This window comes from Thunnus albacares, chromosome 11, assembly GCF_914725855.1.
Source record: "Thunnus albacares chromosome 11, fThuAlb1.1, whole genome shotgun sequence".
Taxonomy (NCBI): Eukaryota; Metazoa; Chordata; class Actinopteri; order Scombriformes; family Scombridae; genus Thunnus; species Thunnus albacares.
Window position 1 is genome coordinate 8,475,373 of NC_058116.1, and position 119,129 is coordinate 8,594,501.

General features: G+C 40.7%; 4 protein-coding genes across 5 annotated transcripts; 3 read left to right on the forward strand and 1 right to left on the reverse strand.

Annotated features, from left to right (window-relative positions):
- Nucleotides 1-29,229: 29,229 nt before the first annotated feature.
- Nucleotides 29,230-73,967, reverse strand: kdm6a (lysine (K)-specific demethylase 6A). 2 transcript variants are annotated; one of them, XM_044366850.1, is made up of 30 exons: nucleotides 72,609-73,967; nucleotides 72,403-72,466; nucleotides 67,976-68,084; nucleotides 67,667-67,716; nucleotides 63,720-63,778; nucleotides 54,728-54,848; nucleotides 50,840-50,894; nucleotides 50,393-50,427; nucleotides 45,629-45,722; nucleotides 42,645-42,771; nucleotides 42,116-42,214; nucleotides 41,601-41,820; nucleotides 41,062-41,202; nucleotides 39,725-39,817; nucleotides 39,553-39,630; nucleotides 38,679-38,786; nucleotides 37,312-37,713; nucleotides 36,235-37,121; nucleotides 34,104-34,233; nucleotides 33,810-33,915; nucleotides 32,981-33,186; nucleotides 32,569-32,621; nucleotides 32,394-32,468; nucleotides 32,126-32,274; nucleotides 31,928-32,042; nucleotides 31,635-31,822; nucleotides 31,229-31,370; nucleotides 30,673-30,799; nucleotides 30,392-30,562; nucleotides 29,230-30,277 (listed from the first exon to the last, which is right to left on the reverse strand). In XM_044366850.1, the coding sequence occupies exons 1-30, from the start codon at nucleotides 72,776-72,778 to the stop codon at nucleotides 30,251-30,253; spliced, it is 4,401 nt and encodes a 1,466-aa protein (XP_044222785.1). In that variant the 5' UTR covers nucleotides 72,779-73,967; the 3' UTR covers nucleotides 29,230-30,250. The 2 variants fall into 2 exon arrangements, with proteins under 2 accessions (XP_044222785.1, XP_044222786.1); XM_044366851.1 differs by lacking the exons at nucleotides 54,728-54,848; nucleotides 63,720-63,778; nucleotides 67,667-67,716; ... (1 more) ...; nucleotides 72,403-72,466; nucleotides 72,609-73,967 and adding an exon at nucleotides 52,379-52,515.
- A 1,848-nt stretch (nucleotides 73,968-75,815) lies between these two features.
- On the forward strand, nucleotides 75,816-79,099 carry fundc1 (FUN14 domain containing 1). Its single transcript, XM_044366852.1, has 5 exons — nucleotides 75,816-75,924; nucleotides 76,410-76,563; nucleotides 77,458-77,533; nucleotides 77,649-77,777; nucleotides 78,271-79,099. The coding sequence occupies exons 1-5, from the start codon at nucleotides 75,852-75,854 to the stop codon at nucleotides 78,346-78,348; spliced, it is 510 nt and encodes a 169-aa protein (XP_044222787.1). The 5' UTR covers nucleotides 75,816-75,851; the 3' UTR covers nucleotides 78,349-79,099.
- Nucleotides 79,100-79,523: 424 nt separating this feature from the next.
- efhc2 (EF-hand domain (C-terminal) containing 2) lies at nucleotides 79,524-90,270 on the forward strand. Its single transcript, XM_044365488.1, has 15 exons — nucleotides 79,524-79,685; nucleotides 80,191-80,379; nucleotides 80,717-80,867; nucleotides 81,140-81,363; nucleotides 82,065-82,316; nucleotides 83,186-83,293; nucleotides 83,920-84,058; nucleotides 84,918-85,083; nucleotides 85,210-85,352; nucleotides 85,823-86,019; nucleotides 86,155-86,288; nucleotides 86,703-86,897; nucleotides 87,964-88,056; nucleotides 88,335-88,434; nucleotides 90,047-90,270. Exons 1-15 carry the CDS (start codon nucleotides 79,644-79,646, stop codon nucleotides 90,173-90,175), a joined length of 2,262 nt encoding a protein of 753 aa, XP_044221423.1. The 5' UTR covers nucleotides 79,524-79,643; the 3' UTR covers nucleotides 90,176-90,270.
- A 7,142-nt stretch (nucleotides 90,271-97,412) lies between these two features.
- Nucleotides 97,413-117,558, forward strand: LOC122991984 (norrin cystine knot growth factor NDP). Its single transcript, XM_044365489.1, has 3 exons — nucleotides 97,413-97,589; nucleotides 109,731-110,207; nucleotides 113,045-117,558. Exons 2-3 carry the CDS (start codon nucleotides 110,001-110,003, stop codon nucleotides 113,267-113,269), a joined length of 432 nt encoding a protein of 143 aa, XP_044221424.1. The 5' UTR covers nucleotides 97,413-97,589; nucleotides 109,731-110,000; the 3' UTR covers nucleotides 113,270-117,558.
- The last annotated feature ends 1,571 nt before the right edge of the window (nucleotides 117,559-119,129 follow it).

Below are 119,129 nucleotides of genomic sequence, written 5' to 3' on the forward strand. Positions count from 1 at the left end.
ATAGTGACATCATCAGGAACCTCAGGATCAAAATAACAAAAGAAACAAGGAAACATAATGAAAGAAAGGAAAACATAAGGGCAAAAATGGGAGGGCTGGGGTGGGGGGAGCTGAGGTATTGTATGTAACTCTGTGACATGCAGCTCTAAATTGCAAACAAGTGTGGTCTTGAATTTGAAACGATCAGTTTAATTTTAAGCCAGTACCTCAGCAAGAAACTGCAAGAACAGTACTTCTGATCAGAGTATTCCATCACTGTCTTTGGTCCAGACTCAAAGTATCAAAGATGATGACACAGCACAGAAAAAAAAGCTCGGTGGTAAATAAACATGGTCGCCCACTTCCCCGTCTCAAAAACCATCTTACATACACATAGATAACCACTACAAGGATTTTCTATGGGAGTGTAAATGTATTTCATTCATGACGCACACTGAATCATGACAGTTACGTAAAACCTTAGGTCGAAACCAGTGACTCAACATCACTTTGAAGATGATATTCCAGATAATGGATTGTAGAGACCAGTAATTACTGCAGTGAAATGCAGGCTTTACATACTCTGTCTGTCTCTACTTTGGTTTGACCGCACTTCACCAGAAATTAAAACTGTTGGTGAGTGAGGCAAATCACAGCACGTTCACCACTCCATTATCTCATACCAAACCTGGTGAGTCACCAGGCAGAGGTGGAACCTACCACAGAGTTTGGTGTGAAGGCGTCCCAAAAGCCTGACCCAACCTGACTGGGAGGCGGCGGACAATACACTTTCCCAACACAGCCTGGCAAGACTGCACACAAAACCTCACGAGGGGGCAGAAGAACTTCGAAATAGGCTGACAGACACACAACCTTTCATAACCTTATAATGCGCATTTCCAGGTCTATATTTTTACTCTGGGACTCTACTGGAATATCTTTGCATGATTTACAGTTCAAAAAACTCCTCATTTACCTTATACTGACTGTTTATGCAGCCCCTCGGTTCAGCCTCTGTCTGAAGCAGACAGTTTTAGCTCCTGTCTCTTTAAGACCCTCTAAGGGGGGGCTGTTCTGATTGGTTAGCTCTCAGAAGCTGCCCCTGCACACAGCTCTGGAGGCTGCGTAAATAAACTATAGAACACATTTCACTTCTATTTCTCGTTCTTTACTCAAAATATAAACTTCTCAAATACATCTGTACATGTTCAAGCCTAAATACGATCCGAAATATGAGACTGGACAATGTGAACAACCCGTGGAACAACCTTAGCAACAAAGGCTGCTGAAGCAACGGCCCTTTGTGGGCATGCACAAACGACGTGGCGTCAGTTTGAGGAGGCAGTAGAGGTAACTTAGAAAGAAACAGAGCAGGCTGAAGCCCTGGCTTTTGACTTGAAGGTGGCATTTTTATATACATTCACCTCAAGTTTTGGAAGTTTGACTATGTTTAACAAAGAACTATTGCAGCTTCAACTTTACCAGCTTGACAAAGTGAAGCCTTTCAAGTGGCAAGAAATGACAATGTACAGAGAGTCCTAACAACACTTTTAGGCAAAGATAACAGCTAAAAAGTTTGGAAGGTGACATTAGAAAAATCCATGGGAATTGTAGTTTTTTAAACTTCAAACAAATACATTTTTGTTCAACCGTGTTAAACTGTGAAAGAGTTCAAATTCTTGAACAGAACACAATTTCACTTTTTCAGAAAGACCAACAAAAGAAACCCTCAATAGGAGCTTTCATTGCTCGTGGACTAACAACTAACTCAGAAATAGCATAAGGACTTCGGCTCTCTACATCCTTGTTACAGCTAACATGTTAGCAAACAATTAATACTTACGCATCCAGCAGACAACATTATCATCCCATCAGGGTCATGTCTCTGTCCATCTGAAGACTGCAAGTGTAATATTCACTCTCCTTTTAGCGGTTTTGATTTCCACCCTATTTCAGGGAGAAATGTATGTTCTATATAGTGTCCAGAAAAAAAACATGTAGTGTTAGCAGCATGTCTACTACTTTTTGCTAAATAAATCAAACAATTCAATGCTTCATCTTTCACTGATGTAAAAATTACAATTATTGGGTATTACTGGGTTTTCCAGGGCATGTCTGTTGATAACAGCTGTTGCAGTTTGAGTTGATGAGAGAGTGAGATTAAACTAGTCAGTAAATTTGTGAGCTGTGAAACAAAATAAATTAGTTAAAAGAGGTTAAAAAAGCTCCATAGAGCTGAAGAACTGAGTGATAATTCTCTGTGAACGACCCCTTTTACATTACACAGGGTCATTTGATTCAATTTAAATTTGAAAACTAATTCATTTTATTTTGGATTTCATGAAAAAAAAAGTCCAATTCTGGGTTACGTTTTACAATCATGTGGAGTTTTGTAAGAACATTCTTTGCTCCAAGGACACATCAGCAGAGTAGATGACAAAGGAGCCTGGTCCTGACTGAAGGACTGTTCAAACCACAAATTCCACATGTCACAAACTTTTTGTCTTATTCACAAGCAATGTTGGGCATTGCTGTGCAAAGTTGTTGGCGTGGTTTAGCCTCTTAAATCCCTCTGACATGCTGCTGGGTCAGTCATTACAAACTCATGCTGCTGAGTCAAACATTGTTCAACATAAATGTGTCTATGATGCACAGGACGTTAAGAATATTTTCATTTGATGGGATGGTGCATAAAAAGAAGAGTTGGAACAAGCTGATACAGAATATTATACTGTCAGATAAAATAAAAGGACCAACGTTAAAGCTACTTAAGAGGGAAATAAAGAGAGACAACTGGATTTTAAGTGGTTAACAGGCAGCACTTCATTCACACATCTTCAACACCAAGCTGTGCATGGTAGAGAGGGTGTGATCATGTTGAAAGGGTGTGAATGTATATTAGTCTTTGGATCTAAAAACGGTAGCGTTTTCAATGTATGAACATTTTTTAATGTTAAACCCTGCCTGTGCTGTCTGTGCAAACCTCCAGTTGTTTAAATAAGCATTAAACCATGGCCATTGGAAATACTCATTTCTGATTAGCTGATAGGTGTTCATTAAACTTATATAAAATAACACCTCAGACATACAGTAGTTCTGATAGATGTACCATTCTTCTAAATCATGGTGCAAGATATATTAAACTGTAGTTAGTTAGCAGTATTTGCTATAGTTGCTACTTGCAAACAGTTCAGCTAACTCGCACTGGTTAAACTGAACGAGAGCGGAACAGAGAGGTAATGAAACATGTCGTCAGATGAGGTGAAATGACTCCTGCTGATGTGACATCCCTCACTGACTTATCTCATTACTGTGACCGTCAACATCTTGAGTGCTAAAATGTAGTGGCTAACAGCTAACATTACACTGAGCAATCCCTCAGGATTTCACAGAGGTTTTTTTGTGATTATTGTGGCCAAAATTGCTTGATCTAGCAGTGGCTTTTCTCATAAATTGCAATAAAAATGTTTTATTTGCTGTTCTTACGGTAAAATTGAGAGAACTGGGAGAAATTGCAAGCCAAGTAAAATAATGCAATTTTTTAAAACTACTACCAATGAAGACTCATATGTAATCACTACCTTCAATAAAAAGCATACTGCATATCACAGAAACAACCATATTTCAGTGCTAATTTTTAAATTTATTTTCTGAACATGAGAACCATGGAATCAAAGTTATATGAAAAAGAAAATACTGTACTTGAGCTCCACTTATGAGCCTTTATTAAATAAACTTTCACCTCAATATTAGCACCAAATAAAATCTGTCAATAATGCCAATAAAATAAATCCATTAACATAAAAATATATTTTCATTTCGAAAGTGTCCATTTTTATGTTTAAAGGGGACGTATTATGCTTTTCCTTTTTTTCAGACATATATATATAATGTCACAATGTTGGATGTTCATGTTAAAAGTGGCTGATGTATCAAATAATGAGGTAAACATATGTAGCAGTAATTCCTGTGAGCAAAATGCAGCAGCTTCAGACTGCTCTGAACGCATGGTTTCCAAAGGTTTTTTCTACTTTCAGCCCGAGCTGACATCAGTTCATGACAGATTTCTTTATATGGACATCTGCTACGTGCACAGCACGTAAGTTCGCTGCTCCGCTCCAGGAGTAGTTAGGCCAAGCCGGGACTCCATTACACAGCACAGCAAAGTAAAATAAGTAGTTTGCCTGTTGGAGGTGCGCTGGTTGTCTGCAGCTCTTCATAAAACATTTCACTGTGACTGTTTCTGCTTGCACAATTCCTCCCTGCATTATTTCTAACTGATCCGCTCGACAAATAGCTCAACAAATGTTGTTGTTTCAACCGGTTTTTAGTGCCGCTAACGAAGCTCCGCTAAGTCAGTGAGGAACACGTTTTTACCCCCTGTAAATTCTTCACAATAAAAGTCTCATTTAAAAGCTTTTAATTTGAAGCAGTAAAGCAGGAAATGTTTGGTTTGCAATGACGGTAGAGTTACACAACTCTGATACGTAAAGCTGGCCAATCAGAACAGCGTGGGCTCATCGGGAGGGGGGCCTTAAAGAGACAGACAGAAACGGAGTGTAAGAGAAACTGTGTATATTGAGGGGCTGCATAAAGGGCCAGTATAAGATACATTTTTTGAACTTTTGAATCATGCAGAGCTACTCAAGTGGAGTCCAAAAATAAAAATTTAGAGCTGAAATGAGCATAAAAGGTCCTCTTTAAGGTAAATTATGTCCATTTTTCCTGGAGGGACTGACAGAGTGACTAGCAACAGGTAAGGGTCTCATCTCGGCAGGGGTGACAATTGTAGCCATGGCAACAGGTAGTCAGTGAGTTAGCTAACATGTGAATATGTCCCACTAATGTTATGATCTACATCATCTTCACACAAACTTCCAATGTAACATGAACATGTATTCCTTTACCTCGCAATAGTTCTAAAAATAAAATAGTTGCCACCATGATAACTTTATAGAGTTGTAAAATCCTGTTTGTGAGTATTCCAAACATTAGTGCTGTGTTTTGGTGTCAATCTGTAGCTCCAACTGGACTTCCTGAATTGTATTTCATTGTCTCACCAGTATCTTAAACAACAAAACCCCCACAAACGCAGCCGCCTGCATTGTTTTAACACAGGGATAATCACGCTCTGAATGCAGCCATAAGATGATACTTTCAGCTAGCGCAGCTGGAAAGTGTTCGTACCGTCCACTTTCAAAAAAATAGGCTAGAGTTGCCAGAGGGATTGGTGGATTATATTGCTCAGAAATCTATGTTTTGTGTTTATGAGAAAGAATATACTTTTTGTGTGTTTTTTTAATATCTTTTAAAAGCTTTAAAACACAAATCCCAATCCACAAACCAGGGGTACAGTTCAGTAATAAACCTTGCACACTGACCTGGAACAATGGTTAAACTATTGCCCAGAACTACAGTATGTTTGAGGTGCTTCTCTCAAACAATTTCAACATATGCCTGCCAACCAATTAGAAATAAGCATTTTTGTGGTCATGATATTTATCACCCAATATATTGTTTAATGTCAGACCATAATTGACGGATACAATCTCTAACTTTTGTTCAGATTTATGAAGGGAAAAAAGCAATAAAGCACATGAACTGCAAACCTTGTACAACCTGCTTTGGCAATACTGGACTTTGTTACGGTCATGCCAATAGAGCAAATTTGAATTGAATTTTGAGATAGAGGAGAGGAATATACTGTTTGTTTTATCATATTTTTTCCATTCTTAAACATATACACACACACTCTTTTCTACCTCTACAGCATGAATGGAATAAGTCATGCGTGCTGATGACTGCCGCAACCTTGGTTCACTGATACCGTCCTAAAAATAGTAGCCTCTTCATTGGCCTTCATCATGCAGGTGACACACAGGGAGACATACGGCCGCACCAGGTGACCCCTGGGTATTTCTGTTGTGACGAGGTCAGAGGTGAAGTGTCACCTAGCTCTCACATCAGCCCCCTAACTTTAGCTCGCCACTCACACAGCCCGGAGGAGCGCGAGAGAAACACTGACACAAGCATGAGATCGGCATTCTGCTTGAATTCCATCCCGATGAAGCCTATCTGCGGGAAACCCTGACGACGCAAAAACGCAGCACGTCACCCATCATGTCAGGCAGATGGACAGACAGGCAGCTGACCTCACGCCACCACAGCATGTGACATGATGGGCTAGAAGAGCAGCCAGTGTCAGGGATGGACCCTGTCAAGGGGACAGCATTGTGAAATGTATTCCACAGCGCGAGAGACAGAGAGAGATGAAGCAGCTGAGAGGATGCAGGGACAAAAAGGGGGCAGTGAGTGGACCAGCAGAGAATAGCAGAGATGGCATGATGGAAATGAAGAGCACATGACAGAAGGAAGAGTCTCTCTGCTCCATTTGTTCTGTGTGTGTTTGTGTGTGTGTGCACATACTTGTGTGCTGAAAGAATGTTGAGGCGCCCATTTATCTTGGCAATGACATTATAAGCGCCTGACTGCCACTATGATTGACACATATGGGCAGACTTTACTTCTAGGAAGGGGAGGGGGGGGGGGGCTCAGAGGCAACTAAATGTTTTTTCCAGAGCAATGATCCTCTATCTACCCCTGAAAATAAAGCAATTCCTATCACACCTCCTCACAGGCTGCATGGTGGTTTCACTGAAATCAATACCCTGTTTCATTTGCCAGGAATCCTCTGCTGACCCAGAGACAAGTGTTAGAAATCATTCATGTAAAAATCATGTTTATTTGGAAAGCTGTAGGAGACTCATGCAGCTTGCCCAGATATACGGTGTTTTGCGCAAGTTTCCTTGTTTCCCCGAATCTCTACAATGAAAGTGACAAGTCCAGGTTGACATTTACCAAGGATCCAGGTCCAGATGATCATAAAGTAGGAAGTAGAAATATTTGAATTCTCAAGTTTCATTCCATTCAGTTTTCTCTCAAATTATTTCCTGGATGACATCCCATTGTAAATGTTCACGCCCACCCACACACACTCACATTATGTTGTGCTTCTTGGTTACCAGCCAGCTTTCAGCAGTTTTTTTATACACCAACTTGTTTTTATGGCATTTGCATCAGTTTAGTTTTATCCTTGTCCTTATGTTGTTTGGACCTCATCACTTGCTGCTTGAACCAAATAGTTTATATTATGTTTTCTTTTTTTCTAGTATAACAAATAACAAACCAATACCAATGGAATAAACACATAAATAAAACAAACCTAAATACACAATAAAAAGTATTAGTAAAGAGGCTTGATATAGTTTGATTACATTATGTCTCTGGGAAATATCCCAGTAGAGATATTATTAAAATATGTATTTACATGTTTCCTATAAACAAGGATCAATGTAGTGTTGCCAGAAATACAGACTGATGTTGTATGCAAATAATAATGTAGTCAAAACGAATGGCGGAGCTCTGGGATGGCAATATCAGTCAGTCTACCACTTCAGACTGAAATATCTCAACACCTACAGGACAGACTGCTGTGAAATATTTGGCAGACATTCACGTCCTCAGAGGATAAAGTTTACTGACTTTGGTCATCCTCTGACTTTTCATCTTGTGCCACTAGCAGGTTCACCTTTTTGGTTTTTAGTGAAATATCCCAATTACTATTGTATTGGACATTTGGCACAGACATTCATGTTCCCTACATGATGAATTGTAATTACTTCCCCTGATCACCCAAATTTCCATCTAGCGTAATCATCAAGTCAAAATTTTAATTTGTAGTGCAAAATGAATAACATTCCCATCAACCTCAGCTCTATTTTGTGTTTAGGGCTCAGCCAGTATCAGCATGCTAAAGTAATACAATAATAGGTTGATCATGTTAAACATTATATCTGCTGAATATGACATTGAGGGCATCTTAGCATGCTGATATTAACATAACTAAAATCATGGCTGTAGACTCTTAGTCTTTTAAATGTTGATTTTACCTGATTAAATAATTGTCATTACTTTTTAATATTTTCACTGCAATCTCTATGCTGTTTCACTGACTTTTGCGTCCCAACGAAGAGCCTGTTTTTTGTGGGTTTTCTGGCTCGACACCATTTTGAAATTGTAGCTTCTTCTCAATCATAGTATGTAAATCCCTTAAAATCCCTATAGCTGCACAACAGGATAATCTGATTTAATGCAATCCTTTAGGTTTGATTTGGAGAGCAGACAGTGATTTTAAGGTGTTGCTTCCAAAATATAATAGATTACAATTATTATTTTTTTTTTTTTACCTAAAAGACTTTTTGGCCACAGCTGTCACTTTCTCATATTCCTCATTTGAAATAAGAACATTTCACAAAGGTGAGGAGGAGCACGGAGAACAGCCATTTTGCTGTGTGAACAGTTAAATGTTGGATCTATCGTCATTCACTCTAATGCTTTTTCAGGCACGGAGACGACGTCTAACCAAGAGACTGATGAGTCTTGTTCCTGCTGAGAGTGAAAGCTTTGCTGCGTGGGAGAGTAGCTTTCTTGTCTCTTACAGCCCCTTCCTCATCCTCGTCCCTCCTCTCCCCTCTCTCCTTCACTCTCTCCTTTTCTCTCCCAATGTACCGGCTTAGAAATGAGGAGTAAGTCCCTCTGTTTCAAGAGGTTTGGAATTAGTTTGTCTCCTAGCAACAACCCGTACAATACAACATGGTTTTGTGTGAGACAGAGACACAGTGTGAGAGTGATGTGTGTGTAAGAAGTGTGAGAGACTTTGGGAACGGGTTGATCTGCGTGTGTGTGTGTGTGTGTGTGTGTGTGTGTGTTTGTGTGTGTGTGTGTGTGTGTGTGTGTGTGCCCATGCACTAATCAGCTGAGCACACTTTTTCCACTGTCGTACATGTTTGGTGGGTTTACGCTCATGTGGAAACCTGTTCCACTCCACGCGCCGTCTCGCTCCTCTCTCTCTCTCTCTCTCTCTCTGTCTCTCTCTCTCTCTCTCTCTCTCCGTCTTCCTCCGTCCTCCTACGTCCTCCAACACACATGCACATACACACACACACACACACAGATACATTCTTCATTCACAGAGGACAGTACTTCCTCCCTGGGTTGACGTTACATAAGCGCTAAGAAGCTGAATGGAAACTGGTGATAAGCTGGTGTTTTATCACGAGGACAGAGGCAGTGACCATGAGAGTCTGGGTGGGACAGACTGTCCGTGGGTGTATAAATGGGGGAGGACATCCTTTAAAGAACCACTCTGACCCCCCCCCCCCCCTCCCCACCACCACCACCCACATGGCCACCATGATGTCACCAACCCCGGGTTTTAACCAAAATGTAGGTCGCAACCTGGAAAACCTCCACTGCTGACACCAAAATGCAAATTTGATTGGAAATAATGCAGATTGATGTTGTCATGACGATATCTAAGCAAATTCTTGCATCGTATTTCTGAGCCAGACCTCACTGTAATCAGTTCCTCTGAGTGTTAGCGACTTGCTGCTCTCTTGTGCAGCTGAAACTGAAGGCTGCTTTTATCAGAAAGGAAAGGGTTAAGTTGCCATAGCTGGAACTGTGAAATCTGAGAACTGACGGGAGAGGGAGAAGGAAGGGGAGATGGGGACCAAAGAAAAAGAGGAAGACCCAGAGCGCTACCCTTTGCCCTCCTACTCTCTGACAGCTCTTTGCCTCTCTCCCGGTGGCACAGGCTTTCTTCTTTCTGTTTTCTCTGCTTTTTGAGTGACAGCCACCTCTTTCTGGGGTTAATGGAGCTTCTCGGAGCTTGTAAGCAGCCTGTGAGTTGTTTTCATTCACAACTTTACAAGCGAGAACCTGTGACAACGTGTGTTTGTTCGACTGTTTTTTATGCCGGGGGACTCTTTTTACGGTTACACCATTCCAGACAAGGTTCTTTCCCCCCTGGTGTTAAAGCTCAGCAGTAAGCGTTTCCCACTTCCTGTGCAGCGCTGAATCAGCCTCCAAGAATGTACGAGCACTGACTCACACTTCCTCCTGGATATGACAGAGCTTCCTCTCCTCGGCCAACTGATTTAGCCTTTCTCTCCTCCCTCCCTCCACCCATCTTCCTTTCACTCCCCAACCCCCCACCCCCAACTTCCTTCCTCTAACAGTTGAAGGTTTGAGAGGCGACCCTAAGTGGAATAAGTGACTCCCAGTTCGGCATGCATGTATGTTTGCTAAAAGGCAGAGCACTGACCGACTGAAGCAGAGCAGTAAGGAGGGATAAGTCACTCGTCTCAGTCATCAAGCATCTGAGTCATTTGAATTTAATTTGTCCTGCCTATATTTAGATGCTTCAGTCTGGCCTTATGATCATTCATAGGAGCAGAACAGATGGGTCTCTGTTGCATTGCTCGAGCTAACAGCAGGTCGACCATTAACGTCTCCTGGGCAGGTGAACTGCAGTGCAGCTCTTATTAAAACACTTAACTCAAATGCGCAATGAAATATGGAGAATCATCATCAATGAGTAGATCAAATCATGAAGAAATGTATTAATTGATATTAATAAATTAATTGTGGGAGTTTGTTTTTTGACCCTGCAAAAAAAAACACACACACATACTGTAGTGTTATAAAGCCATGCAGATATAGTTTAGTTTTAATATATCCATCTCTGAGATCTCTGCCATCACACCAATACACTGGAGCTGAATGAAATTTTATTTGTGGTGCACACAGCAGTAAAACATGTCAACAGTTTTCAGAGGAATGATAACTATCAAGTAAAATGTCTGAAATTGTTCACAGTGAGGTTTGTAGATTATCAAGAGCAACCAGAGCCTTGTTTCTGGACGGTACAAAAATCTTTAAAAAAAAATAATAATAATAATTCTTTCTTCTTCTCCGTTTTATTGAGGCAACAGCAGAAAATCTTAGAAATCGATTCATGAAAACTTTGGCGAATAAAACCAAAAAATCTGCATTTTGTTTGCCTTTAATTTGCCTTTTGACAAACCAATCCTTTAAACTTGAAATTGATTTACAAATTGACCATACTAAGTTTTAATCATTCTAGTTTGAACTGTTTAATGATGGATTTATTTATGCATTTATAAGTCTACCTACTAATCCCTTGTTTTATCGCTTGATAAAAATATTGGTTTAGAAACAATTTACACGCAAACATGTCTGCATACTGCAACCAAATGCGGCACATTTTTCTAAATAAATAGTTAAATTAACAACATCAACGTGATTTTACACGTCTTTTTAAAGTAAATGATTTATTTTCATGTTAAATTTATTTTACTCAACTTTTTTTGACTTCGACTAAATATTACCTAAATAAAGGTCAGAGCACAGACCAAGCAGGCGTCTGGACTGTGAACACGCCCAACCAGCCAATTCAGTGATTTTCTGCAAGGTGTTGACCAGAGGTGCATACATGCAGGTAGATGAGGGGATTATCACGCATAAACCTTCTCAAAACTAGTCTCAAGTATTCTCTGTATCAGTTCACATCTTGCAGAGGAAACTGCAAGCAAACATGTTACAATCTTTCATGTAATCTGTGGTGTTTACTGAGTCTAAGAGACTTTTGTCCCCTGACTTTAGCCTTTTAGGCAGAACTGCTTTAAGGACTGTTTGCTCCTGTTTCCAGTCTCTTTGCTAAACTAAGCTAACTAGCTGCAGGCTGTAGCTTCACATTAACGTGCAGCAATTACGATGGTATCGATCTTCTCATCTACTCTGCAAGAAAGTGAATAATGCAGGCCTTACACCAAACGACTTTTCAAGCAATTTCACTGTCACAGACAAATTTCCAACATCGGAATAAAATCATGAGAGTTTTGCTAGAGTTGTGCCACGCTCCCGTCATGTCGATCGTTTAGTGTGAGGTGGTTATAAAACTCAGTCTGAGCTGTCTTATGTCAGTCTTTTTCACATCGTAATGTTCCGATAAAATCAAACATGTTTAATATTATCAGAAGATTTTAGTCACGGCTCATGCAAATGGTGAGGTTCAGTGACGTGAACACTGTCACCTACTAATAGGTTTGCTCCCTCCGGCACCAGACAGGAAGCAGAAAACAGGGTAGATAGTAAACATGGCAGGGACTCCGGGGAGGCGCGTCCTTGCTGTCCCCATTCTCTCAACCAGGGTCTTGTACACATTCTGCGGTGTCTTCTCTTTTTCTTTTTGGCTGGTTTTCTTAGAAGAAACCACTACAACACACAAGGGCAGCTGTGGCCTAAAGCCGCTTCTGTTTCTGCTCCATTGTTCAACAGATTTTATTCTTGTAAATTTCCACCAGGAGCAGGATGGGAAATAATCTCAAAAGGAATCTAATCGTAGTCTTGCAAATGGTGACCCTGCAAGATCCCCAGTCTTTGAAAAATTCTGACACATTGTCTTTAGATGTGAGAGGGTGTCAGACTTTAGTCATTTCAAAGTCTTTTCAAAATCTTCTAGTGTCTGGTAGGCATAAGAGTATTTCCCAAAATGCTGAAGAATTCCTTTAAAGAAACATGTCTTCACACATGAAAAGAAAGCACATGAAGTAGGGATGTCTGCCATATAGAAGAAGCTGAAAGTCAACTCTTATACTACAACCAACAGTGTAGATATGTATTACCAACCATAGAGTGTATGCAGAGAGGATATATGTACAATCGGACCTTGACACCTCTTTCTGCAACCCATTACCTTCCATCAGTCCTATCTGTAAAAGTAGGCCATTCCCCAACTACTCAAGTGTGAAACGGAGGTCTTTTTCTCTGAGCACAGTGGAAAGTTTACCTTGTGACCAAGGTGTGCTGCTGTGCTGATTATGCAAACATCCCACAGCCAGCAGGAGCCTGTACACACACACGCACACGCATGCATGCATGCATTCACCTGACTCATATATGACGTCACATGCGACAGGTGCCTCCGTGGATACAGCAGGACCTGAGGCAGTGAAGGTGCATGTGTGTAAGTGTGTTTGTGCGTGCGTGTGTATGCATGCACTCTTTGACTTGTTTGCGGTGTTTACACATAACAGTGCAATCGTTAGAGAGTGTATCACGCGTCAGGGGAACTGGGAAACAGCGAGCGCTAAGAGGAGCTAGTGATGTCACACAGTCATAACCAAGGAAAATGTTGTGCAATACCTGCGTCATTCTGCACCGGGACAACAGCAGGTCGAAGCTGGGAGCCGGCTGGGAGCCGGCTGGTCAACTACTCTAAACAACATCTGTCATGGAGCCTGCGGTCAACTCAGAGGCAGCGGTGTAGTGTTGCTGGTTAGTCAAGGGCCAGTGACTTATACTGCATTAGTAGGTGGAAAGCACCGTACTGTCCAGCAAAGCCAGATAATCTGATGACTGTTGGAGGCACTTCAGATGACCAAATATTGTGGTATGTTTGTAAAAGGAAGTAACATAACCCCAAATTCAGCTGGCTTTCCTGTATTGCTTTTCCTCTGCTTGTTACACACATGCACACACACACTTGTCCTACTTAGAAAGAGACAATGATCAATTCTGTCAATGTGAAACCAATCTCTGTGTTAATTTTTCTCTTCTTTGGATCTCCTCTTGGAAAATCAGACCAGGTCAGTAGTGAGAAGCGATGGCGCAGGTAGGACATGGGAGCATCCTGGCCCAGGGTCCCAACTAGAACTAAAGATCTGGGTTTTGGACAGGTGAGGGCACCAAATAATATAATGAGATCATATTATGTCAACAGAGAATATTAAAAAAAAAGCTCTCTTATTCACATCCGTTGGAGCGGTGGAGTTTCCCTCGCTGCCCAAGAAGTGGAGCACCTGTCTGGAAAGACGTTGCTTTATGACCTGAACAAACAGAAAATTTAAGCCAGTGGATTCTTCTAACTGCCTGTTAACAAAATATTCAAAAAACAATTTATTCTTGAATCTGCTCCTCAGTCATGTCATCATTACTCATCATGTTTATCACTCACATTCAGAGCATTGACCTTTCCCCTAGTTTGTTTTGTATGACTTCTCATACATTCATGGCAACAAGATGTGACAAAAAATGACTAAATGGCACCACTGTGGGTTAATTTTACCACTGTTTCAAATTAGCAACGTGATCCATCAAATGGCTGTTAGAATGACCTCGGTGCTGATTGATGATCTTCGGAAGCGTCATGGTGACTCCAACATAACGCGGGAAAGAATTTCAAGATACTTGGATAATTGCCCAGTATGCCAGTGTGGATGCCATCTGCAATTTACAGAGGATTCAAATTCTGTCTCTATGACAGTAATTTCACAGCACACAGACACTTACTAACAGGAGGACTGTAACCTTGGGGAGGGTTGGGGGGTGGGTGGAGGTGGCGGTGGTGGTGGTGGTGGTGGTGGGGGGGGGGGGGGTTGTCTTTTTTTGTGTGGACATTAAAGCTGACAGTATTTGTGGATACTGCCACCATGTGGCTCCCCTCCAGCCTGAGAGGCTTCTTAACAAGCAGTGGTGAGCAGAGAAGGATGAAAACAACACTCAGACTAGATTCAGCTGTATGAGATGAAACTTTCATATCAGCAGTGGGTGAGGATGAATATGTGATAATAAAACAAAAAGACAGTTTTTAAAATCAATAAGTTACAACTATGATGCATTGGGATAATGCAAACACTGTAAATATTAACAGATTCAAATAAACAGCTTTGCAGTGCAGCTTTGTCACACAATTCCAACACTTAATGCGCACACACAAGATCATTCTTATTGAATATATAATTGTTGTACAGAGCTGTAACAGGGGTGGCAAATATCCTGGTAATCTCTTTTGATACAGTTAAAATGGCTGTAAGAGAGTTGAATTAATTCATGGAAATTGATGTTCATTTATTCATAGAGTGTTGAGGACCAGTAATGACACTAAGTCTTTGAAAACTAATCAGGCTTTTAGCCGACAATGTTGTCAAACATTTATCGGCATCAATCTTCAGTCTAATTGCTGGATTATTATTGAAGCATGTCAGATTTAGATATTTCTTTTCTCTCCGTTCTGGTGCTGCAAAAGTGAGATCATCGTATGCAAATGATATCAATGTTAAGGTGGTATAAATGACATGTGGGATTAACTGAAGCCCTCTGACTCGGAAAACAACAGCCACACCAGTGTGAGCAGTTAAATAATTTCCCCCTGTACATTTTTAAACTATGATTCATTGTTGAGCTACACACCCACTGATTCAACCTCATGATCTGATGGTTAATAATTTAGAACAGGAAAAAAAAAAAGAATTCAAAAAATGTATCATGGAGTTTTCCAGTCACTTGATGAGGGACAATAGTAATGTCATGTCTGCCACATGCCAGAATGACAAATCCCCCTCATTTCCTGTGAAATTAATGAATAGGTTTTTCTCTGCCAGAAATATCTTGATGGTTATTAGTGATGAGCTTCAGGAAGTGAAAGGACAGGATTGGGTTAATGTTGCAAACAGCAAAGATGTCAAAGTGGATCAAACTGTCTTTATGCCTGCGGGCTTCAAGTAGTCCGACAATGTTGAGAGTAGAGGAGACAAGATGAATTCAAGTTTCAACTAGAACTATTGGGATGAAAAAGCACAGTATAAAAGCTTCAGCTGATCATATTGCTCTCTGTTAGGAGTGATTAGCAGAGCAGTCACCTATCTGTCTTACAGGTTCAGACCAGCATGCTTTCAAGTTTTAGCTTAAAGTTTTCAAATGTCAGTCAGGTTCAAGTCTTTTGATTATTTCCTCCCACCCCATTGATTAGCAGATCAAAGTTACAATATCGTTTACTAGTATTATTGACTGCGATGGTTTCCACAACTCAAGCAAGTATTAAGATTCTGCTATTTTATTTTCGTATAGTACAGAAATGGCTGCCTGGAGCGCTCTAAAACGCAGTAAGTATGGCTTGCAAAATGGTTCATTCTTATGTAACGCATAAGTGACTTGTAGTAAATGGGCTTGATAGTTCTTTAAGATAAAAAAAACTTTTGTTTGCAACATTCCACTTAATAAGGAGCCAAATTGTAAAATACAGTTTATAGCTTTTTGGAGAAAGTGCCATTAGAATTTGAGTTGTTAAGTTGTTTCCTTAGCAAAGTAGATGATCCAGAAGTCTTCAATATTTAGCGTCTGTAGGAGCCAGTGAATGAGCATGCGCCATACTTTTTTGACTTTCTTTAGTTTTAAAGTGAAGCAAGAACAAACATGAATGGCTGAGCACGTTACCAGTCTAATGAATATTCAATTTCACAGTTAACTACTGTTCGTAGGTGTTGTTTCTTTACTTTGGTATTGACATGTGTGCAACTGAATACATCTACTCCAATGCGTTTCAGGGGAAAATACTTTTTTTTCTGCTACATTTTTATTAATTTGACCTTTGTTTCACCAAACAGTCTCTTGAGGCACATTATCTCCTTTATAAGAGAGAAATTGGCGTACTGGCAGCATATGGAAACACATAGAGAGTAGTTTGACTTAGCAACACCTGGACCAGCTAAAACACCGCTCTCACATCAAAACACTCTCAAAGGCGATGATTCTTTATAATGAGTGCTTTTACTGTACACACACACACCTCAGTTAGTGAGTGAGTCTATGTGTGTGCACAAGATGCTCATCACGTTAACCCGATGCTTCCTGTGACTCACAGCTCCAAAATCCTAAGACTCATCCAAGAGGAATCTGGGGGACTTCAGCTCAGACCTTGTTGTTGCCTTGGCACAGAGAATATTGATGTTTTCTGAAAACACGATGGTGAGTTAACTGTGCGCTGAATGTTGTCCGCTCTTGGCAGACAAGACAGCTGAGCTTCCTCCTTCCCCTCCACTGATATAGGACGAGTGTGGTATGTGTTGTGCATCGAGTACACCTGTTTATTTAGATGGTTGTCACACTGATGGTCTGGATGTCTGCAGACCATGTGTGCCTCATGCATTGCTCATATATTCTCTTATAGTGGGATATTGTGGTCTTTAGATGATGATGGACAGCAGATGCTATAAAGTGGAAATATAAATTGCCAGAAAGTTACATTAAAAACTACATAAGGGAAACATGAAGTATTGTTCCTTAAAGAGTCATCATTTTCCAGAGGTGGGAAGTTACTTTGTACATTTTGTTCTTCACTTGCGTATTTCCATTTATGTCACTTAATTTGGAAAGTATTGGACTTTTTAACTCCACTACTTGATCTGAAAGCTGTAGCTATAGTGCAATGCCTACTTTTCACATTATTCATATATTCAATATCACTGTTGTTGCATAAATTCTTTTCAAAATGTCATGTTTGACAATGAAAACGACCTTCCCTTCAGCTCGATGAAAGATTTAAACAGATGTTTCTCAACTTGTTTAACTGAAATGAACGCATAAAATACCCATTTGGGGATCCTATTGGTGATACAAGGTTTAAGGATATTAATCTGACATCACTCTTTGCAATGACTGCTTTTAAGCTTCATACTTAACCGCAAACAATGACAGCTTTAATGCAGTACTAAGCCTACTTGTGTTTGGTTAATGCAGTATTTTCCATTGTGGACACTTATATCTAAGGATTTAAGTCTTCCACCACCGGAAATTAGCAGTCATAATTTTAGTTACCCGTCATGTGGGGACTTTTTCCCACTCAATAATTTTTTGAACAGACACCTTAAATACAAATATCTTTTATTCTTTTTATTAGGTAATTATTCAGGCAATTTTGCCGATATGTTATGTTTACATTTACAGCAGAGTTTCATTTTATAGTTGCCTTTACGCAACCTTTTCATTTCAAGTGTAAACGTTTGTGGTATTTTATTCATCCCAATAAACTGCGCTGAGTCTTGGCTGAGTCACCGGACCGCACCAAGCTGCTGCTGCTGCTGCTGCTGCCTATTTCTGGGCCGTATATAAGCAGCTGAGCAGGGCTGAAGATGTAGTACACTGCCACACCTCTGAGTCTCACCAGGTTCTTCGACCAGACATTCATTCATTCACATCAGGCCCTTAAAAATGTGCCTAAAACAGTCAGTCAGAGGAATATATGAATTATTTAGGTAAATGATACTATATCATTATACAAATCCTGCATTTAAAATGTATTTAAGAACATTTAGTAGCAAATTGTAGGTATCAAAAGTTTAAGAGCTCAATATGAAGAACAGTTCATTTGTGATTAAATTATAATTATATATATATTAAGTTAAATTATATATTATTGTCATGTTTGTTCCAGGTGGTCCTTCTACTGTATGTACAAGAGGTTAGTTAAACTTTTAATGTTTTTAAAAGCATTATTTTTATGAGCTTATGGTGTATTTCTAAAATCTTAATATATGAATTTAATTGAAACTACAGCTGTCAAACAAAAAGTTTGTAAAGTGAGTAAAAGTTACAATATCTATAGAGGAGAAAATGTTTAGAGTAGAAGCGTTTGCAAAAGTTGCACATAATGGAAATAATTAAGCAGGCTACAAATAAGTTCTTTACTCCTTACCTCTGCGCGCAGGGAATTTATGAATGAATGTGGGAATGTGTCACAACAATACTCCTTTGGTTTTCATATTGCTGTTCTTCCTGAGATATATATATATATATATATATATATATATATATATATATATACCATTTGCCTAAAATGTATTGGAGAACTTTTCTTAGTCTCTTTATTTAAAATCTTTTCTTACTCTTGGCAAAGTATTTAATTCAAATCTCCCTTTTTTTTAGTTGATAAAAGTTGTGACATGACTTTGTTTGACTGACTTTTCCCATATTAAATGAATCATGATGACTCTTTGGAACAGTATTCTAATAATAATTATATGGGAAAGTTGTAAGTGATGCAAACTGAAGCAGCTGAATGCAAACTTTGCTTGTTTTATTCAAAGAATAAATAATCCCAAAGAAAAAGAAAAAAAAAAAAGACAGGTTAGTGTCAGACTGAGAAAGTTTTAAACTGTTGGGTGGCATTCACTGTCAGAAACCATCATAACCAGTCTGTCATTGCCTTGTCAGACTTCAGATATTTAGCTTTCTGCATTAACAGTAGTCAGAGTTCCTTTCAGGCACATTCCTCTCGAACCCAGCACTTCCACAAATTACTATGATTTCCTCTTGGCTGCTGAAAGCACTTGATCTGCACAGTCCAAGAAATATAACTTTTGCCCTCCTGTACATCCATTTCCTGTTCTAAAATACTTGCATATGTTTTCTCTGTCAACTCAAGTGTGAGTCACTTGGTTTAAGAGTAAAAACAAATACGAACGGAACAAATACAAGCTGACTCACATGAGTGACTAACACACTTGGAATACACCTTCAGGATTTAGGAACAGCTTTGATCGTCTTTATTAGTGTGTGTGTGTGTGTGTGTGTGCATGCGTATGTGTTACAGACATAAGTTATCATCCATCTCTTTCATAACTACAGTGACATCTGCTGGCTCCAGGTTTCACTGGCTCTTGTTTCGGGTTCTGTGAAGGGAAATTTGTCAGACTGGTGCTCCTCCTATCTGTATGAGGAACAGATTGAGGTTGTATATTGTATTATCATGCGTCAAATATGTGTAACTGCACATAACGTTACAGCACATGGCTCCAGACTGAGTATGTTAATATGGCCGCTCATGGTTTGAATGAATATCATTCTAAACACACATCAGGATGAAATGCAAGTATGAAAATGTTTTGTTTGTCATTTGAAGGTGCTTCATCTGTTCCACTTTCTGATGAAGAGTCCCATTTAAAACCTCTCAACCTTTTTCTGAATCACATGTAGACTCTGTATGTGCGGTTCAACTGTCCTCACTCTGGTCCACTGCATCAGATCATCTTCTCCATCATCCTCACTCGATCCCTCTATCTGGTGAGCCGCTGTGAGAGGCAAAGCTACTGTCTGCACTTCTCTTCCTTCTGCTACAGAGGATGTTGACAGAAATTTTGGCAAAGCTTGATGAATTAATTATTTGTAACTGATTTACAATTAAACTTCCTCCAGGTTGTTCTAAGTGTTTACTGCCATGCAAGGACTGCTAGAACCACAGACAAGCATCTAATAGAGTAACCTGATTTGAGTTAGCAGCACAACTGATGCTAAATATGATGAATAACTCACAGACACTACGTATAATTTAAGATAGCCATAAAAGGTCGTACAATATAGGTTATTAAACATGATGCTAATAGCTCAAGTGATGTCTCCTGCAACTTTGTGTCAACGCATATTTACAAATCTATGTACACCTCCTTTACTCTTCCACTCTCCTTTACTGTCTTTCAGAGGCTGTAGCGGGCCTGGTTTTAAAGCTAAAGATACTGATATCATATGAATCTAGACAACTTAAGTCTTGGCATCAACCATGTCATGCTAGCTTGGAAGGGGGTTAAGTAGTGCTCCAAAGTTAGGCTAAATTTTGGCAAGGGAAAAACTGGCATGGCCATTTTCAAAGGGTACCCACGAGTCTCCCCTTTACAGACATGCCCACTTTATGCTAATCCCATGCAGTTGTTCGTATGCAGTATAAATGTTATTTTTTCCTGTTCTAAAAATGGTGTATTTGAATAGTTCTGCATACTGGGATCCCTAAACAGTTTTGGAATTACATAAATTTGGTATGACTGGAAAGATAAGACTCTTGTGGATTCAATGAGCTCAATTGTATTCATGTGTGATGATATTAGTTTCCATAGTAGCAATTTCATTGTAGTGAGACCATTTTTTGAAACTTGACCTCACTGTATAAAATTACCTATTGTGACTTCTAATCACAGTCTCATGAAACTTTACAACCATAAACTAGAGACCTGGGCATTCAGAGGATGTATGGCTTTCCCAGGTACATTGACAATAAGGGGGTTTCTGAGCAATTTCCAGAAGAGAAGTGCTCGCCATCCTATCACCGAAAAATACAGTTCTACAGAAATCTCCAAATGTCAAAAGTTTTTGATACCAAATCCTTTTGGTATCAATTTCAGTGGTGTTCCTTGTGGTCTTGCTGCCTTAATGTGGTATTTTGGAGGGATTTTTGACCATTTTTTATCAATTCTTGAGTGGTCAAAAATGGTTATGTTTTGCATCAAATCTGTATAACAAATGGTATCAACCCAAAAATTGCTGCAACAAATTATGAGACATAATTGAACATAGGAATGGCCGTCATGTACTTCCATCGAAAAATGTTCTAAGCCTTTATACAAAAAATTTGAATAGATGCCTAACCAAAACACAATGTTTATTACAGTCCTGAACTGCATCTCAAATTAATCCTCAGGTTACCCAGCTTTCAGATGATGTACATCATTTCTATGTGGCATATACTGTTGAACTGCTATCTCTCCCTAAAGATCCCCCATCCTCCCCAAAGGTGGGTCTATGGTAGGGGAGCAGGAGTGGAAGAGGTTAAACAAAAGTCACACTTCAAAATTTAAGAGTTTCCTGCTATAATAACATAAACAACTTAATATAACTTTGGGCTTTGCTATATTTCCATTAAAGGAATAAGATGTATGAGGAGTGGTGCTGAGAAGTTTGAGTGTGTGCCTCAGTATACTCCGGTCTGAACATTTAAATAGGCTATCACAAACTTTTAAGTTTTTGGATTTTTGAATATTTGGTATTGTGTACCTTTCAGGCCACAAGACTGCAGGACAGATTAACAGGACATGTAGGTATCAAGTGGAAGTAAAGCAATTTATGCGTTATTATCCTTCCAAAATATGAAACTGTGGTTTACATAAAGGCTACATATGTATTGGGAGTAGTAGCTTTGATGCTACATGTGTATTTTTAATAAACAAAAATCTACCTACTTGTTTGTACATTGTATTACAACAGTAGTAGAAAAAAATGACCTGGAAACAATTAAAATACTCAAATCAATATGCAAAACAAGTGAGTTTGTAACGATGTTAAAGCTTTTTAGTCTTCCATGTTGATTGCTAGCAGTTAGTTTTGATAACTTAGAGTGTGAGCATATGGCTATTTCCTGGAGGCAATACGTGCCAGTGCAGACCCAGTACCTTTCAAACTGGAAAAACAAAACAACAAAAGATATTTTTGTTCACTTTTTGCCAGGACTCTGTGAAGACAGAGGTATTAGCTTGAATCTGAGAAGCTGATGCAAATCGGTGCAAGTGAGCAGCTTCATTTCCCATTAAGGCTCAGTGATGTCAGGATGGAAATGTACTGTAGTACTGTCAATCTAAATGATTTAAGCTGCTTGTTTACAAGGCACCAAAAGTGAGGTTTTCCTATTTAAAGTCGTCCTGACACCCCTGCTGGTTTCACACCAAGGATTCTCCACAATCCTGCACCCAGCTGATGTTTTTCATCTTTGCTTGCACATTTCTTTGCTATTGAACATTTTCTTTACTTGTATGTCTCTTGAATAGTTTGACTTTGTATTCTGTCCATAAATTCCGACACTACTTACTGATAAATGCTCTAAAATCCAAAAACAGTGAACAGAACAGACTTATTCAAATATGTGACAGACATATTCAAATGTACAACAGCAACCTTTTTGGCACAAACTGAACCCCATATACCGATGCACAAAGCAAAGGATGAAGAGGGGAGTTCAGCTGCCTCTCTTACTTTGAGGAGACATAAACTGTGTCTCTTAAAATATAAAAAAATTGCCTCAGCTTCCAGCTTTGATATTTTCTAAAACGTCAACCTCCTCCACCTTCTCACTTTTGAAGGTAAGTGGAAAGAAAAAAAAACACAGCCTGCCAGCACTGTTTTTTTTTTTTAATTATTTTTTTACTGAAAATTCAAAAGGGATCGTGAATAAATTAAGAGTGTTTCAGAAGATGTGGTTGTCAGTCCATCGAACCAATGCAGCCACCTGTGGTTGTGATAATAAAATAACTGTCAAGCACAATGCCTACAGAGCCTGGTGCGGATGAATGATCCCACACTTATGACTAATTTTGTTACAGCAGCACAATGAGTGTCATCTAGCAAACACAATGAACGTCCCAAATCCCACGTTTTCTTAAATTTTGAGAAAAAGTTCAGGTTTAACGATTCTGGTGCCATGACGAATTTTTAAAAAATCTAATTTTAGTATTATTATAAGCTTATTATTCATGCATTTAAAATCCGCTGACCAAGTGTTCATGTAAAAGGTTGTCACACCAACAAAATCTGCACCTGCGTTAGCCAGATTTTTTAGTACTTCTGTGTCCTTTTCCACGCTGAAGCCAAAACAAAAGAACACTGTGGTGATTATTCAGAGGCTGAATCCAACCAGTCAAATTCATGGCAGCGTTACAATAACCAGACCGTTTCAAAGTCTTGAGTTTGTAACAATGTTTAAGGTTGTAATTCTTCCATTTGAATTGCTGGCAGTTAGTTTTGGTAACTTAGAGTGTGAGCATATGGCTATTTCCTGCACTTTTCAAAATGGAAAAAGAATCGGAAGAAAAGATTTGTTCGTTCACTTCTTGGCAGCGCTCTGTGGAGACAGAGGTATTAGCTAGAATCTGAGACCCTGATGGAAATTGGTGCAAGTGAGCAGCTTCATTTCCCATTAAGTCTCAATGATGTCAGGATGGAAATGTACTGTAGTACTGTCAATCTAAATGATTTAAGCTACTTGTTTACAAGACACCAAAAGTGAGATTTTCCTATTTAAAATCATCTTGACACCCCTGATGGTTTTTTAGTACTTTTCCACACCAAAGCCAGACCAAAAATCACTGTGGTGACCGCTCAGAGGCTGAACCAGCCAGATTCATGGCAGCGTTATGATTACCGGACTGTTTTTTGACCTGAAGAAGAATTACCCGAACCTGGAGTGTCCAAGTTCAAGCTTATCATTTCAACCATAAAAAAATACAGTGGAATGAAATAAATGTCAAAATATTAAACAAAAATAATACAAGTTTATAGAATAGTCTGCCTCATCTGAATACAAAATAATGGCTGTGACCACCTTTGCTGAAAAATACTCAATCTTGCCAGCATACTGTCCTCCCGCTGGGTTGAGTGACAGTGAGATGCATTAATAGTTTTAACGGGAAACAGTCTTCTCACAGATGGAGCTACATAATAATAAATGAAATACATTACTACTAATACTAATACTAATACTATACTAATACTAATACTAAGCCCACACCTTTCAACACCTGAGCAAGTTTCATATATTGAAGAATGCTGTGAGATATGATGGAAAACTCTAGTTAGTGAAGCTTGAGTTGAGAATATTTTATCAGTGAGAGGCATCAAAGCCAATTATTGGACCTGAATCCTTTCATATGTCTTTTCCTATTATCATTTTAATTTTAGCTTTCAACAATTCCAAGTAACAAATAGTTAAAAATAACTAAAGAACTAAAATTAAAATAACTATACTTCTCATTTTCTGGGTTGTATGCATATTTCTTATTTATTTGTATAGCATATTTCAACAACAAGGAAATTCAAAGTGTTTATTATTTAGCTGAATGTTCTGAAAATTGATACAAACACAAGACAGGAAGTAAAATGAACTAAAGATTTGTTAGACTTGCAGCTAAAGGTATTTAACCAACACAGAATTAAAATCCAAAATGTAACAGTACAGGAAGCCACTTACTGTGAGATAATGTGGATCAGGTGATCACTTCTACTGGAGCACGTAGGTCACTGTGGGACGTGCAGCAAATGACAGGTTTGAATCAAATATCACACCAAGATTAAGGACCTCTGAAACACAATTAGGGATGCAATTAATAATTAATAACCCATCCATCCATTCACAACGAGGCTTCGATATGTGTGCAGCTGACGTGAGGAGGGAAACCAGCAGTGTGTCAGAATCATTGTGCGGCAGCCTGTCGAGCAGCAGAAAGAGAATCAATGAAACGAAGGTTTAAAATGTGAAATAGCAGCGCTGTCCTCACAGCTACTAACAAGTGGCTATTAGTCGCTGGTGTGAGAGGAGCTGGACTGGCACCAGGTTGGCATTAGTACGTTTGCTGTCTCATTCCAGTGTTGGAGTGTATAACAGACAGACAGAACATCAGCTTTAGAAAACAAAATCTATGGAGTACATACTTGTAGGTTTGATTTAAGAAGCCTCAGACTTTATTCTGTTTTCTCTTTTTCTTTGTTTGGAACCACTGATGTTTTTCTACAATATATATGATATGTATATTAAATACTCTAAAGCAGAATATTTTTTATCATTAACAATAAATACACCAGAGTATCCAAAACAAGATCACAAAACCATTTTGCACAGCCATACTAACATTTTAAATGACTGTAAATTGGTTTAAATTTGCTTTAAACAAACAAAGCAATTAACTAAGTACATTTTAAAGTGCTATACTTAGGTGCATTACTTACACATTTTCATTTTGTGATATATTTTACTTGATTATTTTATTTTTGAGAGGAAAATATTGTTCTTTTTTCACACCACTACATTAATTTTAAGGCTGTAATTACCAGTTAAAAAATGCGTTGTTTCTGAGAGCATATCAAAATGGTAAACTTACATCAACAATTTTTAAATTCTGCTGCTTACACACATCAATACACTTTGAAAAGGAAACTCATTCTGCAGAATCAGACATTTATTTTTGATATTATATACTATTTTGATACGTATTCATTTCATTCATATTCTCAAGTAAAATTGTGAATGCAAGATTTAGTATTGCAGATATTTCCATCAACCATAAAAAGTTGATTGTAATTTTATTGTATTTCTTTATATATATATACATATATATGTATTTTATACTTTATATTTTCATGAATACTTTGTGTTTATATGCCTGTATTAGGAGTTATACTGTTACATAAAATGGGTTATATAAAGACGCCATTATTAAACAGTATTAGGCACATAAACAGAGGTGAGATATAAGAAACCACAGGGTCGGCTTTAAAATAACTTGTGTTTTTTGAAAAAAAAAAGATGAATAGGCGTACTGGCGGCTCACAGTGCTATTGTGCTCAGCCAACAGGTTTGTGTTTCAGTCTGACTGAAATCCAATTATTCCCTGTCTCTTAATGATTTGTCTGAATATGACACATGAACAAGATGTACCATAAATAAGACAAAGGACATTTGTCTTCTGCAAAATACCTTTTAATTTCATCTCATGGAATCTTGGCAAAGACATTTCAAAGTTTGCAATGACAGGATGGCTTAGACTTTCCTTTTTTTCTATGATTGAAACTAACCATAATCCATGAATTAAAGTAACGAAATGCAAGAAAAAGCTGCTTATTGATGATCATCATGATAAATGGTATATTCATGGGGTGCTGGATGTTCTCTCCAGTTTTGACGTCAGAATATGGTGTCAAACTAAATCATGCATAGTAGAGAACACAGTCATAATGTACAAACAATATGATCAGATGAAATTAATCAAAATCACATAATTATTCATCAGGTCTGTTGCAGCATTTCTATCCATTGGCTACCATGGAAGAAGAAAACACTTTCTGTTCCTCTTTTACAAACCGTCAATTGTCCGAGTTCCTCTTTTCATCTCCTGTAAATCATGGATGGCATCATCAGCTCTTTTTTTTTTAGGAGGCTGTAAAGTAAATCTTGTGCAGCGGAAAAACTGAGCAGCATGCTGTTTAATCACCACAGACGATAACCTACTGAGGGGAAAAATTGAGGGAAAAAAGATCAAACCTTTGTATTGATTACAGACAGAGACATCAGAAAAGCTTTTGATTTCTCACAGCTACTTTGTTCAGATTCATTATTTTCTCTCTAAGATTTTTTTTCCCCTACCACGTTCATAGACTTAATTCAGATAAAAATGGTTCCCTGCCAGAGCAGGTCAACTGGATGCACCATAGGGACATTTAATGAGGCTCTGTGTCTTTGTTATGGTGCGGGGATCTGACTGTGGCATGATTGCAGTGGACTGTACATGGTGCAAATTCAGGGCACAATTTGCAAGGAAAAAGCAGGCACCCCTGAATGCTGGACACAAAAGCACCGAGCACCAAATGAGACTTCAGCTGTGTTGAAAAAGACAATGCTTGCGTGAAAAAGACGAGAAACCAGGCTGTTGCTCTTTGAATCGCACAGTGGCTGTCTGTCTGTGAAGCTATGTGAGTTTATCGTCCAATGCAACACCCTACATCACTGTGTTACGGCTATTATATATAACTCTTTTTATGTATTAAAAGGAGATAGAAGGTTGGGTTTTTTTTAAATCTCAAGTGACAACTAAGCATGTATGACTGGACTTGGATAAGGAATCTTTCATCTGCGCTCTGCCATCTGTATTGTTCTCACTTGCTCAGTAGCCCAGAACTGTTCCTTCATTTGCTTTTGGTTCACATCCAATAAAGCTATTCCTTCATTTTCTACATGCAAACATGCATAGTTTGTACCTATATTTCAGTGTGTATGTGGTTGCAAACAGTGAGTGAGTTAGCTGCAATCTGCCTAATGTTTTGCTATTGTTCTAAAGCTGTGTGACAAATTTAAAAAAAAGGGGGACTGAAGTACTGTACTATGTGTGAAACTTTTTTAATGGTCCTCCTGGTGATCCACTTGGCAAAGCTACATTTTTCCTGGCAGCCTCATGTAGACGAGAAGACTAACTGAGATGGACAAATGGCAGCCGTGAACTTTCCAGTGCCTCTCATGTGTTCTTCACTAAGAATAAAGGGGATTTTTTTTTTTTTTTAAATCCAAACCTAATATGAACACCGTTTCCCACCATGTAATAATGGTGCTCATTGTTGAGAAAACCAATTTGTGAGACGGATAAAATCTTAGGTCCAGAGTTTGTTTTTGAGCCAGTTATGGTGAAAATGGCATGTGTTGGTGTGGTATTAGTAGGTCTTAAGAATTCATCCTGTGGGGAACATGGATGTCCGAACCAAATGTCATAGCAGTCCATCCAATATACCAACTGTGTGCCTTAAACCTTAAAGATCCCCTCCAGACATCTATTAAAGACATAATAATACTCTGCTGGGAACAATAATGTGTGTCTAATGTGGTTTTTCCACAAAAAAGTATATTTACCTCATTAAAATCCTTGAAATGGCATCTACTGCTCCTTCCTCATTAAAAAATCCAGAATGTGTGAATACGTAAATTTCATTTCATAAGTTTAACTGCTGAACACAAGATGTCTCCTACCTCACTGTAAAGTCTATTTGCAGTGTTTGTGCACCAGAGGCTTCAAGTTTCCACATCATACTTGTGTAAGTTGACTACTGGACCACAATCACTAGTTGTGATATCACAAATCATGCCTGTCCAAAAAATTAAATAAAAATTAAATAAATAAATAAATAAAATAAAACTTTCAATGATCACAGAGAAACTTTCCACTTTCAACAGATGAATGTGAAAAGAAACTCTGCACATACATCATTCTGCACAGTGAAGCAACCAGAAGAAAAACATATTTTTGAGTGGAAGGGGACTTAATGTTTCATAACTTTACTGTCACTTTTCTTGCTTCATTGGATCAGAGTAAATCTCTTTTTTGATACAGCTCACAAGTAAATCAGAAGTACACATCCACGATATATCGGCTATCATTTCTATGAAGTGTCAGTGACTTTGTTTCTTTTGGCTATTTCAAAACTGAAAGCCTGAAAATTGAACCTGATAGAAAACATGCTGAGTGATATTATGGAAGAACAAGTCATGTCTGAGTATACTTCATGTTTCCATAAAGAAGAGTGAGCCAGTGTTATAGGAAAAGGCAACCATGGGGCATAAACAAACCTTTGTTTGACTGCCTTATTATCTGCCCACCGACCCGTATATATTCTGAGACCTATGAACACCCTTCATCTGTCCAGCAGATGTTCAACCTACACCCACTAACCTCTCAGTTCTGCTTTTCAGTTTTCTGTGTTTGGTGCTTTCGTCGTTCTCTGCAGACACCCCTCCTGCCAGGTGGACTCAGTCAGTACAGGATCAGCTGAGCATGCGCAGCAGCTCCTCACACATTTTATACCCGTCGTTGACAGAGATGCTCTGGCAGAGGCAACCAGCTGGACAAACCAGGTTCTAGTCCAAACACTAGACGGATCTACCTTATTGTAGTGTTCTTGTGCAAGTCACATTACATAATGCATAATAGAAGAAAGAGTCTCCGATTTAAACAAGATATAGACTTGTTACCTTTTAGACTGGATTTACTGCAGAAGTATTGGCCTCATTTCATCTTCCTGTTAATTCCCTGTACTTTTATGCAGAAATCAGAACAGCTTGTTTTAATGAACATATTCAAAACCTGAGGGTCTTTGTTTTACTGGATAACTGTCAGGGCAAAAGATAGCAAGGAGCTGCTTTAGTTGAATCAATATCATAAGAATTAAAAAATTCTGAATGAGTACAAAAAGCTGCAGATGTAAATAAAGACAGTTTTTGTTTATTGACGCATAAAACATCCTTCAAACAATAAACCAATTTCAAGGTAAGGTCTCTGTACAATGCTTACTAAGCAGTTTTATTTATATAGAAAATGTATGAGGGGCCGTGCTCAAAATCACAAGGCTCCTTCAAATTTAATGGCAGGTACTCAAGAAAAATATTACAGCATTCCATCAACAAATATTTTCAAGCAATAAATATGCGTTTATAAATAATGTAAATTTACATCAAAATAAAAAAAGACACAAATTAAAGTTCACTCTTTTGTCTGTGTGCAACCCTTTTTCTCTGTGACTTGGCTGTTTGTCTACAAATTATTTCCTCTCCCCCCGATGCAAGTAACCAAAGACTCGTCATAGTTCCAGCAAATAAAGTTTTCACTGATTTAAAAAAAAAAAAAAAGAAAGAAAGAAAAAACTGGGGAAATGTTGCAAAGAATATATCACTCAACTTTTCACATTACAAAACAGTTTTTAATCTTGTTTTCCTGATCAAGGATTTGTCTACCTAACATACAAAAAGACCAGCTATGCTAATCACTCATCTCATGGAGGGGAGGAAACAAAAGCTTTTGTTATCAACCCATAAACAGAATACAAAAAAAAAAAAAAAAAGGAAAAAGAAAACCATGAAGTCAGTAGTCTTTGTGTGACGATGTTGCCAGTTAAAACATAATATGTACAAAACTTTATTTCATCATTTTATGTGGGATCATGTGTGTTTTTCTAGAGAAGTCCAGCTGAGCCAGCAGTAGAACAGTCTGGTCATGGTGACAGGAGGAGCTGCCGTCACCCTCCAGTCCACTGGGGGGAGGCACACCACTCTGGGCAGGTTGCATAGACACACAGCTTTCACGCAGCTGCCTTATGGGATAGCTACAGAGCGCAGTTGGAGGACTGCCGGCTTACTTCCTGAATATCAGAAAAAAAGAAGGTTTCCGGAGAGTTTCCGATTAAGTCCATTGTGGTTCAAACTGTCCTCAACAACAGAATGTTACCATCAAGAGGAGGAAGGCAAGGGACTCGCCTGCGGAGAGAAAACACACTGAGTCCTGCAGACAAAACTCATAAAACATCAATGACTGGTTCTGATGGTCTGAATAGGACAGGTACTGCTGGTGGTTTTGTGCCTCATACTTACAAGTGTGAACTGGTCATAAACCTGCATGAGGTCTTCTATCTTATACTGCTCTAGCACCACAAAGTTGTCCAGGTTAGCGTTCCCCCTTCGGGCACAGTCCTGGCAGTGCACCACGTATGTTTTCCTGCTGTTGCTCTCGCTGGTTACGAACAGCAAGTCAAACACCTCCACCTGGTCACGAGAGACAGGCAGAAAAGTGTGAACAAAGAAGAACAATGCCAGTCACATGACACAACTGCAGCAGTAAGGATCTAGGTGAGGATGAGTCTACGGGTGCTTACCTCACAGATACTGCAGTAGTGTGCCGGTTCATTCTGGGTCCTCCCGTGCCACACCAGTTCCTTCCCAGCAGCCAACAACAGCTCTCGTTGCATTTGGCATTGCTTCAGAGTGCGCAACAGACAATACCTAACACACACACATTGGATGAGTTCAGTGTGACAAAAACAAACAAACAAACAAAAAAAAAAGCACCCAGTTTAAGGCTGCAACTAATGATTGTTTTTAATATCGATAAATCTGTTGATTATTTTCTCAATTAATTGATTAGTCATTTGGTCTATCAAATGTCATGACATGGAGAAAAATTTTGATGTTTCCCAAAGCTCATGATGCGTCCAACAATCCACAACACAAAGACATTCAGTTTACGATCACAGAGGACTAAAGAAACCAGAAAATATTCACATTTAAGAGGCTGGAACCAGAGAATTTTTTTTTGTTACCAAAATAGTTGGCGATTCATTTTCTATTGATAGACACATTGATTAGTCCACTAATCTTTGCAGCTCTAACCCAGTTAGAAAGTAGGTCTTTACAGAAACAGTGAGTTCTTACTTGATCATCTCAAAGAGCTTGTGGTCCGACACTTTGATGTTCCTGGCCATGTTCCAGGAGAGGTGGATCATGGGAACGATGGATTTGACACTCTGCAGTTTGTTCCATTCGTAGCGCTCCACTGCCAGCTTGTACTGATGGGCTGACAGAAACAGAGAGGAACTCTACATTTTCATCTGTGCAACACTGGATAAGTATTTATCCATCAGAGATTTACAAAGCATACGGGCTCTCTGTTAGCAGCATGCAGCCGCTCATGCTTGCACCTGGACGCTGTACTGACAAGTTTTGATGGATACTTTTTTTTTGTTTCTCTCAGCAGGCGGCACAGTAATGAGCATCAACATCCATAAAACATTTCCTATGTAAGACTATTTAAAATCTCTCATCTCAGTCTTATTCTTACCTGTGAGGGGTCCGACATTCCATGCGATATTGTTGCACCAGCCGATGGCCTGAACCCAGTGGATGGTGCCTGTGTTGAGCCACACCAGGTCTCCAGGACGCTGGATGAAGCGATAAACAGGCACATTGGTCTCATACAGGTCCTCCAGGTTGGGCCACCAGGAACCCATCAGGAAGTTAATGTTGTTCCTGTAAAAAAAACCACATGCATAGCTATCAGTGTCGACTCTCGGGATACACTGCTGTACATGTAGAAATGAGCTATAAAAGAATGCTTCACGTCTGGTGACGTACTTTTCACAGAAGTCGTTGATGACGCCCCAGTACGGTTCAGGCACAGCAAACCACTCACAGTCACCAGGACCAATGTTAATGTTGACTGAGCAGAAATTATTGTTCTCTTGGTGACCTACAAAGGAAAGGATGTAATTACTAACAGAGTGACAAAAATGACAATACAGAAACAGCAATATTAACTCTGTCCATGTGTACCTGGTGTCCTGCTCCCTGGCACCTTCATGTAGAGCTGGACAGTGTTCATGCCCAGGATGGTGTGTCCTACATGGCTGAGCAGGTTGCCGGCTGAAACCACCCGGGAAAAGGCTGGCAGCTTACTCAACTCCTGAAGCTGCTGTTTCCACCTGTACAGAGTAAAAGTTACATGCAGCGTGAGACGATAAAAAGACAAACCATGTTTTCTTCCATCATCCAGACAAACGTGACGTTGTTTGGTCTGATATATATTACACAGTTCACTTACTTCTTATCATCAGAGAGGTCGATGTTGGTGCCGAATTTGATGTGTTTGAAAGGACCTTTCCTTCGCCGCATTAGACTGACATGAGAGTACATCATTTGTTAGTTTCAGGAATAGAAACTTTTCACATAATCTGAGAAATGAGATCTGAGATGACAGAAAGGCAAAGAAAACTCACCTGTCTGAGGAACCTGCTTCTGCCTCCACCTCCTTCTTCTTCTCATTCTCCTCCTACCACAAACAAAACGTATTGAAAGTATTGTCAACTATTGGAAAAAGTCTGTAGAATTAGCTGAAAGCTATTTATTAAGTCTGTGCAGTCTGACCAAACTACAATATTCTTATTGTACCAAAAAACAACAAACTGGTTAAAATAAAATCTATATCTGATCAAATATTTAGCAACACCTCTGTGTGTGCATTCCTGCGTGGACAAAATCTTATGGTTTTGAATTCTGAGTTTAATAAATAGCAACAAAAACACTGGTTCAACTCCAGTTAGTCTGCTGCACAGCTTTCCAGCGTTTTCCAGCTTGGTGCACTGCCCAGTACTAATCTGTCTCAAGTGCATGTATCCATCTCCCACTGACCCGCAGAGACTCCTGGAAGGAGGAGGCCTGGTACTGGGCGTATTTGATGATAGTGGTGTGGGAGCGGCTGCTCTCGCAGCGCCACATCTTCCTGCTGCCACTGGGGTCCCAGTTTTCATCAGTGGGCTGAGCCAACTGGGTCCGCACTTCCACCAGATGGTCTGGATTCGCCTCAACCAGTGTCTTGGTAGAGAACAAGCCCAAGTCTGTGTGATGGGAAGGAAGAAGCCAGAAGAAGAAGAGTGGTTAGTGCAAAGTCAAGTGCAGTGTTTAAAACAACATTTACCTAAAATAAAAAAAAGATTTTGATTCATGCTTTTTATCTATATTCATGTCCTAAATACTTTGTTGTATATTGCATCATTTAGTGATCCTATGACTGAAGGAGAACAGGGTGGGAACTGCCAATCTCACCAACAGTAAGTAAAAAGGGAGTGGGGTAGGTGGGTGAAGGTGTGTGGGTGGGGTACTATTGCAACACAACTTCTTAATAAATAAACAGTAAACAATTTGTCAGATCATTATTACATAAATGTAAAAGAAGAGCAGATGTTAGTTTTCTCCCAACATGTGCAGTAACATTTTCCACTTGCAGGTGGTGCTGTTGCCATACATGTCAAATTCATCCACAGAACACACTCCCTCACATGATTACAGAGACACACCCACAAAGCCACGTGAGACAGCAGAAGACAGAAACATCACCCATGCATACAGCTGCATCGATAAATCAAACAGACTCAGACTGCTGAAAAATAAAAATTCAGTCTGTAACGTGTTTCAGCAAAGACGAGTCCATGTTCTGTGCACATGTGGAACAGCCTCTTACCGAGTTTGAGTGCTCCAGCCAGACCTCTGATGACGGTGACCGGGTTGGCAGCGTTGGTGCAGAACTGATGGAGAGGAGGGAAGAAGGCATCCCGCTTGTTTTCTAGCTGTATGTCAGAGAAGAGACACGAAATTAGTCAGAGGAAGGTGGACCGACACCAGACTTATTAATCAACACATTAAGAGGAGCCAACTAGTGTTTGTATTTGTTGCTGTTGCCAAGATACTGTTGCTCTAACATTGCACACAACAACATCACGAGTACTTCTCCTTCTACGGTGTTGGCTGTACGCACATAAATACTGGGCGTTGGGGGATTGAGTTTGTCCTTTGGCAGTGGAGGGGAGGGCGGGCGGGGGGGTCGTGGCGGGGGACACTTGTCCAGGATGATGCTGCTAGTGGACAGACCGTTCTTCCCCAGGTTTCTGCAGCCGGAGCAAAGGGGAGAGGAGGAGATCAGTCAATTTATGGTCAAGTAATGCAACCATCAATGTGCAACATTATGTAGTATGCAGAACAGGCTACTTGAAAATAAAAAGAACTTTTACAAGCAAAACTATGTTGCTTCTTTTCCAGCTAATATCAAAACACTTGCAATCAAATATGCAGCTGCCTGACTTTTGGACATTTGAGATTTTTTTTACTTTAAGCAGCACATTGAGAGAGAAGCTAGCTTTTCAAATCAAATCTTTTATTTTTTACTGAGCTGTAGTAGTGAAGTAATGTGTATAACAAGCACATATCATGAGTTGATCGAACCTTCTTTTTTCTTTTTTGAAATAAATTAGTACTACTAATGCCTGATGATCTACTGTCAGTCCTTTGTTCATTGTTAACTACTGCACTATGCTAGAAGGGGGGGAGAAGACAATTTCTATATTCATAACCGTCACCCCTTCAACTGGTGATAGTTGATGTCTTTGGCATTACTTACCTGGTAAAATAAAGGTTAAAATACATGTTAGGTCTACAAAACTGCATGATACAGCTGGTTTATAAAGCAGGCCAGTGAGCTGGGATAGAGCAGTTCTGACCCATGAAAGAACAGGAGGCAGGAACTCCAACACGTGCCCTAATGTTACATTCATGCACTGGCATAAAAAACAACGTGCCGTTGTTGCGACTTGGGAGTGCTCACATTGTTCCAAAATGGTTACCCCCACTAAGAGCCATTTAAATAGCCTAAATGGGCTACTTATGTTGTGGTTCATATTTGTAGCAGTTTGTTAACAAGTGAAACCAGATACAAACTGTTTATAGCTCCTATTAAATTAGCCAGACTGATTGCATAAGTGTCAATACTGGATTTTATTTTGATGTAACAGACATTTCTCCAGCGGTTTACTGACACATTTGCAGCTTTTTGCCAAGCGGGAGATATTGTAGCTGTCAGAAAGCGCTAATATCTCCAACTTAAGAGGCTGACGCCAATGTTTTTTCTGACAATTATGGTCTGAACGATATGATGTGAACACGCCATAGGAGAGGGTCCTGTATGAGGACTGGCCAAAAACTACAAGACTCTTGCTCTCTTTGGGGGCAAAAAACCGTGACGAGGACCTCCCAACATAAGGTGTTGATGTTGTAAAGTGACAGGAGCAATATTACACCATCATGACCATCCCTACAAGAATAAAAATTGTAGGTAGGCACACCAGCATACCCAAAGATGTACTCATCAAATCTGTGTCTGACATTAGCGCAGCCCTCATAATGCTACAGTGAAGAATATGTTATTTGGACTCAAACACGCAAAGTGTCAGTTTGTACCCAAACAAGACGATGACGAATACAACCAGCACACAGTGCAGGGTCATAATGTCGTGACATTTTCCAAAAGCAGCTAAAAATCAACACATTACTCACTTTTGCACATGATTTCACATCTGAACGTGTCTGCTGCTGCTTAACTGCCACAGTCACTCAGTGTCATGTGGTATCACCTTTTTCAGTTGACAACGAGCTGGTGAATGCACTAAGCAGTGTTTTGCACACAACTCGCTCAGTAATACTCAACAACACAGCTCCTTATTGGTTAACTGATTCAATTATGTTATTAGCCATATTTCCACCAATACATTACAACCAGAGCCACCAGAGGTTCGCCAACATACAGTTACCATCATGATCAATTCTCATTAGTCGCTAACTACAGGAACTACACTTTCAGATAATTGCTTGCCTAACATTTAACACCTGGAGCGCTTGAGAAGGAAGACATTTCAATCACCGAAAATAAATGACTTTAAAGATGTAAAATGACCAAAAAGTGTTCCACTATAAACCATTCAGAGCATTACTGCTCCACAATGTATTCATTCATACACAGTGTCTCTCTCTCTCAAACTCACACACACAAAAGAAAAAATTGAATACCACATGTTGTCATAGTTTGACTAGATAACTGAGTCCTGTAGGCTTCTTACCTGCATGCTTTGAGAACTTCACTGGAGCTAGGGTAGATGGAAACTGAGGACCAGGGTGCCAGACCAGCAGGGACTGTGTGTTTATGAGCTGCTGCAGAAGGCTCTACCTTCATTGGGCTCTGTGAGTCTTCCAGCCCCTTCCCGTTGACTGTGGGCCCTTGACTGTTGGTGTTGGACGGGCTGTTAAGGCAGGAGAGGCTGTTGGTGGCATGTGGGTCTGCAGAGCGTGGAGAGGGTGTAGCAGTGGCTGAAAGTGGCGAGGATGCCAATGAGTTCTCTGACATTGGTTTGGCGGCACCGTGGAGACCCGGGTGGACGTTGTTGATTTTCTCTGAGGAAGGCCCTCCGTGGTTACTACAGTTATTGTTATCATCATTACTGGTAGTATTGGCTTTTCCCTTTAGCAAGGCTGAGAGCTGAGGATTGTCTGAACTGAGCACGCCGGGGGCAGGAGAGCCAGGCTGAGACAGGCTAGCAGAGCTGTCCGTCACCCGCGGTTGGACGTGATTAGTCAATCCCTGCGCGGGGGTGGTGCTGGGACTTAGGGGTGTCCCTGCGGAATGCCTGACGGCTGCCTCAGGACCTGATGGCAAAGTGGCAGCAGCACCACTGCTGCTGTTGTTGCCCCCTGAAGGCGTGGTGTCTTTGGTGTGGACCCCTGAGGTAGTAGCGGAGTGGGGAGGTGAGGACAAGTGGTTGGGTGTGGTCTGGGGAGAGGTGGGGGATAAAGAGGAGGCTGAGGAGGAGGCAGTGCAGGGCCCAGAAGAATGTCCAACCTGATTCAGAATGCCAGAGGAAGAAAAAGAGGTCTGAGGGGAGGAGGAGGAAGAGAAAGGGGGTTCTCCATTGGGACCTGCCGAATGTGAACCTGGACCTTTTTGAAGCCCCTGGACAGAGAGAAAGACAAGAAAATGCGCTCTGAAAAATACACAATACATTAAATAAACAAAAAACAGAACCACATATAATGTTAACCATAACAAAAAAAAAGGGAATACAAGAAAATGCAGAACAAAGGAGGGAAAAAAAGAAGCAAAGGTCGTAACCATGGCAACGTCAGAGGAGCCACTGGGATACCTGAGTGGTAGTGTTGCGTTGTTGGCTCCTCCATGCCTCGTCTGCATGACTGGGACTACTGGTAGTGCTGCTGGTGCTGGGGTGACTGGCGGCTGTGCAGTTGTGAGGTAGAGAGTTCTGCTGCGGGTAAGGCACGTTTCCGTTGCTCGTGCCGCCACCTCCCAGTCCCAGGGTGTGATTTTTGCCCAGGGAGCCCGTGTCCTGGTGTCCCAGTGGCGCCGACGAGGGACTTGAAGAACAGGATCCGTTGGCTGTGGGCTGGGTGACACACGGGGGTCGGATGGCTGTGTGATTCAGGGGGGAGGTGCGGGAGAGGCCTGCGTGGTGGTGAGAGGACTCAGCCAAAGGACCATTGGGAAGGCTGGGCCGTGGCTGGCCACCCGCTGCTGCCTGCTGCCTCATCTGACACAGATGAGAGAAGCAAACGACATCAAGATCCATTAGGAAAAACTCTCTAACACGTCACATTACTGAACATAATAGTATTATAGGTTGTAACAGCGTTGCGTTGGTTTTGGAATTAATATGAGAATTCAAACCTTGTGGGAGATTTGCCCATTGAACAACAAAATATCTGCAGTGTAGCTAAACTGTTAGCATCTAGCAGCGGTTCTCATCAACAAACAGGAACTCTGACAAACATTGCAATTTCTCAATAACTCACTGTATTGCTAAATCAGAACAAGTGAACTTATCAGACAGACAGGAGCATCACATGACAGATGCAACATTTATGTAGGGATGCACAATAATATCTGCACATCATCGGTATCTGCCAATAAAGGCTTTAAAATGAAATATCTGCATCAGCCCATAATGAACATTTCTGCTGATATGGGGGTCAGTGCTTCGTTTGGATCCACACAGAGAGAGGCTAGCTGGCTGTGCTTCCGTCTGTGGCTAATGCTTTGCTAACCTCCCAGCTAGCCCCGGCTAGCCCCGTCTCTCTGTGTGGATCCGACCGAGCCCTGGTTTGTTATTCAGGTTAAAATGGGAAGAAGCAGCAGGTAGTCAGGCAGCTGAGTGAAGTGGAGCCTGCGGAGGAAGCACCAAGACCGTCAGGGTGAAACGGTCCATAGAGGAGCGGCTATGTTCGGCTGCACAGATAGGAAACATCTCAGCTGAGAGGATGAACCACTCTGTTTGAAAAAACTTCTTCTTCTTTTTGGTTTATAACGGCGGTTTGCAACCAGAGTATTAGGTGCATGACCACCACCTTCTGCTATGGAGCGTGGACCAGAGATTAAATCCTACCCCTTAATCCTGTCTGTCAAATAAACTCAAAGAAAACTCTACTGCTCGACCCACTTGGCAGGTTCATTAAAGTTTTAATGCTGAACTCCTGAACTTGAGTAGCGTGTGTGTACCTGCTGCTGATGTTGCTGCATGAGGGAGAACTGGTTCTCCAACTGCTCCAGCATCTGCACCTGGAGGGGCTTGAGGTTAGCTTGGTTGGTCCGCAAGTGATCCAGGAGCTGCACATTTTAAACATTTTTGTGTTAATTCAGAAGCTCAAAATTAGTTAAAACAATCAGTTAAACAAATCCTACATAGTTTGCACAGAAAAGAAATGGCTTCAAACTAAAGACCTGTGCACAAAAATGTTTTTTGTCCAAAACGCCTGATGTAAAACTGATGTTTGGTCTTTTATGTTTATGCTCATCTACACATAATGTACACATCTACATGATAAATAGTTTATGGACATTTTTGATTTTGCACACCTGTGAAAAGGCTAAAAAGAGTTCAACTTGGTATTTATAAATCAACTTTACCAAGGACACACGTATTTTTTGTTTCCCGCTGATCTGTCCATCATACCCGCTCATCAAGATTGTTCTTGTGTCTTTGATGTCAAGCTTCCAGTATTTTTAGCAACCTGCATCTGCTCACACTTCCTTTTCCTATCAAGGTGGAGTTAAACTTGTGAAGCCCAGTTTACTGCAGGCTCTTTTGTTGATGTCTCATTATCAAAAATCTCCAAAACAACCGAAGCCTAAGCTGACCAATCACAGTTCTCTTCACAGGCCACACATGTCGGCTCTGTTGCTATGCTAGAACCTATACTGGGTAGAAGACAAGCTTCAGGGGTGAGAAAATCATGTATTTTAATTCTGAGAGTGAATTTCTGCACATCTGACTCAGTGTATAAGGTTTCCTTGAATTTTTTTCGATGCCAGATTAAATAAAACGCAAACAAAAATGTTCAATTTAGCATACAAGACATGAGAAGGTTCCTACCTGAAGCTTCTGTGGCGTTAGGTACCAGCTGGGGATCTGCTGTTGATTGGGGCTGTTTGCCCATGAATCTGCAGCACCCTGTACCCGAGACAAAAAGAAAAAGAAAATCTGTATCCCTGCTCGACCTCTCTATTGCTCAGCAGAATAGTGATGTTAATGTTCTTAGCAGTACCTTAGCTGGGCTGGCAGTGCGTTTCCTTTTGGCAGGACTGGCCTGTGGGTCTGTGTGATTGCTGGCGGCCTGGCCTGCCTCCCCTTTACAGGCCTAGAAATCCAGCACAGGAACATAAGTTGTGAGTTCTTTTCTTCCCTTCTTCAACAAAACCACAGTTCAAAATGTGCACTAATCTAATGAAAAACACAATCATAAATCCAAACTCTTCTGCACAATGACATCGGATACACTGACTACATTTACATGCACAACAATTTGAGCGTTTAAATAATGCATGTATGGCAATACTCCAATTAAAATATGGTTTGTGGTAACACCTTAATCTAATTGACAGTTGTTGATTAAGGTCATAATCAGAGTATTCATGCTGTGATTGTGGGATAATGCAACATTAGTTGCATTAGTGGAGGGTTGTTTAGACATGCAGACCACATATTCTGGTCACTCCAGAGTTTTCACTGGTTGTTGACACTTTCCCGCCTTCCCAGCCATGGGTCGCATCATAAATAATGATTACCCATAAAAGTTGATTATATTTAATCACTCACACCTCAAACTTCAATACTGGAGCAAGTAGAAGTCAACTAACATCTGTTTTTCTTCGAATTACTTTTATTAAAAACAGAGCGACTGCTAATGATGGAAGTGATGTTATTCCAAAATAGGATGATGTCAGTGTTCAAGATTGTAATAGACAAAACTGCATGAAAACAGCGCAGATGTGTACAAAAAAACAAAACAAAGATGTGTTGATGGTGGTTCAGGATCAGCCTGTTTACCTAATGTGCATGGCTGAGATTTGTCTAATGAGGGATGTGACAAGTAAAAACCAGCTGCTCCAGTTTGAATCATTTTTTAAAAAGAACAACTGAGATAAAACTGTCAAATACATGACACAGAAACACATGCATTTATACTACTTAATATACTGTATCCATTAAACATGCAGCATATTCAGTCTTGCAGTTTGCCAAGTATGTTGCAATGACATCTCTGCGTTAATAATAAGTTCTTTATAGCGTTCCTTAATCATTTTTACAAATTGTCATGTGACCCAGAGAGGTGCTATGAGGGTCAACTACTCAAATAATTAGATTACTGTAATACAGGCCTTGCTCCAATTCCTTCAGACTCTGTCCCATTTTATCTTTTGTCGCCAAAGCCCATATTGACTGTAAAGAGTGTAAACTAGAATTTTAAATACATTAATACTGTCTGTTTAGGATAAAACATCTGAAAGTATCAGAGCAAGGCTTCAGTTTAATACTCCTCAGAAATATATTGTTCAAGTAGTTTCCAAAAGGCTGGAGTCTCTTGTATAAGCTGGGTCTCACCTGCTGTGCCTGTGCAGTGTTCAAGGCCCCCTGCCTGGACGTGAGCTCAGCAGGAATGGGTAGGCTCCACGCCTCCTCAATACTAGGAAGCATTTTACTCTTATTCTGCAGACTACCTGGCTGTAGGTTACACAACTGAGCCTAGGAGAAATTGTGTAAGACACATACTTTAGTGCTTAACTTGAGTCCAACAAGAAAGGCACTACACAGACTACTTGTCACCCAAAAGGTGGCGTTTCAGGTAAGTGTATACAGAATATAACAAATGTTCAATGCCATGAATGTATGCTTTACAATTACAAGTGAGAAAAAAATGTGTTTAAACACACCAATATGAATTATTATTCATATCTCAGTGGTCAGAAATCAAAATGACAAAAAGCACAATCTGCATTTTTTTAAAAAGCTGATTGCTTTGGAAATGCTTGGCAATAAACACATCACTTCAATACACACACACACGCACGCACCAAAATACTCCACAACATCTAACAAACGGGGTTGCTTGATGGTATTATTCATCTAAATGCCAGCCCTACCTGCAGCAGTTTGATGCGTTGTGTGAGTGCAGCAGTGTTGAGGCAGGTCTTGCTGCGTGTAGCATTGATGTAGCATTTGATAGCGTCATGCGGCTGGCCGCAGGATTCGTAGAGTGTGCCCAGGTCCATCCAGGCGGCGGAGTGGTTGTGGTCCAGTTGAACAGCACAGATGTAGGCCTGCAGTGCGTCCATAGGCTGGTTCTGCTGCTGGTAGAGCACCCTGGAGGCAAAGGCAAGGAGGGCAGGTGATTGTCTTGCCAATGTCCAGGATTTAGGTCCTTCTCTTTCTGAGCCATACCAACTCTCAATGTGTCTTACATCCATCTAAACACCCTTTCTCACTCTCATTTTGCTTTGTTATCCACCTCTCACACTACAGTTGCTGTATCTCCATGAGGCATTTTGAGAGCCTCAGCACAAGCCACCCTTGAACAGATGGATCAACCATTTCCCCAAGCAAGACATGTTACATATGCCTCTCAGTATAACGAGACAGCGCCCGATTCTGTTCTTACCCTATGGAGCACCAGGTGTCAGCACTGGCCTCCGACTTATCAATGGACTGACGATAGGAGATGAAGGCATCCTGCACCTTCCCAATACTGGAGTAGCACCTGGAGGAGAAGAGACGGACAAAGAATCAATTCATCTATCATCTTTATCTACATGTACCATTTTTTTCATAATTTGCATGTTTTGTTCATTAGCATGTTTCCATTAGTTGCAGTGCGTTGAGCTCTCTTGCCCACCAGAAATATATTTTGTTAAATAAAAAAATACGATGTAAACCAGCAAATTTGGGCGCATGCCAATCTGATCCAACACCTGCTATTTGCCTCCATTTGCCTCCAATTTGGTGTGAAGCCCATGCCTACATGCGCATTAATCACTACATTCAACCATCATAAAGCTCAAGTACTCGAGATTATTATCAAAGAACCCTGGCAGATGGCTTTTGGGTAAAACAAACAGCCTAATCAGTACTAAAAGGTTAGAGGCCAGCCCTGAAAAATTATCAAACATTCACGCCCTTGTTTGTCTTACCTGCCGAGAAAGTACCAGGACTGGCCAGAGTTCGGGTCCGCTTCTAGAGACTTCTGCAGACACTGGATGGCATAGCTGTCCTTGGTGCCTTTATCCCCCAGCTGCTCCACCGTGTGATGCATCCAGCCTGGAAGGGCAGAGCAAAAGTTCAGGGCTGAGTATGCAAGATCCAGCTCAAACAACACTGACAAAACTATCTGGCTTTGCCCTTATATTTAAAGGCTAAATTACAACCAGTACTCAGTAGTTTCTTTTATGTGTACTTGTAGATTTAGAGCGATGTAGAACAGGTAAAGTCACCTAGCTGAACCCACAGACACAATATGCCATCAAAAAGGTGAATCCACTGTCTCATGTGCAAATAGAAGAGTCTCAAACAAAACAAATGGCCTGTCCTTGCAAAGCTCTTCAATGAAAGAGGAAGGGAGGAAAGAAGCAGACAAAGAGGGGGAGGGGGTCTTCCTCTCACACAAAACACAAACACACACACACACACACACACACACACACACACACACACATATACTTACTTCAAAAGGTCTCACATGAGCCAGCCTTTACAAACAACTCCTCCCAACGCACACACACCCAAAGCACACAAGGTAGAGATGGGCATTTTACAGCAAATAAACAATCTCTCAGGAAGACAGTCGCAGTGCAATCACAGACCTCCCCGGTTCATCTCCTACACACCTGTGGCAAGTTCCACAGGTCACCATGACAACCTCAGCGGGCTAGACTGGGAATGGTTTTTACAACTGGGTGAACGGGTGGGGGTTGGCTGTCTACGCTGCGGCTGGAGAAAAATGGAAATCTCTTTGCGTTTGCACAGGAAAATGTCTGGAGGAGTGTAAATCTAGAATTCTGACTGAAGCTATGCTTTAATGGCTATAAACCTGTAGATACAGTTAAAGCTTTATTTATAAACCACCATGAACACAAATCAACCACCAAATGCAGGTAAATTTGAAATTTGGAGCTTGACATAACCTGCTTTATTCACACTATTTGAAATATGGTAACAAATCAAATTTTCTGTTAATACAAAGCAACTGAATCACCTTGCATGATTTGACACAGTAAAACTGAAGTTCTATGCGGTTCTATTTGGTATGCCATGTAAATATTGACTGCTACGCTCTCTGAGCTCAAGAGCACTTGACTGCTGCTGATACTTGACTTCTACATATTGGACTTGTTTAGTACTTCTGCAACAGACAACATATAATCATTCTGTCATTAAGGCTATGAAGGAAAATCAAAGCTGCTAAAAGTATTCCATATAAAGCCAGCAGCATACTTCAAGAAATATCCAAAACATCAACATATCTGTCTACAGTAAGTGAAGAGATAAGATGAAGAGACTGAAACCATCATTACTGCCTCCCACAGTCTTGAAGTATGCCCTGAGACCCAAATGTATGTATCCAACTCCTAATGTGTAGCTCTAAAATTAGCTTTCACTGTCATTTTTTGACGACAAATAAAAAGCATACTATATTGGCCTATTTTCCTTTAGTAGTTACATTTGAAAAAGTGGGGTCATCCTCTATCTTAAGACTAGACAATTCATAACATCAGATATTCTTTTTGAATGGAGAGAGTGTTGCAGTGTTGCATTACTGGCTGTTTGTAGGCTAGTGAGTGTCTTCAAGTACATTTATAGCGTGTCTTTTAGAGTTAGTCAGCCCTAAAAATGTTTTTGTTTGCCCAGTTTTACCAACAGGAATTTATAAGGGCTCTGAAATCAATAACAAGTGAAAATGAGTCCAAAGCATCTCCTGATGTCTTTACTGCAAAAAAAACATGGACCAAATCATCTGTCAAGCAACCAAGAATTACAGCCGTCACATGTGGAAGACCTTATAAAAAAGACATTAAGACAGTCTGAAAAATGCTAACTGCCAGAGAGAATCACTTTGACCGCTTCCGAAAGCCTGACGGGAATATGTACGAGTTAGTGACTGATAAACACGCGACATAAATGTGGGATTTGCATTCTGCTTTACTGGTTAATCTCCGTCGTCATGACTACATGTCGTAGCACATTTGCATTAACTTGAACATTTATCAGATATTTCTTAGCACTTCATGTGGTGTCACCTGTCACTGTGTATCACTGTGATTAGCATCTTCTCGGGTCGCCAGCCGTCTCTGGAAATAGCTTTTTACAAGATCAACAAAACACAATGATATACCAGATGAGTTCAGCTTACAGCCTTGTAGCGCGCTGGAGACTTAGTGAACCGAGATGCAACAAACCTGAGCTAAACCGTTTTGTTTGACTCCGGCCGACAAATGTTATTGTTTCAGTTTTATTTCTTACTGTTGCGTCTAATTCAAATATTCCATCTGCCTCTGATCCACATTATCAGCACAATCAGACCTATTGTCACGGAATGATCGACAAATGATTTCAGATTTGCGACATAGATAATATTTCATGCGGTTAACATACTTTTTCTTCAAGCAACATCACAGTAAAACATTACGACACAACTCTAAGTTTGTGTAATTGTCATAAAAAAATCTAAAATTCTCCCCAATCATTCAGGAGTGTGTACAGAGTTAAATTTATGTTTATACATAGTGAGATTTCATTGCAACATGATATTTATAGGCAAAATAGTTTTCCAAACTCCTCTTCTTAAAGAGCTAATGCAACATAATTTTGCATGTGTGTTGCCCATGCGTTTCTACACTCTCTGTGGGGGGAAGGGAACGAGAGAAAACAAAGCGCTGTTGCAACAGACACGCTGACACCATCACTTTGAAAAACAGGTACAAAGTAGCGGAAAACTAGCGTGGGAACAAATACAACTCAACCAAAAGACAACATGTAGTATAATGCACACAAAGCACAATCCCAATACCATACAAAGTAGTTAAAGATAAAGAATACCAAAAAACAAATTACACCAAGTGTAATCTGTTACATGGGGAGACAAGAGTATGAGATTATTCCATGACTGAGCGACACTCACCAAGTTGTTGCAGTGTGGTTGCCTTCACCTGTGCAGGAAGATTTTCTGTCTGCAAAAGACTTTCATACGCTTCTTTCGCCGCTCTGTACTTCTTCTGCAGGCAGAATGAGAGGAGGAAAACGAAGAGAGAGAGAGAGGGAGAGGGAGAGAGACGGAGAGGTTGTTTAAGCCAGACAGGAGGGTCAGTGTGTTTTATGGTTCTATCTGGACAGACACAAAGAGTCTAAAGACCTCCGCACACTTGTAATGACCAGCCAGTCAAACACACACACACACACACACACACACACACACACACACACACACACACACACACACACACACACACACACACACACACACACACACACACACACACACACACACACACACACACACACACACACACACACACACACACGGGGGAGGGTCAGAGTGGAAGACGACAGGCCAGACTCAACACGTCTGGAAGCTTTAAGTGTGTGCGTGTCTGCGCTTAGGTGTATATGTGTGTCCGTTGTAGTCCATGCTTTGTATTTTGGGGAAACCTGAGATGTCCGCCTTGAGCTGCGCCCACTGTTTGTTTTAACTTGGCGACCTTATTGACCTTGGGCCTGAAACGATACGTAGAGGTGTGTGCGTGCAAGCTGAATGTTCTCTTATCAGCTCAAACACAGTCGTCTTAGAAGCAACCACCCCCAATCTCTACAGACCCTAAAGCTCCAAATGTCCAGGAGTGTGTGTGTGTGTGTGAGCGTATATGCATGCACACACACACACACACACACACACTGTCTGGTCCTGGACTCTTCCTGTCTGTGCACCATAAAGACACCTCAGGGTAAACACTGACACTTGGGGCATATAAATGAGGGAGCCTCTTAGTGGTTCCTTCCTGCTTGGACTAATGATTGTCATCCAGCCAGGCCTGGTCCAGACAACAAACATATAACATAACATATAAAATCTCAATAGTTATTTGACTCCCACGATCAACTCAAAGCACTCAACTGAAGACTCATTAAAACAAAAACCAAAGTAAAGAGGTAAAATCCTAATAGCTAAAACAAAAAACAACTTTACTATTCCAGAAAAAACATACCCCACAATTATATACAGTTCACAACTTGCAAATGCCAAAATGGTTTATACTGGTTTATCAATTATCAAACCATGGCTGTGAATTAAATGCTATTTAGCAGCACAGTGGAAGCACACACTGTAACGCAATGCAATTCAATGACAGCCTAAAGACAGGACCAGCACCATGTACTTAAATGTCTAAGTAAAACAGATGAAACCTAAGAAGACATTTTGGATTGCAGTTAATTGAATGCTGCATGAGTGACAGGTGGTAATGTAGCGTGAATTTCAAGTTTCATAGTGTCCTGCGTGCCCCTTCCTCAAGAGTGTGCAGCCAGACAGCGTGAGTGAGTTGTCTAATGCTTTTCTCCCAGCTATTTTCACAGTTGTGGTTGTCAGTTTCTCCAAGTGTCACCTTTAAAGAAATTCAAGTAGATTTAGCTAAGTGTCGAGTTAATCTAATTTCCAACTGTGAGAAAGAAGCACTGGCTCTGTGTTGAACGGCTGGAATAAATCTTATCCTGTTAATAATAAAGTTGGTAATGTAATGGAGAAAGTCAAGATGTCACTGTGAGTGATGGACCTACAGCTTACTACACTATTGTTGCTATGGTTACAATACTATAGTGTAGTAACCATAGCATACTGTTACTATGTTATAGTAACAAGTAATTTGTTAACAATATGTATCTATCCTACACAACAATATTTTCAAGTGACACTTAACTTGCAACTATTTTTATTTGTCATTGTGATCATTTTAATTTGCAAAGTGTAGTTATAATCATCTTTGGATACTATCTGGAGATCAACAGCAAATAAACAAATGTGCACATTTGGAAAAATCAGTCAGTATTCTCTGAAGTGTGTTCTTTCTTTGGTAGAGGCATTTCTTCATATATATATCTTCATATGACATAGGTGTGCTTCTCCATGCATCTCTCATAGGCTTCAATAGAAGTGGCACCAAGCAGATCTTAGAACGCTGGTATTGTGAAATAATGAGCCTTCCTTCTTTTCCGTCTCCTTGAGTCTAACAAGGTAGTGACTTTCATATCAAGAGGCACTTTTGAACCGCAAGAACTTTCTCACAGTTCTAAGAACTGTTTGAGGAACCACGCCCTTTTTATTGTGAGCGCAGTGCAGGAACTGGAAATGATTGCAGTTCTCAGAACGCTGTTTTGAGGGACTTTTTAAGCTCCTACTTCAGGTACTCTCCCAGCACAACAGGAACCTTGTGTGAGCTAAGTGTACAGTGATTGGTTTAGATGTAAGTATACACTGATTGGTTGAACTCATGAGCCAATGCAGCACCGGCAACCACTATTTTTAAAAACCTGTGTAAAACAACCGCCTTGTCTAAATTCATATGTCCCCTTTACAACACTGTTATTATCATGAAACCCATGACACACAACAAACACACAGCTCTAATCACAGCGTTCTCTATCTTGTTGTTGTTGTTGTTGTTGTTACTACCAACCACTGGCCAGCTTATGTCACTTCAAGGTTCCTGTTGTTGGTGTGAATACAAAAAGAAAAAAAGCCCTCGAAGATATGAAGTTCTAGGCAGAGCTCCCCAGTGGTTAGTTCCTCTCAGGGAGTCCCTAGAACTGTTTGGTCAGAAAAACGCGTGTTGCGGCCAAAACTGAAAATACTTGTCAATGACAAGCAACTGAACCCTGTTAACAAAGCCTTTCGTCTATGACAGCAAAGATCAATAATTGCTCACAGAAAGCAATTACCCTAATAAAATCAAACAATGTTTAATGTGCAGACTCTGTTGGGGTGGCCCACTCAAAACATTTGCTCCCACTCACTAAACACATTTAGGGCCCGAGCATGAAAGTGCCAGGGACCAGTGGGCCCTGGCACGAAGTGTGAGGAAGCTATTGTTTTTGTGCAGATTATTATTATTATTATTATTGTTATTATCATCCGAGCACCAAGTGGTGTGAAGGCCTTATTGTATTTGAGGAAATTTCTTCTTCCTCTTTGCATTACAGTGGAATATTAGAGGGGAAATTATGTTCTATGGGTATTGAGAGTGTCAAAATGGCTCAATAGCACCCCCTATAAAATACCAAAGTTAAAACCCCCACCTTTAAATTTGATTTGATGGAATTTGGGAGGCAGATTTAACATCTCCGGACTCTTGGAGCCATACCGTAAGTTCAACAGGAAGTAATCTATTTTAAATTTAATGTGCAATTTCAATACAGTTTTTGCCATTTGCAGGCGTTGTTCTTTAACAAACTCCTCCTAGACAATTAACCAGAGCAACAACAAATTTGGTGCTGCCTACTGTTCTCTAGCGCCACATAGCGGACACAGGAAGTGATATATAACACCTTTGTGCAAAATCTGATAAGAGTCCAGGCCTGAAGACATCTACATGCCCGACTGCGGCACGCTCTGATGTGCACAAAAGTGTGAGGGCTGATAACGCAGATTAGTTGTCTGCAACTGTCATGATGAAATAAAAATAGCAGTTCCCATACTTACTAATTAAACTTACTAACATACTAACCACCAGTAACAGCTTGGTGATATAGCGTCATGTAACATCTATATACGTCCATCTATACATCTACACACAAGCTTTTCATTTGATGGACACCAAATTAAAAGGGCTAACGGCCAAACCACATAGAGAGACATCCGTCACTCGCACATCTCATGGAACGGATACGCTTCCATTTTATTAAATGTATTAATCCACACTGAGTTTGAGAGACCCAACCCAGGACCCCCTGTGTTTTTTTACTCTCCAAGTCTCCGAGTCACATTTAGTGAAGTGTAATCTGCACAGGTAGCCGTTTTAAAATCACAGAAATCCCCCGCTGTATATCTAGGTTTTGAATTTAGTAACAGTGTCTATATTGTTTGATCAAGGCTCCCAGTATGCCTGTGAACTTGCCAGTTTCACTACAGGCAGATTCCCCTCACTGGCTATGGTGGGCAGGGAAATAAAATCAATGAATCAATAAATACAAACACTGTTGATTTCTTCCCATGGAGCTGACATGAAAATTATTTTGGCTCTGTAAATTTCTGCTGTCAGTCAGCCAGGTGAAGGCAGTTTGGTCACCCGCTGTCCTCAGAAACTGCTGCTGACAGACGGCTGGTTCTGTGGGCAAATGCAGGCTGGCTGCGTTTTGTCTGTTCAGAACAGACAGAACGCACTTCTGTGCATCTTACGTCTCGCTTTCTATGTGGATTGCCAGTAAGAATATGATCATTCATTCCTTTGTGTAATTAAATGTCAAAACAAAGAAAGTTAAAAGATCAGTGTGCAACAACAGCTCCCAAGTCCTCTTACTCAAGCAAAGAGGAACATTTGAGGGTTAAAGGTGGAAATTATAGGCCTAGAATGGTGGTAACATATATATATATATATATATATATATATATATATATATATATATATATATATATATATAGATATATAGATATATATATATATATATATATATATATATATATATATATATATAGATATATATATATATCTCAAACTTGCCATACTCAGAGAAAAAAAGAGAGAAAAGGGGAACACTGCGGCATTTTTTTTTTTTTTTTTTTTTTAAATATTACAACTTGTTATAATTTCCAAATCTGTCTGTATGACTGTTCAAAAACGTGAGATACAATGTTAAACTACTCTTAATATTCAAACAGAAACTAGAATGGACAGCTTACCTGGATCTCATATAAATGAGCAATGTGGAACTGAACTGTGGGGAAAAAAGAAAAAGAAAAAGGGTTAACATGTTAAAAAATGAAACATATTACATATTTAGCCCATGGACCTCTGTGGGTACAGATTGCAAACAGTATGGAGCACAGATGGGAGGGGGAGTAGGACAGTTTCCCCAGAGTGTGCCTGTAATCTGAAATCACAGTGTGTATGTGCAATGTGCTTGCAAACACTTCCAGCTCTCTCTCCTTGTGCTGTCTCCTAGGCAACCCCAGTCTTGGGCAGAGTCAACAGGGAAACGGCAGCAGAGAGGAAAATTTGCTTTGTAGAAATATTCCTGTGCCCTTTCAATATGTAATATCTACAAGTGACGAGCTGGTGCATCTAATCTATTATTACATTACACTAGGTACCATGTGGCCTCTGGTAATAATAGCATTATTACTTACTTTCAGCTTTGGACAAAGTGCAGAGATTGGAGTCGATCAAAGCCAGCTGAAAATGCTGCAGAAAAGAAGGAGAAAAAAAAAGATATTTTATTATGACGGAAATGCATAAACCTGTACAAAATCAAGAGTCTGCATTTTCATGTTGCACATACAAATAGTGATTGCAGGATATAAAAAGAAACATTCCAACTAGTAACGATAGATCTCTGAACATAAAGCACCGGATGGTTAGGAAACCAGAGAGATTTTTTTTTTTAATCCTCCTCCATCCTGTCTGCTTTACTAGAAGACTCTACAGATCTACAGCAAACTATGAATGAACCCTGTTGACTGTAACATGAGAGGAAACTGATAACTCCAGGGACTGAATCATCAATATTCTTGTCTCTGGATAATTCATCACGCTTCAACCTTCCCTCCATCCTCCTGTCCAACCAGAAGACCTCAAAATGAGACACTGACATCCAGTAATTATAATAGTAACCTATCCCATCATGTAAGGCAGATGTCTACAGAGACTTAGCTTGGCTGCCAAGGCGTGGCACGTTACTAGCCAATATCGACATCAAGGGTCATTGAACAGATTAGCACGCGAGTACGTCACACAGCTACAGAGACAGCTATCTGGGTTCCTCTTGACTCCTCAGGGCTACCATACAACTGTCACTTCCCTTATATGTTGACATATTGGTACACCATGATTTTGAGCTTATGCTTTATTAAAGTATTGTGTAGTGTAGTGCTTTAGGGCATCAGCCACCAGCCGATGAGAGTCACCTGAGCTGCTAGAGTGAAAAATATTAAATTACAGCTAGATGTCTGATCCTGTAATCCTGTAAAAGGGAACACTCAGGCACCCATAGGTAGCTTCAAGGTTGCACCGTGACCTAATGCAGTCACACACAGCGTTCGTGCGTTTAAAAAGGCGCCACCAATGTCTCTTATCTGGGTCAGTATGGACTCACAGCTCTTGAGACCTTCCTGAAACCAGGAACTGCCTACAAGAATCCAACACACAGACTGAGCTGCTGGTGTTGCCGTACTCCACTGGTCAACTGCAATGGATTTCTTAGAAGGAAAAAAAAAGGTGTGCTGTAACCTTAAAAGCAAATATCAGTATCTGCCATCTAGGCTGGGGCAAAAAAAAAGATAGCTAACCACAAACACACACACACACACACACACACACACACACACACACACTTAAAAGGAGGAGCCCGTAGCCTTGCAGCAGCAACTACACAGACGGTCAATGTCAGACAGATAAAAATCAAGCACCGTCCAGCTGGATCTTTCTTTGCATGCTTCACCCAGGGCCAGTGGAGCTTCTACACTCTTGCACGTGCGCACTCACACAGACACACACATAGACACACACACACACACACACACACACACACACACACACACACACAGGACACTGCTCAGAATAAACTCCTTTTTAAGCAGAGCTGTGAGGCACGAAACATCAGACATACTCATCACAGTCAGATGCCTAATGTCAGAGAATACACTCAAACACGTACGCAAATGCATTACCTAGATCGCTGTCATATCACACTCCTCTTGGAACCCCACTGCATCCTCCTGTAGATCTCTCCCTCGGTCTCCTCTATCCTTCCCTTCCTTCTCTTTCACACTTTGCTCTACCACCAGGCAGATAATGCAGCAGGATTGTCAGCTTGGCATTCCACCTCCCTCCCCATGTCTCGCCTTCCTCTCTCTCTCTCTCTCTCTCTGCTATCTTTCTTTTTTTCTCTCTCTCCCTCTCTCTCTCTCTCTCTCTCCCTCCCTCCCCTTCTTCTATCCTGGTGTCAGTGATTACTATTCAGCAGACAGCTGCAGTGGAGAGTGCAGAGAGATGACACACAATACCTCAAAGCTGGAACAGGCAGGCACACCACACACACCCCCCCTCCTCCTCCTCCTCTCTCTCCCCTCCCTTCCTCTATCTCACCTTTTTTCTCAGCTCAAAGCTCTTCTCTATGGCTACACGGCTCTGTAGAGACAGCCAACTCATCACCTTACCGGTATACAGTGCACAAGCGCACTCTTGTCATTTCATTTCCCCGTTTCTCTCATTGGCTACATTAGCAGCCACTAATGGAATGGAGTCAGTGTGAGTGTCTGTGGACGTTCAGAGGAGCGTGGGGTTAAGAATATCAGTTAGGTCAAATCATGCAAAACTGCAGCGGCAGGGTCCTAATTGGGTTACAATGTATTCTCAGAAACTGCAGGCATCTCTCCATCATCAGAATGAATGTAGAGGAAGGGTATTTGAACATGCATCCTTCATAAAATCTGCCTCTACATCCCCTTCCTCCTCAAACTCATCATCTGCAGTCTTTTCTAACAATTTCCTGTTTTCCCTTCTCCATTTCCCTTCTCTGGTCTCTCTTACCTTTATTCAATCTCTGCTCCTCTAAACGTACACCCACTCCTCCCTGTAGACAACTGGGGCAGTCGTGTGCGTGTAGTGTGTGTGCGTGTGTCTGTGTGTGTGTGTGTGTAGGAGAGATTGTGTCAGTAGGTGTGTGATGCTGGCAATGAGCCGGGACTCAGAGGGAGGGGTGCATCCACGGCAGAGTGAGGACGTGCAGCACGTGCAGCCTACTTAGCTCAGCACTGAACCACCAAAGCCTCAACACACATATACATATATACATCATCTCTCACTCCACAAACTTGATTTAATTGTAGAGGCGTAGACAAAATATCAGTGACAATTGTAAAAATGCCATCCAATGTAACAGCCCTGCAATAAATACTAGCTTTTTGCAACTCATAATACTCAGTATGTCTGTTGAAACAATAACAGAACTACAGAAATAACAGGAATTACTCCATCCAGCACTTAGCCTGTGAGTAAACAACGGTTTGCATGACTAAATAGTATGCTAATGCATTAAAAAAGTACAAGAAATAGTCTTGTGACAGAATGTCTGGAGCGTGACAAAGCCTGAGATCAGATAGCAGTCTGTCCCTAAAGGGAACCAGGACTCTCAGACAACAATAGATCCATAGGCTCCAGTCAGAGAGCTCCTCGTTACTGTCTGTGCATCTACGGCTCACAGGTGTCAGGAAGATAGTAGCAGACAGGGCTTAGCTCAGACAGATGGGACAAATGATCCATCAGCCTTTGTTAATCTGAGGACTAGGGAGGTCAGGTCTATTTAGGCAGGAAGGAGGCTTCTATGACTACACATCAGGCATATAACGCAGAATGGAAATGATTCCACCGCGGTAATGTTGTTATAAACATACTGGGATGAATGGACGGAAAAATCCATGGATCATACTGCTATATGTAGAGATTATTTCTTATAATATATCTGCTCACAATTGTTGCATGTTACTGCATTTGTATCTTACTGTATGTTAATCTTGCCTATTTCAATCTAAAGTGAGTATTCTGATTAAAAATAAATGTTGTATTCTGCAATTACTGTGTGAACTAAAAATTCCATGTTTGTATTGCTGCAACATTAGTTTTCACGACGCTGACACTCCCAAGAAATAGCCCTGATGAGAGTTATAAAGATGCATTTTAGGAAATGATTATATCTTTTTCCAAGAATCTCTATCAGTTTGATTTAATGTATTTTATATTGATCATTCTTAAAGCTAGAGCAATTCAAACTTATTATTTAGTAGGTCAGTTGAGTCGAATTGGCATAATTTATAATAAACATATCAATGCAACAAATTAATCATTGCACCCAAACCATGATGATTGACTCAATATATCATCTTGAAAAGGTGCAAGTGAAATGCATTTTATGTGTTGCCAGGTTGACATCGCTGAAAACCAAAATTAAAAACAACTCCCTGAAGTTTTGAGTCGCTCCATCACACAAGTTTCAAGTTTTTCCGACCATTTGGATTTACCTTTAAGCTTGACTCGTAGTCTGTGTTGACTTTAAACATGAGTCCCAGTCTCAGATGAATCTCTTTAGCTCTTGAGAAACTGGGGTCAATGTAAAGCACCTCCTGGAACGCCTTGATTGCCCTGAAAAAAAGACAAAGAAACAGAACATGTTAATTACAAATTTATACAAATATTTAGGCCAACCCTAACGGCAAATCTGAAAATAATCCATCTTGTGCCCTCGCCTAATTCTACTTTCACAAGACAAGAAATTCTGACATTTATACCCCATTCAGACCAACACAGTCACAGGATCTGTCTGTGCGGGTCGATACGTGTCAGCCAACCCTCCTCCAAGACCCTCCTCTCAACCCGGGTTGAGTGTGGGTCAGAGGCTGCCTGGCTTTCATGACCTGGTGTTGCTACCAGGAATGGAAAGAAATTCTATGATACCAACATTTAAATGTCAGTTAACCAACTCGTCAAAAGAAAAAAAAAAAAAAAAAAAAAAAAAAAGTGAGGGAGAGAGAGAAATCGAAAGCTTACGCGTGGGTAATCAAGAGAGGTATCGTGCATATGGACAGACAGAGGAGGTGAAACTGAAACTTCACTTTTATCTGATAATCATTCAAGGCAATTCTCAGATACATTTACTGAAATGTGGTGATGTCTGTACATACGCTGATCAGCTATAACTTTAAAACCACCTGCCTAATACTGTGTAGGTCCCCCTCGTGCCACCAAAACAGCTCTGACCAATCGAGGCATGGACTCCAAAAGACCTCTGAAGGTGTCCTCTGATATCTGGCACCAAGACCAGAGGTGGGGCCTCCATGGACTTATTTTTCCACCACATCCCACAGATTCTCAATCAGATTGAGATTTGGGGGAATTTGGTCAAGGTAACACCTTGAACTCTTTGTCATGTTCCTCAAACCATTCCTAAATCATTTTTGCAGTGTGGCATTATCCAATTGTAAGAGGCCACTGCCATGAGAGAATACCATTACCATGACGGGGTGTGCTTGGTCTGCACAATGTTTAGATAGGTGGTACATGTCAAAGTAACATCCACATGAATGCCAGGACCCAAGGTTTCCCTGCAGAACATTTCTCAGAGCACCACACTGCCTCCGCCGGCTTGCCTTCTTCCCATAATGCACCCTGGTGCCATCTCTTCCCCAGGTGAACGATGCACAAGCACCCAGACATCCACATGACGTAAAAGAAAACATGAGTCATCACACCAGGCCACCTTCTTCCAAGGAAGGGCTCTACAGTGCAAGTATTTCACTCGCATTTGCCCCTAAAAATAGATATGTGTGAACTGGAAAAATAATTTACTTGCATACTGTGCGAGTACAAATTACAACCATAGGACTATATGAAACGCTAGAGGGCTTTTAAGTTGAAATGACAGATACAGGAAGTGGCGACACTCGGCCGACAAGGCAGTAACCATACTAACTCAGTCAGGGACAGACTTGCACTCGCGCTGAAGAAGTATTTGGTACAGTGGTCAGCATGGGCACTCTGACTGATCTGCTGCTATTATTAGTATTAACTTTTTCAACACTTTGAGGAACAGTAGCTCTTCTGAGGGATCGGACCAGACGGGCTAGCTTTCACTTCCCACGTGCATCAATGAGCCTTGGGAACCCATGACCCTGTCGCAGGTTCACCTGTTGTCCTTCCTTGGACAACATTTGGCAGGTCTGACCTCTGCATACCACAAAGACCCCAGAAGACCTGCTGTTTTGCTCTGACTTTTGATGCTCTGACTCAGTCATCTAGCCATCACAATTTGGCTGTTGTCAAAGTCGCTCAGATACCTATGCTTGCCCATTTTTCCTGCTTCCAACACATCGCCTTCAAGAACTGACTGTTCACTTACTGCCTAGTATATCCCACCTCTTGACAGGTACCATTTTAACAAGATAATCAATGTTATTCACTTTGCCTGTCAGTGGTTTTAATGTTTTGGCTGATCGGTATATAGAGCTGTTGCAGACTGAAAACAGATTTACAGCCGTTATTTGGATAAACTGACCACATAATGGGAATCTACATGGTTACTTTCTCACCTGAAAAAATATCAAAACTTAATAAAGTGACATTAACAGTTCTACAGTGGAAATTACAACAGCTTCTAGCCTGCTTTAAAATCTCTGCTACGTTGGTGGTCCTTCCCCTTCCGCTACATAGCCAAGATGGCGACCATTGAAGGATGAGAAGTGTTCAGCGTTCCACATTCAATTTTTTGACCATTATGAGTATACCATCCGGGTACTCATAGTGCACTGCCTTTTGCCATAATTGTCAGTGTGAATGCACTTATGCACTCAAAATAGCAAGTGTAAGTACAGAAGAACATGAATTAGGACACAGCATGTACTGTATTTTCCCTACATGTTGCATCCTTGGTAAGCGGAGCTAGGTATGTAACATTTGGCTTTGTGTATAAATGGTCAGGTAAATTGAGCATGGTTAAAATGTTAATCTGCAGTGTTATTCAAGGTTGCTTTGTCACAATATCGAAAAAGTTGCATGTGCTATTCGAGCTGCACCATATTGGTCACTGTCAATACCTGTGTTCTCTTACATGTCATCTAATGTGTGTTGTATCAAAGTGTCTTAATAATAATTGCACAGTTAAAATGTACGTAATTGCGTACAAGCTATTGTACTTGTCTTAAAGGGACACTCCATCTGCGTTTGTTTTTTTTCTGGGTTGTTCAAATGGAAGCGCCCACTCAGCATGGCAAAAAGCAGTGACTTTTTATACAGTGATAGATATACAACGAGCGATGTCGCAGTGCTGAGCCTGAGTGTGTGAGATGTTTATAAATGCTGGGAGCTCTGGAGGAGAGAGCCGAAAGCAGAGCCTGAGCTTCAGGACAAATAACACCCGTGAGTCAACCGGGATTCTGCTCTGATCCGGAGCCATTTACTGGCGGGACGAGAGCTCAGAGTTTATTTTTTAAACTTTGAATAGCATCAACAGTGTCCTCTGTCTGCGTGTCTGTCGGCACGTTTAGCAGAGCAGCAGCAACAGTGAGTGCTGGGGGGTTTATACCGGTTTATGTTGCAACGTCATCATGCAGAAACCTACGTCAGTCCGTGTGGGACAATGTTTTTAGAGGGGCATAGGTTTGATGCTAAAACTTATATACTTCAACCAAAATTTGAATCTTCAGGCTTTGAATGCATATGGAACACCACTGGGAAGCTACAGAATTATGTAAAAACCTAAAAAAAAACAAACCCAAAGGATTATGGACCCACTCTTCAAGGAAAGGTTTAATGATCAACATTTTAGAATGAAAAAAAGAACTTCAACTTGGGACAATGATTGTTAAGTCTGGGACAGTGGTGCTTTCACAAACATTTACCACCTCCAACGCCAACACAAGAACTGGGCAATAGTGACAAAATTAAATATTACAATTTGACTCTGACGTTGATAATATAGTAATAATTGAGGTATTACGACTTGCTAAAAGGGGCTTTCACACCACTGTGCAGTAACTCGTCACCTCCAGTCATTTCAATGAGGGGAAGGTGGCAAAAGGGAGGTGTTTTTGATCATGGCAGGAAGTGTATGAAGCGGTTGCCACCCATGTGAACGCACACAGATTTTGCGCTGCCGCCCAAAGTTCACCATGCTGAACTTCTGGCAGTAACTGCCTGGCTTTGGCCAATCAAATAGAAGAGGCCGGGTATTGTGAGTCAGAAAGAAGAACAATCATGGAAGATCTGATAATACCAGTGTCTGAATACCCGGAGTTGTACAACACTGTGCTGGCTACTTAGAAGGACAACCAGAAGAAAAACCGGAATTTGGAAAACATCCCACCAGACTTCAGGTGACTGGTAAACTGGGGGCTTTTGGGTGGGTTGTACCAACGCTATGACGTTCACCTGCCTGTCATCGCAGCCTTGGACTTTAGTGGCAGCAGCCGCTTTTAAAAATGCCTTGTTTTTTTGGGGAATGCTCTTGCAGGCAGGTGGTTGTCAGGGCGGTTACTGGGCTGTGGTTTGAAAGCCCTTAAACAGATATCAAAAAAGTAAAGTGTATTTGTTACAAAATAAAAGCAACATTTTTTAATGAAAAGGACAACACTTAATGATGCTGTTGACAGCTCTGCACTGTCGCTGCTTGAGCTAATGCTAGCCTCACAGTGACTGAAACAAGCTACTGCACTTAAGAGCCCCAAATCCTGGAGGTCTCGATTCTGAGCTTTGGAGGTGAGAAGCTTATAACATTGCTATAATGTGCTGATGCGTATGATGATGGTTTAATTGGAAGATTCTACATCCTGTTCTCTAACCACCAGCTGTCAGTCATACACACAAGACTAATGAGCTAACTAAATGCTTGTCTAAATGACATGAGGCGATCAGCCTGATGCTTTATTTAGAGACAGACTCACACATTTGAACTGGACAGACACAGCCCACTCAGTCTTTCCAAACATCAAAAGGATACACAGGGGTATCACCTTTTATTACAGCTCTTTAAGAATTTTTTAATAATGTGGGTTATTAAACTTGTGGCTATTGCGATTTGAAAATTGTCCTTGTTCGAATTTCCATTTCAGATCAATCAATTTACTCTATTTTGAAATTTGATTAGTGTCAACCCAGTGACATTTGTGCCATTTGGTGAAGAAAAGCTTCCGGGTGAAGTTTTAGCAGCCTTAGAATTTGTCCTTCAGTTGTCGAAAAGAATCATCCAGTGTCTGTAAAAATCTGGTCAGTGACTGCAGGGCTGGCATCACCAAAGTAGCGTGTGGTAGGCAAGAACTGAAATGGTGGATGACTGCTTTCACGCTAGCAATCAATCTTCTACTCTTCTCTAAACAATATCAAAATAAACTAGACTAGAGCATATTAAAACAAAAAAACAAGCACTTGAACCCACTCACTGTGTAGCTATGACAACAATGGCAATTGCATGTCAGCATGAAGCCCTTCTCCTGTATGAAACGGCAGAGCACTGAGCTCACTGCTGGCTGGCTGGCTGGCTGGGTGCCCCCCCCTCCCGCCCCCACACATACACACACACACACACACACACACACACACACACACACACACACACACACACACACAGGACTGAACTCATTGCCCCCTTTCCCTCCTCCCTCCCGTTCTTCGTTTATCTGGTTCCTCCCTCCCCCCCACCCCCTTCCCTCTGTGCTCTGCGTTCGCCCTCTCCTCCCTCACTGGCAGAATCTAAAGTGAATGGTTGGAGAGCACAGCTCTTCTACAGAATTGGTGGTGACACAGGCAGACTGCAGCCAAAAGATGAACGAAGGACTACTTACTCCTTCAGGAAAGGGCATCAGCCATCACAAGAGACAGCACAAAAACATTTTTCGGAACAGGCCAGACAAATGAGACAATTAGGCTCCATCAAATTGATGCAATTTCTTGTATTTTTTGATATTTTCTAGCATAAAAGGATATAACACTTGCTCTGGATTAAAATTTGCATGTTATTCACAACCTTAAAGTTTGTTTGAGTGAAGCTATCAAAACTCTGGTTTTAGTGTCCACTGAATACACAGATATTCATTTATAATACTAGCTGTCTCTCCTGGTTACCAACGTTTCAGCACAACTAACATTAACTGTATGGGTTTTTCCATGGGCCCAGGTCAGTCAGCTTAGCCGTGATGAAATGCGGTTTCACTACAGCCACACAGCAGGGGATAGCCATGGCGAGCTGCGCTGCAGCAGTCCGACCGCAGCCGACCCATGACGACCCCCAGCACGGCTCAACTGCTTGCGACATGGCTCGGTGCGACTACCCCAACCACCATGGAAAAACCCTACATTTGACAGCTCAGCATTCCTTTGGGCCTTTAGCTCAGCGTGACGTAATCCGTCCTAGAGAGCCCAACATGACACCATTCCTCCCCACCCCCGACCCCAAATACATTCCCCAGGCCTGCGAGATGAGGACATACAAATTTGGCAGGGCAACAATACTGGAGGCCTTCAAGGCCACTGATGAGGTAGAGGGACAGCAAAAGGCAACACAGAGCGCAGAGGCCACCGTGAGCCAACAGAGAGGAAGGAAGATATCAGCACATGGAGGTAAAGTGGCTTGGCTCAAAACGAGTGCAGTGTGAACTGCTGGCTCCTTACACCTGCAATTGTAGGACCAAACCGCTTGGGAATAGTCATCAAAATGAAATAGTCAGAGTTGCCTAAAAACAACTGGCTCCTACCCATGTCAGACAGCCGATAATATACCCCCCAAAATACAAAATGACAACACAGGCTGTATGGTGAAAGCAGCACGTTAGAGCAGCAGCTTCAGTCCTTGATCTGCATCTACATAGCATGCATTCAAGCTAAGTATTGTCAACCACATTTTGGCAGCGCTCAGAGCTATAGTTTAACATATCAGGAAGCTGTCCCTTCTATCCCACAAGTGAATGGCTACAGCTTTATGAAAAGGGTTCATTTCAGGACATTTCAGTGAGTGAAATGATTACCATAAGATCAGTCAAAACATGATGACTACACTAACACAAAACTTATCTTCCTGGTGCTTGTTAGCTAGTTTTCCAACCAGTTCTCATACTACGGATATCAAGGCTTCTCACCAGGGTCCTGCTCCAAAAAGCAGGTTTAACAAACGCTGAATGTAACCCTGAATTCTGAGTTGATTAGCCCTGAGATGGGAAAAAAGTTTTCGGTTCCAGAAAAGCTGATAAGACTCAATCAACTCTGAGTATGTTCACTCTGAGGTAAGTGTGGGCATGGTGAATGAGACAAAGAGCTCCCATACCACGATTCAGCATGGTAACAGGTAAATAAAAGGGCAAAGCCTCCATTCTAGAATTATTAATGTGTGCATATGCAGATTATCTACATATATCTTTAAAAAAAAAGAGGCCCCAGTGACAGAGTCTGAGTGTGGAAAAAAAAAAAAGAGTCAATAAGTTGACACAAAGTTTTATTCATAATGTTACGTAACGTTAGTAAAGATAGTCCTTGAGTAACACACTAATATCTAACTGAGATTTTGATCTCCCTCTGCAAATGAATGCACTTTGATCTGTGTTTTGATATCGACTACAACAATGACAACATGAAACAGCGTGTCTGATAGTTCCTTCAGGTCAAGAGGGAGAAAGACAGAAAGAAGTTCAGGGTTTGTTGAAGAAATCCTGCTACCAAGCAGGTTTAGCTTCACAGAGTAAGTTACCATCAGTTACTGAAGTTATCTCTGTTTCTCGAACAGAAAACCCTGAACAACCCTTAACAAACTCACCCACTCCATGGTGGACTACCGAAAGTAAATTCTCAACCAGAAGGAAACATGGAATAATGTTCTATCTATATTAACAAGACATTCCAGTCAATCATGAAATCTTGGACTGTTTCATAAGTTGGCACCCTCACATAAGAGGCAGGGCTGCTGTGTCAGATACCGGTAAAGCAGAAGGGTTATGAAGCCAGAATTCATTTCTATTAATTTCACCTGTGATTTTCCTGACCAGTCAAATGCTTGTCATAATAACTTCCAATTATCAGCAATTGAGTTACATTAATTCAGACCAATGAAGTTAATGAGAGCCAGAAAGTGATGCTCCTCCTTAACTCATAGCTCATCATTATGAACAATATTTTTTCTGCTTCAAAATTTCATCAGGGAGGTCATAATAGACAACAAATTCCCATGCCTCTTGTGCTTCACAACAAATCAGTATATGAAGGCAGCCTTTATATAGTGATTTGATTTGCAGGCTCTCTTTATGGGTTTTCTGTTTGTTTTTTGGTCTTTGTAAGTAATAAGGACAAGGAGGTGTGTTGGTATAAATGGGTTCCTAGCCAAAATGTTTACAATTCTGACACAGAACATGTGCAGAGCTGAAGACCTAGCGTCGCACAACGACTGCAAGAAGGAGAACCAGCTAGCCTCCCCAAAAGAGGAAAAGTTAACAGTGCCAAGATGGTCTTATTTACATATTGTAGCAATCCAGTCATCGGTACATGTAAGAGTTACAAAAGTAACAGAAGTAACTCTTGGATGTCTTAAATGTCTATTTCTTCATGTTGACGGTTGAAGATGCTGGATTCATGAATAAGAAGGATAACCTTAACAGGTGCATCACAGTTAGGGATGTTAATGGTTAACCACTGAGAATATTTTTGAATGGTTACGCATGTTGGTCTATAGGTTAATAAATGCATACACACTCCGCTAACAGCTTCGCTGCTAGCTACCAGTATGAGGTAAAAAATGAAGCATGCTAAACAAAGCTCGGTGTGGGACCATTTCCTCCAGAAAGGCAACAAAGTCTAATGTAAATCATGTGATGCTACTCTTCAGTTTAGTAGTAGTATTGGTACTTTGTTTTACCACATTAAGATCAAGCACATGGCTGCCATGTCTGAGGATGGTTCACAGTCACAGACAAAGATCATGTTGCGGCTAGCTGGGGGGAGAGTGTGATTATCACCCAGTTGGGATATGAAATGAATGAGACCGATATGCTGCCAATCAGTGTGGTAGAGGGCGAGGGATGGAAAGAGCTCGTTCGGTACCTCGAGCCCAAGTACATTATGCCATCAAGAGCTACTGTGACTAAACGCATTGAAAAACACTGAGGAGAAGAAGGATGAGCTAAAAGTCAAGCTAGCCAGGGCAGGCAAGCTAGCTCTGACCAGCGACTGCTGGACAGCTCTCACAAACAAAAGCCACATTACAACTTCTCTTAAAAGTTGGTCTATCGAAAGCTAAATTAACCAAAACTGACATCCCTAATCACAACTAACAGGAGGTCAGGCAGATGTTAATCAGTCTCCACGTGCCCAGAACACACACTGTCCTCAGAAGAGGTCTAATCAGACCAAACTGTCCCTCCCATGCAAGTGTGGGACTTTAACCAAAATATTATCCACAATCAGCATGAAAAAAAACAATCATTATGAAACTGACCAACACTATGCAAAAAAAGGGAAAAGATTTTCCGAGAAACAAGTACTTACCACTGAAATGCGTTGTAATGGAAGTAAACCATGCCAAGCCCATATAAAAAGGCAGGATTCTGGAAAAAATAAGCAACATAGAACATCTTTAGCACATTGTAATGAATTACAGTTTACATATTGCAAGAAGCTAAATTATTTCACACGTCAGTTTATGTCACATGGTCAAAAGCAGCTGAGTGTCTGATATTTTTTATTGCACCAGAAAAGTTACAGACTTGCTGGTGTCAACACTTTGGCACATTTTCATTACTTAAAATGACACATTTCTGTAATAATATAGGGTTATTTAATAAGTATTTATTCATTGATTCTGGTTTTCTGTGGCTTGATAGCTTCCACAGCATTACATAAGTTGTTCATTTATACAAGAAAGTTGACTGCCCCCCCCCACCATCCGATGAAGCCACTCGCCAGAAGAACACACCAGTATAGTGATGGTCAATAAAAGCTCTGCCTTTAGACTCCAAACCCTGGCTTTTTAAATCACTATTGTTACCCAGAAAAGTCTGCCCTGCACTCTTCAGATGGTAGGACTTCACACCCTCACTTTACTGTGGAGTTTTGTAATCCTGAGGAACCCAGAGCTGTCAGGTCTGATCACAATCGAACTCCTGGCACCTCTGTTTAATGGGCATTCCAAACAGAGCAACACCAAACCAAACTGGCCCATTCATCCACACAGAGACCACAGAAAGAACAGGCTGGACGCCATCATATCACAGCTGATTAGACAATTTAACTCCAGGCCATGAGCAGGAACTGTAGGCAATACAAACTGAGGCAAGTACTTGTTCTAATAATACTGAAATACTGTTACATCCACACAATAAGATCACATCCTCATTAAAGTCTTGTGCAGCTAGGCTCATTGGAATGATGAGCGCAGTGCCCGTGTAAAACGTGCCTGTTCAGAACGGGCTGATTTCTCAATACCTACAGAGACTAGTGCCCGTCCCCTAAACGCCTCTCGTGCAGACTACTGGTAGATGCTACAATTTACCCATGTTCCTTTAACACCTCACATGCAGACCATCAGTAGACACTACAATTTACTGATGCTCCCTAAACGCCTCACATGCAGGCTAATGGTAGAAGCTACAATTGATCGATGTTCCCTTAACGTCACACATGCAGGCTATTGGTAGACAATTTTGAGCTAAAGTTGAACTGTAGTGGCCATTCAAAACATACCTGGGACTTCCTGCACTATGTCTTGATCGTACATACCAAGTTTCATTCACATCCTGCATGAGGAGTGGGAACAGTAGAGCTTAACTTTCAGAACTTTTTCAATTCACTCTCTATATTAGTTCTTATCACTACGGGTGTAATCCCCCCCCCGACCATCATGTGGGTTGCAATGGCAGAGTGGCCTGTCCGTATTTCCTCTTGTTGACTGTTCAGGCAGTGAAAAAGGAGAAGCAACATGGTTTATGAGAAATTTTTATATATTTCTTGAGAACCACTCATCCAAACAACTTCACACTTGACACTGCGCTCCCTTGGGTCGTCAGTAGTACACCTGCCATGTCGATCAGCTGAACATTTGTCGAGAAAAGCGAAGGACATACAGACGGACAGAGATTCCTTCCTTTACAGTTAGACAAATGTTATACTATTAGCTAAGTTTTGCAACAGCAATATTGTGATCAAGAACGGGTGAGTATCAAGGCCAAACAAGGCCGCTTTTATCCATCAAGAAAATGTGAAGTCAGTCACAAACAGGGTAATGCCAGTTTTGTAGAGTGAGTTTGAAGTACACATATTTTTTAATAATAGCATTATGCTAGCTCACTAGTGTATTCTATTCTGCTCCATTTCATGTTGTACTCTGACTGGTTAGTTTGAAAACATGGACTTTAGTTACAGTCACATTGTGGGATTTTAGTCCTAAATTTCTGACTCTTTTTCCTGTTTTTGGTCACCAAAACCCTCAACTGGCCATTAGTGGATGTGTCTCACGAACCACCCCTTTGGTTTGAGGGCTTTTATAAGACTTATTTTTATTTGTGACCAGTGACATTATGAAATAAAATGTGTCATTATGAAAAGTGACATTATAAAAATAGAATGTGTCATAATGAAATGTGACATTATGAAATAGAGAGTGGCATATAATAAAAGTGTTAGTGGGGAAAATGTTATGAAATAAAAACATACTTTTGAAAAAGGGCATTTTGGAGTGAAAATGTCTAATGAAATAAAAGTGATGTCCAATAGAATTCTGTTATGAAAATGAATTGTGCAATAACATCTCATAATAGTGAGCAGAGTCTTCATAATTTCTTCAATTATTTCACAAATGGTTGGTTCATTCATATATTTTACAAAATGTATTCATAGGATTATTTATTCCATAAGGTCTTTTTTTATTTATTCAATATTGAACACTTTGGGGTTCCAGCCTAAAATTCACACTGTGAAGGGGCCTTTAACCTTCCTGCCACACTATTTCCAGACTGACACTTCTCTCTCCACAGATATCAAAAACACTATTTGATGCTGTAGCTGTTATATGAAAGACCCATAACTCTCAGAACAGTTAACATTACTGAGTAAATGAAACGTAACCAAACCAGACAACTATTTGTATGATTTAATGTAATTTTCTGTGATTGTAAAGTTGCTAAAATTTCTAGCAAATCTTCCATGTTTACTGTATTTCCTTTCACATAAGCACAGAGTGTACACAGGTGGGCGTCATCAACTGGCTGTCAGCTTCAGTCGCTGCCAAGTGTTCAAGTGCAACTTTCATGCAAAATCTGGCAAGGCCATATAAACGTTTTATCAGTCAACCTTGGTTGTTGCTGGTTACACTGGTACACTGATGCACACACACACACACACAATGCGACATAAGGACAACAGTCGAGTACCCTGTAAAATAGAAATCATGGTACATTCAACAGGCTAACAACTGGTTCAACCTTGTTGTGTGCAGTACTCTCTCCGTCCCCAATGAACACATTTTAACATTAAAGTGGAGTCCACTTGGTCTGTACTCCAGGTGTTTCCCATGTACATTGCAATCCTTAAGTATTTGGACAGTGATATGTTTTTTTTATTTTTTTTTTTTTTATTGTTTTGGCTCTGTGCATCAACACATTGAGTTTAAAATTATATGCCTATGGAGGTTACAGCATTAAGGGTGTCTGTGTGTGTTCATGGCATGTGAGCAGGGCACAAATTAGCACCAGCCACCAACCAAATGCCGGTAAAATATGCAAATGGCTGATTTGCTTCACTCATCAGCCAAAGAACAATGGTAATCTATTGAGTAGCTTGTAAAATTTGAACATTGAGTAGCCATTTGGCCAGTGGACAAGTAAGTTAATTTTGCACCCTGCATGTGAGCATTGCATAAAAAGGGCTATATGCTTCACAAGGTTCTCCAATTTTAGAGCAACACAGCAGAGCGATGATCCTAAGCATGCCAACAAAGCAACCAAGTAGTTTTTATGGCATATTCTTGACTGGCAAATTCACTGGCCTGATCTCAATCCATTTGAGCACGCATTTCACTTGCTGCAGGCCAGACATAAAGCGAAAAGCCCACAAAACAGGCAAGAAGTGAAGACGGCTGCAGAGGCCGAACAGAGCGTCACCAGGGAAGATAGAAGTGCTGAGATCTGTGGGTTGTTGACTTCAGCTATTGACTGTAAAGGATTTGCACTCAATTATTCAATGGGAGGTGGTTATTTGGGGGACTATGTATAAAAAGAAAATGTGTCATTGTCCTAGTATGTTCTGACTGCAGCTGAGTGAACGCTGCAGTGGTCTCTGTTTGTTCGGACAATGCGGACCCGACAGCAGACTACACAAACAACAGTTTACATGACATGACACAATAGTGGCTCCCCAGCAAATAGTGCCTGTAAAAGTTCTACAAAAGTATATTTAATGTTGGATATTTTACACTTCTATGTAGTGTTGTGCAAACTCACCTTCCAGTAGTCCGACTGTAAACTGAAGTACCTCTGGTATGCAGATAATGCTGAGAACGGTCAGATGAATAAAAGAACGTGATACAGACAGAGGGAGAGACACAGAATGAGAACAGTTAATGAAAACGTTAAAAGGCTCCAGATATTAAATTCAGCTGCATCGAAACACCGGCCTGCAGGGGAGTTTTCAAAACGAGCACAAAATGTCTGATCATAGATCATTTTTAGCAGTGTTCATCAAAATAATGAGTATAGAAAATCAAAGAAACAACAGTGCACATCGAATCTTGTTGATCCGGAGATCCTCACCTTTTGGATAGTCCTCCAGCAAGAGGTTGAAGTGGCCCAGCTGGCAGAAAATGTCAGGGTCCACTTTCCCCTCTGCTTTCAGAATGAGAGCATCATAGCAGCTAACAGCCTGGATGAAAGAGCAATAGCAGTGCAGAGTTAGAAGGGCAATACAACGCTGTAATGAATAACAAAACTAAATGGTTGGTAGATCCTATGCATATTACACAAAAAAACATCAAGCTATAAATGGCAAATATGACAAGCTAATTTTGATCACAACTTAATTCTTCGGCCTGTAGCTTAAGTTTATTAGAAGTGATGATCAGACACAGCTGACACAGTATATCCAACCAAAGGGGTGCATGTTCCAAACCTTCCCAGGCTTTTTTGCATAGCCCCGGCTCTATGCCCAAATATGGACCTTGTCAGTCAGTATCTAAACAACGGCTAAACAAATTTCTCTTGAAAGCCCATGCTGCAGCCGCTTAAGAGGAATGATGAGTGAGTATGGCTGTATGCGTGCAAGTGTCCAATACCTCATAATGGAAAAAAAAAAACATATAAAGGGTGATTTTGAGTGCTACTACTTGAGCAACCACAGGAATAAAGTGGTAGGTTTTGGCCGCACTGAGTTTGTGGGTGTTTCTAAGGCACCTACATTGCATGTGCAATTAAGGAATAAAATATGAGACGCCACTTTTTCCTTAAAAAAATAAAATTGAGAAGGAGGTAATGGTGAACAGAATTTGATGAGTCCCAGTAATCCATTATGTCACACATAAAGAGAACAAAGAGTTATAAACCCACCCAGTCTGAAGTCTGTAGAGGTGTGTTTGGTTACTTTGTAGTAGCATGGTGTCATTTATATATGATTTAATAAAGGTAAACACAGTGGACGGCCATGTGTAACAGTGCTGCACCCTGGTCTAGCACTTCTCAAATCAGGGACTGCAGATTTATCACACATACAACAATTTAATGAAATGAAGGAGAAGTAAGGCTGCACGATATATCGTTTCAGCATTGACATCGCGATGTGCACATGTGCAATAGTCACATTGCAGGACGTGCAATGCCAAGTAAGGCTAATTAACTCAAACATGTCATGCTACAACTTCTGATGTGCTCTGGTGAAGGGGCACACTTCAGAAATTAATAAAAAAACAACCAAAGCAGGCACCATGAGTCACCTACCACAGCCTGAAAATTAGCGCTGCCTGTTTTGGTTGTTTGATAAACTGATCAAGTGCACCCCTTCACCAGAGCACACAGCTAATTGATTGCTGTGCTTGCAGAGTCTGCGCATCACCTGCCTGTAAACATGAACGAGGCCACTACTGTCACAGACAATGTCGTCTGGATGCTAGAGGCAGGCGTTCAGTTACGTGAGACAGCTTTTGAGTTTGTATATTCCTGTTATCAGTGGCACCTTGTCCCAGTGCTGGTTAAAAGTTACTGTCACGGGGCTGGTCCGTGCCCTAATGTTAGCAGTATAGCTGTGACTGTAGCAGTGCAGTGTATGTACTGTCTAGACTATTTGTCAATGACTAAATGCTACAACTTCTCAAGACCCAAGCCAAGTTCCCCTGCCTTGCTTGTCACCTGCTGATTAAAGTGAGGGAGGTTAGCCCTGAAGTTAGCGAGCGAAAACAGCCTCTAGTGACGGAGCATGAATGAGCTACACCTGGTGCCCACTGGAACCTGACCAGGCTAACTTAAAGTGGACCAGCTTTTCTCATTTTAGTGACAGTCTCAGCCGCCAACTCCAGTAGAGTTCTATATGTTTTTACAGTGTGCACACTAGCACCAGGGTTTATTAGTTGCTGGTATACTACCAAACTAAGTCTTTTGTGACAAGCCGTCTGGCTCTTTGACAGAGAGTCAAACTTTTGCATACTTCAGCTAGCATGTCGATTACCACAAGAGCCACCATGACATAAGTTTTTCACACATTTTCACAGAGCGACTTACAAAAACACTGACTCTTATCAGTACAAGACTGAAAACAAATTTCTAGAGCACATAAGCACACTAGGGCGCTTATGTGGACAATCTCAAATAATTCTGATACTATACAGCACAATTCTTTTGTAGCAGAAAAACTGATAAATCACATTCTTACTGAACCGGCCCACAGTGGGGATCTTATTTGCCGACCTAATGATCATTTATGAGGCTTTATAGCATGCTGCATGGAGCACGAAAAAAAGAATGATGATGTGACATAATTTACACAGTAATTTTTTATAAGCATACATTTAATAAAACATTGTCCATACCTGTGTATAAACAAAGTATTTTTACTTAACAAAATGGACCTCAGTTGAAGGTGTAATAAAACATCGACGAATCACTTCTCATTGGAGAGAAAACTACAGATTTGAAACGTTGGAATCTATTCAAATTCATTCAGAAAACACTGCATTTGTTTACTTTTATTGAAACATAGTACTGACTACTGTCTGCTCATGTTAGACTTTTAACTGGACTTTCAAACAGGTGGTCTTGGTGTAAGGTTCGTGTTGTGCAGCTTTTGTTAACCGCATTGTTTAGGCAATTTAAAATAAACTTTTTGAATTAAATTTGATTACAAAACTCTCAAAGGCAGACTGTGTTACACACAGTCTTTGCTGAAGAATCATAATCTAATTACATTTCGATTAAACCTGAACACCTTTGGATGAAGTTTTTCCATAAGAAAAAGCATCCAAGTCAGGGTTTACAAAAGGAATCATCGACAATCGTTTCTTGCACCTAGATGTTATATAGCCAAATAAAAACCCTGGTGCTGGCACAAAGCCAAGCGGTTCTACTGCCCTTCTCTACTTTTAAGAATTTATGCAACAGAGGTTAGCCAAGGCCCAGCACCTGCAACCTGCAGAGACAGTGTGATTCAGCAAGCAAAACAATACACTCACACATGCATCCTCCAATTGTGAAAACTATGGGACCGTACCAAAATGAATTATTTTTTTCATACCCCTTCCCCCACATTTGAACATGGTAGAGTCCAAAGAGAGGATGCAAATGGAACTGTACCCAGAGATTTATTCCACCACAGAGATACAAGATTACTAAATATGTGAAACAAACTATATACATGTGTTGTTACGAAGAATTAACCTAACAGTCAGATAATGTAAGTTTAATGTGAGGGTGTCGAGAGGCCTGGCTGGCTGGCTGGCTGGCTGGCCGGCCAAATATTCAGCAGAATATGACTGACAAAAACAAACACGAAAACGGCAATAACTGAGTGCATGGCTGGGCCTAACCTGTAAGTACACCCTAACAAAACAATGTCACACGCTGACCCCTCCAACAAGAACCCCACAAGCCACATGTTGAAGACACAGATCAAGCACAGGCAACATGGACTTCACGAACACGGTTGCTATGTGTGCACAAAGCACTGTGCAGTTAAAAGTGGGTGCCCCCTGGCTTCCGCTTTAATCAAATCATCTTTGTTACAAACACTCAACGCCTTTATCGTGATATCTTTTTTGGCGAATGGTGATTAGCTTAGCCACAGCTGCTAGTTAGCTGAGTATTTTTCTTCCTATCCCCGCCATCTTAGGCCAAGTCAAGCAGCCATTATTTTTGCAACCATTAAACTAACACTATGTGTTTGTTTCTCCCTCGGTAATGTCAGCTAAGTGGTGTCTTAGTAGCTAAATGGAGAAAAAGAAGAAGGGAGAAACCCCGCTGCACAGGTAGCCGCTACATGCTACCCAAACTATAGCTGCAGTTATTGGGGATGAGACGGATCGTTTAGTGGGATACACTTCTGCCAACTTAATGTATTTTCTATTATATTATTATCTAATGCCTCTCATCTCGATATACATCGAGGAAATGTGCTTTTGCTTCCGAGGCTCATCGTCATACTCTTTGCAAGTCATATAATGTTAAGCAGCGAGGTGTTAGATGTGTTCACGTCCCCTCACCTTGAGTCCCATCGTTTACAGCGTTGTGCTCGATTTAACAAATGTAAATGTATCAAGCAAAGTAACATGTTTGCTTCACACGTGTCTGTCTCTTAGTATGTTGATAATAGCAAGACCTATGCTACGACAAACACGTTTGTAACAGTGGATATGATGCTATCATGTAGCATGTAAACCTTTTATCTCAACCACCACCGCTTTTAGCAGGGTGGAGATCCATATCGTCCTGCAACACCGTTGTTTGGGCCTGTTTAATATTGATAAACGTTACATAAATGTACTGGAGTTGTTTTATTATATGCTCGGCAGTGCAGATGCTGCTTGGTATATGCAATAATCACGTCCCTGTTCTACAGTCAGTCGCTGGTTCAGCTTCAAAGTTGTGCAAATTGCAGCTTGTGCATGTCACTGCTGGCCATAAGGGGTCTGTACCACTTATTTCAGGTGGGATAAACACTAATCTGAGGAAATAACGGACTGTGGTCCTGCTCTGTGGCATACCTTTAACAGCAAGGCCTTCGTTCTGGCGCCATCTTCTTGAAGCCTATGAAATCCAAACAGTGAACTGCAAGTAGAGGACAGACAACACAGGCGGTTCCTTATTACTTGGGGGCATTCACATTTGTTGTTTGAAACTGTGCGGAGAAAAAGATATTAAAGACAGAAGAGAGGCGGATGAGACTTGTTCACACAGCGGATAATCTGACCTGTCAATTCCGACCAGGCTGTCTTTCTCTTGCGCTGTTAGCTTCGGAAAGTCCTCTTCGATTTCGGTCGCTTTTCCCGACGCCATTTTCTCCTCGTCATTACCAGCAACGCCGAGACTCCGAGCAGCAGCTGAGGCAGCGGCGGTGAGCGACACTCCGCACGATTTCATGGGAAAGAAATGGGGAGAATAAACAGGACCGAGCAACTCCGGCGAAATGCAATAACAACGAAAGTGCCGCACACCTTATCCAGGACTAAAACGGGGCGTAGCGTAATTCTTGCCAAATCCTCAAGGAAATGATCCCTTCAAGTTACCTTCCACCCTCCTCATTGTACATCAAAACACAGCGTATATTCCAGCGCCAATTTATGCATGAAGTTGATGTAATGTTGGGTTTTTACGACTGAGTGTAATTTGATAATATCGCAAACTTCCCCAACCATCGGCTCAAAGTTGTTGTAATTGTGTCACATAGGCAAACGCACGCCGCCGCCGCCGTCGTCACGCCCTCTACTCCGTTTGTCCAATGAACGGCCGGCGTGTGTGGTCACGTGACTGTCTCCAGTTGATGTGTCGCGAACACGCGGACGAACGCGCGCACGCACACATCAAACGGGCACCAAAGACCCACCTCCGAGTCCTGTGATTGGCTCCTCGTGCTCTATTATGATTACGTAACTGCGTTTTAAAGCAACCCATTGGTCAAAACAGCTGTCATGTTTGTATATGGGGGTGGGGGGGCTGTCAAGGGTGCTTGTTGCAACGTTGCACATATACAGTACTTTTGGATGGATACTGGAAAGATTTAAGCTAAATATAGACTATACATGTGTTTTTTTGCAAATAGAGAAGCAATTTTTCATTTGTTTTTTCACTGTGATAATTCGAATTTATTTTGGACAGATATGCAAAACTTAACAACAAGAAAAACGGGTACTAATGTACAGATTAATGTATTTGATGTGATGTTATATTTTGTGTTCAGTGGGCTGGATAGTAACATCAACTAGATAATTCATCTTTTGACCATTCTTGGTAAATTCAACATCAATAAATTGTAATGGTCCAGATCCAAACCCTACTTTCATCAGTTTGTTGTTGAACTCAAGCTGTGAGGAACTTCAATTGAAAATGTGAAAAACAAAAAAGCTACAAGGATTTTCAATATTTTAAAAGAAGTACATTTTATTTAAACTCTAAAAGGACTCACAATGAATAGACTTTGGTCTCCTCTGCTTTGTACAAAGTAGCTTTTTACTGTTTTTGTATGACAATTTTTATTATCCCTCTTTGTTGATATCATGGCTGATATCAAAAAACTTGTCTGACCATTTGCACTGTGCTGATCCCTGTACATAGACATACTTATTGTACATATATACAGAACAAATATATACATTTTAAATTATTTTAAAATGTATATATTTATTATTAAATATATACATTAAAATGTATTATTAAAAATAAATACATTTATTTAAAAATAAAAAATGATGCAGTGTTCTCATTTATTTGTATTTATATTTTTTAACTGCAAGTCTATATTTTTGTATTTTATGTTATCTTTACTTATCTGTATATATATATATATATTTCTAACAGCAAAATCACAATTCTTCTCTTTATGTAATTTTTTGTTTGTTTTTATTTCACACTTGCTTTGGTAATATAAATGTCTGTTGCCCATGCCAATAAGCCAATTTGAATGGAATAGAAGATAGATAGAATACATTGAAATAAACTGAAATTGAATTAGATAGATAGGCAGATAGACAGATAAATATTAATAGCGATGTGGAAGTCAGGGTTAGAGCATCATCAGGTAATATTCTAATATGTATTGAATGTACAATGATTGTAGCACAGTAATATACTATAGCCTACATTTTTATGCATTGTTATCAGTGACTGTGTCAGTGGTCCAGATCTCCATGACATGCTCTCAACAGTGTCTCTTGAGGTATTTGCTGCTTTGTTGTAATGTTTTTGTTTTGTATTTTAGTTAGCTTACCTTTCCACCAATTCAAAAAAAGGCTATGAAACTGCATTCTTATCAAATCATTTCTGCACACTGTTTAACATGGGAGACCATGTAATGATTTAAATATTACTCTGTAGTAAATTTAAATTTCTAACATTAGCATTGCAAGGTACAATGTCACTTTCTTGATAGGCATACCAAAAACATAGCTGCTGACCATGAGCTCTTGGCTGATCCTCACAAATCATTTATATATATTCAACACAATTGATAAGCTGAATCATACTTGTGGCATTTTGATTGTGGAGGTTCACCAAAACATTTTCTGAATATTTGTGACAAACCTAAGTGACATTTTAATTACCTGGGTAATTTTGAAAAAAGCTATAATCAAACTCAATTATAGCTATTGCTAGGCTATTGTTTAGATATATATTATATATATATATATATAAGAAATAGTCATTTACTACACTTAGAGAGTACTCCACTGACACACAAAATCAGGACTGAGAAACTCAGACTTTTCTTAGGATGCTGAGTTGGTGTTTCATAACACAGAAGTACTTCACAATGTAGCAAATAGGGATGCCTCACATCAGCTGAAGTCCGTCATTCATGATGATGAAATTTAAATTTAATGGATATAGAACTAGGTTGTCAGTGCACAGTATTTTTAACTATCACTTGACCAACTCTGTAACCATACAGCTGTCTTGAGTTGTCTGATGATGTGAACACTTGCAAGTCGTAAACACGGAATCTTAACCATCAATTCCATATGACAGGAACAAGGCATACCGGTATGCACTCCTCTTTCATGACAAAAGCAGGTGCCTCCATTACCTACAATGTAACCTGACTCGAGTCACTCTACAGATTCAGTGTGTTGAGCCTCTATAGCCGCAACCCTCAAGAAGAGATGAAGAGCAGGCTACATTGCCTTAAGTGACATCACTTGAGGCAATTTATTAGCCTTCACACAGATTCCCCTGGAGCCACAAAAGGCTTTATACAACTATTTTCACACCTGCAGAAGGACTTTCCAAGACCTGTGAACAGACATTGATATGTAAAATTTGTGCAGTTCTCCTTTAAATTTTCTCACTCCACTAAAATCTTTGATCTGACAGTACAGAAATTATTATTGTTGATGTTGTTACTATTTGAGTCTGTCTTTACTGTGTGTGAATAAAGAATTTTTTTCATTGGCAGAACTACCCCTGCTGTAGTTTCTCTCTTTCTTCGGCCATCCAAATTATGCAAATGACGCCGGACGTGCAGGCAGCTGAGGACAGACCAGCCGTATCCAAAATGGCGAACAGCAACAAGGGTAAGCAGGCCTATAAACTAATGACATCTCAGTCTGGTCCGGGACACCGGCTGTAGTCTAAGCATTAAACAGTCGGGGAGTTTGTTCTTTAACTTTTACCTTACATGTGTGTATCCATAAAACTTTACGTACATGCCGAGACACAGCCCGTTATATAGCTACTAGCGTCGCGTTTATACGTAACGTCGCTGCAGCTGCAGTTGTCTGATCATGCTAACCATCGTTAGGCCCAAAAACTTTTATCAAGTTATCAATGTAGCTAACAATGACGTTAACGTTACCTCTGTCGTGTTGAAAATCCTGTAATGTTAACATTTGAAATGATACAGTATGTTGCAAACCTTTCACAGTGTTGTTAACGATCATGATGGTACTTTGGCAGATTAACTTTAAATAGCTAATATTGTCTTGATTAGCCATTCACCACTGCAGGGAAACCCTCGTCCGCTAACTATACCGTTATTGTTTTTTTCATTTACTTAAAGAGCTGGAAGAGGAGATTTATGACAAGGTTGTAGACCTGACAGAATATGCCAAACGTCAGCGATGGTGGAGCCGTGTTTTTGGGAAAAACTCTGGCCCAGTAGCAGAGAAATACTCCGTGGCCACACAGATAGCCATAGGGGGAGTGAGTGGATGGTAAGTATTGTCATTGGAAAGTCATTGTGCCGCCTTCACGTTATGCTCGTTAACTCTAACCTGACTATGGATAAATAACATACATGACAAAAAAACCTTTGCAATGGCTCGAAATACCCACTGTACTTACCAATTATGCATATTTATTTAGTTAAAATACAAAATGTGCAGTACATTTCACTCATTACTGTATATTTGAACAGGCTGTTTATACTGTACACAACCATCTACTATATGTTTATAAAGTAATGTCAATAATTTATTTATTTTTACAATCTAATACTATCTTAGCACTCCTTGAACTCTTCACCTCTTTGTACCATTTGTCTCCTGTTTACAGTTCACAGAAATGGTTTCACCTGTATATAGTCACTCCTTTTGTATTGTGTTGTTGTTCTGTGTAAGTACATTGAGAGCCATTAAACCAGAGTTAAATACCTTGTATGTGTGAACATACTTGGCCAATAAAGATGATTCTGATTCTGAAAATAGCCCAGTGCTAAATTAGGTACATCAGACATGATCCCCATGGCCTTGGATTATACTCTGGTTTAACTTTCTCTCACCTTGTCCCATGTATCTCCTTTACCCCTTCTGTGCTTCTGAATGGAGAGGGCTGCAGCAGCAGAATGCCTGACAGAACATACTGTATACACTCAATATGCAGCTAATGCTTTAATGAAACTTAGAAAGACAAAGAAAACCAATTCAGTAATCTCTATTTTTAAATGTGAAAACTGTGCATTAGGGATATCAGACCAAACTATGTCTGAGTTGTACATAAGATGTGGGGCCATTCACTGTTACACAAACCCTATAGTGATAATTTTAATGACAGTTGAAGTCATTATGCTAGTTTAACCTTCAAGTTCTGTCCCTGATTTTCTTTTTTAGGTGTGCAGGATATCTCTTCCAGAAGGTTGGAAAGGTTGCTGCTACAGCTGTAGGGGGAGGTCTTCTGTTGCTGCAGGTATTCTTTTATTGCTAAGCAAAAACATGTATGCATTAAACCTTTCAACAGAGTGAAACATTTTGACAAATCTGCTTTTCAACTAGTTTTCTCTTGTCGGACTCTCTTTCTCCAGATAGCTAACAACAGTGGATATATCCAAGTGGACTGGAAAAGAGTAGAAAAGGATGTCAACAAAGCCAAGAAGCAATTAAAGAAGGGCACCCACAAAGCAGGTCCAGAGTTAAACACATTTGTTGAGAAGGTGAGGCCTCAACATTTTGTGTATTTCTTAATTTTGATTGGCTAATATACAAAGGGCAATAGAAACTTTGCTGTCAGTCTTGTAAGAATATGTTTTCATCCTTTCATGTGGGTCAGATGCTAAACTGATCAAACTATTTTAAAACCGAATAAATGTACTGTTAACTTTCCATACTGTAGAACATATTATGAGCTATAGAATAATTTGCAATGAGCTGTTCAAGGATCCTGAACTTTCAGACATCCTATACTTACTTCACATTCAGCTTGAGGTTCATATCTTTGAGCTAACTGTTCCAACATGTCAAGGGTGTTAAACTACAGTTCCTGTGAAAGCACACTTTCCACAAGATACTAATTACATTGCACTTTTTAGTGTGGTTCAGGGTGTCCCTGCACTAGAAGGTTTGTCATTGTTGTTTGAATGTGAGTTATATGTCTGTCACAAAGTGTAACTACTTTATATACTGAAACACAGTTTCTGTCTTTTTCAGTCCACAGAATTTGTGAAGAAAAACATTGTTGTCACAAGTGGTTTCGTCGGAGGCTTCCTGCTTGGCCTGGCATCCTAGGTTCTGCCGAATGAGAAGAGCCTGTATTACTTTGATGTCATGAAAACTATAGGGAAAAGTGATAAATTATTGCTGGTTGTTAAATGTGTTGACAGCAAGCTACCAGTTTCCCATTAGCTTGTAGCTATGTGTTTCTACATAAGCTGCACACCCTTCTGTCTACTTCAATACTGGATCTCCACATGACAAGTACTGTGAGTTATGGATGTGGGACTTCTTGGTTAGACCAGAAAGGCCCCCTTAAAACACTCCACTTCCCAGGCCAAATATTAGCACATATCATGCAAAACATGAAGGCCATCAGAATGTTGCAATATTGTCATTTATTTATTTTCACCACACTGACATGGTGCCACTATGAAAGGTTACGCACTGTTATTGATGTCCCTTGTTGTGCATTAACCCGAGCAGCTAAGTGCATGTAGATTTAAATTGAACTTCACATGGCTGGTGGTGTCCAAAGGACTCTGTCGATGCCTGTGTTTAATTTTGCAATTCCAGACATCTTAATCAATCAATCAATCATCTTAAGCGTTAAAACTTGAATTTTATTCGTAAGTGCTGAGAGATATATGATTGCTATGCCTCTTTTAGAGGTGCTATATGTCCGACAGGTTATGTCAGCGTCCCTTGCATCTCTTTTTTTTTTAAATGTATTTTGTTAAGCAATAAATTGAAGCTTGAAGTTCTGAAGGCTGTGGTTTGTCTACTATGTAAGTTTGATGAACAAATAAAAATCAGTTGAACTGTATCATTTATTTCATGACATTTTATGTACAATAGTACAAGTTATGCCTTTTTATGTAAGCCATGAATGATTTTAGAGTTGTAGCATGTTGATTATTTGAACTTTCCACAGATTTCTATGCCCATAATTAAACAGTAAATTAAAATATACATGCTTTGCCGTGCGCGTGTGTGTATGTGTGTGTATATACACACATGGCAAAGCATGTATATATATATATGTGTGTGTCTGTTTAAGAAATAAAAAATGGCTAGAATTTGTCTTTTTCTCAGAAAGATATGGATACATTTTGGATTCACATTTTGAGGTACCCTGGAGTACATATTTTTCCAGAATGTGTATTTGAGACTTATTTTTGTGGCAAGATCTTAATTAAGTTTAGTTAACATAAGTCTAACATTTCGCTGGTTCCTTCTGTTTATGAACTGTTGCTAAGAGACGCCCCTAAACAAAACGCTTCCATGGTTACCAACGACAGACCGTTGAAAATTCACGCCAACTGACTTAAAGAAGACAAAATAATTAACCTGTTTTAAGTATTACCGCCATGGCTTTACCGTTTCTACCCGGCAGGTCTCCCAACAAACACGTAAGTTTGCTGCATTTGGTTTATTTCACACAAATTTTATTTGACTTAGTTCAGGAGTTCATTGGGTTCACGGCTCATTGGTTCATTTTGAGCAAAACAGACAATGTTATGTAATTGCTAACTAAGTAACGCCTTATTTAGCAATTTATCTTGCTGGCGTAATGTAGCTACATGGGTTGACAATGGATACAGCAGAAGTGTTTTGATAGAGTAAACAGTAAGAAGGCAGAAGTGACAAAACAGACCGTTAGAAAAAAAATCATTTGTGCCATTATCATTTTTAAATTGCCTCTAAGCTAACGTTACGTCACTGCTTGCTTTGTATACTCTTTGACCTAGGAGATATGTGTAGCATCATGTTTATGATCATTAATATAATTATCATTTCATGTAATGAGCCCATTACAGTTTTCCTAGATTACTGAAAAGTTAAATTTTCACAGAACGTAATAATTCCACTTAATAAATTGACGGTTGAGAAAATGATTTCTCTTCTTTGCTACAGCTGGGGAAGGAGAGATTCCACAAATCCCAACATTTTGACTACTCCAATGGAGTCCCTATGCTGGTGGGGTCTGAAAAGCCAGGCATTGGAGGAGAGCTGTTGATCGGCCAGAGGATTAAACCAAAGTATTCCGTCTACCCCAAAGGAGAGGGCAGTGATTTACCATCATGGGTGGCCTTTGACAAACAGGTGAACTGTTTTTCCCCTCCCTGATAAAAGAAGCATCACTGGGTGGACGCATTGATGCAAGATAATATTAATAATATCAAAGTTTTAATATAAAAGTTTTGTCTCATTCAGTTAATATACAGTATAGTTTATTGTTATTTAGTCTACACTTCCAATGGATTATGTTACTGATCAGTGTTTTTACCAACCCTGCATTAGTACTAACATTTGTGCTCACTGTAAAGTCATAAAGGAAACCTTGAACAGCCAATAATCAATTAAATGTAGGTGTTTACATTATGTCTTCCAGCTGTAATTTGGTCAATCTCATTCACAAAAGTCCACTTTGTTCCTCCAGGCTCTGTGTTTTGAAGCATACTCTCAGGAGGCTGTGCCTGAGGCTCAGAATGAGACATACAGAATCAGAAAGTGTAAGATCTACTTCTACCTGGAAGATGATACCATACAGGTGGTCGAGCCAGAGTACAAGAACAGTGGCATCCCTCAAGGTGAAAAAGGATGGTTACCTGTCTTACTGTGATGTCACTGGAAAACTCTTGTGACTGTAGCTTAAGTGAACATATATACATTTTTTTTTGTTTGTGCATGATTTCAAATTGTAGCTTGGCCATGAAAATCACTTTTCTGCATTGAATATTACAACTGACTAAATTATAAATTAGCCAAAGTAAACAACAATCACGCTCCATTGAGATATGACAAGCAGTTTAATACCTATTTTTTTTTATCATGATTTATATGATGTTGTTCTCTGTGACAGGAACACTTATCCGTCGTCAACGTATCCCACTGCCTCCCCCAAACGATGACCATTTCTACAGCATTTTCCATTTCAACATTAACCAACAGATGGTGCTGTACTCTCACACATTCACTCTGACCAACTGTGACACCTTTACAAGGAACTTTCTTACAAAACTTGGGGTGCGCATAAATGACCCCACCACTGTCCCTGATGATCCCTACAGCAACCACCGGGAACAGGTAGGCTTTGAAGTTAGATCATTGTTTTCCCTTTAGACATTCTCATTAAAATAACACAACAGAATCAAGTATTACATATAACATGAATTAAAACCAAAATACAAAAAATATCACCAAAAACAAGAAAATTGTTATGCCACTCCAAATAATGAGAATCAGGTCACATGAGGGACACAACTACAAATAGTTTCACTGTAAATCAATTTGTCAATCTATATTTTGTAAATACTTGATTAATAATTTAGCTTATAGAACATCTAACCATGGCATATGACCTTCAAAGTGATGTTTTAAGCTGCCTATTTTGTCATACAAAAACCAAAGAGTATTTACTGATGTAAAACAACTGTATATTATCACACTGGAGGTGCTGGAACCAGCAAATGTTTGGGATTTTTGGGGGCAATTATTCACTTTAATAATCAATTAAATAGGGGTTTGTTTGTTGTTTTTGTCTTTTAGTATTTTTAATTTTTTGGATCAAGTAATCATGTAATCAGCTTATCATTTCAACATTGCTGCCCTGCTGATGGTGATGCCCAATTCAAAAAATACTAATAAGTTTTTTTTTTTATTGGTGTGGAGTGACAGTACATAACAACAGAAGTAGAGACAAAAAAAAAATGTTAACAGAAATTCCAGGTATCATATGCATGTTTGATGGTATCAGTTACTCTTCTTTCAAATCTTCCCTCATCCAGATTGAGAAGAGTATGAGGCCACTTCGGCCGTATGAGAGGCGCGACACTCTGAAGCAGTTCTTGGACCATGACCGCAAAGTCCTGCGCTTCTTCTGCTTCTGGGATGACACAGAGACTGTGTTCGGGGACCTGCGGGAGCTAATAATGCACTACTTCCTGGCTGATGACACCATAGAAATCCATGAGGTCATCTCCCCAAACTCTGGGAGAGATACTGTGCCCAAATTCCTCCGCCGCAGCAAACTGCCTAAGGTGAGGCATCACGAAAGGAGTAGTTCAAAGAGAGTCCCCTGGGAGTGGGGAGAGGAGGGTTAATAAATATTAGAAAAACTTGAATTCATACTGGTCATGGAAATTCATGAATAGTTTAGAATTTAGAGGTAAAAAAAATCCCAGACAGGAAAAGTCTGACAATTTGATAATTTCACAAGGAATGTAAGGAAAATGTAGGTAGTACATGAACGTTGCAGAATATATTTCACAGTTTGTTTCATAAATTTTGGCACATTCAGTTTTTACCATTAGCATATTTTTGCATTTATTGGTGGTTCTTCCAAACCTAGAGGTTTGCAGTGCCTCTCTTTCTGGTTGGATGACTTCTTTTCATCTCTCTCCCACCATCCTTCCCTTCACCGAGACCTCATTCACTCTGACAGGACTGCTGCAGCATCCAGTCCCCCTCAAGCATTTTGGCTTTCTCCTCCAGTTACTGACTGAAGTCTAATTCATCTTGAAAGACAGCCAGGCCTCAATCACGTGTGTGTGTGTGTGTGTGTGTGTGTGTGTGTGTGTGTGTGTTTTCAGTCCAGTAATTTTGTTTATTCTGATGCCTTTGATTAAATGTCAGCCCTAAAGGTTGACCACAATCCACCATCCAATGGGAAATCATCACCCCCTTAATGACAGATCACTTCTTTATTCTGTCAGTCTGTCTCACCTCACTCTCCCTCTTTTATTTTTTCAGTCCCTTCCCCCTCTCTCATTTCTCTTTCTTCCGGTAAATTTAAGGTGTGTGCATCTGTGTTTGCATGCAGAATGGTCGGTTTTATGAAGATGTTGTAAAACATGTTTTGTGTAACAGTTTCTGCCTTTTTCTGCCATTTTTTGTTATTTCTTTACAGCATGCTCCATCACAAATTAAGCAGCCTGGAGCGCTCGCGGACCGTACAGTGCTCAATGTGTTTGCCTCCACGAGTCAGGGGAAACACTACATACTGGACAGCCTCAAAGTATGTCCTGTCTCAACCACGCTCACACTGAATATCGTGCTGACATGAAAACAAGTAAAAAAATGAAATGATATTTGAGGGATCTCAAAGAGTCTTGGCAGCAAGGGAGACGGTCCTGTAACCTAGAGGTTGCAGCACTGGCAGTACGGCTCAAACAAGCTACACTACATGTCCAAAAGTATGTAGACATCCTATTTCAATTTATGGAAATGTTATTTTCATATCAATTTTAGTTCTAATTATGTCTGTGAGTCATGCCTTATCATCCAACATCAGTGCCAAATCTCGCTAATGTTCTTTCAGCTGGATGGGAGCAAATCCCTGCATCCAGGTTCCAAAGACTTGTTGAAATCTTTCCTTGATGAGTGGAGGCGGTTATAGCAGCAATTGATTATGGAATAAGATAATCAACACTCACATATGGGTATAATGCTGAGGTGTCCACATACTTTTGGCCATATAGTGTATTGTTTGAGCTTGTACCAGAAACTCAACGTTCACAGGTTTGAACACAGTGATTTTTAGCAGTCATGCAACCTCTCAAATAAGTGTTAGTTTAGCTAAATTTAATATCTTCAACAAGTGTTTTCTCAGATGTGGTGTCCGCTCTCTTTTGTTTCCTGCAGACAGGAGCCGTCCATGAGGAGTTTTATAAGACCTGTGATCTGATGGTTGGTGGGGAGGTGAATGTGTGGGGCAGGAGAGTGATTATCTCTGACTGTGATGACTTCACCAAAGACTACTATCGCTCCAATTATGGCATAGGTAATCAGTATTGTAATGTGATTTTTTTTTAAAATTTTAAGAGTGGTTTCAAAAGTGTTTGTATCTGTACAAAAAAGCAAACCTGATGTGATATAACAAATGTAATTTAATTATTCACATAGACTTTTCCTCATCCTATGGCAGTTGACATTTAAATCTTTAGTTTTCTGTTCTTCTGTTTTCATGCCTGCATTATATCAATTTTACCACCTGGGGGCAGTAAGAGCAAAGATCATCAAGGGCTAGTACCTTCCTGAATAACTGAATCCTGAGTCTTACGACACAGCAAATCTTCGCTCATGAAATATTTGTTCATAATGTAGTTTTGGAAATAAGTACTATGACAAGTGAAAATACCCCTGTAACAGAATGTATGCTTTGTGCCACTTAGTGGCCTGTATATAAGGTTCTAGTCCCTTCGGTCAGTCCTTGATTGATGGATATTCTACATAGAAGCAATAACAAAGTTCAGCACCAATGTCTGACCGACATTAGATACTAGGGCCCTCCAGTGCTTGTATTTCTCCCTGTCTACACAGTCAAAGGCATTGGGGACCACAAAAGGCACACTGCTCCCCAGCAGTAGTAACCCAAGCTGGGTCGGGGTGTGTCTGCCACCCTGGGCAGGTTTTGGGGCTCGCTGCATTAGTCACAGTAGTAACCCAGGCGAGGCCCCCAGTGATGGAAGGTCCTGTCTGACTCTCAGCAGTCAGAGGTCAGTTCAGGGTCACCGTCAGCCCTGGCTGCTGTGCTCCTACATGGATGGATTACCTGCCGCCCTCTGATCATTTCAACTCTCCTCCTGGATTTCTTTCTTCATTTAAGTGTTTTGTCTTTTTTTCCTCCTTCTTCCTTCCAGAGGACTTTACTCCAGTGCAGTACAAAGCTCCCCCACTCCCTAAGCCCCCGAGGCCTATGCCCCCCTACAACGGCTTTGGCTCAGAAGAGGACTCACTAAGCTCCTGCCAGGGCCTGCTGCCCAAGCCCCCACAGAAAGATTTCCGCAAATTTATGGAGAAAGACAGGTTGGATGACTTGTAGTCACAGCCACAATCAAATTACACACTGAAATACCTGTGTGTGTGTGTGAGTGCGTATATGTTTGTGTGTCAGTGGTGGCCCCCATCTCTCATGTGTATATGTCCCTCTAGATGTGGCCTAGACAGTAATGTGCTGAACTTCCGTGCTAAGATGGTGACCAATGATGAGGTTGACAGAGACAGAGTGTTCATCATCTCCCTCTACCTCTGCGATGACTCCATCAGTGTGTTTGAACGCTCTCAGAGGAATTCAGGTAGAAATGTCTGGACCATAGGCAGAACTGCTCCCAGGACTTAGATACAAATCTATGACTCTCGTGGCAAGCATTTTATTTGTCAGATTCAGTTTCCATTTCCAGAATCTTTTCAAAACAGATGACATTTAGCTCACACACCTACTTTTTCAGGGATGGAAATGTTCCAATCAACGTAAATCAGCATTTGACAGTATTTATTACAGTGCAAGATGAATAGTATGTCATGGCTTCAGGGACTTTTCAGCATGATCTCAAAATGTGATATCCAACCAATGATGAAAACAATATGAGTAGACATTTAGATTTAGTATAGATTTGAATTGAATTCATAAGTTAGAACATGTTTAAAAGGTTATTTATGTTCATTTTCAATCAATCTAAAAGAACAATGTTCCAACAGAATCAGTAAAATCAAGAACTCACACTTTTTTCTTTTGTCCCTCCCTCTCTCACACATTGTGTACCAGGTGTGCTCGGGGGTAAGTTTCTGGAGCGCCGTCGTGTAAAGAAGCCAGGCCAGGAGTTGTTTAAGAGCCAGCTGTCTGAGTACTTTACAGCTCAGGATCTGTACGTCGGAACTACCCTCTGCATCAACAACAAGAACTTCCAACTTCTGGATGCAGATGAATACACCTTCAACTACATGGAGCAACATGCTGAGGAGGTGGGGAAGGAACTGGGGAAGCCTCCAAACCATCACCTGTTAGCTGTGTATTGCTATCAAACAGTTATCTTTTCCTTTGGGGTTAATTAATTCTATGTGATTAAAGATTGTATGTTTGTGTTTAATTGTCTAAAGTTCCCGAAAGCCAACATGGGCAACATCCTTAGTAAACTACGCTTGGTTCCGGAGGAGAAACAGAGTGAGATCAGGAAGTTTCTGGCTCTCAGTGATCCCAGCAACACTGGCTTCATATCCTATGAGTCATTCAGGTACAGTAGCACAGCAAAAAAAACATAAGTGGACAAAAAACTCAAAATTAGGTCCACTCAATATGTATATAAGATCTAACATGTAAGATCTGATGACCCAAAACCTCCTTCACAGGTGCTCAGATGGTGATGATAAAGTGTAATGCTAATAACAATTCTACATTAGTACAACCAGGAATAACAGTGTCACAGGAAGCTTGGATAGTGACATAGAGATACAAATGATATCAGATTATTCAAAGAATGCAAATATTACAAGAGGAGGTGACTTGCTTGGTAATCTGCTCCTTGCAAAGGAAGTAAATGAAAATTCTTCACACATTGGAGTTACAGTTGGGAGTGTGAGATCTTATGTCCTATCAATTTGTATGTGTTATTTTCATGTGTGCATGCGTGTGATTGCATGCACCACAGGGGCCTGCTGATGGGTCTGGAGTGCGGGCTGTCAGAGCATGAGGTGCTGGTGCTGGGCCGATGTTTCTCAGTGCGCGAACAGCCTGAGGTGGACGTAGGGCTGATGCTGGCTGTGGCCCAGGACTTCCTCAAGAAGAAGCACTTTGAAGAGCTCCCTTACATGGCCAGAGCCTTCATACACCATGACCGACACAAGTAGGCGGGTTCACACGCACCACACACACGCAGGAAAACACACAGATGTTTGCTTGAGACAAAATACTGTTGCAACAGGAACACACAGGCACAAACATGCACAGGGAGATAGCGCCACAAGACATCAATCGTGCAGTCAGTGGCCCCATATCTCAGAGCAACGATTAGTTCCAGCAGTGCAAGAGTGGAGCATTGGAACCAGATGGACCCTAAAGACCTGTATGGCATGTAGCTTTGCAGGCCAGAAAGGACACACACACACTTGTTTTTTCTCTGTGTTTCTTCCCATCTGTCGCCTTCCTTCTTTGCTTCCTTTTTGTGCATAAAATCACATGTTTACAGTTTTTTACAATTTGTTACACACATTTCTCAATACTGAGTTGACTTTTTCAAAACTCTTCTCTCTCTCCCTTTCAAAACTGTAATTCATGTACACATATACAATCCTCCCATCCATATGCAGGAGACCTGTAACGTGGGTTGGGTTATCTGAAGCAAATGAATGGTCAACGGTGCCACAAGGTCAAGCTGGCTTGTCTGTTTATGTGGCCGCGTTGACACACTCAGTTAGTGTCAGATTGTTCATCATCATCCCTGTAATGAAGATGGCATGACAAGAATGTCTGGCATCACTGTGGAAAACAACTGTGGTCATAGAGGACAAGCATCCTCTGCTTCACACACTCATCGTCCTTGTACAAATTCAGTTTTGGACATTTTCTATAAACACTACATTGATGCAGTATAAGTGGTAGCTTTTTTTACATTTCAACAAAGGCCAGCTCATGTTGCTGCAGATGGCATATATGCTGCCCTGATAGTACTGACTAATGATGACATCCTGCTCAGCAGTTGTCAAAATGAAGTTTGCATGAAGTTATCAAAATATCCAGAGTGTGGATTATTTTCAGTTTAAAGTAGATTCAAGCCTCTGAGGAGCTTACGTATTTTCTTTGAGGATCATTCAAATATCCCAATACAAACAGACAAGAAGCTTGATGTGGGTCCAAATCCCTACAGCAGTTTGACTTGGCTTTTTTCTTATGCTGGATACCTGTGTCTCCAGAACCGGCCGACTCTCCACCAAAGAGACAAGGACCATCTGTAAGGCCTTCCAGCTTCCCCTGCCTGAGAACCTGCTCGGAAGTCTGCTTAGGAAGTAAGAGCCCACTAATCACAGCCCAGTTCAGGTTTCAACAGTTCAAGGTCCCACAGCATTTTTAGAATGATTTTGAATTATTCATTTCCGCTGATTATAAAATATAGGCCAGTTCTTTGCCAAGAAAATTTTTTCTTGGCATACCTGAAAAATCTCTGAACCAGTATTAAAGATGAATACCACTAAAACTAACCACTGGAACAGCTGCATCTTTGTTATCTAAAGATTTCTACGTAGTATGTACGTCCAGTTTTAATGTGGATGCATGTCTGCTGTAGGTTTGCAGATGGAGACGAGGTTGACTACCATGCCTTCCTGGCTGGCATTAACTGGGTAGAGCACCCTTCTCCCCCAGTAATGCCAGAAGACATCTTAAAGGTAAGAGAGAGGAACATTAGTAATGGTGATATATAAGATAAAAGCAGCAGAATAGTGGATATAGAAAAAGGGGTAACTTTTTCAGATGAGAATGAATCAGGAAAAACACAGTAAGTGATTCACAGTGTGTGCAGAGATTTTTAAATAGTTGTAATTGAAAATCAATCTACATCTTACATCTTATCTGTGATGACTCAGTAGGTAAGTGAGCCAAAAGCAGAATCAAGTGAGTGGAAAGAAATGGTAAAAAAGGACACAAGAACAATTTATTGTGCATGGAAAATAACTTGAGACATGCACACACACACACACACAGGTGGTCAGAAAGGAAGGAAGTAGCTCCTTTGTTCTTCTTTCTTGCATTTGTATCTTTCCAATGTAATGCTGATTTTGCATGCTATGCCTCAGCCAAAGCTAAACTGAAACAGGTGAGCAGGAGAGACACACACCATGGCATGACAACAAAGGGAGACCAGCATGGACAGAATAAATCAATCAATCAATCAATCAATCAATCAATCAGTCAGTCAAACTTTATTTATAAAGCACCTTTCAAACAAATCAAATGCAATTCAAAGTGCTTTACAAGGGACTGACAAAACACAGGATGTTATAATAAAAGATTAATAATAAAAGATAATACAAGCAATAAAAATAATGTGAAATAACAATGAGATGTTAATAAAATAAAATAGAATAAAATGAATAATGATCAACAATAAAGTGTTGATAAAACAAAAATAAAATATAAATAAATAAAATTATAAAACACTACATAAAGCCAGACTAAATAGATGGTTTTTAGTATACATTTAAAAATGTCAATATATGTTTAAGCTCCTCTCAGATCAATTTATTGTGCATGGAAAATGACAGAATGAGCGTGGACTGAATGTGTGTGTGTGTGTGTGTGTGTGCGCGCGCGCGCTGACCCAGCACTTACTTAATTCTAAATTTTCCTCTGTTACTGGTTTCCAGCTGCTCTTTGCTTTGTCCGGGTTCTAAGCCCAAACTAGTCTCTCAGTCTCTGCTCAGCTACTCTGCCTTCCTCACAAAGCTCCAAGATAAACCCCCAAGAAGACTGAAAATTTGCCCCTGAACCTCGTGCTGCACAGTATCACAAGTATTCTGTCTCAAAGTGAACACTTGACAGGAGTGTCATGTTGATTGCCCCTAACTGACTAACTGGGTCCTGGGTACCTTTTTGGTCTTTGCTGCAATCCATTTGCTTTTTAGTATTGCTAATTTTCATGTTATCTATTATTTTCTATTGGCTCTTGTGCACTAGTCTTAAAAGAAGCTCTGTTTTCTGGGTATGAGGTTTAACCACTGTAATGGAGGTTAAGGACAACCCTATTTTTAACTACTTTTAAACAAGTCAATGACAATTAGATAAACACTGACAATTTAATGTGCTTTTCAAGTTGTATAAATTACATGAAACAAATAATTAGACAATACAAGAGAGATCTATCACAGAGAAAGAATAACAAAGTCACAGTATTAAAAGTTATGTATGGATAGTAAAACCAAAGTAGAGACTAAAAGATAAATTATTGGCAACAAGTATTTTAATGTTGTTTAGTGAGCTGTGTGTTCCTGTCGTCTCCAGTTTGATCTGAACTCGAGGTTTGAGGACAATGGATCTGCACTGAAAAACGTCAACTACACTGCCCTGCTGCATGACGTATTCATCAGCGTCTCCAACAACGATGACCCAACAGCCGTCACCTCAGCATAGACACACACACAAGGAGGTGAAACGATTCTGCGTCACTAATACATACATGTACTACTCGCTCCTTAAGTAAAGAACATGGCACATCAGCTAACCAACATCTGTGTTTTCATTGTGTTTTATAATGGAGATGTGTAAAACTACACAGGGGGGTGCAAAGTGTGTGCGTAATTTGTAGTTTGTAGTTTGTTTTCCTGTATATCAATAATTTAGCAGTAGTGGTCTGTTCAAGTGCAAGCTAACATAATCCAGTTAACTTGAAAATTGACGCTTTAGGGTGGGAAAGTTTTAGAACACAGATGCTTTTTGATGTGCTTGTGTGTTTACATGAGTTGTTGTGAATCCCTAAACGACAGTAAAAGACACAAGGCGTTAAAGCAGAACCATATTGCAGCTCTGGGCAGTGCACACATTATGATTACAGGGTATTACGCTATATCCTCCAGCACTGTGCTAAGTTGATAAGGGAGAAAATTGCCCTTTGAATGAATGATGTGTGCTATATGCTGACGGTATGCTGGCTAAAACCTCCAGCAAGACAGAAGCCATCCATACTGTCAGCCCACAGCTGTGGAAACCAGACATACTGTAGATAAGCTCTAGAGAGTCCAAAAGCCAGAATGTCTATCCAGGTCACAGAGACCACATTTCTTTATCATCAGAGCTAAATCTCATGTGTGGAGCTGGAAACGTAGAATCGTAGAATAGTTATTTTATTTCCTTTCTGTTTCCTTTTATCGCTGAAGAACACTTGATTGATATTCTTTGAGTCTTTTTTCTTTATCATGGGTTTATTGTTGATGACGTTCAGTTATATTAAACAGAGATAAAATATAAGGGAGAATATTGTTAAAGGTTAAAGGAACTTCGCCCTCAATATGTGTTTGGCTATCTGTGTGTGACGGTCACTGTGAGACTATAAAAAAAACACAGGTGGGTCAGGTTGAGGCACCACTGTAATCAGAGCCTGCATGGCAAATTCTGGTAAGGGGATAAGTCAAACATTAGGTAATCAAGCACCCAAATCCCCTCCATATAACCAGCGCACACATACACACTCACATCAAACACACACCCCTCCTGACTCACCCCCTTCACACTTAGCACAGAAACAGTGCATTACATCACCCAGGGCATTATCAGGTCCTCAGCGTCTGCTTTCGCACGTACTAAAATATTAGCTTCCCCCAGTCACCCACTACCAAAACACAAAGGGTGATGTCGATGCGGTTGGTGGTGACGGGGAGCTTCCTCGGTGCATACTTAGCCTTTTTTTTTGCCATTCTAAAACACAGTGTGTGAGAGAAAGAGAGAGAGAGAGAGAGAGAGAGGGTGAGAGGACAGTGAGGGAGGTACTTCCACACCCCCCTCCTCATCCAACCCTCCTTCTCTTCCTGTCAGTCTCTGTCTCTTTGCTTCACACACCCACACATCCCATTTTCTGCCATGTCATGCTCTGTGGCACAGCAACAGAAAATTGTGTGAATTGCATCCTCATCATTGGTCTTTGTAATCTGGTTGCGATATATAATGTACAGAATATCATTTAGGATTAGATCGGTATGTTGTTTTTCATATATACTGTTAATTATAGGATAAGACTGACATTATTATCTATTTGTCGTTCTATAAATAAATCCCATGAAAAGACCGAAGCCAACAACATGTTAGTCCATCTCTCAATACTTTCTAAATATCCGGCCCTGTCCGTGGCTCTCAGCACCAAGCTGTATCAATATATGGTTTTAAAGTTTTTAAAAAGGGTAAATATTTTCCTAAAACAGCTGGGCACTGTAATCTTTAGCAAACGTTACTCAAACAGGAGTAAATAGTGCATTTGTTTGGGATTATTTTCAGTTGCAGATTTGATGCCTACGTACAGCAGCAGGACAGTGTATTTGGGACTGAGTCAAAACAACAGTGTCACAGTGCAGCTCATTGGCATGTTTTCAACAGTTTTTGGACAACAATGGGGTCTATTACACACAGGAATAAGCTATATCAGGCTTGGATAAACACTTGGTAGTAGGATCAATTCATGGATGGTTTTGATCTTTTCATGGGATTTGTTGACAATGAGGCAAATGTAGAATATCACCAGCCTTATCTTTTAATAAATATGTCTTTGTTAATTAGGATATACAGGACATCCTGGTGGTTGAGTAGCTCATACCATGTAACGTATGAACATTCTTTCAAATAAAGGCAAAAATACCATAAACATAGTCTAAACAAAGAAATTCAGGCCTTAAACTACATGATTCTAATGCAACATTGATCTGGTTTCGCATAAAGGATTGCTTCAGTGCGATTATCTTTTTAACGGAGAATGTTGACATGTTTGTATTTGTACTAGTATCAGCCTTTAAGAAATCATTTTTTCCTACGGAAACTACCACGCTGACTAACATGGGAATCGAAACTTTAAACGGGGATAAAACGAGCATGAATCACACTCCCTGACGGTGTCTCCTCTCAGCATGCCATGTTTTGTTGATGCAGTTTGAGAGACTACTTTCTGTTGTTTCTGTCTCCGCTCAGCAGAAAGAGAACATGGAGGCTTGTTGTAAAGAGTCTGGTTCTCTTGTTTTGCTCCCATTCCACTTTACTGCTGTTCTGCTCAGGACCACTGCACTGTAAAAACTGATATACAGGAAGGTCATAAATGTCTCTGGGGTTAAGAGGATCCGCGTGTGTTTGTGTTCTTGCAAGTATGTGTGTGTGCGCACGCATGCGGATGTGCGTGATGGGCTTAATGCAAGTCTGATGGAGTCATGGCTAATCTATGAAGTCTAAACAGATATCTGAGAACAAGAGGGGAAAAGTCTCTGTTTACTGGCTGCATGCCCCTCTTTTCTCATGACAACAAATCCTAAACCTGGAAGTGCACAGACACAAACAAACACATCACAGAACACCTGCGTGCAGAGGTTTTTCTCAGAACTGTTCTCCCAGAGCAACAATGTTGGCCCTACACTTCACTCTGAATAAACTTCTAGTAGGCTAATTGATGTCATGTCGTAAGTCTTGTTTTAATTTGATCGCTCCAATTGATTGTTACGCAATTTAAATATCTCATTCGGGGTAGTTTTTGAGCAAGTAAATTTGGCATATTTCTACATTTAAAATTGATTTGCACAGTTTGTTTCTTAATTGATCACAAACAAAAATGTTGGCCTGTTTTTAGAAATTTTGACATTTAATAGCATCAGAAAACACTCTTAACTTTTAGTTGTTTAGTATTTGCCCAATGAATGACATTTGGGTTACAGATTGTTCCTTTAACATGAAAAAACGTGTATCAATGAGAAAATAAACTTTCAAACAGTGCATTTTGTGTAGACACACAGTTTAGTACTCTCTTGGCAAAAACGTGTGTCTACCTACCTACCTATTGGCTCCTTATTAAGAAGTCAGTTAGAGCTGGAGCCCGTCACTGTCCCAGGAGAGCTGTATAAAGAGTTGGAGCAGCCTGCTAAGTGTTTGCTGTCTGGGCCAGACTGAAGGCCCTCTTTAACGGCACTTCTATAGAGATGAAGAGAGTTAAGCAGACTGTTTTTGGCCACTCTCCTTCATTCCAGTGATTCCTCAGTGCCTATGGGCATTGGCACAGAGAGAGGGTGTGGAGGGGGAGAGGACTGAGGCTTAGACCCTGCTTTACAGGGTCAGCCACTGCCCCAGGTGCACATGGGGAAACACTTAGCCGCTCTCTCATTGTTCCATATGTCCCTCTATCTGTCTCAGAATTTTTCACTTTCTCTCTTTCATCCCTCTTGCTTTCTTTCTCAACCAGTCCCCCACCCAGGGCTGCTGTTGTCGTTCCACGCGCAGTATCATGCTCTACAATGTATATGTGTGTGTGCACATGAGTGTTAAGATCATCAGCTGCACTGTGGTCTGCACTCACCGCATCCTCATCGCCGTCTGAGGAGTGTAGCTTCTCTTTGGTACCGGTGTTTTATTCCTGTACCAGACATTATCCCTCTATTCTGAACGCTTGTACTGTGCACTCAAAAACCGGACCTGGTACACTCATCAAACATTAGTTGTCTTTGGCAGCTGCTGTCACATTACTTTACCTGTTCAAAAAAAGAGAAAGTTATTCTACACCGGCTGTAAATTATAACTATGGGACTATTTTGTTAGACTTTTGGCTCCCAGCGGAGGCCATTTTTGAGGCAAACATGCCTGTTTTTCTGTTGCACACCGGTCCACATAAATCTCCCAAAATTATAGCCCACTTACATTTTTTTCATGTAGCTTAAAATAAGGCTGGAAATCAATCTTCCAAATGAAGACTGAATATGTCTGTGCTCCATCAGTCAGTCCACAGCTTTTTTACTTCTCACAGATAATACAAACCGGCTTGAAATAAGCTTTCCTGCACTGAGGGAAAGACCAGAGAGCTTTAGCTGAAAACTGACAGAGGGAGATATTTAACTCTTAAGGTAGGGGACCAGAATTGGTGAAAATCCAGGAATTTTATTCTATCATCTCAGCCCAAATTCTTCTACAATGGAACAAGCAATAAACGTGGTTGGCCATGCCCACAGGCCAGTCAGTGTGTGATTGAGCTGTGACGTGACCCTGCCCGGCTAATCCCGTTCTGATGAGGAGATGACTCATGTCACGTCAGGTCCAGTCACATCAGTGTTCCCGCTGCTCATGGGGACAGCGTGTCGGGTTGCCTCCAGCAAAGGTGGGACTTGATCGGGACAGGGACAACTACCACATCACACTCATAATAGTCATTGGCTTATATGCTGATGTAACAAGCGTGCAACCTGACCTCAACGGCCACAGGGTATGGTCAAAAATGCTAACCGACCAGTGTCACATCACTAAGACGGGCTTTTATTCAGGTTGAAAGACTTTGATGTATGTATATATTGAGTAAAGATTTCCAGGCAATGAAGAGAGTTTGTCATGATCTTAAAAAGTAAGTTACTTAACTATCACATAGGGACGACATTACTTAGATTTTAATTGCCGTACCATTTACAGACTCACTACAGAGAGTGAATTCATTTGTTACAAGTTGTCGGAAAGCTACTTTTAAGGTAGTATGTCATCTCAGTGTGTCCCCTCCTTTAGCTCAGTCTATCTTCTGTCCTCTGACTTTTTCCTGCGCTCCCTGCCTCTCACTCCACCCCTCTTCCCTCCGCATATGGGATTCACATTTGGCTTTGCTGAACATTCTCTTAATGTGATATTATGATACATTATCTGAAGCCATTTACTCGCTGTCACCACCTCTCACATGGACACAAGCCAAGCGAGACAAAGAGAAGTGGTCAGATTCTGTCCAGGTGAGTTATGACCATTTAATTTGACACTGTTCACAGTGGTGATCATTTACAGTTCCTGAAAGTGTAGTCAAAATACAAACTGTGCTTATGTGGATCTGTGTCTCTCTCTTTCTTTTTCTCTCAAGGAGCCTGTTGGTGGTTTTCACCCTCTCCTGCTGCCGGCTGTAAATCGCCCCTGTCAAAGGTGTGTGTGTGCATGTGTGAGGGAACAGAAGGTGAGAAATTTGGGGGTCAGCCGAGGTCTTTCAGGTAATTGTGCTTCTTAAACTTTTGACCCACTAAGCCCTACTTAGTGTGGTGCAGCTTGCTCCCCTTATTTCCCCCGAGAGTTTAGACTCTGCATACCAGATTGTGTGAGTGTGTGTGTGTGTGTGTGATACAATGAGTATCTGAACATGCGTATGCTGTGAGCCTCACACATCTCATCTTAGTCTTTTTCATCTTTTTTGCATATTACTCATTGTTATTAGACCATTTGACAGCCCTTTTTATAAGTAATCAAGCTATCAAAAGTACATTAGCCAAACCTCCTTCTCTCCCCTTCTGTCTGTGTGAAACATGTTGAAAGAATGCATCTTCATACCATAGGCTCTCCATGATGACTTATTTGTCTGGCTGTGTCTTCTTCTCTTCCTCTGGATTCCTTCCAAATCTCAATTAGCAGTTTGTGCCTTCAGCATCAGTGTCAAATTTTGATATCACACTTCTGATTTTGGTAACTTAAACTGTTTTATAAACCACCAACACTGCAAACATTAAAGAAATACAGAAAGAAAAGCCACTGATGTAATGTATCGCAATCATTTGGCAGCGTTTGTGTGCAAAGCCTCAGAGAAGATATGGCCACTCTTTTCTCACCGCTCTAACAGCGATGCCTCCCTCACTATTAGCTTTCCATTCATCATAGTTTGTCCGTTTTATATCTTCAGGGTGTCTGTCTTCGTATCGAGCCAGGTGAGAATGACGGATGAGGTCGTTACAGTTTGGATCCACTCTGTGCTGGGCTCTGTTGCTTTTGTTTTCATCATTTCCAAACATACAGGCACAGCACCGTCATATAATTGTTTACAGATGAAGACAAATAATCCAAAATGAAAAATCCACCAACTCACGCTGACAATTGACCCGCTGGGTCCTGTATATTTTTTAAAATTTAGTGATGAATGCACCACTTTTTTTTTTTTACTTCAGCTCATATATAGTGTTTGAGAAATGAAGTCTTGTGATGAATATAATTTGCAGAACTTTCATGATGAGTGAAGTAGAACATGCTTTGTGCCATGTTTTGTTTTTCTTATGATGACATATTATATTATTTTGCCTGCAGGTGGACAATATCTCAGCATCACGATCCAAACTGCATGAACTGGAGTTACAACATAGAGGTTCCCATCAAGAGAAGATTGCTGAGGTATGTAACCTTCCACTTAACTTCTCTTCTTTTCCTCCCCCTCACCCGCCCCACCTGCACACCCCCACTCCTCATGTCATGGTAGGAGAAAGCGTGTGAAGAAGAAGGCCACAGGGGCCAGTTGTTTTTAAATAAACTAAATCTGCTAACAGTTTTATAACCCTGACCTCGTAAAACTGGCTGCAAGCTTTTGGTCAGCTCTCTCCTGATGGGGCGAGCAGAGCCATCCAGGGCTGGAATTCCCATTTGCCGCTGTGGAGCGTGTCGGTGCGTCAGCTGGTGTGTGTGTGTATGTGTGTGAGAGAGAGAGAGAAATAGAGAGAGAGAAAGGGCGTATGATATACGATTGCTGTGTCACGATCCACATGTGACGAGCGTCCTCACAGGCAGAGCGTCCAGACTGCTCCCTCTTTCTGGTGATTTCCCTGTAAAAGAAAAAGTGAGCGAGTGTGATTGTGGGGCAGGAGAGAGAGAGAGAGAGAAAGAGAGAGAGAGAGAGAGAGAGGAGGTGAGAGAGACAGTGAGATAGAGGGAGGAGAGAGTAGCGTTCAGACAATCAGTGTGTGTGAGAGAGGTAGAAACAGGAGGAGAGAGGAGCTGGCTGGGAAACAATAGTTGAACAACAAATCCAGTGTTGCGTGCAGGATCTCTGCTTCTCTGGATACTTCTGCTGTCTCTCTGCTGCCGAGCGCTGAAGGTAAGACCTGCACCTCAGTATCAGCACACCTGCAGCTCCATGAGGATCCTCCAGCCTTTGAATGCTGGTTTCTACCTTTTTTACCCAATAGGCTGAAGATATATTCTTTCAAAACCTATAGTTACTTTTTAATAGGCTGTAGATGATGTATTGTGATATACAGTAACAGTCAAAAGTTTGGACACACCTTCCCATTCACTTGAATGAGAAAGTGTGTCCAAACTTTCGACTGGTACTGTATGTTTGTTTTACATTTGCGCATTTTTACATAGCTGTACATGCATACTACATGGCCGTACTCACAAGGAGTTTGGGTTCCAAATTCTCCTCTCGTTCGCTCAGTTGCACATCCCGAAGCTCAGGTGCTCATTCCTCTTTTATTGCAGGTATTTTCTGCTCCGCATGAGTCCAGAAATTGCAAGTGGTTATGATTAGGACGCAGTCTGACATGATGTGTAATAGGAGGAAACATGTTTGTGTTGGCTCTGGTGGATACACTAATCAGGCACTGACAGCAAAGCTGGAAGGATAGTGGAACTCGCAGAGCTTGCAGGGAGTGTGTGTGTGTGTGTGTTTCTACGCGCGCGAGTGTGAGGTTAATAGTGGAGTGAATTACTTTAGATGTGTAGGTATATGTGTTTTACAGGTGCGTTTATGTCTGTGAGTGTTTGATTGACTTGGCATGTTCTGTTGGACCCCGAGGCTGCTGGCTTATGGCAGGAGGAGATGATGACAGATATAATAGACTCTGTGGTAGGTAGAAGGAGGAGGAGACGAGCTACCACTTCCATCTAACTGAGAAGGAGAGGCGTGCGCATGAGAAAAAGAGAAAGGGGAAAGGTGTTCAAATGAAAAATGAAGTGACTACAGTAAACTAGGGGATAGTGGGAGGGAAAAGTGGGAAAGAGACAGGAACAGTGAACCCGGCAGAGGACAGGCAGTGCCAGAGAGGGATGCAATAAATAGGAGAAACAGAATGAAACTGAGATGTGTGAGACGTGGAGAGGGAGAAAGACAGAGCGGGGGGAAGTGAGAGCGACAGTGAGCCTGACACAAGAAGAGGAGAGAGAGAAAGAGACTGAGACTGTGTGATGCAAAAACATGCGTCCAAACGTCCCTCCGCACTTCCAGTTGACACCAGATGAGAAACAGTTTGTACAGTGAGATTTTTTTTTTTTTTTTTTTTTTTTTTTGTCTCTGTATGAATCAAGTCTGCATCCGTGCTCTAAAAGTAAAAATCACCTTTGAACTGTTTGGAGAAAAGAAAGGCAAGGAAGAGGAGTAGGAGGTGTGTTTGAAACATCACACATTCAGCCAGGTGCAGATCGACAGCAGTGCTCTGACGGAACAGTGCATGGTGTCGGTGCTCTCATGTTTCATATTCACACACGTGCAAATACACACACACACACGCAGGGGCCTACTGTGAGCGTATTTATTTGGACGGTGTCGAAGCTCCGATAGGCAGTTCACAATGTCTCACCGCCGCAGGAATGTGCTTCTGACAAATGGATGCTCTGCACGAACCGCCGGCCTTCGAGAAGATCCTTAACACCGTCCTGCCAGACAAGCATGTGACAGATCTCTGCTGCCCAAAGAAACCTGGTCCAGCGCGATGAAACAAATACGCCCACGACTCCTTCGCTCGCTCTTTTGAGTGCCTCGCGCTCGGAGCTGAATGGAGGATTGATTTAGTTTCATGCAGTGGTGTTAGCCTGCAGCTCAGTACGTTCTCAGTGATTCTTTCGTTCTCAGTGATTCTTTCTCTCTGGCGAGGAGGGAGAGAACAGAGGAGGTGGATTTAGGATTTGAGGTGCATGTGTGTTGACCCAGCAAGATTACAGGATCCGTTTCTATCAAAGCAATGTTAACACCACACTCTGAGCGGCTCCTGCACTATGATACACTGAGCGGTGGCCAGAAAGAAATAGAAATCTGAGAGTATTCATACCCTTCCTGTCTGTGTGTGTCTCTGTCCACAGTTTCTGAGAAGCCCAAATTGTAAAGCTAACACAAGCTTAGCTCTGGCTCACATGGCTGCCAGTCACTGGCTGCACACTGCCCTCAAATCCACACTGTTTGTCTTATCTTTACTGGGGGGGATATATTTAGTGAGGAGCTTAGCTTTTAGGAGATTGGCGCGTGGGGAGGGTGTATGTGTGTGTGTGTGTGTGTGAGAGAGAGAGAGAGAGAGAGAGAGAGAGAGGGAGTGAAAGTAAATTTGTGTGTGTGTATGTGTGTGTGTTTCGGGAGCTGGCGTCAGGGGACAGTCGAAGAGCTTGGCACTCTGCATGCCAAACTGTGTGTGTGTGTGTGTGTGTGTGTGTGTGTGTGTGTGTGTGTGTGTGTGTGTGTGTGTGTGTGTGTGTGTGTGTGTGGGGCTGGAGGACAGGTCTGTGGGTCTGTACACTCCCCCCACCTCTCTCCAGTCAGGAATCTGCCCTTTAGTTTATTAAAAGCTGGTGAAACAATGGAGGGAGGTGAGGTTGAGGAGAGAGGGGGGGGGGTGAACAGAAAATCATGACGTAAACTCTGGGCACGCTGCCGCAGGGGAGCAAATCAGAAAGGACTGTGATGATGTCGTTGGAAAGAAGGAGAGAGGGAGGGATAGAGGTAAAGAAAGGTGTTTATGATGGCTCGAAAAATTACGCCTCCGCCACCCTACCTGTCATTTCTCCTTTATTCTCGCTCCTCTGGTCTTCTTTGATGCACCTGTTCAGTGTTGTTTGTGAGGCCCATCGCCACCTATTGCCACCGCAGACAGGCCCGACCCCGGACAACAACTGTGTACTCAGCTGCCGGCTGGCCTGGGTGATAAAGCAGTGGATCCCCTCTGAAGATCTGGCTCCTCAGCCCGGCCCATGTGCCATCACATCAGCATCCCAGCAATGTTTAGAGCCCCCTAGAGCAGCATAATGACCATGAGATCACCACACCACACAGCCCCTGTGTATGTATATATGTGTGTAGCTTTGTGTGTGTGAGAACAAAAACCCATAAGTGAGGTGGGCAGGGGATATTTATATATGCACCCCACTGCTAGGAACAAAACGTGGCAGGAATGAGAAATTCTGTTCTACGCAACATATGGCTAGAACAGTTGGGACGCGTCATGGTGTCACTTTTTGTGACAGATTTTGTGACAACGTCATTGTTTCACTTTTACCTCTTGAACAAAAGTCTTTCTTGTGACTTATTTACACCTCATGTCTTTTGGACGTTGCTTCAATGTGTCAGTGAGTTTTCATAAAAAAGGAGAAAAGTCATTAGTGCTGCAACTACCAATTACTTTGTGATTAATCCTCTGATTATTTTATTAATCTTTATTAATCTTTATTAATAAAATCTATCTATCTATCTATCTATCTATAAATTGTCCAAAATGAATGAAAAAAAAGCCTGTCATAACCGTACAGAGCCTGAGATGAAGTCTCTAAATTGCTTGTATTGTCCAACCAACAGTCCAAAACCCAACGATATTTCATTTACAAGCAAATCCTTACATCTGAGAAGCTAGAAGATTAATGTTTGTAAATGTTGATTGTTGTCAAGTAATTATTTCAGCACTATGAGAAAAAACAATTTATTTGACTTTTACTGTTATGTGGTGGTCTTTCTAAGATCCTTGTTTTCCAGTGGTGGAAGAATAATTTAAATCTTTTACTTAAGTAGAATAGGAATATCACACCATAAAAAAATCCACTACAAGTAAAAAAATTTCTAAAAGTATTGGCTCCACTCAAAAATGTGTTTTTCTTTGTGTTACTTCACTTTGAGCTTGACTGTACAGAAAGGTGTTTGTGCAGAGTTTGACACAAGAAGGCTGTTTTCACGATCATCTTCTAAAAGAGGAAAGTTTCTATGAACGCATCAGAAATCTGAGTTTTAACGGGTGGGCTTAGGAGCATGATTTGTGACATCACAAATAGTTTGGAAACTAAATGTGGTCCAGTATGCAACTTACACAAGTGTGATGTGGAAACATGAAGCCTCAGGTGGATTTTACAGAGAAGGAGATGTAGTTTTAAAGATTTTAATAAGGTAACTGGACCTTTTTTGCGGAAAAAATATATCAAACACATTATTATTCCAAGCAGAATGTTTTTATATATCTTACAACATGTCTGGAGAGGATCTTTAAATAAAAGTACAAAAACATCTTTTCAGTAAAATGTACTAAGTATCAAAAGTAAACAAACCCATTATACAGTAGAATGACCGATGTCAGTGTTATATTATTATAGGTCATAATATTATAAACTGTATATCATAGCTTTTTTATGGATTTTTTTTCCTGCAAATTAACTTGTATCTACAGCTGTAAAGTAATTCTAGTAGAGTAAAAAAAAAACTTTATACCTCTAAATTGTAGTTGGGAAAAAGTATACGCAGTTACATTGCACAACTGCTGAACACCACCACTGTACATCATCAGGTCAGCCCGTGTGTGTGTATGTGTGTGTGTGTGTGTGCGTGTGTGGCATCTTTCCCACCGTAGCCTCAAAGAGAGACATCATAATATCTGCCCTCCTAAAGCTTGGAATCACCATCTCATAACTCCGTAAGTCCTAAAGCCTCAAACCAGAGGATAGTGGTATTTAAGGGGGGATTGCATTGTGGTTATGTGGTTTGGCTCTTCCAATATTCTGAACCTGGACTGGATCTTTTTGCAGATACTGGGCACTACTTTAAACGATCTTCCCCTTGGCAATGTTGTTAAAGCTGTGTCTACAAAAATGAAGAGGACTTTACAAAATTTGATTTACTCTATGACATATGATATGTCTTTTAATAAGTAGTAAATTCAGATCTTGGGATAGGTCTCTACACTTAATATGTGTGTAGTTACATATAATACATGCTGTTTAATAATTTCATCTGCCTGTGGGCCTCCAGCTTATGGACTCTAATTAGTTCTTTAGGAATTCCTCCAGGAATTCCACATTAGCCTATTAAAGAGGAAAAGAGCAGGTTTTATGTTTCTGGGCTGTTGTGCCAAATCATTAAAGCTTTCTTTTGTTAGCAATGCCACTTACCTGGAAGGCCAGTCAGGGTGGATGTCTAGGTATAGCTTGAGTCTACAACTGCAACAACTTACCGTTCATTTAACAGTAGCCCTTCCCCGAACGGCAATTGTCCAATCATAGCTTAGCAACCACAATTTGGCACAGCAGGCCTGTCAAGCTTGGATTTCTTCACATACCGAAGTGATGTGCATGAAGTTGTATTCACAGTGATACTCAGCTAAAGTATAAGACGTGTATGTTTGACTAAATTTCTAATATTTCCCCAAAATACTATTTTTCTTCCTTTTAATAATAAAACAAAAAGACATTGAAAAAGACGTTATCGACTGCAAAATATGATTTCAGTTGTACTTAAGCATGATATCATGTATGTAGCATATTTAAGACCCATATAAAAGACTAATTTTAAAACCAGTCAGATGGAAACATTAAAAAGTCAGACAGAGCCAGTGATTTGAACCAACTCATGGAGCTAACATTAATTTAATTAGCTAGATAACTGTCTGAAATCAAGTACTCATTATTTAAAAAAAATTGTGTGTTGAATCTTGCCCCTATTGGTCCAGGGTCTTTTTATGGCATTTCCAGACAAAATATCCCAGCCGCAAGTCGCCGCCCCATCCCTTCCCTCTGATAATAAGGTCACCACTCCAGACCACTTCTGCTGGACGCACTACAAACACAGGAAGGTTGTGATAGCTAATTTCTGGATGTCTCCCCACTTCCCCAGGCTTTTGCATGATAGAACCCACTCTCCCCCTTTCTTGTTATCAAATATCTCTTTACTCACTTGAAGCAGGAACAGTGCAGCCACTGTACTCTACAGTTTCACCACATGCTCAGTTTTCCTACTCCACTGAGCTCTGAACGTGGACTACTGTCACTGAAGTCTGCTTAGAGGATTTACAATGACGAAGCTGAGAACCTGGACATGTGCCTTTCAAACTTTATGTACCTGAAACCAGGGCTTTACACAAGGATATGGAGTAGCCAGCCAGTGGGAAAAAGTAGCTAGCTGTGGGGGTTCGGACGCATGGCCCCACGTGGAGAAACATTTTGGCAAAAAGCCCAAATTTGGTGGCCTCTGACATATTCTAATGACACTATTCCATCATATACACTGATCTTAAGTATTGCATATTTTAATGAGTTTGCTAGTTTCCTTCTGGGTGGCATCTTTTCTCTCCCCTTTTCTTCTCTATTGATATACGCCACACCTGTGGACAGTAAACAGGTATGATTTAAGGCAAGGCGAGGCAAATTTATTTATATAGCACATTTCATACCCAACGTGCTTTACAGAGAACATAAACAAGAGTGCAAAAAAAAAAACATATGATAAAAACAATAAACGCAAGCAAGCAAAAGAACATAGAATAAAAACAATAAAACCAACAAGCAAATAAATTTAATTTAAAAGAAAATGAATTAAAAGCAATGGTAAACAGGTAGGTCTTTAGCTTGGATTTGAAAGGAGTCAGTATTGTCTCAAGTCTTAGTTTTTCTTGCAATTAGTTCCACATTTGAGCAGCGTAGAAGCTAAAGGCAGCTTCACCATATTTAGTTTTGATTCTGGGAACAACCAGTAATCCAGAACCAGCCAACCTGAGAGGTCTGCAGGGTTCGCACTGGGTCAGGAGATTTGATATGTATCTTGGACCTAAACCGTTCAGTGATTTATGGACAAGCAGTAGTATTTTGAAGTCAATTCTCTGGTAACCAGTGTAGTGATTGAGAACTGGAGTTTTTATGCAGGGCTTTTTTGGTCCTTGTTACAACCCTGGCTGCAGCATTCTGGATCAGCTAAACCTGTCTGATTGCTGTCTTAGACAGACAGTTCATTTAAGAATGAAGAATGAATTTAAGAACATTCACTTTGTCACACAGAAAGCAGGAGAAAATGACTCAATGACAGGATGACCAAAAATGTAAACTACAGATAAAATGTATGATGTGGAAAAACATATATACTTGATCATATATATTTCTGCAGGAAGTTCCACTACATCATATTTTATTTTTAAAACATGACATTAGTTTACATACATAATTGGTCAAAAAAATACAAAGTGTTCTAGGACATTTTAAACCGTAAAATTACAGTGTGAAGCTGACACATTTTCCTTATGACACAAGCCTGTTACTTCATAACATTAAGACATTTTAGTGTGTGTTTGCAATACGTCTTAGAGATGGCTCTGCTGTAAAAAGAGAAATGTAAATAAAGATAATTCATTCATTCATTCATTAGGCCCCTAAATGTCAGTGTGACACGTATGGAAAATGCTGCACTTTCAGTGGACTTTTTTATATTTACTTTGCAATCGTCAAGTTGCCACCACCGGTGTTTTCCAAAGGCCATCTAATGAGGATGTCCCCTGTCTGTGCAATCAATGCAATTCTTAATGTGTTTTGTCATTAATTATTTTACTAATATAAGTCAAACATTGAAGACAACTCTCCGCTCTCCACTCAGCAGAACACAACCTCTCAGCTGAGCGCACACACACATTCATACAGACAGATGGCACATGTCTCTATCATCATGCTCACATTGTTTCGAAGCGGAGGCTAGTGGTCGTAAATGTACACACATAGTGAATCACAACTTTTTAATCAAAACTATTTTATTAGAATCAAAAATTAATATAATAAAGTAGCTGACTGGACTTAAATCAGTAGTCAGCTGTTTGGCCGGTAGCCGGCGCTTATGGAAACCTCTGCCTAAAATGTGAAACCATGAACTCGCTCACTGTATTGTCCCTTACTGCAGGCTGTTTCTAAACTCAAACTTTTCTGAATGCATTTCAAGAAAGATAAGATGGCTTTGTGTTCCAAAAAGTCAAACCTTGTCAAATGGAAAATTTGACTTTCTTGCTGGAGGTTTACTGGATGGCGCCTGGCCTTGCAGCAGATTTTTATTCAATCGTCATCAAGTGAAGTTGTTTACTTTATTCGAGCTGAAATTTCATGGGTAATTCAGAGTGAATGACTTGTATTTTGTTGAGCTCTGCTGCCAACATAGCTTGCTTTTTGTAATGAAAACAGCACAGACCCAAGGTGATATAGTTTTGATCCAAAACTCCTCCCAAACATAATCAACCCAAAGCACAGATTTGGGCTGAAAATTGGACCTCAACAGTACAACTGATGGGTACAGATGTTTAGAGTTGATCTGTTTCGGGTATAAAGGAGGAGGTGATTGAAGCAGAAAAATGGAGGGACATGTTTCGGGAGGATAATAGTAGAGGAGGAAGGGTGCACTTTAAGGTGGAACACAATACTTCAATTCCACATGATAGATCCAGGAAAGATACAGACCGTAATGGTTATGGGTTCGCCACTCATTATACTTGGGATGGGATTTGGGGGATGGAGTGGAAGGGAGGATCCAGCTGCTGTTTGTGAACATCCGGGGCTCTATAAATCTGAGTCCAGGGCAGATGTGGGTGAGCTGGGGGAGAGAAGGACACACTGGTGCTTATGCTGCCCCAAACCTCCTGACCTTGTTTACTTCTGCTTCAACCTACGGTACATTCAGGCAGGGAGGCTGCCAGGCGTCACGCACAGATAAGCACTCAGTTAGCACATGCACACTGCAGTAATGAACTCACTCACTCCGATACTATCTCCATATATTCTCCTAAAAGCCCCCATTATCTGAGCCAGCTGCCATTCGTAGCTTTGTATTGATGTCACCAGCTTTCAAAGCTTAAGCGTGAGTCACCAAAAGAGACGGTAATTATGATGTGTAGTCACCTTGCAGTGAGGGATGTCCCTGTTTGCATACCAATGCAGTTAGAGCAGGGCTGCCTCAGCTGGCTGCATAACAGGCAGATGACAATCAATAGAAAATCATCTCTTTGCTGCACATGAAAAGGTAATATGGTGGGAATATCTGGCTAGCTCCACTAATTGTTAGTCAGAAAGGACAGAGCTGGCAGGGGACCAAAATGACAACATTCGGGGTAGATTACAGTTTATTTGGCTTGTTCTGATGTTTACTAGGTGGATCACTCTTTATCATTATCTTTGTTTGCTTTGATTCTCTGTAGGGCCGGAACCTGTTGTCTGTTTAACAAAAACTCATGTTCTGAAAGGGAATTTGTGATTGACGAGGAAATACTAAGGATGTTTTTCTTGTGTGACCATAAATACAGTTGTGATGTCATATTTGACCTTAATTGATTTAACATGTTTTCACCTTATAAACCCCTTTTAATGGATTTAGGGGATGCTACAATCTAATATATATCGTCTGCTCCTCCATGCATGGCTGGATTACCAACTGGGCAAAGCGGCAAACTGCCCCAGAGACCCAGACCCACAGAGGCGCCAAAATTCCCATATTCACTGCATGTAATTGGTTTTGGTATTTTAATTAGTTGCAGATTTAATAGAGAATTTGAAAAAAAGGCTTGTATTGTGCTCACATGTTACATATTCCTAAATAAAGTTGTGTTAAATCAAATTACAGCAGACTAAAGTGATCTGCAGAAAACCTGGGGCAAGTGAGTAATATTCCGGCATAGGAGTACTGATTGGTTTCAAGGTCTCTGGGCACATAATGAAGCTGCCATGTGTACTTTCCTGTGTGCAGTGTACCAAATGGGAACTTGGAGGCCACAGGACAAATACAATATAGCACAAAGGGTGGTAAGTGTGGGTTCTAGGGGGTCACTTGGGGCCCAACAGCAAATTTTCACCTTGGGTCTCCCTTGCAGGTTAATCCCACCATGCATCCCATCCATGTAGAGTTTCAAAAAGGTGGAGGTGGACATATAGATATCTTGTGAAAACTATATCCCATACCTCCATAAGTCTCATTTTAATTTGGGCTAATCTGTATAACATTTGTCCTACTTCATTGTGTCTTGTATGACAAACATCATATTGATTTCTTCTGGGCCATTACAGCAACTCTGAGAACGTAAATGATCCTATGCACAAGACAACCGCACTAATGATGCTAACAGTAATACCAGCAGCAACTGGGATAACGGGTCGCTGTAACGCTCGGCCAGGTACAGCTGGCAGCGCTGGAGGTGCTGATGGATGCTGGCTGCATAACGCAGCCTGTTGCTCCGAGAAGACTGGGCCGTCTGCTATGTAAACCCTGCAGCACATGTTCAACAGGCCAACGAAACATCTCAGGGAGTATTTATTTTAACAGGCCAAATGATACTTCTATTTCTCTCAAGAGGAATGTTCAGGTTAAATTATTCCCCTTAGAAAGAAAAACATTGGGGTTGAAACGAGGGGGGGTTGAAGATGGAGGGGTGGTGGAGGGGGGTGTATTAGGGTTTCGGGTGAACTTGATGTATTCTGCGAGTTCAGTTCAAATGAGGAAATCAGTGCAGAATTATTCAGCGATGAAGATGGATGCCAAAGAGGGAGCTTTAATAAATAGCTGAATTTAGCTTTTTTTCAGCTTTTATTATGCTTTAGAGTGATATCACTGCCACAGTAATTCAGAGCACAAGGCCACTGACTTCACATTCACCCACTGTTAATAACAACCATAATTATGTTCATGTACACACCGGACACATAAAAAAAGGAGAAGCCGGATGCATTCTCTTAATGTTCAAACTTTGCCAAGTTATAATGTAAGTGTTTACTAAGTGGAGAGTTGCATAAGTACAATGATTTACGATGCATCAGCAAATTAAAATGAGTTGCATCACATAAACCAGTTCTTTTGTACAGTATATGTAATATGTAACATGGTCAATGATAATGATGTAAATGAATATGTTAACTAGGAAGATTTTCAGTTACATTTCACAAAAATAACACAACATACCTCAAATTACAAAATCTTATGCTAATAACATTAGATAAAATGACTTATAATGTCAGCTAGCTAGCTAATCAGATATTTCCATTCTAAACTGCATAAATACTAACTCTGAAAAACATATTTCTGTTTGCACAAAACAAAGTAATACGTTTACAAAGAATTAGAGTTAAATTTAATATACTGCTGCGCCCTGAAGTTGTATTTTTTGGAAAATTTGCTACAGCTTGTGATGTTATAGTCACCTCCTGTTTACATAGTTGATAACTTGATTGGGCAGCACAACTCCTAGCAAGCAATTTACACATTACTAAAGTCTACACTAGCTAAATTTCTCAAGTTTTAGTTTTAGTAAATCACTAACCTAAAACTGGCTTGTAGTTACTTTGGACGGACTTTATACACAAACTTGTAGCTGGTCCAACCCAATCCATTAGTCAAGCTGTGTGAGAGAAAGTTATGAATGTAAATGCATTCATATACATCTCAACATAAAAAGCCTTGAACACATATTTCTATACAGACCAGCTTAACAGTAATAATCTATATTTATTTAAATTCTTGAACCATAAACCTCAATCATCATGCACCTTTTACGTTCCGTGACCCCACATGTACACACACCTCTCCCTAATTCACAACACATTGCCTATTAGCAAACCTACCTCAGCTTCTCTAACTGCAGCCAGCACCAAACTCCCTCTTAACACGAACCCTATTGTCAGGAGGACAATAAAACTATGAAGTTGGAAAAAGAAAAAAAAACTACATAAATACATGTGAAAATATGCTGCGGGACTGGCAGAGGGTTTGCAGTCATAAGAGGGCTTGTTGGGAGAGCGATTTGTTTTAATGAAAAAGTCATTCCTGGGGAGAGGAAAGGGCCTGGCTGCAGGCTGTTTGTGCATGGCTTAAGTTTCTCCTCTGTAATAAAAGCACCAGAACTTGTGCGTCTACATGTGTGCAGTGTGTGGGTGTACAGGAGACCATGGAATAAAGTAGGCAGCCAGGGTTTCACGATATGTATCACACACCCACAATGTCCTGGATAGTCTGCAGACTCACACACAGATCAACCAGTCAATCACCAAAACTGGCAAAAATATCTATGATCCACTACATCCACAACACTGTCCACTATAAACACACAAAAGGGAGTGTGTGATTTTTCCTACAGCACTAATAGTGGTTCCCATGGATGTACAAATGACTAATAGACATAACATACAGCCTACACACACAGTATTGTTTCTTTTCTTGCTTTTATCTGTTCATGTTCCCACTGATGCCTTGTTGTTTGTCTTCTTCTTCCAGACTGTGGTGGATCCAGACAGTGGGGGATGGAGCGGCCCCACGAAGCAACCCTCCGTCTACTTTTCTCCCTACAGCTGGCTGACCTTGAACCTCCAGTGTACTAGCAGGCAGCAGCGAGAGAAAGAGAGACACTGACGTCGTCCTTTGTGAGACCCTGAAATACAAGTTTGGGCGAGAGACGGAAAGAACTTGGAGAAAGATCGTGAGAAAGAGAAGGAAACAGAGAGAGAACGTGAAAGTGTGGATCAAGAGCCTCAGGGTGGCCCGATCATGAAACCCTCAATCACTGTGGGCTCCCCTTCTGGCCTGCTGCTGGTCCTGATGTGCTGCCCCCTGCTGGGCTTGGTTCACTCTGCCAGCAGCAACAAGGCCAGCGATAAGGGACACCCACATCTGGGAGACACTGATCCAGAGCGCTGCATGAGGCACCACTTTGTAGAGACCATCACCCACCCAATTTATAAGTGCAACTCCAAGGTAAGACACAACTATGCACCTTAAGTCAATCTGCTTCACTGTGGTCACCCGCTCATTTTTGGTAACAAGTTGTTTAAGGGAACAGGGTCAGAACACCTGTCAAATGAACTAATTTGTTACAAATATCAGGGAAACAGTCTGTTCCAAACCAAATCTCTGAGACGCAAAGAAAGCCCCAGAGCCCCGGCCAAAAAATCCTCCAACAGTTACTAAGAGTCATTTATCTCACATACATTTTTCTCTCTACTAGTATTACTCTTGTTGCCCCTCGAAAGCCTTCTCCATTCGGTCAGTCCAGTGTCTTCTTTTCTCTTTTACTCTCTTTATCTCCCTCTCTCCATCATTTAGACGAGTCACGCTTCGTTTCTCAGGGAGTGTGTATGTGTGTGCGGCGCTGGACATGGGCCACGCTGCAGACATATTCTGCACCTCAGCTGGGACTCAGTTTTGGCTTCAGTGGATGTCTCCTTGTCAGCCTCCCGCCTCTGCCAGGGGCTAAAGGGAGAGAGATGAGGTGAAGAAAAGTGGATAGAAACCTATGGAGATGTGAACGTTCTGAATTGTCACACAGCTGAGAGACACTTTACGTAAAGAGACTGATGATCCATTGAATCACGCCAAACATGTGACTGCGATTGTGGAAGGGCGCTGTCAGTTTTCTTTCCTTTTGTTTTTCCACCAGTACAGTTGTTCTTCTTGCGTGAGCGATCAGTTCTTTGGTCTTTTTTTAATATTCTGACTCTTGAGTACACAGAGCAGGTGGCCAAACCACAGCTCAACTCAGGCGAGGCAGGGCTGAACACACTCACAGCGTGAGTTGGGATTTCTATTACGGTACACAGTGAACTGACTGGAAGCCCAGCTGAGCAACTGTTTTACACCTCAGTATTTACAGCTCACAGAATCCACCTGCACAACGACTTGCTCATCGTCTGTGTATGTATGTATGGAAGTGAGTGTGTTTGTTTGGCTGTGTTGGAAGAGGTGGGACAAACGTATGTGTGTGTGTGTGTGTGTGTATGTGTATGTGTGTGTGTATGTGTGAGTGATTTATGTCTGGGCCTGCTGTTAAATATTTTTGTTCATGTGAAAGTGATCTTTGAAGGAGATTAATGGATCAGCTCCTGCACGTAGTCCACACTTGATAAATTTATTGACACCAGATAAATTAATTGAATAGCTATGTGTCAGTACATTTGTTGGGTCACAATAAGCCCATATATGTAGTACCTAAAAAGGATAACAGCTGATGCTAGGGAACAAGCAATCAGCAATCCAAAGGAACAAAGAACACACACACATGGAAATTGCAGGTCAAATCGTAGCCATTCAATCAATTTTATAGCTTTTGTGAGAAATCACTTTTTTCATCAGTTTCAGTGCCTCAGCTGCTGTATCTGTGTTGAATGTTTATTTGGAAAGCACAATGTCATACAGAAGCAATTCTAAGTGCTTTATAGGGTGATAAAACAATAAAAAATTGGTGAGGACATTATACACACGCACACAAACACACACACACAGTAACAAATTCAGATTTTTTGACAATAAAATCTCAAGGCCATTGTGTTAAATTTGGTTGGTTTAGTTTAATTGACTCTATGAGAAGGAAAATATGAAATCACACAACTATAAAAATGTCAACGATGACACAATAAAGACAGAGACTTATTTGTATTGTGGTCCTTGATTAAAGATGATAAAGATGCAGGAGCCATCTTCTCTTCACAACCACTCAGCAAACTACATCCATTGATGAAGACTGTGAAATGTTGGTTGAAAGCTGAGTGGACCTTGAGTCACTTTTTTTTTGTCTGTCTATTTCCAAGGTTAAGAATGAATTTTTTGCTCTAAACAAATTTGTTTTTGTCGTTGCACCAGTCACTGAATTCATCCAAATGTGACCCACAACCTTAAAGGGAATTAATCTGAAGAGCTGAGCTTTTGATGACACCGCTGGAGAGTCCCCCTTGCTGGTTTAAATACATGAAGCGATGAATGACCATCCGCAGTATCTGCTTTTTTTATCAGCTGGTCATGAATTAAAGAAGGAACAGGAAAGGTGCCGACAGAGAGGAGGAAAGGAATTGTTGCTGTTTGACAGTCTGATCCTCAGCTAGGACAAAGACAAATGGTCTTAAAGTGGCGACAGCACTCCTGCTGCGTATGTGTGTGTGTGTGTCACCCTGCCATGGCCCCAGACAGGCCTTTGTCAAAGTGGGTACATGGGTGGCGACACACAGCAGCTGACAGAAGGACATGACACAGGAGTCTGTTTAGGGAGGCGACAGGAATGTAGTGACCCACAGTGGAATGCCAGCCTGACGGTCACAACACTAATCAGGCCAGTGCTCTGTATGTGCATACATGTGTCTGAGTGTGCGGGTGTGTGTGAATCAACAGGTCAGACTTGGGAAAAGCTTGATTTTCCCAAGTCTGATTGAAGTTTTGTTCCCACCACCAGTATCAGCACAGGATAGCTTGCATCGTACATGACTCTGGATGCAAAAAAAGGGACAAGATATGAGCTTCAAATGCAAACCTCATGCAAATGACTGTGTGTGACCCTGAGCTTTGAGCTGCAGCAGGTGTAGGAGTGAGTGACTGGTCTCGTTGATATCTCTCAGTTTGCAGGTGCAGGACTGAGGCTGGGAGACTTAACGTGGGAGACATTCTGAACGCAAACGGACGACTAACTTTTAGACTCAAACACTGCCTCATTGTACCCAGAGAACCTTTTTTCTCATCCCTGACAGGGCGTGAAGGTCATGAAGAACCTGGGTGAATGACTTGTCTGTACTTTCTTAACATTGCCTTTTCTGCATGCTGTGTTCCAGATGGTGTTGCTGGCGCGCTGCGAGGGCCACTGCAGCCATACGACCCGTTCCGACCCCCTCATCTCCTTCAGCTCGGTGCTCAAACAGCCATTCAAAAGCACCTGCTCCTGCTGCAGGCCCCACACCTCCAAGCTGAAGGCAGTGAGGCTGCGCTGCGCCGGCGGGACTCGCATTACGGCCACTTACAGATACATCCTAGCCTGCAACTGTGAGGAGTGCAGCTGAGCAGGGGAGCAGCACCCTCCCATATCCTCAAAACTCTGTAGACCCAGCATTGTTATTGGCCTCGGGCCTCACTGTAAAGCTATCCAGAGCATTTTGGTTGATTATTGGATCAAAATATTGCCCCAGAGGACAGCCGCTCAAGATGCTTGTTATCATCTTGGGAGTGATCATTTGGAGCAAGCGTACCACCCTCATGTAGGCCTTAAAATTGATGTGCCCTTGGGATTCAGACAGAACAGAATTTACCCTCTCCATTATGTGCATTCAATCAGTGCAAATCATATGAAGCATATTTCTCCAGCACACAAGGCCAGACACCACAAACTGCTGCTCCCACAGGCCGGTTGGAGACCCTCCTCGCTGCGGAGACACGCTGCACTCATTACAGGCCTCTGTAATTCATAACACACACGCTCATGAACCGCAGTAAGAGAGCTCATTACAAATGTCTGTAACAGCCTTCTGCCAGCTCCATAAAAAACCCACCATGCATTTGACAACAAAACAACATGCCTCATTAAAAAGCAGCATGGGAAAAGATGAGGCTCAATAAGAAGCAACGGGTCCACAAAAGCTCAGACATGTGGTGGATGTATAGACGAGCACCTGCGCCGTGCTTATTCACCCAATAACATTTTACACACTCCCTGCAGACTTTCATCTAGCCGTGTAAAACATGACGAATGCTGACAGGAGAGCTCATCAGGTGAACAATAAAAACATAGTGGCAGACAGTGTAAAGGGAACCTGTGAACGAAAGAAGACCAAGGAGAAAGGTTTGGCCAGCCTCTGGATGGTGGTACGGACTGTCAATAGACTGTCAAGGCTATCAGTGTTAAATGTAATCTATTCTATTTGAATCTTTGTGATGTTCCTGTCAACATTATTGAAACCGTAGCTACTATCATGCCGGATTTATAAAACTGCCGCTTTTGCCTGTCTTGTATTGTTCCTAACATGTCTAATGTTTTCACTTGGAAGAAACACTCCAGTCATCTGCATACGTCTATAAATCCTGTGAACATTAACCTCCTGGTCCACCATGGTGAAAACATAACTTCAGACTTCACTCTGTATTTTTGCCAAGTTGTAATACTCTAATCAAAATCCTTGGACATCAGAACATAAACTTTAAAATTAACAACTCAGTCTCATTGTTCTAACTGTGGTTTCTTCTACCATTAAAATTCCAGTTTCTCAAACCACAAAGAACTCATTGCATACATTTTGAATTTGAACAAATAAATAGGGAGGAGGGTTCATGGAAACACAGGCCGTAGTAATTAGAATTTTATAAACAACTGAATACTTTATTGTAATTTAACCACCACTGTTAAAATATGTAATTTAAATTTAGTACCATTGAATTTCTAGAATTATAATATAGTACTACCATCTGTCTGGCTTTACATGGTTTGAATTCCCCTCTTTGTAATTTCCAGAAGGTTTCAAGATCTAAAAATTCAAGTCAGGTTTGCTTTAAATGAAGGCCGAGACTACACTTAGACACCAAAATTCAAGATGTAAAATTTAAACTTGGACATCAGGGCTAACAACAGTAATCAGTCGAGCCTGATTGAATTAATCACATCTCTGTCCCAGCAGGTTATTTCTTGTCACTCACCAGTCATAACCCAAGAAAGAGAAATCTAGATACATGACTGGAAACCTCAGATACTGAAATTTTCTAAAAAAAAAAAAAAAAATTTTTAAATTGCACCACTTGAAAAAAACAAAGAAGGGAATTCAAACCATATGCATTAAGAATAAAATATATATATTAAAAATAAAATATTTCAATGCAAAAAAATGGTATCTGCTGCAACAGCAACAGCAACAACAAACATCACTGTACTGACTCACAGCTCTGGTAAACTGTTAGCAGAGTGAACAGTAGATTGTGAGGCTTATATCAGTGGGATCAAATTAAAAACCATAATGCTGGATTTCATGCGTCTGTCATTTCCTGTGAACCGCTCATGCGTGTGAAGACAATTTGAATCCAGCACAGACAATAATGAAAACTACTAAATATACTGTGTGTGTATATACAGAATGTAAATACATTCAGTGGCTAGTGCTGAAAAAATGCAGACCAAAAAAATAATAAAGAAAAATGGGGATTAATTTCAGTAGTGGTTAAAGTTCACAATTATGCATCCAGTTGTTTAAAAAATTTAATTATTATGGCCTTTCTTTGCTTCCATACTGTTTTAGATCTCATCAGCCAGAAATGTAAATATGAAGCTATGAAGTCTCTTTGATGACAAAAAGTAGTTCAGCAGCTGGTCGTTCTGATGATCACAGTTCTTGCAAAATCACGACAGACTTGTAACCTTTGCTGAAAAACACCTGGTGCCCCATTTTCCACCAACCTGTCACTCCCCAGCATGTGTTCAAATAAAGCAGAACAGCTACAGAGAAACAGAAAAGAAAATTTGGGGTTGGCAGGGTGGTTTAATGGTCAGAGACAGACTGTCCCTCCACCTATCATTATCAGAGATGGACTCACTGTGAGGAGCAAGACACGCTGTGCCTTGACTTTCCTGAGGGAGAATAAAAACAATGTCTCTGTGTGAATTACGTATCCCAGTAAAAATCCATGATCACAGAGCTCTACGACAAATCTGTGCTGCAGTGTCTTACCCTCTCTTTATGATCCTAACTGTTTTCATACACACACACACACACACACACACACACACCATGTACAGATGTCTTTGTTGTGTTCAGAGCTGAAACGTTACCCTCCCCTGTGAACTCGCACAATAAGCTGTATGTGGACATTTCAATCCCGACTCTAACTGACAGCATGGCCGGCCGCTTCACACGTGAACCTAATAAAATAGTTTTCCCTCCGACTCTGGAGATTAATCTGCCTTTCTTTGCTGTCTCCTCTCACTGTGTCGCTCCTTCATCAATACACACACAACTGCACACACACATTAGTGGAGAGTGGAGGCTTTTCGTGACATGAGGCAGGAGGTATAATTATTTGGGGAACTAGTGTGACAGAATGACAGAGGGGCAAGATAATGGCTGTCATGCTTACCGTAACTGCGCTCTTTCATATGTCCTAGCCGAGGCACATGAAGGAGATAGTTGGCAAGCTCCAGACTTTCTAATTAAAGAAGCCAAGTCTGTTTCCAGGTGTGAGGCAGGCGGGCACATGTTGTCTTTTATACTGTAACCCTCCACATCAGCAGTAATAGACATCACACACACATATTCATCCTTGATCCTAATCATAACCATACAAGCGTTTAATAAAAATCACAGAAAAAGAGGCATTTTATTGGACTGTACCATAGCTGCCTCCTTGTTAAAGAGAAATTCACATCTGTGTGTTTAGCATTCCATTAAAATGCCAGACGTGAAACATGGACAACAGCCATGTGCTGAAGGGCTGACAATACGACCATTCAGTGACTTGTTAAGAGCAGGTTTGTGATTGACCTGTCAGCACATACTTCCTTGAGAAAATATGAACACAATAACCTTGATTGTGCTGAAACATTTATATAGTCTGAACACGCTCACTGATAGCAACATGAGAGCTAATTAGGAAAGAACATTGTGGTGCCTTATGTAATAGCTGAGCATTTTTTGTGATTGCTAGTTTGATGGCAGTGGAAGGAGGTCTCAAGGAGATGTCTAGACAGTAGTAAAAGATGGACCACGTTCAAAGCTTAAATCACCTTGAAATTAAAATCTGTGTTGCTGTGATAACAATTAACGACATCCGCTGACAAATGACAATGAGGACAACATGGCTCCATTTGTGGTTCACTAATAGTTTTGTGGAGCAAGAAGTGAGAGAGCAGGGAGTGTTAAAGACAACAGTAACTATGTAATTTCTTATCTGCCTTTACTATGATCGAATTTGTCTCGTAAGATGTCTTTGTGACTCTTACAATCCTCCAAACAGCAAATAAGCAGAGCTGGAAAGCTTGAGGTTGCAGCTAGAACAGCTATAGTTTTTAGTTTAAAACTAGTCCAAAAATGACTAAATTAGTTGTACTAATTATAAGAAGAATTAAACACCTTTGTGCAGCTGACGACCTTCAGCCATGGACATGTTTGTTAGTTCAAAGCTGTAGTTTATTTTAGTTGTCTAACAAGAATTGGATAGACCTGTCTATATACAGTAGTTAGTCCAGAGTTATTACACATTCATCATTCGACTGTGAGTTAGAGAGTCGCACAAAAATGAAGACTGACACATTGTTGTCACCTATCTCAACACTAAAAGCTGTGTTTCCGTGGCAACAATTAATGACACCTGCTGACAAAAACAGGACAATATATTGTACTTCAATTTGTTGCTGGTAAACAATTTTGTGGAGCAGGCTGTAAGAAGGCAAAGAGTTTTGAAGATAACAGTAATTTGTAAGGTCATTTGTTTTACATGCCATTAGGCCAAATATCTGTCCTGTAAAATGTCTTTGTGACTCTTAAAGTCTAACTGAAAATAAATTGTACATATCTGCCATAAATAACTTGTTCTGTGTTCTCATTTGAAAAACTGTTAGTTATCTGTGTATAAGATGGAAAATCTGTTTCCATACAATCAATCAAATCTTACATAAAGCGATAACATGTCGTTCTATCACATGCAGAGCAGGCGGTCACACTGAGCCTGATAGCATCCTGTTACACAACACAAGAGCCACACTAAAGAGTCTGAACAACCCACATTAGCTTTGCTGCTAAAGTCTGCTTCTTATCTAACTTACAAACATGAACACACGTCTTGTCCTGCAGTTTAGCTTGTTGAATGAGCCACCAAACAAATATTCACCAGGGAAAAGTGCACCACTAACATCAGTTAGCAGGCTAGGTAGCTAATTAGCTGCTCAGCTGCTGAAAAAAAACTTATTAATCACACTGCAAGCAAATAGGAATATGAATTAACATAAATGGGCTTGGTTTGAAGTTTATGGTAGTTGTACTATATGTTAATAAGATGTGTCCAAGTCCATTGTCAGTTGTTAAAATAATAGAAAAACATGATGACTCATGAATTGTGTTTTGCTAAAAATGTTGATGAGCAATCAGTTCTATGGGACAGTTTTTTTTAGAGACCTCAGTAATTACTTGGAAATATTTATTCTTCACCACTGCTTTACTCATTTCCACATAAAAATCTTCTTGTAATTTGAATTTTTCCACATGTATACATTTTGTGTTAGAGTGAACGTAAGAAACATTTTTTGTTTGTTTTGTTTTGTTTTGTTTTTTAAAGTGATTAAAGAGTCTTCATTTATCTGAAGTCAGATGTCTGTCAGATCCCAGTTTCAACTCTGTCTGACTGAAGTCATTTCAGGCTACTGCTGCCCTCTGCTGACAGGCTACACTATACACACACGTAGCTGGATTCAAACACAAAGTATCTCATTATCTCCACTGTGGTCTCAGTATCACACAGTGAAGATGAACATGAGGAGGATGGTGCAGGTACAGTATTTCTTTCTCTACAAACTGTTCTGTGCCCCGCTGAGTCTTGGATAACATCTAATACAGACACCTTCTGGAGGAAAAAGACAGCACCAAGGAATACAATGTGTTCTCATGTTGCTCTGCAGCTATTCTAGACCTATTTCTAAACTTCACCTCCCACACACATCGTCATGGCGACGTCTACACCCTCTCCTTATGTCTGTATGTTATATTTTCTCTGACCCAGCATCCCTCATCTGTCCACCAGTTTTACCTCAGTGATTTTGATAGAGATGATATGAAACGTATATGAAAAGATATGTTTGATGAATGTTCGTTTAGGTTTCATGTACATCAAGTTAGCTAACAGGACATCAAGACAATGAGGATGAGCTCAAAACAAAATCTTACAAAAGAAGAA

Excerpts from the sequence above, each read along its gene's own strand:
- LOC122991984 (XM_044365489.1), top strand. The coding sequence starts at position 110,001 with ATGAAACCCTCAATCACTGTGGGCTCCCCTTCTGGCCTGCTGCTGGTC. Across the intron at positions 110,208-113,044 it reads TTTATAAGTGCAACTCCAAG|ATGGTGTTGCTGGCGCGCTG; the intron begins GTAAGACACAAC and ends GCTGTGTTCCAG.
- efhc2 (XM_044365488.1), top strand. The coding sequence starts at position 79,644 with ATGGCTTTACCGTTTCTACCCGGCAGGTCTCCCAACAAACAC. Across the intron at positions 80,868-81,139 it reads GAACAGTGGCATCCCTCAAG|GAACACTTATCCGTCGTCAA; the intron begins GTGAAAAAGGAT and ends TCTCTGTGACAG. Across the intron at positions 86,289-86,702 it reads ATATCCTATGAGTCATTCAG|GGGCCTGCTGATGGGTCTGG; the intron begins GTACAGTAGCAC and ends CATGCACCACAG.
- kdm6a (XM_044366850.1), bottom strand. The coding sequence starts at position 72,778 with ATGAAATCGTGCGGAGTGTCGCTCACCGCCGCTGCCTCAGCTGCTGCT. Across the intron at positions 67,717-67,975 it reads GCTGGAGGACTATCCAAAAG|CATTATCTGCATACCAGAGG; the intron begins GTGAGGATCTCC and ends GACCGTTCTCAG. Across the intron at positions 37,122-37,311 it reads AACGCAACACTACCACTCAG|GGGCTTCAAAAAGGTCCAGG; the intron begins GTATCCCAGTGG and ends CTCTCTGTCCAG.
- fundc1 (XM_044366852.1), top strand. The coding sequence starts at position 75,852 with ATGCAAATGACGCCGGACGTGCAGGCAGCTGAGGACAGACCAGCCGTA. Across the intron at positions 76,564-77,457 it reads ATAGGGGGAGTGAGTGGATG|GTGTGCAGGATATCTCTTCC; the intron begins GTAAGTATTGTC and ends TTTCTTTTTTAG. Across the intron at positions 77,534-77,648 it reads GAGGTCTTCTGTTGCTGCAG|ATAGCTAACAACAGTGGATA; the intron begins GTATTCTTTTAT and ends CTCTTTCTCCAG.